Below are 124,735 nucleotides of genomic sequence, written 5' to 3' on the forward strand. Positions count from 1 at the left end.
TCAACAGTATGTAATAGCAATTTAAACTTTCAGCTGAAAACTAAGTTCAGGACCCTATAATAATAATTGTGAATGTACAGCCAACAATCTGTTTATTAGTAACTCCTGGGGGGTGCAAAGTCCAGCCTTTCTTGGAGGTACCGGGAGGACTCCACGACAAACGGATTTTCTCTTAAAGTTTCTTCATTACACCATGTTGTTTATCTAAAGGTATAAAGGTTATGTATTAAGTCGGCTCCTGGGGAGCAGCATCTTAGAGGAAAGATTTCCCATCTTGTATCTTCTAACTGGAGTTCGATATGAATGGTGAAGTATTTGAAGAGCCATCTCTTGATATCTACTTGCTGGGAGTAGTTCCATTATGTTTATATGTTGTTTTAGGATGTCTGTGTTACAGTATATTGGGGATGCCTGTCATCCATTTAAAGCCTGGTTTTCCTTCTTCCTCGAATTCTAGTTTGTTTTGTTGCAGTATTCTTCCATAATTTAGAATTCATAATATAATCCATAATTTATTTTTGTAATTATTATTTTGTGATTATCTTTATCTGTTAAGGGTCAGGGCACACGCTCAGATTCGGGGAGATTAGTCGCTGGCAACAAATATCCTCTTCTTCGGTCAACTAATCTCCCTGAACTGCCTCCCACTGTCTAGAATGAAAATCGCCGGAGGGATGGCACTCGGAGCGATTCTTTTTCTGAAGTCGTCTCATGAGGAAACTTCGGAAAACAAATCGCTCCGAGTGCCATCCTGCCGGCGATTTACATTCTAGCCGGCGGAAGGCAGTTTGGGGAGATTAATCTCCCAGAAGAAATTTGTTGCCAGGCGACAAATCTCCTCTTCTTCGCGGCAACTAATCTCTCCAAACTGCCTTCCCCTGCCAAAATGTAAATCGCCTGGGGGCAGTGCACGGATCGATTTGTTTTCCGAAGTTTCCTCGTGAGGCAATTTCGGAAAACGAAATGCTCCGAGTGCCTGCCCCTAGGTGATTTTCATTTAAGCCGTCGTAAGGCAGATCGGAAACATTAGTCGCCGCGAAGAAGAGGAGATTTTTTGCCTGGCGACTAATCGCCCCGTGCAGCCAGACCCTGTGTGTGTTGCAAAATGGATGATTTGTATTCTTAGAAATATGTGTAGTATTGTAAAAAGATATTTTCCTATGAGTTTTGTTTGGGTGAAGACTGATTGATTATCATCTAATATGTCTTTAAGGTTTTGTAGTCCTTTGTTTCTCCATTGAAGGAGTATTGGATTTCTTATGCCTACTGGGAATTGTTTGTTTCCTTTCCATGTTAGATATGGGTTGCCTCACATTCTTAATGAAAAAACAGAAAACATTCTGAAAACAGAATCCATTATCCCTTTAAGCCGGCCCCTTAGATGAGCCAGAGCAAGGCAACAATACGGATAAAAAAAACAAAAACCTAAAAAGCCACAATACACACACAATGATTTACGACCCATTGAGAAAACTATTGTTTATTTAGAAAAGAAAGCTTACACTGGTAGAATTCAGCAGATAAAAATTTCTTTTAAAAAAAGTCTTTGAAACTTTCCAGACTAAAGTTCCGTGATACAAAGATCCTGTGGTTGTGTAACTGTACTCGTAATCTGTCAGGGCAGAGGTGGGTTCTCCCGGAGTTTATTTAAAAACAGGAAGGAAAAAAATGAGAAGGCGTGGAAGAGACATTAGATAGTTACATGTCTTTAGTTCCTCATTTATTGTCTACACATAATATACAAACATTTCCTAATCATTAGCAAGAAACAGTGCTCCCATGTCTTACTTACAAGCCAAATAATAAATAAAATCTGACTTTAAATGAGGTAAATTTGAAAAAAAAAAAAGTTGAATAATCGTTTATTGTTGCACTATTAAAAATGATGCATTCAAACTGCAGTTTTTTTTTTCTTACGAATTTTTCAGGCAGTATTCAGACGACCTAATGTGAAAAGCTGTACAAGCATCAGTCAACGCATTTCCACTGCAGCAACTGTCTGTCTGGAGCACATTGTGCTTAATATGGAACAGGCATATACTTTCAGTCCTCAACTGAAAATTAATGTGCAGGGGGGGGAGGGGGTTTGGGGAAAAAACACAACAAAGAATTTAAAATACAGAAAACATTGACTGTAGGTTGGGAAAAGCAAAACGTCATTAAATGAATGGTTTAGGCTGATGGAAAAGAGGGGGCCCTTCTTTCTTAACAATGTATTTGTGCAAATCATTGTGGTAATGGCTGGCCTTCTTCTCACTTCCAATCCATCTGTCCATCGTCATGGAGTCTTGAGTCGCAGCAAACCCTGGTGGGGAAAAAATAAAATATATGATTATTTATATATGTGCCATTTTCTGTTAATAGAAGCACTGGCCTGGGGTATTATGTGAGGCTGTGGTCACCAAGCAGTTGAGCATCATGTTACTCCAAGTGGCCTTGAAGCAGCTGCTTATTTTTGAATTCCTGGCAGGTTTTGGTTGTGTAAAAACCAGGTTAATGGCCAAACAGGTTAATGGCCAAACACAGGTTAATGGCCAAACAACAGCGCCTCCTGTAGGCAGCCAATCCACATAGGGCTACCAAATAGCCAATCACAGCCCTTATTTGTAGGGATGCACTATTTTGGATTTGGCCGAATCCCCAAATCCTTGGTGAAAGATTAGGCCGAATACCGGGGCAGGAAAGGAACAGTGGAAAATATTTTTTTTTTTGTATGACGAAAAGTCATGTGATTTCCATCCCCACCGTTATTTACATATGCAAATTAGGATTTGGTTCGGCCAGGCACAAGGATTCGGCCGAATCCGACTAAAAAAGGCAGAATACTGAACCGAATCCTGGATTCGGTGCATCCCTACTTATTTGGCATCTCCAGGAACTATTTTCATGCTTTTTACATTTGAATGTGGCCCACGGATAAAAAACAACAACAACAAAAAAACCTGTTGGGGACCCCTGATGTAAGATATTATTATTACTGGGGGGGGGGGGGTATTTAATATTTCTCCTTTAATAGAATAACGAAAAAAAACCAACCAATCAAAAAAGATACCACAGGCCACTCCTGTTTGCTGAAAAACTGCCCCGGGGTAACTTTTCCTGCAGTGCTGTACTGCCATCTTAGTGGATTTCCCAGGGATCCCGTGTAAAGTTTAGCTGGAATTTGGCAAATGCACAGTAGCAATTTATTGGACATGGGAATAGTCCTGGACGAGGGATCATTGGAAAAGCCTTTAAAAATAACAGTGGAAAAATACCCCAGGCCAGTGTGTTTTTTTTAGTGATTATATTCACTGCGGCTGCCTACAACTGCCCACCCTTCTCAGTGAATCCCTGTGGACCTGTAAAAGCAATTTTACTAATTAAGCAACATAAACCCATCATAAACATTGATACAGTGGTGTTACATGAGGAGGCACATTCCTGTGTCTTTTAAATACCCAGGAGAAAGTAGGTCTTGAAGGGGTTAAGGGTAAGGTCACACCTGGAGATTCAGCGGTCTTCCGTCTGCTATAATGAAAAAACGCCTGCGGCATGGCATTCGCATCGATTCATTTTCCGAAGTCGCCTCACGAGGAAACATCGGAAAACAAAGCACCGGAGTGCCATGCCGCAGGCATTTTTTCATTATAGCAGGCAGAAGACAGGGGGAAGCAGTTCTGGGAGATTAGTCGCCCCAAAGAAGAGGCGATTAAATCTCCCCGAATCTCCAGGTGTGACCTTACCCTAAAAGAAGAATTCCCAAAACGTCAACATTTAGAATGTTTGCATTGTTAAATTTAAAGGGCGGGTTCGCCTTTAAGTTAAATTTTAGTATGTTAGAGAATGGCCAATTCTAAGCGACTTTTCAATTGCTCTTCATTATTCAAGCTTTCAAATGGGGGTCACTGACCCATCTGAAACAAATGCGCTGTAAAGCTACAAGTGTCTCGTTATTTCTACTTGTTACTTGTTACTTGTTATTTACTTTCTGTTAAGGTCCTCTCCTATTTCAGTTAATGCACGATTGCTAGAGTAATTTGGACCCTAGCAACCAGAATGCTGAAATCCCAAACTGGATAGCCGCTGAACAAAAAGCTAAATAATTCAAAAACCACATAGAATAAAAAAATAAAACCAATAGCAAATTGTCTCAGAATATCCCTCTCTACATCATACTAATAGTTAATTTAAAGGTGAACAAACCCTGTACAAAAACCTGGCCTGGATAAAGCATCAGTAGACACACAGCTGAACGCTAAAAGTTTATTTCCAAAAATATTTAAGGTACAGGTGCAGTGTAAGTATAAAGGATCCATGGTCACTTGCAGAAATGCTACATTAAGATTAAATGTGTGTGTGTGTGTGTGTGTGTGTGTGTGTGTGTGTGTGTGTAAGTGCAGTTCCAGTCCAAAAGTCAACACAAAATCCTCATATAAAAAAAAAAAGTCAATTATTATTTTTTTTTTTTTTAATGTACTGCTCCTTTAAGATATGCACTATAAATCTAATACAGAATGTTCTCCCTTGCATCAGATGTATAAAAACTAACAAGTGGCAGCCATTAAAGTGGTTAGCATATTAAGCCTTATAATTGCTTCTGCAAACTGGCAGGTTGCTTTGAGACCCTGAGCATCATTATAAACCTGACAGTTACTGGCAAAACTCGCACAGAAGAGAGATCTGTACAGAGGAATTCGCCAATAAAAAAGAGAAATCCATCTGCTTTTGCTGCAGTCACTGATCAAAACTTCAGCGATATAAACAGACTGTTCGCTTGCTGAGAATCTGCAAACTCAAGAGGCAAAACCCAGAGTAAAATTATTATTATAAAATGATGCAGCATTGACTATATACGTATATTCAGCTCACGTTTTTGCAGTGGTTTTCATGCTGAAAAAAAGGTTAAAGGAGAAGGAAAGCTACCGAAGCTGTTTACTGCCAATAGATTAGCCACAATAGTGCAAGCTATAACACTATATTTATTCTGCAGAATGCTTTACCATACCCAAGTAAACAGCTCTAGAAGCTCTCTTTGTTTAGAATAGCAGCTTCCATATTAACTTGGTGTGACATCACTTCCTGCCTCTGAGCTCAGATTATAGCAGGATGGGGAGGGAGAGGAGCAAACTGAGCATGCACATGCCCTAGCCCTGGGGGTTTATGCTGACAGCAGGAAGTCAGATACAGAAGCCCAAGGAACGAAATGTGATGTTTCTTTTGACTCAGAGCAGCATTACTTTGAGGGTTTACTGGTGTATTTGTATAGACCTTTCTGATAAAGCTTACTTACTTTTAGCCTTCCCTTCTCCTTTAAGGGTAAGGGCACACTGGGCGATTTGGGGAGATTTAGTCGCCTGGTGACTAATCGCCTCGACTTTGCGGCGACCAATCTCCCTGAACGCCTTCCCTCACTCTGTGCTGGCTAAAATGAAAAATCACCGGCGCTAATCACACACAGCGATTCGTTTTCCTTTTAGCCGGCGCAGAGAGAGGGAAGATGTTCGGAGAGATTGGTCACAAAGTCGAGGCAATTAGTCGTCAGCCGACTAAATCTCCCCGAATCGCCCATTGTGCCCTTACCCTAAAGGGCCCTACACCCTTATCTTCTTTAACATGAATAATGGAAGATGTGAATGTATCATTAGGTTCCTTGTGTTTTTCCATGTAGTGCAATGGCACCGGAGTTCTTTTGTTCACCACTGTTTTGCACTGGATGGGTTGGAGTGGAACATACTTTTCAATATGAATTCATGAAATATTTTCAAAGTTTTTGAAGTTATTTGTAAATGTTTTGGCTACTGTTATGGTCTGTAGCAAATGCTCCCTGTGCTGACAGCACTCTAACATGCACACTAAACACAGGACACTCAGTCCCTCTGTTTTCTATAGTAAGAAAACAGAGGAACATCAAGTCCCAGAATTCATCCCTTCACAAGGTACGTCTGTGAGGGGGGTTGGAAAATGATTAAAGATAAACTATTGCGGTTCCTTTCAATTTGCAGCATTAAAATAGAGTTTATAGACTTTTATTTATACATAAACGAATGAGCTTGTGTTAAAACAAATATTTCCCCTTTAATAACACATTGTGCATTTTTGGGCCTCGGGGCATACAACTTTTGGTGACTGAAGTACAGAACAGCACTGTGCGTAACTAGCAGAACTGCATACAATAAAGAACAAGTACGGGATAGGCTATACGGAAACCCGTTATCCAGAAAGCTCTGAATTACAGAAAGGCCGTCTCCCATAGACTCCATTTTATCCAAATTTTTTAAAAATTATTTCCTTTTTCTCCGTATTAATAAAACAGTACCTTGTAAATGATCCAAACTAAGAAACCATATCCAGCCTATTGGGTTTATTTAATGTTTACATGATTTCCTAGTAGACTTAAGGTATGAAATGACAGAAATATCTGTTATCTGGAAAAGCCCAGGTCCCGAGCATTTTGATGAACGGGTCTGATACCTGTAATATGAACGCTTACCCTTAAGTTCGTCTTCTTTATTATCTGTGCTTGTCTGAAGATTTATGGGTAGCGCATTCATTAAGGAAATAACTGAATTCTATAAAATATGCAATGCTTCAAAACACGTTTTCATGGTCCCATATCTTTTCGTTCACAACATAACTTCAAATTACTTCTGATTTTTGCTCCCCCTCAATTACTAGTACCTTCTCCCCACGGGCCCTTCTATAACTCTTCCACACAAACTACTATTTATTAGCTGCACAAAAATGGCACAGCACTTATTAGCTGGGACATATAAGTTACAGGTATGGGATCCAATATCCAGAAACTGTTTATCCATAAATCTCTGAATTACAGGAAGGCCGTCTCCCATAGAGTGATTTTTAAGCAAATAATTCTAATGTTTAAAAAGAATTTCCCAACTAAGATATAATTAATCCTTATTGAAGGCAAAACAATCATATTGGGTTTATATTTTGTTTAAATGTTTTTTTTAGCAAAAAAAACCCCAGCATTCCGGACAATAGATCTTATACCTTTTTGGGACTGGGATGAAAAATAATAAACACGCATTACTGACTTGATATTAATGAACAAGTCAGACGACTGTAAGATGTGCAAATAGAATAAAAATGGAGGAATAAAGTAAATTATCATTAGCAGAAAAATGGTTTTATATTCAGCATTTGCCCCAACTGCATCTGAGGAGGCAGGAAAAAGAAAGACAGAGAAAATGAGTATATATGTAAAGGATATTGCTTTTTCTCCTCCTTTCCTCCTGTGCTCTCACGTTTTTCTTTTTTCTCAGACTTTTCCTTGTCATGTCTGGATTCCTGTTTTGGAAGACAAACAGTAAATTCTCAGCCTTGCTTTCCCCCAGCCCTCGCCTCTAAAATATGAAATGATACAGTTTCATGATCAGGAGAAATTGCTTTGTAAGCCTCTAAGGTCAGTTTTACCTTGAAGCAGTAAAATACAAAAAAAGAACCATTCTGCTAATTTTCTTAGAAATGAGGATTTTCTGTTATACTACAAGAGAGATTTATGGCCTCTCATTGTACAGATGGTAATCTAACTGTGGAGGGGCAGTGTTAAAGGAAAACTATACCCCCAAAAGAAACACAAGCAACAGATAGTTTATATCAAATTAAGTGACATATTAAAGAATCTTATCAAACTGGAATATATATTTAAGTAAATATTGCCTTGAACCCCCATTTTGTGATGGTCTCTGTGCTGCCTCAGAGATCACCTGACCAGAAATACTACAACTTTAACTGTAACAGGAAGAAGTGAGGAAGCAAAAGACACAACTCTGTCTGTTAATTGGCTCATGTGATCTAACATGTATGGTTTGTTGGTATGTTTGTGTGCACCGAGAATCTACGATCCCAGGGATGGCCCTTATTTTTTAAAATGGCAATTTTCTCTTTAGGATTACCCAATCGCACATACTACTAAAAAAGTATATTATTGTGAAAATGGCTTATTTATATGAAGCAGGGTTTTATATTTCTAGAGAGACCTACGTTGTTCAGGGGGGTATAGTTTTCCTTTAAAGACATGTCTTTGACAAAAACATTGCTGCTTCTGGGGTCTTCAAGGAAGACTTGCAGGATACGTTTATGTTCCTATATAAGGCCTTCCAAGTTGTTCCAAGGTACACCTTTGTTTTGGATTTAGTTTTGGGCAGCGGTTGAGTAGCTAAGTTTAGGAGGTGTTGCAAGTTATCGAGCACAAAATGAGGGCTGCCTGTCACATAAGCTAATGCTACAGGGCTGACTTAAATTCTGAAACTCTACCCTGGTGTAAGTGCTGCTATGTAATAAGAATCTGAATTAATAGAACGACTCTTGAATTTTAATCTAAGACTTCTTTGTGATATTTGCCTAACATACGGCACATTCATTCGTTATTATATAATTATTAAGTTATTATGGCTTACCTTCTTGCTGCCAGAACTGCTTTTTTCCATTTTTTCTGATTTCATGAAATCCCCTTTCTCTTTACTTGATGATTTTGATTTATTGCGCTCTTTCTCATTGGATCGAGGGGAGTCAGAAGGACTTTCGCTCTTACTGTGTTTCGAGGAACTGCCTGATGCATCAATAGCACAAAACAGTGTAAATAGTTGTAAAAACACCTGTTTAAATAAATTCTCTACCAGTAGATATGTGAGCAGTTGCCCTTCCATCCAAACACACATAACCAACTCCATTTTGCAGTATAAGCAACATTAAACAGTAAAACCAAAACACTCAAGTAATTAAAGTAATGAAAAACTGTTGCCATGCACTGGTAAAACTGATGTGTTTGCTTCAGAAACACTACTATAGTTCATATAAACAAGCTGCTGTGTAGCAATGGCGGAAATTGAAAAAAGGCTACAGTATATGGCACAGGTTAAATAGTGGATACCAGATAACACCATTATGTTCTACAGAACTTATCTGCTGTGTAACCTGAGCCTTTTCTCCTTTGAATTGCTACACAGCAGCTTGTTTATATAAACAATAGTAGTGTTTCTGAAGCAAACACACCAGTTTTACCAGTGCAGGGCAACACTGATGTTACTGTTCCTTTAATATTTAACCTTTGCAGTTTCTGTATAGCATCAAAACTAATAGACATGTAGACTTTCACTTGGTACATAAGTCTTGTCACCACTTGGAGATCAATCTCTTGCACGGGTAGCTTGACCTTGTCGCCTTTTCTGGTGGCAGATTGGGGATGAGTAGCACAGAAACCTCATTGCGGACAATACAGGAACGCCCAAAGTGATTGGCTGCACAGCAAACTACTGTTGAGCTGCCAAGACTTGAATAAAAGCTGAACAGAGCAGCCATATGCTGGAGCCATATATCAAGACACACCACAGAGAAACTGGCAAGTGTTTGACTGAAGATGCTGCCTGCAGCCTGACCATGCAAGGACCTCTAGTGGCACGTACACATTTGTCTGCAGTCTCTTGCTCATTGGAAGGATAGAACAATGCACAGAAACAAAGGGTTCTGGATATACTCACTTTCTCAATGCTATGTGCAGTTACCAACTTGCTAACTATGTAAATGGTACCAGAGAAATGACATGGCTAGGATAGAACAGTACAAAAATATATATTAACACAAATCTTTTGATCTAACCTCAAAACCCCCCCCCCCCCCCAAACAAGTAAAATCATTCACTTACCGGTTCCGTTTTCTTCTTTGCGGCGCTTTGATTCCTGCATCAATTCACGGTCGCCATTTGAGTGATCCTAAATTTGAATTGCAGCGAAACATTACGAATTTAACCTGATCAGAGCCTTTTAATTACATTTTCCTGAGTCTTTTAATTACATTTCCCTGCCACCTTCTGATTAAAACAAATAACTAAACACAGTAAACTTGCTTCGACAGCCGCCATCGCATATCGAGCATGTCAATGAACACAAGGCTATGGCACACCTGGTGTTTTGATCCCCAATTCTCTGTGGTGGCCTCTACTTGTCCTAGATATCTTCCCTTTCTGGGGCAAGTGGGGGCTGGCCCCAGAAAGGGAATGGTATTAGTATGGATTAAAAAAAAAACCCAGAATAAGCCATGACCCTTTCAGTATGACACTTTTGCCTTTAAAAAGTTTTTACTCATAGCTCTGGGCTCAGATTATAGCAGGGAGGGGAGGGGTGGAAAGGGAGGGGGAGAGGAGCAAACTGAGCATGCTCAAGCCCTAGCCCTGGAGGTTTAAGCTGAAAACAGGAAGTCTGATACAGAAGCCCATGTGTACACAATAGAAGGAAAGAAATGCAGTGTTTCTTTTGACAGAGGACTCAGAGCAGCATTACTTTGAGGGTTTACTGGTGTATTTATATAGACCTTTCTGATAAAGCTTACTTACTTTTAGCCTTTTCTTATTCTATCCTCATCTTTGGTGAATTACTGCAGTTGCAGCTGTGTGCCTCATATCCACATGTTACACTACACTACAGTGTCCATCAATAGGATTTGGCTCGTGATGCCATGGCCAAGCTTATAAATGTAAAAAATAATAAAGTACTGAAGAATACAAACCCTCTTCTTTTCCTTCCGTTCTTTTTCCTCTTTCTTCTCTCTTTCGCGCGACCTCTCTCGTGATTTCTCCAGCTCTTTCTTCTCCACTTCTTTCTCCTTATTTTTGGATATTGTTGGGGTAGTGTGGTTTGTGTAGTGCTGTTAAATGAATATGACACGGCAAATTTAAAGCTTTACAGAAACACAAAAGGAAATTTTAGCTGAAATTTGTTCAAGCGCCGCTGGGATAGTATTTCTCCGTAACCGCTCTCAACTGAAAAACCCTGAATCCCATTCTACGATCAATATCAGTTTCATTGTTCAGACTCGGGATAGTGTTTGATTACGGCTTTCGAACATCAAAATATAAACATGATATTCTTGTTGATCTCAGAATTAAACACGGTAGAAAGATAATCTCATTTAACAAAAAGAAATTAAACCAGCAGTGTGAACATGACAGCCTTCTACAACACGTCTTTCAAGGGATACAAATGTACCAAACAGATCTGTCAAGAGACACAGTCAGGCTTTGCTTTATTTGCTCCTTTCAGCCTTGGGGGCATTTTTGGCATCACAATTGGAAGCAGCCCCAAAACTAGGAAACTGTGAGCATTGGCAAAATGTTTTTTTTATAGCATAGGTTCAATATTAAATGGGTTGTTCACCTTTAAATTGTTAGTATGATGTAGCGAATGATATTCTAAGACATTTTGGTAATTGGTTTTCATTTTTAGGAAAGTTATTTAGTTTTTTATTCAGCAGTTCTATAGGTTGCAATTTCAGCAATGTGGTTGCTAGGGTCCAAATTGAATAAGAGACTGGAATATGAATACGGGAGGCTCTGCATAGAAAGAGGAGTAATAAAAAGTAGCAATAACAATACATTTGTAGCCTTAGAGCGCAGTTGTTTTTAGATGGGGTCAGTGACCCTTATTTGAAAAAGAAGGAAAAGAAAAAAAGAAAAAGAAGGCAAATAATTAAAAAATTATAAAAAAGAAAAAATGATGGCCAATTAAGTTGCTTAGAATTAGCCATTCTATAACATACTGAAAGTTAACTTAAAGGTGAACCTCCCCTTTAACACTACATTTTAGCCTCTACTCCTCCTCCAGATGCATAATATTTCATGTATCTACAGCACTACTGTTATGGCTTTTAAAAGGGCCAGGGTGTGATGCATAATTCCTGTTGGTATGTTTTGGTGCTATAGAAAGCATAATACAGTTATACGATCTCTTCCCAAAAAACCTGTTATCCAGAAAGCTATGGAATACAGGAAGGCCATCTCCCATAGAGTCCATCTTAAAGGAGAACTAAACCCTAAAAATTAATACTGTTAAAAATGCCATATTTTATATAATGAACTTATTGCACCAGCCTTAAGTTTCAGCTTGTCAATAGCAGAAATGATCCAGGACTTCAAACTTATCACAGGGGGGTCACCATCTTGGAAAGTGTCTGTGACACTCACATGCTCAGTGGGCTCTGAGCAGCTGTTGAGAAGATAAGCTTAGGGGTTGTCACAAATTATCAAGCAGAAAATGAGGTTTTTCTGTAATATAAGCTGAAACTACAGGGCTGATTATTAAATTCTGATGCTAATTGCACTGGTTTCTGTGCTGCCATGTAGTAATTATCTGTATTAATTACTAATCAGCCTTATATTGTGATATTTCTATTCTATGTGTACTGTATATTGTGAGTGGGTCCCTAAGCTCAGTAAGTGACAGCAGCACAGAGCATGTGCAGTGAATCAGCAGAAAAGAAGATGAGGAGCTACTGGGACATATTCAGAGGCACTGAATATGCTAAAGGGCAAATCATTCTAATTTTATTTTTAAGTTCATCTTTTTCTCTGTAAAGATAAAAATAAAACAGTACATGTTTCATTACTCCATGTAAAAAAAAACTTGTACTTTAAATACATATTGGTGGCAAAACATTTTTTCTAAATGGGCAGTGCATAAGTCAAAAATACAAAAAGTGGCCTTTTTTTATGAACACTTCTTCACTCCATATTACAGGTATGGGACCTGTTATCCAGAATGCTCATGACCTGGGGTTTTCCGGATAACGGATCTTTCCGTAATTTCGATCTTCATGCCTTAAGTCTACTAGAAATTCATGTAAACATTAAATAAACCCAATAGGCTAGTTTTGCTTCCAATAAGGATTAATTATATCTTAGTTGGAATCAAGTACAAGGTACTGTTTTATTATTACAGAGAAAAAAGAAATAATTTTTAAAAATTTGGATTATTTAGATAAAATGGAGTCTATGGGAGACGGCACACACACACTGAAACTGCCTGCAAGTTGTGGTTCCTATTAGTTTGCCAGCGCCTGCAGTCATGCACAAATTCATGAGAATGATGCTGCTTTCTGAGTATGAAAACCTTGCTTCATAAATGAAGCCACATGTATAGCCAGTACTCCTATCAACAGAAAACTGCACCGGCCCGGCTTCTTCTCGTGGCTGTGCATGCGCATTAGAGTGACAAGCCAAACTAACTAAAAAGTCGGCCTTTTTAATTCTACTGCGCATGCGTCTGCCCCTGGAAATTTGAAGAAAGAAGAAGCTGGAAGAGGATCTCTCCATGGTGCCCGCTGAAGTAACCCCGGTCCAGTTTTCTGCTGATAGGAGCACCGGCCTGTGGTTTCAGGTAAGTAAATACATTCACTTGGGGGGTGCCCAACATTTGGCGATCCTAAGTGGTAAACGACTTTCCTTCTCCTTTAAGCAATGCAGTAGAACACACCTGGACCAGAATGGACTTCTGCTACATTGTTTCAAGAGTCAGAACCAGTAAATAGAAAGCAGCAGGTACAGCTTTCAGTCCCAGTTACATTTTCAAATAACTTTAAAAACGTTGAACCTTATTTGAAACGTTGAACCTTATTCATTCTATTTTAAGCTACAAGATGTTGGACATCCCCTTCTGTTTGCTTGCAGTCACGTTTCCACTGTAACTGGGAGCTGCATGTAGCAGAGCAAATATGTAATCAGTGCATTAAGAGTCTTTGCATTTAACTGCATTTAAAATGGGTTTACTTTTCTGCAGCAATTATGTACATAGAGATGAAACAGATGGTTCCAGCGTGTACATAATGGCATGTAAAGCGTTTATGATAAAATGTACATTTGGTCTCGCTGACTAAGTAACGCTATAAAAGAAGCAAACTGTGTCTTCCATCATGTTTAGAGAGAAAGGAAGCTGTATTTGGCTCTAACGAAATGGTTGAAAGCAGGTATATAGCGAGATTTCCCAATAATTTCAGAGGAAAGTGAATTAAAAATACACATTATTTATTTAGGAAAAAAGTGGCCTAAAGCATTTTGTGCTCCTAATCATAAGGAAATGGTATCCCACTTCACTGATAATAAAAAGGAAAATTTAAGAAAGAAATATAAGAAAAGCAAAGGAAAATTGTTCCTTTAATATCAAGGGCTGCTATGTAGGAACAGTAACCCTAGAAACAAGTAACTAACATCCAGAAATATACCAACTATACAAGGGCATGTCAACAATACACATTTCATATAGGGCTTTAAACACAGAAGAGGCTGCGTTACCTATGGACACTACTAAGCCTACCTAGATGGGAACTACTACGAAAATGAAAATTAGCTTTAGCATACTGAAATTAGAAAACTTTGTAAATACAATCAATTAAATATTCTGTACAGTTTCTGAAATAATCAAGTTTATATTCACAATCTCATCATCTGTTTCTCTTCATTCTGTCTTCGTGCAGCAGTTGGGTGTCAGATAATCAGTGACAGTTAAATCTAATATATCTTATAGGGGGGCTCCTTTTGCCTAGAAGATGTATTAGACCTCACTCTATTAAAATCACCAGACATCATGTCTCTCTACATGCAGGATTTGTGCAAAAGGCAGTTATTTTGTTAGATTTTGTTTGATATTGAATCAGTTATTTGAGTGAGCTCTAATACATCTGCTAGGAAAGGAAGCCCCCCTTTAAGATATATATTGGATCATTAATCTGCTGCAAGAAGACAGAATGGAGAGAAACAGATGCTGAGAGAGGAATGGAGAAGATAAACTTGATTATTTCAGAAACGATGCAGAATTTTTAATTGATTGTATTTACAAATTTTCTTACTTCAGTATGAGGAAGCGTATTTTACAATTTCATTTTCACAATAGTTCCCCTTTAAAAAAAACAGCAGCTTTACACACAACTAATACATGAACATTATGGCTAACTGCTGATCGGTGGCCTCCGTGGCCCTTCTGGACAGATGAAGGGCGATCATTCAGGGTGCTGGCCATGCCCTAGTCAGTGCAATGTATACACATAACACTAATTAAAATGTCACATATCTATTTAGAACGTATTTCATTTGTGAACCTATTGGTACAAGTAGGGAATCCTATATCCAAAAACCTAAAAATTAAAGGAAGGCCATAATTTTTTTTAAAAAAAACTTTCCTTTTTCTCTGTAGTATTAAAAGCAGACCATCGTTTTTTAAGATGGTTTCCTTTTTCTGTGTAATATTAAAACTTGATGGTAAAGTTGCATAAACCCAGATTGATGGCAAAACAATACTATTGGCTTTATTTAAAGAGGTGATTCGCCTTTAAAGGGGACCCGTCACCCAAAAAAAACATTCCAAATCCTATTTTATCACATTAGTCAAGCAAAATTAACTTTAATTACACTATATAAATTATTGGAATCTTTTTTCCTTCAGTCTGGGAACTCATAATTATAGCAAGCAGGCAGGAGCCATTTTGTGGACACTGTTATTAAGACAAGCCTTGCATCATCTCAGAATTTTGTTTGTGCGCCAGAATGGAGGACCCGATTTCCATCCTCATGCACTGGCTACACAATTAAACGGCAAAGAGAACGGGGGAATGTGTAGAGAGCAGTGACATCTAGGAAGTGCTGAATGGAAAGTGAAAGTAATTGTCTGCCCCGCCTCTATGCCACTGGCATAGAGGAGGGGCAGACAATATTTGATTGACAGCTGAGAATTTTAAATGAGTTTACAACAGCTATGAATGCTTTAATAAAAAATAGAAATTGGATTTCATGTTTAATTTGAAAAGGACTTTTATTATACAGATTTTTGTGTCTGGGTGACAGGTCCACTTTAAGTTAAATTTTAGGACAGGTATGGAACCTGTTATCCAGAATGCTCGGGACCTGGGGTTTTCCGGATAATGGATCTTTCTGTAATTTGGGTCTTCATGCCTTAAATCTACTAGAAATTCATTAAACATTAAATAAACCCAATAGGCTGGTTTTGCTTCCAATAAGGATTAATTATATCTTAGTTTGGATCAAGTACAAAGTACTGTTTTATTATTACAGAGAAAAAGGAAATCATTTTTAAAAATTTGGATTATTTGGATAAAATGGAGTCTATGGGAGCTTTCAAATAGGGATCACTGACCCATCTAAAAACAAATTCTTTGTAAGGTTACAAATTTATAGTTATTGCTACTTTGAATTACTCGTCTTTCTATTCCGGTCCTCTAATATTTATAATTTATTCTCTTAGTTAAATCAATGCATGGTTGCTAGGGTAACATGGACCCTAGCAACCATATAACTAACATTACTAGAGAGCTGTTGAATAGTAATGGGCGAATTTGGGGCGTTTTGCTGAAAAATGTGTGAATTTCCCACGAAATGGGGAAAAATTCGCGAAACGGTGCCGGTGTCCAAAAAAACTGACGCCAGCACTTTTGTGGCGGTTTTGCAAATTTATTCAACGCGAATTCGCACCTGCCGAATACATTCACCCATCACTACTGCTGAATAAAAAGCGGAATAACTAAAAAAACACAAATAAAAAATGAAATCCAATTGCAAATTGTCTCAGAATATCACTCTGTTTCATATTAAAAATTAATTTAGCGGTGAACAACCCGTTTAATATTTAAATGCGTTTTAAGAGACGTAAGGAATGGAGACCTAAATTACAGAAAGATCCCTTATCTGGCAACCCTCAGGTCCCAAGCATTCTGAATAATAGATTCTATACCTGTATTAAGAAATACAGTCATTTTGTCTAACAAAATCATGAGGTGTGCTGTAAAAGTTTAGCCTGAGACCTATTGGACTCCCTATGTCTCAAGAGTTACACTGGAGTTGAAACTGCCAAATCTTACCATGCATATCCAGAATACAGCTGTGAATAGATGGTACAGAAGATAGTCCCAAGAGGCGGGATAAGATCACGATAAAAACTTTTTTCTACTTATAACAGAACCAACTTTGGGGGAGGAGAATCTTATTGTTTCTCAACTGTCAGATGAAGGCAGCCGTATGACTGCTGCATATTTTTAGCTACGCTACGTGGGTAGGCAGAGATTTATGTAGTAATTCCAACTTTTGTGGAATGAATCAGAGCCCCATTTAATAAGAAAGAACTATAACATAAGTCACGTTAATGGAAAGCTATTAATTCAGAGCTCTCAATAATGGCTAAGCCATAGACAATAAGTGGAAAAAGGAAAAGTTAGGCATCTTAAACCACTCTTGCAAAGAATGCAATAAACATCTGTGCTTATAAAGGAACATATGAGCAAGAGATAAGCCAGATAGGATTAGCCAAAATACAGCACTTTATGAACCCGCCAGGCTGCACATTTATGGAGAGGAATAAGTGGTTTGTCAATGCAAACTAATACAAGTACATCGGACTGTCCTGGCTTCCCACTGATAGCCTAATAGGAACCACACACAATATTGTTCTGTTTTTTAGGCCATTGTTTTAATCTATAGTTTTTGTTATTTCTGGAACTTAAGAAACCAGTTTTACTTTAGCACTTCTTTTCCTGGCTCTGAGGAGCAGAGAAGCTAAAAAATTACCTGTCTATAAAGAAGCCCTCTGATAATGAGTTGCTTTAAGGCTGAGGCTTAGGGAAGGGAGGGATTTGCTTGTTCAAAGGCAGCTATGGAACAATGAATAAATTGCCCGGTTTTCAATAGCTTTAATTAAGAAATATGTATGGTTTTCGTTATTTCTGGTAATAAACAAATATGAAACCAGTTTCACTTTAGCACTTCCTGTCCTGCAAAGCAATGGAAGATCTGGCAAAACTAATGAAGTGTCCCCGAGAAGCCTATGATAATGAGCTGCTCAAAGACTTCTGCTTATAGGAGGAGTAAGGTCTGTTTGTTTATAGGTCCATAAAGAACTCTGAACAAACTGCCTAAGCTTATAAAGGGAAGAGAAAGGAGGAAGTTCAGTGACAACAACTTTAAAATGAGTGCTTTTGGTCTCTTACACCAACTGCAGTTTATCTTTCATGGGTTCCACCACAGGCAAAAACAGGAAGAAATACAGCCTGTACTTTATAAGTGAAGTTGCACACTGGCAGAAAGAATCATGGCCACACAAGAACCAAGTTGTGTTCCACCTGCATCCAAAAGTAAAGGCCTGTGTTTCTTTCTCCATTCTCCTGCATGGAAGAGTCAGTGAAGGGGAACAAAGTAAAAAACAATAATTTTTTGTAAGAGGCCCATTTAAAAAAAAAAAGAAAGAAAAAAGCTTAAAGTAAAGGCTGGCCAGAATGTGGCATGTTTGAGAGAAAGCAGGAAGTGGTTCCCTGCAAAATGGGCATGCAGAAAATAATACAGGTATGGGACCAATGCCATTCACAAAATGAAACACCTATAGTTAGGTCCATAAATATTTGGACAGAGACAACTTTTTTCTAATTTTGGTTCTGTACATTACCACAATGAATTTGTGGTAGACTTTGTGTGCAGACTTTCAGCTTTAATTCAGTGGGTTGAGAAAAAGAATTTCCATGGTGAAGAGAAACCCCTTCACAACAGCCAAACAAGTGAACAACACTCTCCAGGAGGTAGGTGTATCAATATCCAAGTCTACCATAAAGAGAAGACTGAATGAAAGTAAATACAGAGGGTGCACTGCAAGGTGCAAGTAACCCATAAGCATCAAGAATAGAAAGGTTAGATTGGACTTTACTAAAAAAAAAAAAAACATCTAAAAAAAGCCAGCACAGTTCTGGAAAAACATTCTTTGGATCGATGAAACCAAGATCAACCACTACCAGAATGATGGCAAGAAAAAAGTATGGAGGCGTTGAACAGCTCATGATCAGAAGAATACCACATCATCTATAAAACATGACAGAGGCAGTGTGATGGCTTGGGCGTGCATGGCTGCCAGTGGCACTGGGACACTAGTGTTTATCTATAATGTGACACAGGACAGAAGCAGCTGAATGAATTCTGAGGTGTTCATAGACACTGTCTGCTCAAATCCAGCTAAATGCAGTCAAATTGATTGGGAGGCGTTTCATAATGACCCAAAACATACAACCAAAGCAACCCAGGAGTTTATTAAAGCAAAGAAGTGGAATATTCTTGAATGGCCAAGTCAGTCACCTGATATGAACCCAATTGAGCATGCAATTCACTTGTTGGAGACTAAACTTCAGACAAAAAGGCAACTGAAAGTCGCTGCAGTAAAGGCCTGGCAGAGCATTAAAAAGGAGGAAACCCAGAATCTGGTGATGTCCATGAGTTCAAGACGTCAGGCTGTCATTGCCACAAAGGGTTTTCAAGCAAGTATTAGAAATGAACATTTTATTTTCAGTTTTTTTAATTTGTCCAATTACTTTTGAGCCCCTGAAATGAAGTGATTGTTTTAAAAAAAGGCTTTAGTTCCTCTTTTTGTTTAACCCACTGAATTAAAGCTGAAAGTCTGCAGTTCAACTGCATCTGAGTTGTTTCATTTCAAATTCATTGTGTTAATGTACAGAACCAAAATTAGAAAAAAGTTGTCTCTGTCCAAAGATTTATGGACCTAACTGTAAATGCATAACACTTTAGCTCTTGTCTTGGACCTTTTTTTTACACCTTGGGCCTATTTATTATGTTGTGTAAAAGGAAACATGCCAACAATTTTTTTCGTAAAGGGAAACTATCGCGAAAATGAAAATTTATTATAAGCTTCAGCATACTGAAATAAGAAACTTAAATAAATACAATCAATTTAAGATTCTGTATGGTTTCTGAAATAATCAAGTTCATCTTCACTATCCATCACTCAGCATCTATTTCTCTTCATTCTGGAGTTGGGTGTTAGATAATCATTGACAGTTGGATCCAATTTATCTTATAGGGGGCTCCTTTTGCCTAGAAAATGTATTAAACTATTAAATCAGCTGACATCATGTCTCTCTACATGCAGGATTTGTGCAAAAGTCAGCTATTTTGTTAGATTTTGTTTGTACTGGAATCAATTATCTGAGTGAGCTCTAATATTAGAATCTAACCGTCAATGACAGCCAACTGCTGGCGTTTAAGAAACTATGCAGAATATTTGACTGTATCTAGAAAGTTTCTTATTTCAGTATGCTGAAGCGTATATTACATTTTAATTTTCGCAATAGTTCCCCTTAAAAAATTAAAAACACCCCGTAAAAAGCTGTGTAAAATAAACAATGAATTTATCAAGGTTTTTACACCGGATTCGATGCAGTTAATCTTCTCCGCTTCAGACCTTGCATAATCCATTTAAGGCAATGGGGAAAATTCAAACGGCAAGTGAGTTCTGCAGGAAGTTGTTCTAGGAAAAACGTACAAAGCCGGAACATTTCCCTATAGCATCTTCAAGCGGCTGCTTACCGTTATGCCAGATTTGTTTCTGGAGACACGCAGTCGCTGAAAATCAGTACAAATCTTGATAAACACGCCGGTTCTTATGCGGCGGTGTGTGGGCTAATTTTGTCACCGTTTTTTAACACAGCATAATAATAATGTAAACTATTGTATAACTTGAATTGGGTGAAGTCCAAACTGAATTACATGGGCACAAAGAAAAGATAAGCTTATAAAATTTCTACTTAAATAATCAGTAATAATTTGCAGGTTCTAAGTTTGGCATTCCTACATTTTTTTGTATCAATGCAATTAATACTTAATAAATAAAACAGGTGTTCCCTTTCAGCATGCAATGCAAAAAAGTGGCTAAAGGAATGTGGGAAAAGATATTAAGGGCCTCAAACCTTGGTTGAAGAGTCCTTAAATTCACTGAGGTTGTCCTGTAGAAAATGAATGGAGACGACACATGAGCTGGGATAGTTGTCAGAAACCAGAGCCATGGAAGTAACCGGGAGACATTAAGAGCTACTTCTGAGGAAGGGATAAATCTTTGATGCTGTTAATACTGAACAAAGAAAATCAGCAAGGAAAAAGAAAAAAAAATGCCATTTATTGGAAACCATGATGAACTGCCCAGGGCATTGGAAAGAAAATACTTAAACAAGGTTTTGAAGAAAAAACAAGTTGGAAAATGGGTGAATAGCAATTAAAACAAAAGGAATTGGCAAAAATTACTGTAAAGCTGAAATGAAAGCAGCTATTCTATGACAAAAATGGAAACTGCTGGTGTAACATACAATTATAAAAAGGAGAGATCACTGTAAAGTATGTACAAAGCTTCATTAACATCTAAAATGGTCTTTGCACAAACCCAAGCAAACAAAATAAGTTCAGCTTTACAAGTGATGGGGTTAATGTAAAAATATGACTAGAGAGAGCAGGTTTTCTCCTGATGGGACCCTGGAATAAGGCTGGAGAAGTAACAGAATATATTTGGGCATACACTATAAGATCATCTCACTTAGTGAGGTACCTGATTTGGCTACCAACATAGAGTAGTAGTGCTAAGAGGTGGAGTCTCACGCAAGCCAATCATAAGCCTTCTTTACTTTAACCCATTTAATCTTCCCCACCCCAACGATTAGAACTGTACAGTAAAAATAAAACACTATTTGCACCAGAAAAACTGGTACAAATGAGAAAAGAAAAATCACGGGCCAATGGTGACTCAGCAGTTTGCTGGAAGCATGCACTTATTGGCCATTCCACACAAACTGCTGAACATGCACCAATAATAATTTAAAGTCTAAATAGCAGATGTGGCCAAGTTTTGTTCTTCATAAAAGAATCCCAAATGTTACAAGACAGAAGGCCAAAAAACAGAAAAAATACAGAGAAAGTAACCACTCCTATGGAGCACAAACATTATGTCTAACGTAAATGCAATTGTTCTACCGGCCATATTACCTTACCCCAGGGGTGGGAAATGAAAAAGAAGGGATGGGGGGGAAAAGTATTGGAATCCAGATTTTGGAATTTAGACATCACATCTCGGTCATCAGAATGGTTTCTCCCGGAGAGGTGTTTGGGACTTACAGTTTGAATGGCTCAAAATAAAAAGGTATCTCACAGATCCCATGGAAACAGCCGGTTTAGAATCACAAAAACAGGGGAAAAATGAAAAAAGGTGCATGGATTTCGCTACCATTAGTCTTCAAAGCCGCCCATGGATATTTGTTGCTTGGATGCCAGAGGGTTTTGTCTCGGAATTGGAGAGGAGTATTAGGTAACTGCCACATCTGGTGTTAGCGCAGTGTATGGACCGACACAACAGGACAGAATTACACTTCCAGGGAAGGAACTAAAGCTGAATGCACTTCCAAATTACACAACTATAGAACACAGCACCAGACTTTTTTTTTTTAAATGGAACTTCTTTCAGGATTCCTTCTTAGAAGGCACAGATCGGCAATGAAGCTCAAGATGCCCGACGAATTCATGTGGTATCTTGTGCATTCCTGTAACATCCCCGGATATCTTCAGTGCAAAGGATTCTTCAATAATTAGCGTTGAAAAAAATCTAGGCAACAATAGGCTTGATTCCGCTCAAAGGAGGTTTGCTTGTTGTTAGCGCACTTCCTCAAGCCATTAAAAACATCAACAAATAAATATTCAGGCACTTCACCACCAAATCGGCCTTGAACGGATTTCTCATTCTCGGCTATATACAAAAATAATGCTGCTAGGTCCTTGAAGATTTTTTTTTTTTTTTTTAATTTTATAGAAAAACTTTGTATTAGAAAAATAGTCCATACTGGGCAATTTTTTTTTTTACTTTGATTTCAAGATATAAAATACCAACATAAAAAAATTTAAATAACTGAAAAAAAAAATGTAAAAAATAAAAACACCTCCAGAGAACTCCAACGGACATTTGGCACCAAACTTGAAGGAAGATGGATGCTGGCACTCCACACAGGTCAGCCTATTATGGATACAGCCTTCCTCATGCTATACTAACCTTTACTGCTGAGGAATGCGATGGAGAAGAATGTGTATCAATTTTGCGTCGTTTTTGTTCTGGGGGTGCGGAAATAGAAAAAAAAGCTGTTAAAATAAATTCTAAAAACAAATTCTATAAATCTAATAACAGGCAAACATGACATTTTGAAAGAGAAAAAAAAAGCTGAATTATTTTGTAAAGATAAAGTCTACTGGCGAGTCAACCTAGAACCCTCTAGATGTTGTTGATCTACAACTACCAACATCCCTTTGTCAATAGGTGGGTTGTATGGATTGTAGTTCAACAGCAGCTGGAGAGGTACAGAGATTAAGTATTCTGTGCTCTTAAAAGAAATGACCTTAGATTCTTTCCTTAGATCACATACCCCTCTCAGTTTCAGGCATGTCTGTACGGGGAACAGGAGACTTCAAGGACCCAGAAACAGCCGATTTCTCTGCGGATTTGGAACTCTCCTTGGTTTTTGCTTCTTTCAATGCCTCTTTCTCTCTGGAGAGCTCCCTCTCTCTCTCTTTATCTGAAGAGATTTTGGACTCGTTGCTCATCATAATTGCCTTAGATTTTTCTTCCTTCTGAGATTTTTCTTCCTTCTTGGCCTTCTCCTTTTCTTTGTCAGCTTTAGGAGTCTTCTCCTTGACATCACGCAGCTTTTCATCTTTATTCGGACGGTCTTCCTTTACTTTTTCTTTCGCCTCCTTTCCTGGTGCCTTGGTCTCAAGAGGTGCAACTGGTGTTTTCTCTCGTTTGTCTTTCTCTTTTTCTTTCCCAGTTTTATCTTTGTCTTCTTTTTCTTTAAGCACTTTGCTGCAGGGAAAAAATGGTAATAATGGTAATATGCCCTACACCTGTGCACAACAAAAGAAGGTTGGGGCCCCTGCTCCTTAAAGAAGAACTAAACCCTAAAAATGAATATGGATAAAAATGTCATTTTGTATGCTTAATTTATTGCATGAGCCTAAAGTTTCAGCTTGTCAAAAGCAGCAATAATGCAAAACGTCAAACTTGTCACAGGGGGTCACCATCTTGGAAAGTGTCTGCGACACTCACATGCTCAGTGGGCTCTGAGCAGCTGTTGAGAAGCTAATCTTAGTGGTTGTTGCAAATTTACAAGTAGAAAATGATGTTGGCTGATGCTACAGGGCTGATTATTAAATTCTGATGCTAGTTGCACTGGTTTCTGTGCTGCCATGTAGTAATTATCTGTATTTATTACTAATCAGCCTTATATTGTGACATTTTTATTCTATGTGTACTGTATATTGTGAGTGGGTCCCTAAGCTCAGTAAGTGACAACAGCACAGAACATGTGCAGTGAATCAGTAGAAAAGAAAATGGGGAGCTACTGGGGCATCTTTGGAGACACATAATAGAAAGTTACTTTGCATGGCATATAAATAAACAGCTATATAATACTTACCTAGCAGAAGTGCTGTTCCCATTGCTTGCAGTCACCTTTGGTGCTGTGCTGGCAGCTTTAGTAACAACTTTCAGAGCACTCTGAGCTTTTTCCTTGAGTTTGTCTGACAAAAGAAAATGTATGAGCAAATTGCATTACCATGACACATACCATGTCAATATACTTAGAATAGAATCTCTCATGAAATGGGCAGGTCAGCTTGAATTAATCTTTTAGCATGGTGCCTACATGTAATACACATAAAAGTTTTTTTAACCTGGATTTTTAATAAACGTTTGTGCTCTGCAGCGGTCTAGTTCAATATGTAAATAAGCTGTTTGCTAGGGTGTCCTCAGTCCCTAAAACAAGGAAGTGGCCAATGTAACAAAATGGCAGCATTTTTCCACATCTTGCATCAACTATAACAGGCCAATCAGTAATGGCTGTACTGCTACTGCCACAAGTTCAATATTTCAATATTTTTTAAATGTAATTTATTATTAATCTTTAGTTCAGTGAATGCATTTAGTAGATGCATGTTTATAACATGTGAACTAAAATGAAAGCTGAAGGTACCTAAATATACAAAAAACAAGGTAGGGCTTTTTAAGTTCTCTCTTCAGCAAGCCAATTGACCTAATCACCTAAGTGATAAAACCCCCACCATTAAGGGCAGGGGCACACGGGCAGATTTAGTGGCCTGACGACTAATCGTCTCTTCTTCGGGGCGACAATCTCCGCGAACTGCCTTCCCCCTGCTATAATGAGAAAACGACATTGCAATGGTACTCGCGGCACTTCGATTTACGAGGTCGCCCGAAGTTGCCTCACGAGTAAACTTCGTGGGACTTCGGCAATCGAAGAGCCGCAAGTGCATTGCCGCAGGCGATTTTTTATTTTAGCACACGGGTGGCAGTTCGGGGAGATTGTCGCCCCGAAGAAGAGGAGATTTGTCGCCAGGCGACTAAATCTCCCCGAATCTGGCCGTGTGCCCCTGCCCTAAAGGAGAAGGAAAGGTTAAAGTTAAGTAAGCTTTATCAGAAAGGTCTATATACAAACAACAGTAAATCCTCAAAGTAATGCTGCTCTGAGTCCTGTCAAAAGAAACACCACATGTCTCTCGTTCTATTGTGTACACATGGACTTCTGTATCAGACTTCTTGTTTTCAGCATAAACCTCCAGGGTGTGAGCATGCTCAGTTTGCTCCTCTGTCATCGTCGTCCCCCCTACCTGCTGTTATCTGAGCTCAGAGCTATGAGTGAGCAGGGAGAGACTCAGGCAGGAAGTGATGTCACACCAAGCTAATATGACAGCTGCTATCCTAAGCAAACAGCTTCTAGAGCTGTTTACTTAGGTATGGTACAACATTCTATAGAATAAATAGTGTTATAGCTTGCACTTTTGTGGCTAATATGTTAGCAATAAACTGCTTCAGTAGCTTTCCTTCTCCTTTTAACTCTATTATCATGACGGTATAAGGCTTTAGGGCAAAGGTGCACAGGGTAAAGGCCAACATTGTTGCTGCGCAACTTACCGGTTTCCTCAGTAGTGCCTTCTTCTGGTTTAGCTGCATTCACCAACATGGAAGCAGACTGGCTAACAGTGCCTGGTCCATTTTGTACTGGGGGTGGCACGGAGCTCCTTACAGGGGGATCTTTGTGATGGAAATCATTTTCAGGCACCATGAAATTTTTCCTGCTTTTCAACTGCCCAGAGTAGCTGTAATTCGCACAGAGTGTCAAAACAGAAATATACTACCCAACAGCTTATTTTAAACTTACAAGGTCAGTTTGTTATTACATTACAAGAGAAAGATAATTTTACAAATAAAAAAAAAAAGTGAAAACCACCGTTTATGGCAATTGTAGTTCAGCGGTAGCTGATGTAAAGCAGTTAGAACTTCCGTGGACTAAGAGGATTTTATTTCTTTTTAAATGTACTCAGCTGAAGTTTAGCTCTCAGCATGCCAACTCTCATAGCAATCACAGACCTGTTATTATAAAATCAACATTAGTCACCACAATACTAGAAAGTAAACCCATCTGCTACAATCAAAAGCCCAACTGTCACTTAAAGCGATGCCGTTTATTTTACCCCATAGCCAACGCATAGAGATCAGGCCTTTTTTCCTTCTCATCTTGGCATATTTTGTGGACTCTGCGCTCCAGAGCTTGGCCCAAGTTCAGAACCTTAGGATACCATGGCAGGATCTTAGTCAGCACAATAAGGATATTCCTGATGTGGGTGTATTCCCCTGTCTCAAGGCAATGGACAGACGCCTACAAGACAAGAATTGGCCGTTAGATACAACACGTATGTACAAAACAATGAAACAAGGAAATCTCTCTGGAACTTTACCTTCGTCAATTTATAATGCCATTTGTGCACCACATGACGGAAATTCTCATAATCCAGCTGGTCAGCTTTGTTGCCGCTATCAAAGCTGGCTGCCCTTAGTATTGTTACAAAGCCTGGATAACTGCCGCAATCCTAGAAGAAAGCATTGTGGAATTTAGATTGTATACACGGGATCTCCTGAGACTAAAACTGCACAGAAAGAGACTTAGGAGCAGAAGTTGATCTATCAGCACCGTTGGATAAATTTATATTCCTCAACTACATAGAGATGCCCTTGTACTGCTGAAATTGTAGCTAGAATAAGCACATTGTGTTAGGATCACAAGAATATCATAGGAGATATGATACAGGGCACAACAATACAGACCAACAAAAAAGGGGGTATTGCTTTCAGTACTGCTTTGTAATCATGGCCTAACACAGTGGGGCTCATTTATCAACACTGGGCAAATTTGCCCATGGGCAGTTACCTATAGCAACCAATCAGTGATTAGCTTTTTTAAGCCAGCTGCAAGTAGAACAATGAATGCAGCAATTGGATTGGTTGCCATGGGTTACTGCACATGGGCCAATATGCCCAGTGTTGAAAAATGACCCCCAGTGTGCTTTAAATGTCTAATCCCCAAACCCTTACATAAGCAAGTCCCAGGCCCAACCCATCTGCTTCATTTCATCTAATTTACAATGTTTAGTATCCTCACACAATACTGTCAAACTGTAAAATTGCATTCCCAGTAATAAGAACAAGAATATATAGACCAGACACAGATTCAGAAACACAGCTTTAACACCTGGATTTCTTTCAGTTTTATCTATATAAACAAGCTCTAAAGAACAAGCATACTGTTATACTGTCATAGTGTAACATTTTGCTGACCGTATCTAAATAAATGAACAGCAACCATGCCCCATGTCACATTTATGCAATATTTAGTAAGATCTCATTAAAGGAAAACTATACCCCCAAAATGAACACTTAAAGGAGAAGGAAACCCTTTCAGTGCAAAACCCCTCCCCCCTGTAGGCCCCCCTCCCTCCAGGCCTACCTCCCCCCCTCCATCTAGGTCCTCTCTTGCCGAGTTCACGGCGCCATATTCGTCTGATCGCTCTTCTTCCTGTATTTGGTTTGTGGGTGAGGGCAGACAGTGTGGGAGGAGAGCTAGTGGGAAGTGAGCAGGGAATGTAGATACTTGCAGTGAAGGACTGGGCGTGACTGGTAAGCGCAAAAATGGCATCACCAAGAGCGCGTCCCATGTCTGCGGCCCACTCCTTCACTGAGAAGCAGTACAGCCTGTGTTAGAAAGTGCCGGCGGAGTCTCAGACTAAAAATGTGGGAAAGGGGAGGATCAGCGCACTATTCAGGCTGTTTTCTCACATATATTTCACCCGAAACTTAATAAATTAAAAAAAGATCCATCAATTCAAGACGAGTGGATATGTTTTAGCAATTAGTCAAAATATATGCTATGTGTCCACTTTAAATAAATTCCAAAGGCTGGTTTTGCTTCCAAAAAGGATTAATTATATCTTAGTTTGGCTCAAGTATAAGCTACTGTTTTATTATTACAGAGAAAAAAGAAATCGATTTTAAACATTTGAATTATTTAGATAAAATGGAGTCTAAAATGGAGAGCTTTCTGGATAACAGGTGCCCGGATAACCTGCAATAGCCTATTACTATAGAGAAAGTGGAACTTGCCAATTGCTGGGAGGCCCAGGGGACAGTCTGATAGGTTTATTGACAAAGTTCAAGGGTACATAAAAAGATTTTGCTGTGGGGCCCAGTAATTTCTATTTATGGCCCCACCCTGCGTTAAAGGAGAACTAAACCCTAAAAATGAATATGGATAAAATTGCCATGTTTTATACACTGAAAATTTTGTACCAGCATAAAGTTTCAGCTTGTCAATAGCAGCAATGATCCAGGTCTTCAAACTTATCACAGGGGGTCACCATCTTGGAAAGTGTCTACGACACTTACATGCTCAGTGGGCTCTGAGCAGCTGTTGAGAAGCTAAGCTTAGTGGTTGGCGCAAATTATCAAGCAGAAAATGAGGTTGGACTGTAATATAAGCTGATGCTACAAGGTTGATTATTATATTCTGATGCTAATTGCGCTGGTTTCTGTGACGCCATGTAGTATTATCTGTATTAATTACTAAATTAGCCTATAATGTGACATTTATATTCTGTGTTTCCTGTATATTGTGAGTGGGTCCCTGAGCTCAGTAAGTGACAAAGCATGTGCAGTGAATCAGCAGAAAAGAAGATGGGGAGCTACTGGGGCATCTTTGGAGACACATATCTTTACTGCCAAAGGGTTGTGGTTTCCTTGGGCAGGTGCAGAAGCCCAAAACATAATGTACAACATTTCTAACCTACTTCTTTAGTTAAGCTTTAGTTCTCCTTTAAAACCTTTAAGCTTTGATCTTGATTCAAACAACTATGCACACATGCAGGGAAGTATACCCCTCTGCTCCTGTTCTCTGGTGACCTCAGAGCATCCATTATATGATGGAAGAGGGGTAGGGCTTTGCTTAAGCACCACGCAGAGCTTGAAAGGTTGCTTTATCCAAATAAGTTTTAGGTACATGTATGGAAGATTTTGTGAAGCCATGCCCTTATAATGTTTAACTATGGTTTGCTATTAGGTATCTCTGATATTAAGGATCTGCTTGACTGGCTCAAGTAGAAATGGTGATTATATGCTACATCACATGATAAAGAGGAAGAATTAATAAACAAAATCTCTTTATTTTTGCCATTAAGATCACTACATTTAAAAGCACACTTATAAAGGTGGTAACAAATACTGGGGCAGCTTTGTGATCACTTTTAAGTGGCCATGTAGCTAATTACATTATCCCATGCCTTACTGGCTTGATAGAGGGACAAATATAAGATTAAGGAAGAGTATAGCAGTTGAGAAAAACAATGAAAAAAGCATACGTCAGTGAAATCCTTGCCGGATGAGATTTTCAAACCTACCCAATATTGGTTGGACAGACGGAGAGGACCCATGCATTAGGTGTAGGCTCTGTTTAGAGGGGCCAACTTGGTAGTTTATATTGGCCCTTGTAGGGTCAGCATTAGTGGCCCTTTAACACAAAAGCGGTTGTTCACCTTTGCATTAATTGTTAGTATGATGCAGAGTGATATTCTTTTGCAATTGGTCGTCATTTTTTATTTGTGGTTTTTTTAGCTTTTTATTCAGCAGCTCCCCACTTTGTAGTTTTTAGCTATTTGGTTGTTAGGGCCCAAATTATCCTAGCAACCATGCATTGATTTGAAAAAGAGACTGGAAAAAGAATAGGAAAGGGCCTGAATAGAAAGATGAGTAATCCAAAGTAAAAATAACAATATAAGAGTTATTTAGGTCGAATTTCGAATTTAAGTAATTTTTTTTTACTCTTATAAGAATGTTTTCCTCCGGAAAAAAAAAAAAACAAACTTGAATGTCAGGAAGGCAAGTAACATATTCAAATAGTTCAACGGACCTTTGTTATTGATGTGTAAAGGAATGTGGCAGGTTTAAGGTGGCGAATATTTGAATTAGAACTGTTTCTATGATCGAGGTGTGATAAATCTCATATTCGAATTTACATTTGAGTTTGTGAGTTTTGTAAAATTTGAATTTACCATTCGAATCTTAATAAATCTGCCCCTATGTGTAGCCTGTTTCATTAGATGGGTTAAGTGACCCCCATTTAAAAGCGGAAAGAAGATGGTGGCAAATAATTCAAAAATGATAAAAAAAAAAAAAAAGAGAAGGAATTAAGACTAGTGATGTGCGAATAAATTTGGCAGGTGCGAATTTCCACAAAATGGCCATGAAAATTTGCCGGCGTCAAAAAATTTCAGATGCGCATCAGAAAAGTCACTCGTGTCAAAACTGTCACGCGTCAACATTATTCAGACGCCCATTGACTTTAACGTCATTGTCAAAATTGATTTTCCGTCGTTTCGAGAATTCTTTGCCGTTTCCTGTGAATTTTTCGGCGGAGCAAAACGGGACAAATTCGTCCATCCCTAATTAACACCAAAAAAGTTGGTCTAACCCTCATTTATAATACAAGGCACACAGTTTGCCCAGGAGCAGTAACCCATAGCAACCAATAAAATACTTGCTTTTAAAAAGGTGACCAGTAAACCAGATACCTGATGATTACATAACATAAGATTACATAACCCCCTAAAACTTTACTTGCAGGTGAACCATCCTTTTACATATAAACTTGGTTAATATCTACACATTTTAACTACAATAAGAATGTAGGACTATATAAGAAAATATGAGTAATAAGTTGATGAAACAACCATTTACTTGTGATAAGATGGCACATAAAAGAATAATACTGAGTGACATTGCAGCACAATAAAGAACATGCATTGCAATCAGATTTAACAGATGCTTACGTTTTCTTCATGCCTGAGGCTGTCGCATAGCTATCAGCTCTGGGGAACACTCGGAGGCCATGTTTACAATTACAAAACAAAAGGATAACGAACGTGCCGAGTTTATCTACAAAGATTACTGAACTCTGGTAGACTTGATGTCTAATTTCACGGTCACCTTTTACCCGCTGTATCGAGCCATCTCTACGCTGCTGCATTAGGAGGTCGCAAAATGATAAATATTTGATGCGTTAGTGTTTCTAATATGAAACCAGCAAATTCTTTTTACGGCCTACAGCTCTCAACTTGGCTTTAACAGCAATGCAATATTATCTGTGAAATCCGTGCTCAGAAAATGATAAATCAAGGTAACAAATGGAAAAAAAAAAAATCATCAGCCGAGCATTGCAAGGATTATAGCTCTGAAAATTCCAATAAATATATGTGTCTGGTTTCTCCTGAAGCATTGCAAGAGCCATTCCCCACACCTCACACTCCTGTACACACAGATATGGGAAATAAAGCACATTGCTTTGCTGAACACTGACATGAGCTGCTGACATGGAAAGGGAAGTGACAGAGAAATTTGGCTGAGAAATGTGTTTGCAGAGGAGTCTGCAAACTGTCAGGAGTGAGCATGAATATTTAAATTTGGTGCCCGGCATTTTAATCAGTTGTCTCCTGCTCATGATAGAGCCTAGTGCTTCAAACTGCCGACATGAAGCATTTTCGCAAGATACCTTGCGCAGACCGCCGTATCTTCTGCTGTCAAATCTGCCCTGACAGAACATTTTTCCCCCCCACCTTCGAGAATGGAATTTTTTTTCAGCTTCAAAAACGATAGGGAAAAAATAAAATAAATAAATTCAGTGTGTCACTGTAATCTAATTCTGCCAGCGCTCTTGTGCAAAGCAGAATTTACAAGTACAAGTTTTAAATAGATGCTGTAATCTTTCCGGCGTACTTCCAAATAACAGAGGGTCTGGGCTGAACGAACGCTAGTTTATGCTATTGAAATGCAGCTCCCTAAATAATATTAGAATAGCTTTAATTTAGATATTTCTGCACTCCAAGATTTATTCAATACTTCTGTTTTGGAGAAAATTTGGATATAAGCATATACAGATATGACTAAGGCAGAACTTTCACACTGGCTGGAATACATTAGATCTACACGTCTATATCTACAGTATATGTAGGATCTGTTATCCAGAAAGCTCCGGATTACAGAAAGGTCATCTCCCATAGACTCCATTTTATCCATATAATCCAAATTTTAAAAAATGATTTCCCTTTTCTCTGTAATAATAAAACAGTACCTTGAACTTATTCCAACTAAGATATACATTTTCCTTATTGGAAGCAAAACAGTCTTACGGGATAATTTAATGTTTATGTAATTTTCTAGTAGATTGAAGTTATGAAGATCCAAATTACTGAAAGATCCATTATCTGGAAAACGTCAGGTAACGAGCATTATATATATATATATATATATATATATATATATATATATATATATATATATATATATATATATATATATATATATATATATATATATATATATATATATATATATATATATATATATATATAAAGTCCTTGTGTTTTCTCCGCACTCCAAACAGCAGTAAGTGACCCAGGTGCTACCCGTAATGGAATAGATAAATACGTTGTAGATGGGTGCACACCAGGAACGTTTAAAGTCAAATTACTTGAAGATTAAAACATACTTTATTGAAAAAATTTTTAAAAACAGGCCTGTTTTTAAAAAGTTTTTCAATAAAGTATGTTTTAATCTTCAAGTAATTTGACTTTAAACGTTCCTGGTGTGCACCCATCTACAACGTATTTATATATATATATATATATATATATATATATATATATATATATATATATATATATTTTTTTTTTTTTTTTTTTTTTTTAAATCATGCAACCGTACCTTGTCATACACATTTCTATCACTATGCCATTTTGTTACGGTCTCCAGCATACAGCACAGAAATCTCCCATATCGGCTAGCCTCGTTCTCTGTACAACTTGCCACCGTGTAAATGATGTCTGAGAAAACCTAGAAGCAAAATGTGGACAAAACAATTAGAATGCAATGTGTATATGTTGTCACGGCACATTTACATATAAAATACAGCGAGATGTATTTCTGTATTAACTTCAATGTGGCTTATAAGGTTTATTTATGTTATCATACAATAGTGTTGCATCCTTATTTGATTTTTTTTTTTACTTAAAAGGACACTTAAAAATACAGTATACAGCAAAAGTATTTAAAGAAGCCATTTTCTTTGCTTAATAAGGCCTAATACAGAACATATACTGTGTGTGTGTGTGTGTGTGTGTGTGCGTGCGTGCGTGCGTGCGTGCCTTCACGTGCTTTATTTCTATCATTGTTACGCCTGTTCTCTGCCATTACCAGTCCATTTTGTTTATACCCATTACACATAATCATAACTCTGAACCTTATAAATAATCCCCAACTGTAAGCACTCATAAATTTAGCATTTCCACCAACTGACTTGCATAGTAAACAGTACCACTTTCCCCGGTGGAACATGCAGCTACAAAGCAGGGTATGATACACAATGCATTACACAGCTATTAGTCGTGGAATAGGAAAAGCAAGAAATAAATACGTACTCTATCATAACAGAGCAGGGTAGAAAAGTTTGGTGTTTTCTGAAGGTGAACAAGTTCTACAAACCGAGCGCAGTACACAGCGTCAATGGCTGAGAAAATACAGCGAGGAAATATACAAAGCTGCAAAAATTTGGTGATTGTCTCATTTTTTGTGGATCCTGTGGGAGAGAAAAAGAGTAGTGTGTTGGAAATAAAATGATTACATTAAAATACAAACAGGCCTTATCCCGAATGCCCTTCCATTGTACAAACACAATCTCCAGCAAGCATTTATTTATTTTGGGGCAGGTAAATCCTTTATTGTTTTAGCACCAGAAAGTAGCAGGTTTGGAGACAGAATTTGTAGGTGCTTAAGCACTGTACATTTACTTATAAAAATTCAGAAAGCAGTCTCTCCAAAATCAAAGCAATTTTTCACTCCAGGCACATTTAAATGGACAAAGAAAGTGCCAACTGGCAAGCGGCCAAGGCATTGTATACACTCACGGGCTAAAAGCCAGTTATCTTTTTCTAGCTTCATCCTCTGTAGAACTCGAGCCACGTGTTCAGACTGTTTCTTCTCCTCCTCCACAAGCTTCTCTTGCAGGGCAGTGCATCTCTCCTTTTCTTTTTTCTTTTTGTTTGGGGGCTAAAAACAAAAATGAAGTAACACAAAAACTTGATATCCCATGATTAAAGAGGAGAACTGGCATAGTAATTGTTTTAGAGCTATGACACAAGGGGAGCTTTATAATAAAGATGATCACTACAGGCTACTTTCCACAGGCAGACCTAGGAATAGTCAGGGATAGTCAAAAATAGTAAAATAAATGACAGAGTAATTACAGAGCAGCAGTAAGTGTTGCACTTATATGCCATATATGTCTCATGCCGAGAGTGCTAGCCTAGTTTTTGACAGACCATTCTGTAAATCAAAAAAGGGAAAAGTGACTCTCCAGCATGTAGCAATTCTCTGACATAGCAGACTAGGTTTTCGTCTCAACTTTCTTGATGTATCTGGGACACTTACTATCTCTATTAATTTGGAAATTAAACATCAGCCCTTAAGTAAGCGTTTCACACTGTTTAATTGAGGGAGACCTTTGGTAATAAACTGTGTGTCCCTGCTGGCAGATGTATCCAATTCATATATAATAGGAAGCATAAGCGTTGAGGAGAGTTTCAGAGCTATAACCACTTACTGGCAGTCACATATCTGCAGGCAACTGATCCATATTCATTTGGATGGAATTTCTAAGGATCAAGTGTTTTCACACGACCAACCTTATAACGTAAGCCTGATCTAGACACATGAGCTTCACCACAAGACTGCAATAAATACTTAAGGTTTTGGCACTGAGGGGGTCAAAATGCTCAGTTCAGCGATATTCACATGAAAATGAGGTGGTCCTAACAAGCAAGACAATGCACAAAATTGCCAATTTTTCCAAAACGTTGATGGGTATTTGCACAAACACAGCAAAACGGAGTACTTCGAAGAAGCATCAACTTACCATATCCATGTTTTCATCTATGGCTCTCATCTGGCTTTTCAGTTTGTTGATTTCTCTGCTGTAGCTGTTGCTTGGGACAGAGAGGTCGTACATGGTCAGGGACCAGAAGGTGGAGTAAAACTGAGGGCTGATGTCTTCCCACACTTTAGGTGGGTGCAAAGATATCACGGCTTCATGCACAGGAGACATGACCAGTTCGCACGATGTGATATACTTGTGCACTTTGTGCTGCTGCTTGTTTCCTTTCTCTGCCTTTTTAAGCTCATCATATTTAGACTGTGAAAAAGAAAAATTAATTACAAATATTATTGTGGTAAAATCCTAACGAATATAACTTACTGAAAAAAAACAGTTTTTCACACAATGAACATGCCTTTTTATTGGTACTCCCTTTTTAAACATTAGTGGGGGTTTTTTGTTTATTTTAATAATGATTATTGGCCTTTAGTGTTTAACAGCCAAATGGATGTGAACAGCATCAACTTACTGAAATGTGATGAGCATACATAGGCCTGGATAAGAAGAAAGCAGCATCATGAGGTGTGTGGAATTCATTGCAAAGAACATCAATGGATGGAACTCTTTTGATATAATCTTCTGTGCTCAAATTGGAAGCCAAAAATCCTCCAAACTGCACCAGAGTATCATGACACTGCAATGCACAAAAATGACACATGTTAAACAAGTGTTACTGTTAGTTACGTTTATGTAGAGAAACTCTCTGTGTGAATTATAGTTACATTCTCATAAAAGACAGGAGTCTGTTTTTAAATGATAAAAAAACTTCATGGCATTTAAATTATTTTGGCACAAGAAAACCCTTAATGCTGAATAAATTGCAGTGTAACAAAACAAGTTAACACGAATGCTATAGATTCATTTTAATTGGAAAGGCTGATTGGTGGGCAGACATCTCTCTACAAAATTCCTGTCAAAAACAGCAGTCTGTTCACGCTTTAAGATGAAGATCTATAACGGGACATGGACCATTAGAGTACCGCAAGGAGATTAATGATTTTCTTGCAGGGGAAAAAAAATCATAGAATATTATCTGATTCACTGACGGTTTCCCCATTGTCTTGCCAATTCAGCACATCACACAGTATTTGTTACAGGCTGCTGCATTCAATGCTAGCATTCTATTTTTGTACTTCTAGAACAATTTATTTTGGCCCTGTAATAACTCCTTTGCCACTGATTATTATTTCTGGATTTACAAAAGTTGATGGGTTAAAATATAAATGCTGTATATGCCTCAAATGTGTGTGTGAGTATGTGTGATGCCTTATTCTGTTATATGGATTTGGAGGTTAAATCTTAATGATTAGAAGCAGCCTTCTGGTTTATATGAATAGGACGTGAATATATAAGGACAGTAAGTGCTGTCTCTGGTAAATGATTAAGGTTTACTGAATAAAGGCTAACACAGGCTTTCTGTAAGAAGCTACCCATCTTACTCAGCGCCCGTCATACATATTTACAGAAGTGACTGCCAAAAATATTACACAAGGGGAAGCTTAATAGGAGCTCTCCTAATATGAACAAACAGTGGAACTTAAAAAAAAAGTGCTGAATTGAACACAAAACAGATATGAATACTGAAAAGCAGATTGGAAGAACAAGGCTACAAATACATCATGTTTACTTGCCTGATCATACAGTTTTCCCACCAGCTTTAAGTGTTTCTCTCCCCCCTCTTGGAATACTACGCCGTTCCTCTGCTGGGCCATAAGCAGACACAAAGGAAGAGCCAATTCATACTCCAGCAAGGAATCTTTTAATCTCTGAGATGATTTCTTTGTGTTTCTTATTTGTCCAAAATAACCACCCTGGGGAATAAAGGAAAACAGAAAGATGAGTGGAACAAAACGAACGCCAAATAGTTTGTTATGCTGGCACTAAAACACGTGGAATTTAATTTATGAACAAGATTTTGCTGCTGTTGATTTGTCGATCACTAGTCGAGTTACCCATTACTTTAAAGGGCAAGGCAAACCTTTTTTCCAAGTCTACACCATGTGGTAGAGACCCATTTCCTCTTCCTAATTGCTAACTTTTTTATGCTATGTATGGAGTAATTTCTGCATTCGGTTCAGCAGTGGATATCTCCCCTATTGCAGTTGTGTTCTTCCTTCTTTTCAAAAATGCTATATTTGCGCATGCCCGAGCTTAGTCTCAGAGAGAAATTGCTCTCACTGCTTTGTTATGTGCAATTTCCCCGGCACTGGCAGTGTGAATGATTGCAGTCTCGGTCTTAGAGAGAGAAGAGGCACTATGGGAAATTTGTCTTCTAGTACAGCTTTGCAATATTTTCAAACGGATAGCAGTGCTGCAAGAAAACCCGACTATGTTCAGGAGACCCTTTGGCGCATCTGGATTAAGTATAGGTAGGCTCATCTTATAACAATCGCGAACAGGCTTGCTTTGTCCTTTAAAAATACATAATATTTATAAGAGGGTAATTTTATAAAAGGTTCAAGAAATCTTAATATACTTAATAAGACGGTCACCTGTTTGAAAGCAAACATTATCATACCCCTTATTAGAACAGTAAGGTAGGAGAAACAAAATCCCCACATGGGATTCCTTAGTCAGAATATTGAATTAAAAATATCTTTATATAAACAAACAAAAACAGTTTAGGCCATCAACATGGCTTCATACTGGGTTATCAATTTGAAAATATTTTAAACATGAGCTCATTCAGTTAGGATTAAAGGAGAATGAAAGGCAACAATCACTGGGGGTTGCCAAAAGTTTGGCACCCCCTACCTGATGCCTGGGCTCCTATCAGCAGAAAACTGCCCTAGCCTGGGGTTCTTCCAGTGAGCACCATGGAGCATTCCTCTTCCTGCTTCTTCTTTCTTCACATGTGAGCGCAAGCAGTAGTATGAAAAGCTAAACTTTATCAAAAAAGTTCACTCTACTGCATATGCATCAGCCCCAGGATTTTGAAGAAGGAAAAACCCTGGCCCGGTGCAGTTTTCTGCTAACAAGAGCACTGGTCTGATGTATCAGGTAATTTATTACAATCACTTGAGGATGCCTAACTTTTGGCACCCTCAAGTTATTGTGACTATTTTTTTAAATAGATTTATTTTTTGTTTTTACACAGACATAACGGGCAACCTCCCTTTTGCTGATGTTCTAATGCAGTCCACAAAATTCAGTTGTTTAGATAGTTCACCAGAAATAAAGACTTTTTTCATCCACTTTCTATTGGTGACCGTTTTCGAACATTGAACTCTAAAGTTTCATTTTTCACCTTATGTCTTTCTGAAGCAGCTCTGGAAGGGGGGTCACCGACTTTGTAACTGTTCTAAATTGATACATTTATAGATACATTTAGTTGATCCATTTCTTATCTTTGGCCCCTTTGAGCAGAATCCCTGGGTTTCATTAAAGGGGACCCGTCACCCAAAAAAATTATTCAAAATCCTATTTTATCACATTAGTCAAGCAAAATGAACTTTAATTACACTATATAAATGATTTGAATCTTGTTTCCTTCAGTCTGGGAATTCATAATTATAGCAAGCAGGCAGCAGCCATTTTGTGCACACTGTTATTAAGACAAGTCTTGTCATCTCAGAATCTTTTTTGTGCACCAGAATGGGGGACCTGATGTCCATCCCCATGCCCCGGCTACACAATTAAATAGTAAAGAGAATGGGGGAATATGTGGAGAGCAGTGACATCTAGGAAGTGCTGAATGGAAAGTGAAAGTAATTGCTTGCCCCGCCTCTATGCCCATGGCATAGAGGAGGGGCAGACAATATTTGATTGACAGCTGAGATTTTTAAATGAGCTTACAACAGCTATGAATGCTTTAAACATGAAATCCAATTTCTATTTTTTTTTTAATTTGAAAAGGACTTTTATTATACAGATTTTTGTGTCTGGGTGACAGGTCCACTTTAAAGGCAGCTGTTAGAATTGATACAATAGTTGCTAATATTCCACAGATGCAGCTGAGAAATGTATCAACTAATTGAGCAGACTAAAAGTTCAGAATCTGCATTTGAATTACTGAGCAGAAAGACAAACACCAGAGGCAGGAACATAAAACTTTAAATCACAATTTTGGAAAAACTGTAAAAAAATAAAAGATGAAAAGCAATTGAAAAAAAGTATTTTACTTATGGTGAAGATAATCTTATAGTGTATGGACACCATAACACTCTGCAGGGCAGAGATGTAAGATCTCAAGTAGATCTGTGGGTATATTACAATTCTAAGGGTGTACTGAAAACTCGCTATGGTGGGGAGGCCTGAAAACAACTTTTTCAATAGTTAGACTTAATCAAAGTAAATGGCAACATTTATACTTAAGAAAGCAAAGCACAGCAGCAATTGGAGAAAAGATTGGGTGCATTTTGCCAGAGATCATTAAACCTAAATAATCCATTCCACTGAAAGCATGTGTCCCAACAGGCTGTTCTGTTAGAAAGACAAAAACAAACTGTGCATCATTGTAAATGCTATACTTAAAAGTTAAAATCTAATTTGATTGTTTTTCAATCAACATAGTATAAAATAGTCAAGAATCTCGTCATTTACAATGCTTCTACGCACATTATTAAAAGAAAAGAATCCCGTTTCCAAGTTGGCTATATATTACTCGCTTTAAAATTCTCAGGAGAAAAAGAAAAGAAAAATGTATTTATCAGCGTATTGTGTAACTTTGCTTGGGTAATATTACCCAAAACAAACAGAAACTGCCTTCTAGTAACTTACTACATCATCTTGATAAAGGGGAAAATGCTTGCTTGGCATTGTCAAGCAATAACTATTGAATACAGCTTTTCCCAGACATAGATAAATCTTATTTTAAGCAGCAAAGAAATCTTTTAATGCCCCTTTGATTATTATAGGCCCACAGCCCACCTATAAGTCGTCTAACATGAATTCTGGCATTATGAGAAGGGTCTGAGCAGTCCACTGACATGTAATCTTTCATGTTTAATCATTCCTAAGTACAATGTTGCTGCATGGTAAAAAGTAATAGTTTATTAATGCTATTCTAGACATAATGTTTAGAGAATGCCATGCAAAAATATATTCTCTCACCTCAGCTTTTAGCTGCTCTCCACCAGTCACTGCCTCTAGTTGTTCCATTGTCATTTCCTCAGTGATTTCGATTCCAGCCATCTTTTGCACTACCTCTTTCAAAATCAGTAAATCAAAGCTGAAAGGGAAATGTGAGAGTAAGAAGAATGGAGTGATCTGCTGCATTAAGCTGGCATTTCAATATACGCTGCTCCAGGCAATTTATATGTCCCCCAAACATACACACACAAAAAAAATAGAACATAATGCTACAAGAGAAGGGAATTCTATTTAATTCTTAAAAATCCTTTTAATGGGAGGGGGGGAGAGCTTTGTCAAAAGAATAAATTGTGATTTTATAGACACACCTTTTGCCAGCTTTCAACTGATTAGCCACATACTGCAGAAGACCACCTAGTTCTATAGGATATTTTCGGAAAATTGCTCCGCAAAAGCTAGCTAAACCTGCAGAGAAAACATACAGATATTGGTATGCAGTCTTAAATGAACAAATATGGATAAAACCAGTCTGTTAAATGGCAGCCAACCATTGATACAATGAGGAGAACACTCACTCTGCAACCAGCTAGAAATAGTGGTGTCATCATGCTTCATCTTCTCTTTTTCTGGATTAGCAAGAGCTTCTATTATGCAGTCTGGATTTATAGTTAAAGTCAATGCACATATGATACTAAGCAACAAAGCAAGACACCCTTCACCTACTGTGGGATGCTAGAAGCTTTGTTATTTCAACAGTAGCTGAGGAATGGCATTTTAGCAGGGTTGTAGAGTCGGTACATACATTAAATCTTCGCCTCTGACTCCTCAGTTTATGGTAACTTCCTTTTTAAAGGAGCACCAAAAACGGAAAGTGTATCAAAATAATTATAATATAATGTTAAACTGCTGCTCTCCACTGGTAAACACTATGTGTTTGCTGCAGAAAGACTTACAATCGTTTATATAAATAAGATGCTGTATAGCCATGGGGGCAGCCATTCAAGCTGGAAAAAAGGCACAGGTTGCATAGCAGATAACAGATAAGCCCTGTGCAATAAAATGGTTATTCTGTTATCTGCTATGAAACCTGTGCCTTTTTTCCAGCTTGAATGGCTGCCCCCATGGCTATACAGCATCTTATTTATATAAACGATTGTAAGTCTTTCTGAAGCAAACACACAGTTTTTACAAGTGCATGCTTAAAGTATTGTATGTTAATTACTTTAAAATGCTTTCATTTTTACTGTTCCTTATGTATTTTCCATGTTGACTGAAAGAAGTTACGTATACAACATACAAGGCATTTTATCACTGCCAAACCTCAAAAATATAAACCACATTATACACACATAATTATAAACCAAAATCAAAGTTAAACTACATATTGGAAAACCTAAAACAACTTATATATTGATTGAACCTGGCATTTAGCTATTAAATACAACACAAAACTAACTAAAGTATTGTCCTTAGAAACAGAATTGCTTCTGCCAGCTCAGCTCCTCCTTCATAGAAGATCTTAAAGGAAAACTAAAGCCTAACTAAAGAAGTAGGCTAGAAATGTTGTACATTATGTTATGGGCTTCTGTACCAGCCCAAGGCAACCACAGCCCTTTAGCAGGGAAGATCTGTGTCTCCAAATATGCCCCAGTAGCTCCCCATCTTCTTTTCTGCTGATTCACTGCACATGCTCTGTGCTGCTGTCACTTACTGAGCTTAGGGACCCACTCACAATATACAGTACATATAGAATAGAAATGTCACAATATAAGGCCGATTAGTAATTAATACATGACACAGCACAGAAACCAGTGCAACTAGCATCGGAATATAATAATCAGTCCTGTAGCATCAGTTTATATTACAGGCCGACCTCATTTTTTGCTTGATAATTTGTGACGACCCCTAAGCTTAGCTTCTCAACAGCTGCTCAGAGCCCAATGAGCATGCGAGTGTCGCAGACACTTTCCAAGATGGTGCTCCTCCCCTCTCCTGTGACAAGTTTGAAGTCCTGGATCATTGCTGCTATTGAGAAGCTGAAACTTTAGGCTGGTGCAGTAAGTTCAGTATATAAAATAGGGCATTTTTAGGGTTTAGTTCTCCTTTAAATCTGATTTGATTATTTCCCGTGCTTGTTTTTAAAGTTAATTGGAGTTGGAATTGGTACATTTTTGGCGACTCCAACTCCAGATACCCAAAATTGCTCCAGACTCCACAGCTCTGTATTTTAGGCAAACCGAAGTGAAATGCCTTCTGCCTATCACAGTCAGGACCTATACCAGCCTCCAGTTAGCGAGCAATCGATTAAACGAAGTAAAAAAGAAAGTGGTGGCAAAGGATGAAAAAAATGTTTTTTCCCTCTGTAGAGTCATTGTGGGAAGAAAGGAATGGGATCTTAAATATAGGCAGACGTGTGTGTGTTGCAAATCCCTATTTTTATAATCATGTATCAAAAGGTTTCAACTGACTTTAATTCAACCGAAAAGGATACAAGCCAGGACATCATAATTTAGTGAAGTTAGGTATTTCAGCGAATCAACAACTGGTGTGATGAGGTTGTCATACTTTTGGATCTGCGAAAGAATCTGGAAAAAAAAAAAAAAGAAAAAGTATGTTTATTTCAATCATATTTAAGGCAAAAGACTAATATTGTGCTCTCTGAAAGCATTAAGAGTGAAATCCATATACACAGGATCTGTTATCCAGACTCCTTTGGACCTGGAGTTTTACAGATAAAGGTCTTCTCATTCATTTAAAGCACAATGATTCAAACCTACTAGAGAACATTTCAATATTCCCAAAAACAAATATTTTCTCGATTAAAAGACATATGCAAAGTATGTTAGTATTAATTAGCAAGCTTTAAACTTTAAAATGCTTATCTATTATATATAGTATCTATAGCAAAACAGTTGGGTTGAACCTTTCATATGGTTCCCAGCATTTACATGTGACATTTTTGAATGAAATAGCCGGTGTACTTTACATTTCTGTGTTTCTTTTAAATTAATCCAGCTTTCCGGTTTGGAATCACAGTCAACAGCTTAATAAAAAGTTAATGGTAAGGTAAAATTCCCCTTTAAACTGATACTTCAAACTTTAAAGTAGCAGAAGTGCTGAAGAGATAGAATAAGCTACCCCTGGGTTAAGCAAAAAAAAAAACATCTGATTTATCTTTAGTGATGTAGACTCTCTACACCCAAGAACTGCTGAAGTTGGAGATATGTAGACAGATATGTACAGCAATAAGGAATCAATAGAAAGTGAATGTTTCTGTGCTGAGCTCTGATCTAACAATTTGGTAAATCTGCCCAATAATGAACACAATAAAAGCTGACAAAGACCTTATTGTCACATAAAGAACTGAAACATCGCCAAAAAACAATATTATTTTTGCCTGACAGTATGATCTACCACCAGCCAACAGCGGTGGGGGTGCCATTAAAGGGGTGGTTTACCTTTAAGTTAACTTTTAGTATGTTATAGAATTCTAAGCAAATTATAAATTGGCCTTCATTGTTTATTTTCTTTAGTTTTTTTTAATTATTTGCCATTTTCTTCTGACTCTTTCCGGGTTTCAAATGGGGGTCACTGGCCCGATCTAAAAAACAATGCTCTCTATGGCTACAAATCTATTGTTATCACTACTTTGTATTCATCTTTCTATTCAGGCCTCTCCTATTCAAAGCAGTGCATGGTTGCTAGGGTGATTTGGACCTCAGCAACCAGACTGCTGAAATGGCAAACTGGAGAGCTGCTGGGTAGCGATTTGCAAATTTATTCACCAGGTGCGAATTTCCGCGTTTCCCTGCCGCCAAATAAGTATAAAGTATGGGGCATTTCCCCGGGGGGCATTTAGCCTGGGGGGGGAGGGTCTACGTAGGGTGGGGGTACGGGGTTTTTTGCAAATGGGTTTCCTTCTCCTTTAAGGTAATGCAATGGGTGCCAAGGGTCTAATGCTGGGTTCTAGGTTCGAGGACTCATTACTCTGAATATGAAACAAAAACAAGAAAAAACGGAGTACTTTAAATAAGCAAGCATTCTTTAAACACGGAGAGGCGGCAAAGAATGTTATTTGTGTAACGTTTTGTTTACACAGAATACTCAGAGACAACGTACATAATCAAACAGAATGGTTGGATTGCTATGGCTTAGTTTTCCTATTTGTCTTCCTGATGGCTTGACGTTTTCTTTTGTCAGACGTCTGAAATGGAAGAGGGAAAAAAACAAATTAATGAAGAGTCCTACCAGTAAGAAGGGCTGTTAAAAGTTTTAATTGGCTATAAATAAGGAGAATTCCCTATGCAACACAAAATGACGCGACTACCACCCAAATGCTAGCGCTCAATAAAAGCCAAGTGCTTATCTGTAGTAAGAGAAATATCCAAATGAATCTTAAGGGGAACAGAAAATGCTGCAAAATATATCACAAACGCAATATTAAATGCATACATCATAGCTAAGAGACTTCAACGGTATTAAAAAAAAAAAAAAAAAAAAAATGATGTTACCATCATCACAAAGCTGTCACTTAACATCTTCAGGTAATTAAGTGATTTCTGCTATTGTTCGTAAAATGTAGAAAAGCTGCAAAACGAGCGCTCTTCTGGAACTACCAACGCTTGTTCCTAATGAGACTGCAGCTTAATGATGGAACTAAAGATCTCATGAATACAGAAAATAATTGCTATACACCAGTCTGAGGGAGAAGCCATTAAATTTTTTTAGTGCAGCCCTTTAAAGGCTTAAGCTTGCGCAGCCTGAAGTCTATAACTCTAATATAAGGGGATCATCCCTGCCTCAGTGATCATAACAGCACTGCAGCACTGCGGCGTTCACTCATATATCAGCAACAGCAATGTCTAACACAGGCACATTTAAAACAATACTCACAAATGGAAAGAGCTACTCACCCTGCAGCAGTTCTTTTTTTTTTTTTAACCAAACCTACGATAAATTATTCCCCAGATCCTTTTTTTATTCCAGGCCCAGCAATTATGTTATATAAAGTCTGGGTGCTTTTGGCTAGGATTTTACAATCACATGGTCCTTGTGACTTCCATTGGTGCAAGATAAGAATGCATCCCCGTACAGGTATGGGACCTGTTATCCAAAATGCTCGGTACTTGGGGTATTCCGGATAACGGATCTTTCTGTAATTTGGATCTTCATACCTTAAATCTACTAGAAAATCATGTAGACATTAAATAAACCCAATAGGCTGGTTTTGCTTCCAATAAGGATTAATTATATCTTAGTTTGGATCAAGTACAAGGTTCTGTTTTATTATTACAGAGAAAAAGGAAATCATTTTTAAAAATGTGGATTATTTTTATAAAATGGAGTCTATGGGAGACGGCCTTTCCGTAATTAGGAGCTGGATAACGGGTTTCCAGATAACAGATCCCATACCTGTATTATTATGTATATAAGTATGGGACTAGTCATCCAGAAAGAACTGGGGTTTTCCGGATGAGGGTCGGAACTGGGCCCCGGAAAAAATCCTGTGGGCCCCAGCCGAGAGCAATTCCCCCTGGCTTCCATTTGCGCTCCTTGACCGGTAGAGTTTTGCTGGTATTTGCTTGGGAAGGGGGTACCATAGACTCCATTTTATTCAAATAATCCAAATTTTTTAAAATGATTTCGTTTTTCTCTGTAATAATAAAACAGAACCTTGTACTTGATCTCAACTAAGATATAATTAATCCTTATTGGAAGCAAAATCAGCCCATTTTATTTAATGTTTAGATAATTTTCTAGTAGACTTAAGGCATGAAGACCCAAATTACAGAGAGTTATGCAGAATACCCCAGGTCCCGAGCACTCTGTATAACAGGTCCCATACCTGTACTACTTTTGTTCAGAATCTTATAAATACATGTAGCAATATCATACAAAAGCATGTTAAAAACCGACTAAAAAACTGTATTATTATTTTGCATTCATACTACCATCACAATCATCACCTGGGTCTAAATTTACCCAGTCAAAGTAAAACAGGGTAAAGCTGACATTGTAGTACAGGTATAGGATCCGTTATCTGGTAATCCATTATGCAAAAGGCTCCGAATTACAGAGAGGCCATCTCACATAGTCTCCACTATAATGAAATAATCAGATTTTTAAAAATGATTTCCTTTATCTCTGTAATAATAAAACTGTACCTTGTACTTTATCGTAAGTAAGAATAGAAGTAATCCTTATCGGATGCAATATAATCCTTCTGGGTTTATTTTATGTTTAAATGATTATTAAGCAGACTCAAGTAGAGATTAAGCAGAGATCCAAATTGTGGAAAGACCTCTTATCCAGAAGACCTCAGGTCCCAAGCATTCTGGATAACAGGTCCCATACCTGTATTTATTTTCAACCAAACTCCATTCACTACAAGCTGCATCTAATACATAAGACCAGAACTCCAAAGGAGCTAATGCCTTAGAGCTTTGCCCTTGACTTTACTATAAAGGAGAAAAATAAAGCAGACTGTTTAAAGGATCTGGAATTTGGATTCATAGGATTTGGAATTATTTCTTAAGGTGATAGGTCCCCTTTAAAACTTTTCTTGCCACTTGCCAGTTAATAGGTGGTTCGCTTTTAAGTTCAATTTTATTCTTTTATAGAATGACCAGTTCTAAGCAACTTTTCAATTGGTCTTAATTTTTTTTTTATAGTTAATTTTGCTGTCTTTTTCTGACTCTTTCCAGCTTTTAAATGGGGGTCATTGACCCATCTAAAAACAAATGGTCTGCAAGACTACACATTTATTGTTATTGGTAATTTTTATTATTCATCTTTCTATTCAGGACCTCTCCTATTCAAATTCCAGACCCTTATTCAAGAGTAATTTGGACCCTAGCAACCAGATTTTTGAAATTGCAAACTGAAGAGCTGCCGAATAAAATGCACCCCCAGCACATACCCTTAAATCCATATGCACCCCCAGCACATGATTAAACACCTTAGGGGCCCCAAACAATTTTGAAATGCTAACAAATATCCCAGAACAAATACCAGGCCAGGCCACAGACAGAGTAGGGCACACAAAGGGAGCATAGGGAAGGAAGAGTATGGCACACACACGGACAGAGTATGGCACACCCAGGGAGCATGGGGCAGGCAGAGCATGGCAAACCCAGGGAGCATAGGGCAGGCAGAGTATGGCACACAAAGGGAGCATAGGGCAGGCAGAGTATGGCACACAAAGGGAGCATAGGACAGGCGGAATATGGCACACCCAGGGAGCATAGGACAGGCAGAGCATGACACACTCAGGGAGCATAGGGCAGGCAGAGTATGGCACACACAGGGAGCATGGGGCAGACAGATTATGGCATACACAGGGAGCATAAGGCAGACAGAGTATGGCACACACAGGGAGCATAGGGCAGGCAGAGAATGGCACACACAGGGAGCATAGGGCAGACAGATTATGGCACACACAGGGAGCATAGGGCAGGCAGAGTATGGCACACACATACTCTAATATGTACTACATACAGTGACAGTGCTGGTGCCCCATTAGCATTTTTAATAAGGTGTGAACAGGTGAACAATACAGGGTTTTAGGATGTGAACAAAAGAGGTGTCACAGGTGTGAATAACGCAGGGGGATTACAAGTGTGAACAATACAGGGGATTACAGTCTGAATTTGAGGTTTAAACAATGCAGGGGCCAGTTAATCTCTCTAGTGATACCTATTAAATTTTACACATGGTAAGTAGACACAGTAGGCAGACATTCATGTGGAGGGCCACACAATGGGGGGGTGCAGATACCCTTCATTTCGTTTGTCACCAAGTACATAGTATTGGTTAATTATTAGACAGAAAAACAATCATTTATTTGGTTAAAATTGAGTCTATAGGAGATGGCCTTCACGTAATTCGGAGCTTTCAGGATAATGGATGATATACTTGTACCGAACTTTCACCTAGGTGGCTTTAAGCACAAACATCCATGTTTTGAATCGAGGGGATGCCATAATGTCAGATATAATCAGAATAAAATAAGCACACAGGGCAAGGCTACCCTGTGTACTTTATGGCCGCTGTTTAAATTAAGAATGAAAACGTGGGCCGTATGGGTATTGGCACAAAAGGCAATTCCACGCATCACTTTCATTAATTTTGACATAAGGCCATTAGTTAATTTTCCAGCAATTTAAACCAACTTAAAATCAGGATCACAAGCTCAACATTAATAGATTTTGTCCTCAAAAGTCGAGAAGGGCTTCAGAACTGTTAAAGGGATTCTGCCATGATTTCTATGATGTATTTTTTATTTATAAATTACACTTTTTACATTACAAATAATTCATTCTACAATATAAAAATGTAATTCCTGAACCAGCAAGTTTTTAGTTGTAATATTGGTGTGCCATCTCAGGTCATTTTGCCTGGTCATGTGCCTTTAAAAAGTGCCAGTACTTTAGGATGGACCTGCTTTCTGACAGGCTGTTGTTTTTTCTACTCAATGTAACTGAATGTGTCTTTGGATTTTACTATTGAGTGCTGTTCTTATATCTACCAGGCAGCTGTTATCGTGTGTTAGGGAGCTGCTATCTGGTTACCTTCCTATTGTTCTTTTGTTTGGCTGCTGGGGGGGAAAGGGAGGGGGGTAATATCACTCCAACTTGCAGTACAGCAGAAAAGAGCTCAAGTCACATGACTGGGGGCAGCTGGGAAACTGACAATATGTCTAGCTCCATGACAGTTTTCAAAATTAAATATAAAAAAAAAAATCTGTTTGCTCTTTTGAAAAACAGCTGTTAACTGATGCGTTTTGAAAAAATAATTTTTTCCCATGACAATATCCCTTTAAGTTAAAATTCATCAACTACGTTCAAAACATTAAAATGCAAAGGAAGAACACAACGGTTTTTACTCACTTCATGATGTACTTGGCTCTGTCAATTGTTTGTGCCTTAACTTTGACCAGCAACGGGTGGCTGTTGTATGTTTCATTCTTCCACTGACCATACAGACGATATCTTTAAGTAAACAGGAGCATAACAGATTACAAAAATTGCAGAAAGCTCATTTTAAATTGTTAGTAGCCAAAGCGTTATTTGTAAATGTAATGGCTATCGAAAGTGGTTTCACTGTTTAAATTCTCGGCTCTGTTGGTCATCACTCCTAAAACAAAGTACCAGAATGAATCAGTTCATTAACAGGCATGGGGGGGGGTACAGCTTTCTGCTGCATTGATTTGTTACTGCTGAATAAACACGCTTCCTCCTTTCTTCTAGCCACCTTCTGTTCCAGGCTTTCCAATAAGTAGCAGATCATTATCCAGAGAGCTTATCTTTGAACTGGTAATTTGATTAACTACCCATCCCCACTTTCCACAATTGCTCTTGCTCTTAGTTCTCAGATTAAAGGGGTGGTTCACCTTTACGTTAACTTTTAGTATGTTATAGCATGGCTAATTCTAAAAGACTAACTTTTTCTACAGTGGTTTAATGATTTGCCCTCTTCTTCTGACTCTTTCCAGCCTTTTAAATGGGGGTCACTGACCCTATCTAAAAACAAATGCTCTGCAAGTCTACAAATGTATTGTTATTGCTACTTTTGATTTCTAGTCTTTCTATTCAGGCCTCTCCTATTCATATTCCAGTCTCTTCTTCAAATCAGTGCATGGTTGCTAGGGTAATTTGTAACACCCACCATTTAGATTGGAAACTACGAATATTAAGGAACCATAAAACAAACAAAAAAACACTGGATCTGACCATAGTATGTTGCTGAAGTTGTGCAAAGCTGCATGCCTGTTTAGTCCTGCAAGCAGAACCATTTAAGCATGCATTATCAGATTCATACCTGTATTGGTAAGGAAAGCATTTGAACATTCCCCAAAGTTCTTCCGACATACAGGCGTTGCCATCCAATAAAGTAATAGCAGGTAGTAACACTTGGTCTGTAACGCTGAGCAAGCAACTGAATAAAACCTCCTACAAAAATCAAGAAGAATCCCAGGTTAAAAGACCAAATAATTCAACCACATTGCAGTAAATACATGACTGAAAATTAAACAGCAGCTTCAACTGTAACACTGGCAGCAAACCTGATAGGGAAACACTAAATCCACTATTTTGGATTCGGCTGAATCCTTCGGGAAAGATGCAGCCGAATACCGAACTGAAATCTCGAATGGAAGCAGGCACTCAAGGGCAAAAACTTCCACCAGGCAGATGTTCAAGAAGTGAAAAAGTTTGTGTCAAAACAGCCTGACGCGTTTCGTGTCCCAAACACTTGTGTTTGGAACACGAAACGCGTCAGGCTGTTTTGACACAATAAACTTTTTCACTATTTGAACATCCGCCTGGTGGAAGTGCACCTGGGCCACTTCTTTGATGTGGTGAGTAACCATTGTACTACTAAGAGACCCTACAATATAGAAGATTTTGGAATGCCGAACTGAATCTAAATTTGCATATGCAAATTAAGGGTGAGAAGGGGAAACATTTTTTACTTCCTTGTTTTGTGACAAAAAGTCATGCCATTTCCCTCCCTGCCCCTAATTTGCATATGCAAATTATGATTCAGATTTGGTTCGGCCTGGCAGAAGGATTTGGCCGAATCCTGCTGAAAAAGGCCGAATCCCGAACCGAATCCTGGATTCGGTGCATCCCTAAAACCTAATATTTGTTACTTTTCAATGTACACAGACGTGGCATATAATATACAGCCAGGACTTTTTTTTAAACCAACTAATGGAGTAGAAATTGTAAGCCCCATCTGTATATATCATATGGGAGTGCTGACTAACAAACAACAACTTTGATGCTGCACTAAATATTCCTAAATGTCCCTTCATAGAGGCTTTATTGTTCTTTTGCTTAAATATAAACTACTCACCATCCTTTCTTTTTCTTCTGCGTTCGTCTCAGACTGTGACTAAAACAAACAGATAAAAACAATAGAAAGACGTTACACAAGCAGTCTGTGATTTTCTGTAAAATACAGTGGGAAGTCAATAAGGTAATACATAGCAATTAATAAAACTGACAATACCGTGTGTGTTGGGGAGCACGCTCATCATGCTGATCTCTAGGTCAACAGCAGTTTTTGGAGTTAAGGGTTATGCCAAGTACCATCAGGTACACTTTTAAGGGACGATAAACATGGAAGCATTTCATGACTTTCTATCACAGCACTGCTAATAAGTTTCATTGCAGCCAAAGACACTGCAATTGGTGTTTTTTGCATTTGGGATTGTGTGTTAAGGAATCAAAATAGTATGAAATATGCTAAAAATGTCAGTTTCCATGCAAGCTCAATGTAAAAAGAAAAGTCAAGTTTTATGTATTTTTTTATTTTTAAGGAACTACAACCTGTTGGAAATCTTTAATTAAAAATGGGTTTCCCCTGCCTGCAAGTGTTCTGAAACACATATTAAAATGAACAAAAAAATGTCTACATATACTCCTAAGCAGAAAAATAGCTTATAAATAAGTCAGGGTTTTAATGGCAAAGCTATCAAAATTCCCCCCAAAAAGCCTACACTCCACTAATAAAGTGTTTAAATAAGCAGTTGAGTGGTGTTTTGTTTATACAGGGGTTAAATGGGCATAGCTATTCCTACTGTTTTCATGAAAATTCTATATTTTTATTGTTTCAGCTAACAAAAATTAAAGTAAGGTAGATTGTTAGATTAGCAGTACACAACCCCCTCCCTTCCCAATTTGTTGCAACTGTTATTTTGTTAATCACAGAATACATATTGAACAAGGGTGCCCCTTTAAGTAATGAACTATTGCAACCGGTTGGTTAATCTTATTCTAAGTTGGGAACCTTAGCAGAGGTAGGAGCACTTCCAGTGAGATCTCTCCAACCACAAATAACAATTTTCCACTTCTGTTACCAGAAGTGATGAGAATTGAAGCTTCTTAAATGTAAACTAAATAATATAAAGTGATGACTTGATTATGCACCTGTTCTCAGTGAAGACAAACTCAATTGAGGGTCATTTATCAACACTGGGCAAATTTGTCCATGGGCAGTAACCAATGGCAATCAATCAAATCGCTGCATTCATTGTTCTTCTTACAGCTGGCTTTAAAAAGCTAATCACTGATTGGTTGATATAGGAAACTGCCCATCGGCAAATTTGCCCAGTGTTGATAAATGAGCCCCGGTCCGTGTTTAGAACGAGGACAGTTTTTCACATTCAGATAAAGGCATAACGCATACCTCTTTCATTAATGCTTTTCCAAGCCTAACTACTTTCGCAAGCAATATAGGGTCATGAGAAAGATGTGGGCCCAGGTAGCAAAGCATAGTGAAGGCATCTCTCCGTAAGTCTTCAAATGATTCTGCTTGCTTTGGGGCTCTCTTGCTTTGTAAGGGAACAATACGAGATCCTTTGGCACCTTTGGGTACCCCCATTCTATGAAGCCAAATAAAATAAAAAAGGTTAGAGACATTTTTAGAGACATGAAAAATGTCTACCAGAAATCAACAGAAGTTAAACGCTAAGGGAGAAATTGAATAAAAGTTGTAAGATTTTTGTTTTTGAAATGAACATAAATAGGAATAAAAATTAGCATTTCACAATGTAAAACAGATAGTTATTGCATTGTGCGTTGAACACTTTTAAATTTACAAAGACTGGAGTTATCGGATGTCTAACATTAAAGCCAGAACATAACTTCCTCCTTTGCACCAACTAAAGCTTAACTAAAGAAGACATAGGCTAGAAGATTTGTACACTACATTTTGGGCTTCTGTACCAGCCCAAAGCAACCACAGCCCTTTAGCAGAGAAGATCTGTGTCTCCAAAGATGCCCCAGTAGCTCCCCATCTTCTTTTCTGCCGATTCACTGCACATGCTCTGTGCTGCTGTCACTTACTGAGCTTAGGGACCCCCTCACAATATACAGTACATAAAATATAAATGTCACAATATAAGGTTGATTAGTAATTAATAAAGATAATTACTACATGGCCACTCAGAAACCAGTGCAACAAGAACCAGAATTTAATAATCAGCTTATATTATAGGCCAACCTCATTTTCTGCTTGATAATTTGTGACGACCCCTAAGCTTAGCTTCTCAAAGGCAGCTCAGAGCCCACTGAGCAGCTGTGTCACAGACACTTTCCAAGATGGTGACCCCATGTGACAAGTTTGAAATCCTGGATCATTGCTGCTGCTGAGAAGCTGAAACTTTAGGCTGGTGCAATAAATCCAGTATATAAATGACATTTTAAGCCACATTCATTTTTAGGGTTTAGTTCTCCTTTAACCCCAACACTTCAGGTATGGTGGAAAGCCACGGACAACATGGCAGCACTGGAATGAACTAGATTGACAAAAAGGACAGAATATGCAAATCTGGCATCACTGGACTGACAGTCTCAATATTGCTAATACTCGATATTCCTCCACGGGTGGCTCAGAAAATGAAAAAGGGAAGGGGGAATATATATTAAAAAAAATTAAGTTAAAAAAAAAGTGTCTGTTAAAAAAAACCTGTCCAGTAATTGTTGTGGCCCTGTGAATAAGTGACCTGCATTGCAGGGGTTATTTCATATTGTGCATTTTTTCAGAATGCTATTGAATGATATGTCTGTAGATTTTGTCAGAAGCTAACCTTTGCCAGTCAATTTTTTCTGTGTACAGTTTGTGTAACCTACCAATAAAAGCTTTTCATTGAGTAGAAATTTTTTTTAATAAATTGCTTTTTCGTAGTTAATTTTTTTAAAAATATTCTACCCCCTCACACGCACACAAAATCAAAACGAATCAACACTGAATATAACACCCTTGCAGGTTGCAGGAAAACAAAGTCAATTGAAAATCATTCAACTACCATACATTACAATGGAATTTGTCAAGGATTTTTCTATTGTATTCTCCAGTGTGCTAAATCCTTGAACTATGCAATTCTTTGTGCACCCTGCAGTCTCCTTATCATGATGGCTCAGCACCACCACCACCCAATTCCCTCAGCTATTTAGATTGTCTCACCTACCTGTGCCTCCATGAGGATAAAATAAATCAGAAGTCATATATTAAAACACGATAGTATGCTTATCACTCCTGTTTACCCCTTAATTCTTTCAAAGAGCCATTACACACTTATTTTATATTTCCCTTATGGATTTTCCTATTGGATATATTAAGTATTTCACATTTACCATTACTCAGCTTCTCGGGGGTTGTATACTTGTAAAAACCAATGGCTCATTCATAGTCTGGCCTCAAACTCCATATGACTTGCTTACTGTATTTATAATCTCAAAAGGACATGATCTTCACCCCAGGGGACAAATATTACTATCACAGGTTTGGTCTGGCATGCAGAGCCATGAAAAAAACATTTCATAGAAGGCACAACGCCCTAGGCTTTCTCTGATGAGCGGTACCATAAATCTAGGTCAGTATAAGTATTCCCTAAGCACAATTCAGCATGTACATTAAGCCCTCTAAATAAGATTAAATAAATTGTAAGACTGCTAATCTACCATAAGAGCAATATTGACTTACCTTCGATAAAGCGGTTCAATAGTTTTATGAATTAGATCACACAGAGCCACGGCAATTGGTTTGTGTGAAGCAGCATAATATGGAGGCATCTGATCCATAATACTTTGCGCATGTTGCCAGTCGCCAATCCTCAGTAGGGATTCCAACAAGCCTAGCTTTTGGTTGTCAGGAGGCTGAGAACAAAGAAGCTTCAGTAACCACAATGCATCTTGCCAAAATTTCTTCAAAAACACAAAGGACTACCACCATCTAACACAAACCTTTTTATTGGATTACATTTAGCTGGGCACATAGATATGTTTTGGGTTCAACTGAGGGTGTCTTTAAAATACAGGAAATATATCATCTTTTTAAAGAAATAGGTGTGCTAAAATGCTAGATGCCCTAAGAACATAGTGGTTTCCAGCGGCCGAACTTTCAAAAGAATAAGTTTAAAAGAGTGTCTCATATTACTGACAAAAGTAATGGCTGCTTACTTTTTCAGGAAGAAAACCAATAAGGCTATATAAAGTCACTGTGGTTTTATTATTCTATTTGCAGCAGTCACAGCAGGCCAAAGAAACCATTTTAACTTTTGCAATTAGTCAGTTTTAACGGTTAAAGAAAATACCTTTTCTGTCTTCTCTTCATCCTTTTCTTTTTCCTTTTCTTCGCCTTTATCAGAGGACAAGACCACCATGGTAAGTTTTCTGACAATCTGCTTGGCCTCTATCACTTCCTTCTTGTACTCCTCAATAATGCTACTCTCTGCTGGAAGAAGCTGGAATAGCACAGTGCAATTATTTTACAAATTACAGTGGAAACTCAATTTTACATCCCCTGATTTTAAGTTTTCCCTCATTTTACATTGCTGTTTTTTGGTCCCACCTATATATTATGTAGAATACAATTCCCTGATTTTACATTTTCCTGGATTAAACACTGTTTTTTTCTGGTCCCGTGAAAAACACCAATGTCTAATACATAACAGGTCAGTCCACCTGTAGACTTATTCCATTATAGTCTCCTATAAAATAGGCATTACTCTATTTTTCTTGCTATACTTGTACTAAATGAAAGGTATAGTAACCTGTTCCAAGTTTTAGCAGGAACGTGTCACTATACCTATATAAACCCTATACTGAAAATACTAATAATGTCCCCCCAATGCCTCCTCCAGCTCACTGGTTACAAACATAACTGACCTTGACTGTGTCACTATCACTTTAAAAGAGCAAGGAGGCTTGAAAATGCAAGGGACACCTTGGTTCTCTAGAAAACTAACATGCATGACTTCTGCACTGTTTTTTATTGTAATATATATACCAGTAAACAGTGATGCAATGGTTTTGAGATAAATTAACCTTATTTTAAAAACTAATATGTCCTATTACACAAGGTGTAGGGATACAAGTTTTCAAAAAAAGGCATCACATTACACTTACATGCACATAAAGATCCTCTAGTTCAATGAGATTGTTTTGCAAAAGCACAGCCGCTACTCTGTACAAAGAAGAAGGGGTTTCTCCACTGGGCTCCTGCAATAAACAAATATAGAGTAGTCAGTGCTACATAGGTGGGGATGCACGGAATTTAATTTTTAAAAACAGGAAACAAATTCTGTTTTATACCTGATAAAACTTGAATTTAAACCCAAGGATATGACACAGTGTTTGAGGTTCACACATGCACATGTATGATTCAATCAATGGCGCAAAAAAATCATCATGGTCTGGTCGACATTCGTACACTTCTAAAATGATATCCAGCACTCTGTTGGGGTCCAGGTTAAAGCAACCTAAAGAAAAGCACACCAGTTTGGGTAAGTGGGAAAAAAAATCTGCAACGTTACACAAAAACTCAACCTAAGTCTCGTCATCCTAGAAAACAAGATGCACATGCAACTCGTGACAATATATGTTGGTAAGAAAATATTAAGGAAAATAAACTACAAGAGGCTTCACTTTAATAGGCATGAGCAACCAAAATTGAAGGATACTTCAAGTATAGTGCAAGTAAGAAAAGCCACAATACCTGGCCAGTACTAACAGCAACTGCCAATTATATTTTTCATGGAAGAGCATATTACCATAAGGGTCTGGCCACACGGGCAGATCAGGGAGATTAGTCACCAGGCGACAAATCTCCTCTTCTTCACGGCGACAAATCTCCCCGATCTGCCTTCCGCCGGCTAAAATGTAAATTGCCTGGGGGCAGGCACATGGAGCGATTCATTTCCCAAGATGCCCGATGTTTCCTTGTGGGGCAATAATGGGAGACTTCGAAGAACCGTTCCATGTGCCTGCCCCTAGGTGATTTACATTTGAGCTGGTGGAAGGCAGATCGGGGAGATTAGTCTGCCGCAAAGAAGAGAAGATTTGTCGCCTGGCGACAAATCTCCCCGAATCTGCCCGTGTGGCCAGACCCTAAGAAGATAAGAATGACATTCAGAAAAAATCTTCAACTAGTTAAATACAATACTCAGTGTCTTGTTCCATCCCTTACCGATTAAAGACTTAATATTTTCAAGAATTAAATCACTGGTTATGCTTCCCGAAAGATCTTGTCCAAGTTCTGTGATCAGCTTTGCATAGCCTTCATTTTCTTCACGTAATAAATTAAATTTCTGTTGCTTATAACTACAAACAAAGAAAAAAAAAAGGAATGAACAGTTAATGCTCAAGTTTAGCCTAACAGGCTGCAGCTGGGGGAAGGGAGGGTGCTGCTTTACACAGAAGGAATCTCAGCGATATTTTTTTTTTTTTTTGCCCTGTTTGTTGCAAAAATAAATAAATAAATACATAAATTATTATTATGGATTTCAGCAACTTTGAGCACCTAAATTATTCCATTGATAAAATACAAGTGTAAGGATGCAAGAAAAAAAAACTTGATATATGGGAGAAACATCAAACTATCTTTTTTTTGACCTTTACCAAGTCCTCCCTTAGGGGGAAATTTACTAACGTGAAAATTCGTCAACGACGGCTTCACACCCATCGCTACACTTTGCCAGGCAAAAATTTGCACAGACAATGCTAATTTACTAAAATGTGAAGTTGCGTCTAGGTGTGCCGAACGCTGGCGAATTTTCGCAATCAAAGCGAAGATGCGCTAGCGTTCAATTATGCCTAGCGAAACTTCGTTAAGAGGTCTTCGCTCAGGCTAATTTGCATATGGCTAGAAATTGTAAAGTTGAATGGACGTATATGTTGCTGCAAATATATTACATTACACAAGTCTAGGAAAAAAATAGAATTGTCATAATGCCCTACACATGAGCCCACTGTATAGTTTATGTTCCATATGTTAGGAAATGTATGGGGGAACCCAGTTACCTAAACAAAAAATTCTAAGGACTTTTGCAGGCTATCACTCTGAAAAACGTTTTTTGGGACTTAGAAAATCTTTCCCCTAAAAACTGAGGAAGATCTATGTATGTACTCCAATGCACTTCGTCTGGTCTGAGCTGGTGAAGGCAAGTCTGGCGAAAGAGGTAACGTTCAGTTAAATCAGCATGTTAGTGAATTTGTGGAGTAACGTCCATTCGCCAAAGCGAAAATTCACCTGGCGATAAGTGCGAATGATCGCTAGCGTCTGTCTCTTTCGCTAGCGAACTTACGCCTGCACCCGTTAGTAAATCAGCAAAGTGTCTTAAAACTGTAACGCTGGTGAATCACTTAGCCCTTTAGTAAATCTGCCCCTTCATTTTTCAGCAGAATAGTGTACCCAAGTACAGGAAGAGAGCATTGCTGTTAAAATACTGAATTTAATATGTAACTGTAAAAACGTTATATGGGCATTCCATATTTCACATATACTGTAAAACACCAATGCAGTGTTTGTAGCAACCTAAAAGATACAATGTCCTTGCAAAAAAGACAAGCCTAGCCAATTTAGAAATAAAAGAATGAAATGAATGCTATGATGGGTCCTAGCAAACAATGTGAAAAACAAGAGCTTTTGTAGCATGTAGGTTATTAAATTGCTTCTAAAGAAATGTTTAGACTTCCGAATCTGCCAGCACAGCTGTAAGAGGATCTGCTTACATCCCACATTTGCTGAATTGAGCTCTCGGGTCAGCTAAATCTTGGGAAGATTGCATGTAAAGTCATCTGCAGCAGAAATGCAGAAAGTAGTTACAATTGTTGCCCACATATCAGAACAGTTGGTGGGTAATTTTAGAATTTAAAACTGAAGACAAAGTGGCTGATTGACTAACACAGATGCTGAATTGTATCAGTGAATTTATCCATAGCAACCAAATCAGCAATACATTTTCCTTAGTCTAATAAAGTTCAAAACTAAAAGCAAAACTTTGGTCGATTCTCACTGCTAAATGCACTGGTGCAACTTATCATCCGTGTTAGTAATGCACCACAACAGACTTTTAATATAGAAATGATAAAAGAACGTGTAATGTAACATTGCTTGAACAGTAAACTAGGCCGGGGGTTTATTTTTTATGACTGCAGAGAGAAAAATAATTAGATTAGTTAAATTTGTTTCAAAAGGCTACTTACAAAAGTTTGGTCTTTATTTTCACAGATTTCTGGTTGAACTGTTGTGACTGTTTGATAAGCCCCAGGGATTCCAGCGTGTCTGGATCTAGGCGCTCTTTCAGAATCGTGTCTGAGACTAAATACTGCAAAACACAAATGTGAATGTTTGTCATGAAGGAAGATTTCCTCGGAAACAGATGTCAGCTGTCAATTTTTTTTTTTTAAGTTTGCCATAATTAAAGTACACTTTTTATACACACCCATCAATGTTCAAAATATACATATCCACATGTAGCAAAGAATAAACTCTGAATAGAGGGATTTTAGTCCGTTCCCTGATACTGTCAGCACCAGTTTTAAGGGGTGGTTCACCTTTAAGTTAACTTTTAATACTGCATATACTCGAATATAAGCCGAGTTTTTCAGCACCCAAAATGTGCTGAAAAAGTCTACCTTGGCTTATACTCGAGTCAGTACTGGGTGCTCCGGTGCTTGAGAGCTTGCTCGCGAGTGCACAGGGGTTTCGCGTCTAAGGGACCAGACGCTAGGACCATGCGGCAACAGGAGGGGGTGCGTGCAAAGCGATAGGTGAAAGACGGAGGATTTCCTATGGTGAGTGGCTTGCTTTTGAGGGCAGGGATTGCTGCGTGTGTGCGCTGTGGAGCTGGATGCTCTGGGCGGCTGCATGGCTGGCTCCTCCATAGTGCGGAAGAATGAGGGAGATTTAAAACGCGTGCTGCAGAGTTTTCCCTCTTCCTCCTCTGCACTAAATGTTGTAAGTGCATGGAACAGGCAGCCCTGGGGAGAGTGAACCCAGCCTGGGAAGCCAGCGCTTATCTGCTCTCACCTGCACAGGGACTAGGTTTGCCTGATGCTGCTTGCGCTTTAGTGCTAGGTGACATATTGTGATTTGGCGTCGCCAATAGTGAAACAGAGGCCCTAAAGCAAAACACTTGTCCAAAGCTCTCACCTAGGCTTATACTCGAGTCAATAAGTTTTCCCAGTTTTCGTGGGTAAAATTAGGTACCTCGGCTTATACTTGGGTATATATGGTATGTTATAGAATGGCTAATTCTAAGCAACTTTTCAATTGCCCATCATTTTTTATTTTGTAGCGTTTTCGAATTATTTGCCTTCTTCTTCGGACTCTATCAAGCTTTCAAATGGGAGTCACTGGCCCCATCTAAAAACAAATGCTTTGCAATGCTACACGTGTATTGTTATTGCTCATTTATATTACTCCTCTTTCTACTCAGGCCCTCACCTATTTATTTTCCAGTCTCTTATTCATATCAATGCATGCTTGCTTTGGTGCAAATGACCCTAGCAACCAGATTGCTGAAATTGCAAACTGGAGAATAAAAAGCTAAATAACTCAAAAACCACAAATAATAAAACATTAAAACCAATTACAAATTGTCTCAGAGTACCGCTCTCTACATCACACTACAAGTTAGTTTAAAGGTGAACAACCCCTTTAACTGGAAAGCCAAATAGGATTATCCCATGAGAATAAAGTCTTTGCTGCTTGGTTGCCTTCCCTTATGGACAATGCTAAAGGTTTCTAGGACTGGGCACAAACAATTCTGCTATATGTTTACATTTGCCTCCTGGCAAGAGGCGATTTAAAAAAAAAAAAAAAGGCATATTATCCTCTAAAGAATAACTGCTGCTATGCTTCATAGTGAAGCAGCGATTGGCACGGGGGATACAATTGCTAGCCCACTAGGTGCCCCAGGCAGCAGCTAATAGAGATCTAATGTTCCCCTTCCCTTGCAGCTGTCAGAAGGCCTGGCTGAGTGAATTTAATGTTTAAGAACAGTATGGTCTTGTGATTTTATCTTAAGCACCCTCCACCTCACCAATAAGAAACGGAGGCTTAGTGGAGGGATACAACTTGCTTCTACTCGCACAAAAACAGAGCAAGGTCTGGTGCTGACTGAACAAGACTGTAATATGAATATTTGGCAGACTCCCTCAGAAATAAAGCACTGTGCATATGGCAGACCTTACTTGGGTAGAAAGCAGCAATTTTCCTTTAGGTTACTAAAATATCCCTTTGTATTAAAATAAAATGCAAGCTTACCAAACAGGATGATACTAGTTGGGTAAAATGGTCTCTTCTCCATTTTTCTTCCAAACAGCTTGTTTCTACATCTGCATAAATACACAAAATAAACATTAATGAATATTCCTTCCTTTTTGCTCAACTGCTTGTCCATAATGCAGGGTGTTAAATCAAACAAGGAGACATCCACCATCAAGTGCACCCACTTAGGCATTTTTTCATATTAGGATGTTCAGCTCAAATAATGCACATGTAATTAACAATGGCAAATAGGGAGTTTGCAGTTTTGGCAATGCAGAGAAAATGCAGCGTTTCTGTAAACAGGGATAAATAGATCAGCTGCCATCTGCACTTTTGTTCCATCGTCAACAAAGAACAGGGAAAATTGTCATCAAAAGCAGAATCAACATTTTGCACAACCATCAATTCACATCATTCATTTTAAGCCGATACAAATGTCAAGAAAAACAAGATTTATTTGAGAAAAGGGAAAATATATTTAAACACAGCTACCAAGTGCTTAGGATTTCCTACCTCATGTTTTTTTGCTTTATGCAGCTTTCTTTAAATTGTTGACGTGGTAAGTAACAGAATGTGTCCAGAGATAAGACATTTGTTTAAAAGGGCAAGCCAGTACAGAAATAGACATGCAAAGAAAATGAAGTACCATGTATGTAAACCATTGAAAGCAATGGGGAAAGAGGAATCAGGAAAATTCAGAGTGCCAGTATAATTACAAGGAGAAGTAAACCCCCCTACAGCTAAAAGCCCCTATTTGCCACCCTCCACTGCCCCCCCCCTGCTTCCTCCCCACATAGTGTTCTACTAATTTAAATGTCCTGTGCAGCAACACTGACCTATAAATGCAGAGTAGCACAGCGGAGCCATGTTCCGTAGCTTTGGTATCTTCCTGAAGTGAGCAACGACACTTTAGCTTTTGGCGCATGCTCAGTTGGAGCTGGAAAGCTCAGTAAATTAGAAGAAGAGAATCCAGAAGATACCAAACATGGCACCCCTGAGCTCAGCTGCACTTCTCTGCATATATAGATTAGATTAGGCCGAACCCTTAGTGTAAAATTCAGCCGAATACTGTACGGAATCCTAATTTGAATATGCAAATCAGGATGGGGGAGGGGGAAAAAGAGCTGCACGCGCAGCAAAACATTTTTTTTTTTCATTAAAAAACAAAACAAAACATGTTTTTAAGGATTTAGTTCTCTCAACCTCTCAACATTTTGGAAGTAAAAAGAGAGACAAAAATTTTTATCATGTAGAACGGCGAATTTTTGGACCACGACCCCTTTCTGTGGCCACACCCCCTAATTACCACGTTAATTTTACAAAATTTATCTTAAAATTGTTACAAAGTATCTTATTTGCACCTGTTAGCTGTTCTGTGTTCTGCTAAAAGCCAATTAAGTGAGAAACTTTGTTTCTTTTTCTGGCTGTTCAGTGCAGAGAAAATAGGGACTTTCCAGTACAAATGAGGGACTGCAGGTTGAGCTGTCAAAAAAGGACTGTCCCTCCGAAAAAGGGACAGTTGGGAGGTATGCAGTAGGATTAGGCCGAATCCTGCTGAAAAAGGACAAATCCTGGCTGAATATCGAACCGAATCCTGGATTCAATGCATCCCTACTATGCAGGTAGGGGGGCCGGTGGAGGGTAGCGAATGGGGTCGTTTATCGGTGGAGGGGTGTCGTTCTCATTTAGGGTAGTGGCAAATGGGGAGATTAATCACCCAGCGACAAATCTGCTCTACTTCTCCATTTGTCACTGGGCGACTAATCTCCCTTAAGGGTGGTGGGAAATGGAGAGATTAGTCACCCAGCGACAAATCTTTTCTACTTCGGGCGACTCATCTCCCCGAAATGCCTTCCCACTGGCAAGAATATGAATTGCCTGCGGGATAGCATACGTATGCCTTGGGATTTCCAAAGTCATCCGAAGTTTCCTCTTGAGACAACGCCAGTTGATTTATCACCTATCGGAGTAAAAGATGGGCCAATAAACCTGCTATATTATGGTAATATCAGATGAAGAAAGGTGTAAATCCCTTCTGCTGTCAAATAGCTGCATTTTCTTCCTTAATTAGTTTGTATGTTAATTCTGTGTCTGCATGCCAAAAACGTTATCCATAAAAAAAAAAACGTTAACCATAAAAACATGTAGGCGAAGTGGCTCTTGAAGAAATTAAAAGCGTGGGGAAGCATATTTATGATATAGCATAAGACGGTTTAATTCAGATACAACGCAAATCTGTCACCAAACTGTCTGAAATGGGAGTGCACATTATGATTATTTCTGCTAATACTGTGATAGAGAATAACATTTTGTGTATGCAGATTCCCCCAGGAGCCCCCCTGACTTGGATGGATTAAGTTCACAAGCTAGTCTTGGTCACTAGTACCCTTGGGGACAGAGCCCCATGCTTGGCAAGAAGAACATGTTTTTTTTCTTTGTTTTTCTGTGATGTGGAGTGTAGTGATGGGCGAACTTGCGTCGTTTCGCCGAAAAATTCGCGAATTTCGCGCCTGGCGAATAAATTCGCCCATCACTAGTGGAGTGTTCTCTCTCTTTGCATGTACAGGATCCACAGAGTCGGCATCAAATAAACTGTCTTTCACCTTAAATGGTATCCAGCAATGTTTTCTCTGAGGTGTGCGCTTCTGTGCACCCACACCAATTTTGAGGGCAGTGCATACAAAAAATTACAGTATGCATAAAGAATTTTGTGCAAAAACACATTTTTTTGCATTCATTCTGACCTGAGCACACATTTTTAAAAATGAGCACACGTTTAAAATTTGCAAACAAAAAAATATTTTTGCACACATAGCCAATAAGGACATTGGTCTTCAGTAAATGAATTTCCCAGTTAACTGTGATATTGTATAGTCCCTTCTGATACCGGTTACTATTTAAACTCAGTGATTAAATATAGAATGTAAATCATGAGCCTAAGGACTGTACTTTTCGGTTATCCAAATTAAAGCTATAATTTTCTCATTTAGAAATGGGTCTGCGACAGTTGTGCAATTGCACTCTAATTGCACTGAAATTCTGCCACAATATGGAACCTAACTGAAGAGAATGATGTAACAGGGCTCCTTACATGGCATACCCGATGTTAATACCATAGAAAATGCCTTATTTATTGTATTAACAGAGCCCAATTTTTACTGTGTATACGTCACTGTGAATTATTTCCAGAGATTTTAAATGAAAGTCAACCAGCACAGGAAACAAAGCATGGGGGAGGAAATTGTGTTTTAATAATTCTATACAATTGTTTTTTGAGGACTAAATTTCTTGCTTCTCCAGAAGGAATCTTGGCAGAAGATAATATGCCGTCACCACCCACCTCTACCTACTCACTATTAGTCATTTAGATGTTTTTCAAGGCAGGCAGCAGAAACTAGTATATCATAAAAAGCAGGCCGATTCAGGAGACTGGAACTTACCCAAAATACAAAATACATCTGCTAAGATTGAGGGCATGTCATCTCTGAGGGCCTGGAAAATAAATATGCAATTAGAACACAGTAGCAAATATCTATATATATGTGTGTGTACAATGGAAATTACCTACCCCATATGTCCATTGAAAGAAATGAATGGGAGAATAAACACAATCACACCTGCTTATAAGCCTGTAGTGATCTGTTTGCAGCCTTCAGCTGCTGAGCCCTGAATTACAGAATTCCCACCCCAAGAGAGCACTGCTTAACAGCAAATAGTCAACATTTACTTTTTTTTTTTTTTTGCAGTGTAAGCACTCGCAGCAACACAAGATTATATGCAGTACTACAAAAATTCAACAATAACGGAATTTAGTACCACACATAGGACTAAATATAGGTGAAAAGTTTTATTAAAGAACTGATGTTTTTGACAGACGTGCAGCCTTTCTCAAGCCAAAACATCAGTTCTTTCCCTCTAACATTTAGCACCTAAATGAAGTGTGATATTCCAGTATTTTTATAGATTGACTTTTTTGTCTTTTTTTGGCATGTCTAACTTCCATTTTCAATGTTGTTCAATCCAACGGAATTGCCCATAGCCCTGACTGTGATATAAATATGCCTGCCACTGAAGTGCTTTGACATATACTCCCCATTACACGAAATACTGATTTTTGAAAGTACCAAGTTTAAAAGCTCCAATACAGCACAAGTGCTGTGTCAGAAAGTACAGCTAGATAACATACAGCAATCAAGGGAATTCTGATCTGCAACTATAGCACTAATGTATTATGTTTACAGGGATTTTATCATTATTGGAAACATGTGTCAAGATATGACAAACCTTTAGAAATAAATCACTGTAGCATCAAAAACCTGAGCTATAAAAGCAATTAATCATTGCCATTATAAAGCCTCACATGGGAGCAATTACAAATCCATATTACAGGCCTACAGTCATCTCCATTATGCTCAACTGCAGCCCCCTCAATTGTAGGGGACCCATTAGTATTGGCTGCTTGAACTGATTTGAAGGAGTGTTTGTACAAAAAGTAGAATAATTCATAATGTTGCATCATTTAGTAACTAAACTTGCATGCTGTACCCACATTAAATATAGTTTCCTCTAAGTAGCACAAAAGAAAATGAGTATTATTCTATAATACAACATTATAATGTTATAACCACCATATATGTATGTAACATATGTATGTAACATGTGCAGCAGCTTTGCTTCATCACAGGCCACGACTGAGGCTCCTGCCATCCTGTATGTTGGCTAACGCTGTCATTTGCAGACAGCTTTCAAAGATGGCAACATATAACCCCTGTCTTCTGATTCAAGACATGTTTTTTTCTTACACTTTTTCATAATTGTAAATGAATTTACGGAAATGAAAATGTATTAACTTACTATTATTTCAGCAAAAACGCCAGCAACTTGATCGTACTTCAAATTTCCTTTAACAACTTGACATGCAAATTCATACAGGACCTGCTGAATTTCTACAAGAGAAAATACATATATATTTATAATTGGAGAAGGAAAAGTATATTTGACATATTTTGTATTCATAAGTAGACACCCAATTGTATAGGAAACATTATGTTATTAAAAAAAACAAAAACAAAGATAGAGCCATAATACAGCCACAATCTCTGTACATATGAATATGTAAGAGAAAGCATTACTATACAAGAACAGCGTGTGGTTTTAGGATAAATCGAGATAGAATAATGATTTGACCTCTAATGGAGGATCCCTCTTGATAACATTCTTTGCAGTAAGTTTCCTAGCTATAGATGCTGTGATAGTGAATGTATAAAAATATTCATGTATGAAGAGTAATTGTGTTTGATGTCATCGTATGTGAGTGAAGTTGGGGTTTAATTACTTGCTACTTGGACATCACTTGTGCTTCTTGGTATTTTGGAAGGGCAAATCATACTGTGTCTTAGCCCTGTGTTCTATGTCAAAAGTAGAGCTTATGCATCGTTCGTGGATTGTTCATATTTTCTGTTTTTACAACAAGGATACAGTATTTCTAACTGAAATGGACAAATAGTTTGGAAAATGGCTTTGCGATGTTATGTATGGATACACCTAATCCAATGACGTGCAAAGTCAGGGCAACTCCAAGGGAGTACATATTGGGTGGAAACTATATTTTCCATGAATAGAGGCATAATTGACCATCCTTTTGTGAAGTTCAGAAGCCACCAAGGATTTCTATGACCGTATAAAGATCCACAGTGTTAGGGTCCCCAAATATATATGCTAAGATTTTAACTTGCGCAGGCAAAACACTGTAGCTACAAGTTCTGAAAGTGGAAGGTCTACAGAAATATAGGACCACACTGGTAGTGGCACATGATCCTGCGGAAATCTTACCCTGATGTGGCCCCATTTGAGCCTCTATTTGATTCTGTAGAGACCTTTGTACAGGATAATAGTCCAAGAACAAATAGCTTTTTTTAATAACAGCAGGTAAGCCATTTGCATGCATTCCCAGGTTCCCACACCTGGTAAACTGCATCTTTACAGCTACAGATCTGTATGGATGCATTAGAATCACTAAAGTAAACAGCCACACACTTAGGTCATTGGAAACAGTGTTATAGTGCTGCTACAAACACATGACTATATATATATATATATATATATATATATATATATATATATATATATATATATATATATATAGCATAGCCTTTATTACTTAGGTGTGCTAGGAAAAGGATTGTGAGGAAACATATAGATTAGGTAAAACATGAAAGCCAAATAATGTACATGGAGCGAAGGTGGAGAGGTAAAGACTGTGAGGAATCAGATATTGAAGGAATATAGGAGGTTAAGGTGACCATATAGCAAGATCCACTTGTTTGGCAAATTTGCCAACTGAGTGGATCTGGACCTGATTTGGCTACCCACATTCTGGGCAAATACAGTCATTGGCCCGAAGTCCAACAATTAGAGAGGCCTATGGAGACCTACTGGACCAGGACCACATCAACATGGCCATGTGCTTCTCCTCCAAAGGGATTTTTCAAACCAGCCTGACTGATATTTATCCAATATTAATCCAGATTTTAGTTGGGGAGGCCCGTCAGTGACCCCCATATACAGGCAGATAAGCTGCCATCTCAGTCTGAAGGGTTTGAATTGGGAACTTAAATCGACCCATGTATTGTCACTTTAAAAGGGCTAGGAAGAAGAGTAAAGAATGAACAAAGAACCAGACAACAAAGATGTACATACACCTAAGCAAAACCAAAGGATGTGCATGAAGCAAAACATGGAAGGGGCAAAATGAAGAAAAAAAAGGTGTACAAGTAGAAGAGGATTTTTTTTTTTTTTTTTTACACATGGTTAAAATGATGTACCAATGTTTTAGAATAATTAGTAAAAAAAAAAAAAAGTTGTTTTTCTTTAGTATTAAAGAGCACATACTTAGGGCAGATTTATCAACGGTTGAAGTGAAAATTCAAATTAAAAAAAATGTGAATTTCAAGCTAATTTTTTTGTACTTTGACTAGGGAATAGTCCAAATTAGATTCGAATTTGAAAAAAATCGAAAATTCAAATATATCGAAATTTGTTGTGTACTGTCTCTTTGAAACATTTTAAACTGTATTTTCTTAAATGGTCAGTAACACCAAGAAATGGCCGTAAATTCCAGATATTGTTCCATTACTCTTTGAAAAATACTAATATTTTTCTGGTACTGCTGGGGGGGGGAGATAATGTAAGTCAGCATTTTATAGCCATACATCTAAGGCATAGGGAACGTTTCCACTCATTTCTTGGATAACTGAATTAGTTCTCTGCTTTTTTTTTTTTTTTTTTTTTTAAATGCCACCACATATTTAGGGGTCGGTCATGGCGGCTTTAAAATAACAGTAACACCAAAAAATTAAAGTGTACTAAATGAATGACAATATAATATGCTGTTGCCCTGGAACAGTAAGACTGGAGTGTTTGCTCCAGAAACACAACTATAGTTTATACAATCAAGCTGCTGTGCAGCCATGGTGTCAGCCATTCAAGCACAGGATACACAGTAGATAATAGATACATTCTGAAGAATCCCATTGTATACCACAGAGTTTATCTGTTATCCGCTGTGTATCCTGCGCCTTTTCTAATTTTTAGCTCTGAATGGCTGCTCCCATGGATACACAACTGCTTGTTTATACGAACTATAGTTGAGTTTCTTGAAGCAAACACACCGGTTGTACAAGTGCAGAGCAATCAGTACATTATATTTTCAGGACTTTAACACACTTTCATTTTTTTTTGGTTGCACTGTTTAAGACAAATGCAAATAATTTAAGCGCACCTTTAAAGGCATGGTAAATATTTTCCTTTTGGGTAAACAGAATGTAATGTAACAGAGACAATTTGCAATACTGAGAATAGTCAATACATTTCCCTCCTCAGAGACTGATGCATGAATCCCAGTCATTTATCAGTGGAATGCATAGCTATCTGACCCACCCATTGTTTGTCCTGAAAAGCTCCTTGGAGTATTTAACTCTGGTTGGTTTCTTTCATAGCTGAACCGCCCTAGACTATAAACAGACAATATTAATTATGTCACTGTGCTTTGTGTTCCTAAATTCTTTTAAGGAAATCCATGATGCCTTGTGTATTTCAGCAATACATAATTGAACCCAAAAACATTACTAGAATAGGGACAAACTTTGGCTACAATGGACATAAATAAACATATATCCCTACTGCCACTCTTTATTATCAGTTGATATAGATTTAACAGATTTTAATTAGGCTAAGGCCTCCACAGGATACCCCATACAATGTCTCTTTCTGCATAAAGACACGTGTGTGTGTGTGTGTGTGTGTGTGTGTGTGTGTGTGTGTGTGTGTGTGTGTGTGTGTGTGTGTGTGTGTGTGTGTGTGTGTGTGTGTGTGTGTGTGTGTGTGTGTGTGTGTGTGTGTGTGTGTGTGTGTGTGTGTGTGTGTGTGTGTGTGTGTGTGTGTGTGTGTGTGTGTGTGTGTGTGTGTCAAAAGTATGTAAACCTCTAGGATTCTCAGTTCATTTAATGGGGGAAATTAGAGTCAGGTTTCAGTCAAACTATTTCAGCTCAATCAAGAAGCTGCTAGGAATGACTCTTTCGGACATGGTAATAACAAATAATACTGAACTCATCTCTAGAATTTGTGTGGGTGAGCATTTAGGGAATAGTGATCATAACATGGTCTCCTTTGAGATTATGTTGCAGAAACAACTCTCTAAGGGAGAAACTAAAACATTAAACTTTACACATGCAAACGTTGCCAGTATAAGGGCAATATATTAACTGGGAAAAGCTATTCACAGAACAAAAATGGGATGTCTTTAAACTGTTGCTTAATAAATATACATTTCAGTATATTCCCCTTGTTAGCAAGGAATGTTGTCGCAAACCCTTTGTGGTTTGACAGAATTGTTGAGGTTGGTAAGAAAAGATGTGCTTTTAAAGCTTTCAAGTTATACAGGACAGCTGAAACATTGGTCAGGTATAAGGAGACCAATAAATCATGCAAAAAAAGCCATCAGAAAAGCTAAAATCTATGTGGAAAAGGGCAATGCAGCAAGGAGTAAAATTAACCCAAAATTATTTTTTAAATATGTAAATAGTAAAAAAATTAAGCAGGATTGGGTGGGACCACTGTTGTCAGAGGGGGATCAGTTGATGAAAAGCAGAGATTCTAGACTGTTATTTTTCATCTCTCTACACCAATGAGGAACCAAGTAATGATGAATGATAAAGTTCTATTAATACTATTAATTAATTGATTCAACAAAAGATTAATGGTTCATGCAAGGGGAAATTCAAAAGAGACTAGAATATATAAAGATAAAGGTCCCGGACCAGATGGTATTCATCCCAGGGTGCTAAACGAGCTTAGCTCTGTGATTACTAACTATTTACTTAATTTTTCAGGATGCATTGAGGCCTGGCATTGTGCTGAGAGACTGGCGAATTGCTAATGTGGTGCCGCTATTCAAAAAGGGATCCCGTTCTCAGCCTCAAAACTATAGGCTGGTTAGTCTGACGTCAGTGGTAGGAAAGCTTTTTGAAGGGGTATTAAGGGATAAAATACTGGATTTCATAGCAAATCATAATACTAAGAACTTTCATTTGACCCTGCGTAGGTGGTTCTTCACAGTGAGGACGGTAAGAATGTGGAATGCACTGTCGGATGATGTTATGAGGGCTTATTCTTATTCTGTTAACACCTTTAAGAGGGGCTTGGATGATTTCTTGGACAAGCATAATATCCAAGGCTATAGTGATAATAAAATCTACAATTAATATAGATATTGGTACATATAGTTTCAGTGGGTGTGTGCAGGTATGTGTGCTGGGATTGATTTGGAGGTGTTGATGTACTTTGGACTTTTTTCAACCAACTATGAATCAGCTTTAAGTGAGAGGCACTGTCTTGAAGAAAAGAAATCTGGGTCTTCATCATTGACATCTGATCTTAAAACAGGTTTGTGGAAGTGTTTTGTGGCTCAAACAAAGGACATTTTGAGGATCTTTGAAAAAGCAATTATTACTGCTCAACAGGCTGGAAAAGATTACAAAACTATTTCTAAAGAGTTTAGACAGCAACAGTCCACTGTCAGGCAGACTGTGTATGAATGGAGGCAATGATCACACTGAAAGCAAGGCATGTAATACTCTGGGAGATATCAAAGAACCCCAAGGCCAGAGTCTAAGGAACTAAAGGCCTATATTAAACGAATAAATGTCAGTGTTATTAAGCCTACCATAATGAAAGCACTGAACAACAATTATGTGCATGGCAGGTTTGCACGGAGAAAGCCACTACGGTCCAAAATGAAAATTGATACCAGTCAACAGTTTGCTAAAGAATAAGCCAGAAGGCTATTAAAAGAATGTTATGTGGACAGATAAGACCAAAACAGAACTTTCTGGCTTGAAGAAAAAGCATTATGTTAAGAAGGAAATCACTGTGTCATGCTCTGCTGGGATTTGAACCAGGGACCTTTGAGTTTCTGGCTCGGTGCCTTAACCACTGGGCCAGGTGATTCACTATATATTACCTGGCCTTTGCAGCCCCAGCCCAGCAGCAGCCTGATTGGTTTGCAGTCAGCCAATCGGGGCTGACTCTGCCCTATTTAAGGCCAGCCCTCCGAACACTCCTTGCCTGAGAATTGGTTCCCATCCTAGCAGTGTGGCATTGTCCCTAGCTATGGGTTCCTGTTCTAGTCTCCTTCCTATTCTGCCTTGCCTTGTCTTATCTGAACCCTTCCCTGTCTTGTCCTGCCTGGCTCTGAACCTTGTCTTGTTCTGCTTTACCTTCCCCTATCAGTTCTGCTCCGATCCTGCTTTAAAACTTGATCTTTCTTTGCTTTAACCTTGCCCAGCTTTCCTTTCTATTTTGAATCTTGCTCTGCCCCTCACTCCAAACCTGACCTTAACTAGTGCCTAAACCTTGTGGCTTGACCCTGACCTGACCTTTCTGGTTCCTGCTTCCTGTTTGACTTGTACCCTGTCTATATCTTCCCTGGTCTCGCTCTGTCTTTTCCTCCCTCTCCCGCTTTCCACTCCTCCCGCTTTCCACTCCTCCCGCTTTCCTGCCCTTCTGCTCCAGTCTCCTTCTGCACTCTATCCCCAGTTTGATCCGATCTACGCCCGCATTGTGCTGTAACATTCAGTCTGTTCCTGCCCTGACTTTCAATGGTGATCAATGGTTACCTAAAACATTTAGTTGTAGTTATTGTGCCCAAGGGATGGCAACACCAATTAACAAAAGCATGAGTTAGGGCTTGCATGAAAAACAGGTCACTTTTTTAACTCATATATATGCCAAAATAAAGAGAACGCTTAAAAACTTTTAAGCACCATTGTATGTTATACTGCATATATTAAAAGACACAATCTATTCATGAACACAAATGTTTACACATATGAAGGGTGATAGTTGCTACTGATAGATTTATTTATGAAATTATACCCAGTTCATAAGAAGCATCCTTATTTCAGATGAATCCTAAACTACAAGGCCATGGCTTTAAAAATGTAGTGAGATGCAATATTGTTTCTTTGGCTAAATTAAAAAAACAAACAACAGCGGCCATAATATTGTCCCTTTTCAATTATCTTCTATGAAGGAAACATCTGTAAAAACAAACCTATACAGCTGTATATTAATGATGAACTATATATCTATACATTGCCGTTTTCCCAACATTTCTCATTCTCTGAAAATGTTGGCTTCCTTTTTCAATTGTACCTATTTCCATTACGGAAGATCTACAAACAACTTGATAGTAAGATGTGAAAGCCTGTGAGAATGTGAGATTATTTTCATAGCAGCAAATACATTTCTATCAGATTAAGTTGTGATGACAAACTAGCAGCCCTACACTTCTGAACTACTCTGATCATGTTGTCTATTAAAATGTTAGAAGGGTCCCATATATTGCAACAGTGCAATATGGTAAGATAAAACATACAGCAACAAACTCATTTAAAAGCATCCAAGAACAATTGCTAGCTTTTTATTATTATTAAGCGATTTCTATAGGTGGCCATACACTATAAGAATTGCTTGTTTGAAGATTTTTGGCCAGATATCAGTCGGGGAGGCCTGTAAGGGGCCCCATACATATGCAAATAAGCTGCTGATTTGGAGGATCATCTTATGACTGACAGCATTTCTTGAGTACAGATAGACAGACCCATATAATGACTGAAAAGCATCCAGAACTATAGGTATTAAAGAAAACTGGTCTTAGCAGAACTACAGTGGCCCTCTCTATTGGGGAATAAGGGAAATGTCAGGCTATTGGGTATACAGTCTCGGATTGGAAAACAGACAAACAAGAACACTGCATTCTGCAAAATAATATGAAATTGAGAAAAATACAGCTGATTATGTAATGCTTTATACAAATAAAACATTTTAATTCTATTTACAGATACAGAGCTACCAGAAAGATGACTGCACTATGTGCTTGTTAATCTTTGCAGATATTTATACGTAAAACATCTGCTACTTTATGCCCTAGGGACAGAATTAAACCCTATTGGGACTAAATGGTTATTAAGAAAATGTGTGGCTCTCCAGCTGTTGCTAAACTACGACTCCGAGCACAACAGGCTGTCATGGGCTTCTGGGAGTTGTAGTTAACCAACAGCTGGAGAGCAACAGGTTGGAGATCACTAATATTCTGTGCATGGATTTACATTTCGATCATTTGCGCATAATGGTTAGCATTTAAATAGACTTGAATCGGTTAGCAGGTTTTTTTATGTTCATTTGTGAAAGCAAATATTTTATGCAGTGATTTTTGTTACCTGTGAATGTAACGAATTCCTGGCCTTTTTCACTGAGGCTGCGGCATAGTTGCAAGCTGCAAAGAGATGAATTCGGGCGTTTAAAATTCAATTATTTGCATTTCACATATTTAGTGCTGCAGAATACATTGTAAAGACAAAGGGAATTAACTTATATAATTATGAGTAGCATTTATGTTTAATCATCATTATTATTATTAATAGGAATTAATCCCTTATATTAGCGTTTTTTAACCTTTCCTGGATTGGTACCTTGTCTTGGTGTCTATTCTAAATGAAACTATTGATGTATTGAAAAGAATCACGACGACTCACTCAAAGCACTATTGCACAACAGGCAATTTGGCTGCAGCACCAAACACCCTTTCCAACCAGCCACTGGTTTTATTCACCCTGGTGCTGTTAGGTGGGGCTTGGTCAAGGCACTCACGTCAGCATTCCCTAGTAATGGCTGCTTCACCATGCCAGCCCTTTGAATGAAGAGCAGATGCATGTAGAAAGGGGCATTTTGACATTCTGCCTGAAAGAACCTCAGTTTAAAGGGGTTGTTCACTTTTAAATGAACTTTAAGTATGATGCAGAGTGATATTCTGAGACAATTTGCAATTGGTTTTAATTTTTTCTTATTTGTGGTTTCAGAGTTATTTAGCTTTTTATTCAGCAGCTCCTCCAGTTTGCAATTTCAGCCATCTGGTTGCCAGGGTCCAAATTACCCCAGCAACCATGCACTGCTTTGAATAAGAGACTGTGCTATGAATAGGGGAGGGCCTGAATAGAAATATGAGCAATAAAAATAATTTGTAGCCTTACAGAGCATTTGTTTTATTTTAGATGGGTCAAAAACTATAAAAAAATAAATAAATAATGAAGACCAATTGAGTTGCTTAAAATTAGCCATTATTTAACACACTAACCCCTATATGTAATATAAGGCACTAAGTTTGCCTGGGAGCAGTAACCAATAGCAACCAATAAGATATTTGCTTTTAAACAGGGGACCAGTAAATACAAACTGTTGATTGGTTGCTACAGGTTACTGCACCTGGGCAAACTTAGTGCCTTTTATTGCATTACCCTTAGCAACTGAACCACCCCTTAAAGAACCTCTGACATAAAATAGAGTAAAGTATTGGGCACATGGGAAATGTTCAATTGTTTCGCAGTGCCCATTTTTGCACTTTTTATATTTAAAAGGGAAACCTAGTAAGTCATTTTTTATTTTACCACAACTAAAACTTTATTACAAATACATGATTATGGAATAACATTTTTCAATTACAAACTGATCCCTATTGGTTCGTAAATATATACAAATTGTGCTGCTACTTTCTGAAGACCAAGGATATTTAATCACAGAAAAAATAAGACAAATACTCCTCCAGTTAATCCAATCGCTACGTTTTTTTCCCCCGCCCAGGAATACATGTAAAGCAGTGCCCCTCTAATATCTTACGTTATTGCACATATTATAGTGATCACCGGGAAATTGGAAAAACAAACATGGCAGTTTGGTACTAAAATAGAAAATAGCTTGGATGGAGCTTATTTTACAGCAGAAAAGCTGATGGGTGTGAATTAAAAATTTGACCTTGTGATGCACCATGTTGGTGAGTGCACTGGCAGATGAAGAAGTCAAGAGGAGCTGTATTTGCTGCAGTTCTGGTCACTTAAAGTTGTTCACTTTTTTCAGTTCAGTTGGTTTCAAATAGTTCACCAGAAATAATGACTTCTTCCAATTACTTTATAATTTAGACAGCTTTTCTAATATTGAAGTGTAAAGTGTCGCAGACTCTGTAAACTGTTCTAAATGGATACATTTAGTTGATACATTTCTTACCTTTGCCCCTGCTGAGCAGATTCCCTGAGTTTCATTAAAGGCAGCTGTTAGAATTGATACAATAGTTGCCAATATTCCAGAAATGCTGCTGAGAAATGTATCAAGTAAATGTTGCAAAATTGTAACAGTTCAGATTCTGCACCTGAATTACTGGGCTGCCAGACTCAAACGCCATAAACATTTTTGAAAAAATTTTTGGAAAAAATAAAAAAAAATAAAAGAATTGACCATCTGTATATATGCAGGCTTTGTCATACTGTTTGGTTAGACAAAAAGCAACAAATTATTTTCCATATGAAGGAAAACCAATTTAAATACAAGAAAATTATATATTTAAGAGTTCTGAGTTCCTCAACCTAAACTTTTTCCTGCTACAACCTACACTGCTGGGAGTCAAGGACAGATTTTACCTACGCCTTATTCCAGCATGAGTAAGCATTTTGCAACACATTAAAGACACAAACAACACATGGTTGAGTTGCTTGCAAGAAGAAAAAAGGGGGGGGGATGTAGGAAGCACAAGAATAATCCATTTATATCTAAAAAACTAAAAAGTCACAATACTAAAATATGTAAAAGAGAATTATGTATTCACTACAATTTAGGTTTTTACAAACTAAAATTCCCCTTTAAAAAAAGCAATGGCCTCCAGAGTTCTAATGTTGCAAAGAAAAATGTAGGTTTTTACAAACTAAAATTCCCCTTTAAAAAGGCAATGGCCTCCAGAGTTCTAATGTTGCAAAGAAAGCATTAAAGAAAAAACACTGGTGTGAGAATCAACCAATTAGACACTGTGGGCTTTCTTTGTCCTTTACTACTGCCATATTTGTTTTATAGAGGCACTAGCATACAGTTTGCATTGACAAAAATCTTGACCATAACGTTAAAGAGGCAGTAGCAACAGGTGCCCCAATGGTTATGCAAAGAGATGGATTGTCTGCTTGGATTTATTAAGTAATAATGTTTAAATATGGCTTCTCATTTTAAATCTCTAAATGGCTATGTCCCTTGAAAGAAATCCCTGCATTGTCTTCATCATCAGAAGTTCATTATCAGGAAAATGTGTTTGGAAACTTTAGAGACTGCCTAACCTTGTTATTCCTACATTTGCAAAATCTGGAACAGTAACACCAAAAAAAGAAAGTTCTTTAAAGTAATAAAAATATAATGTACTATTGCCCTGAACTGGTAAAACTGGTGTGTTTGCTTCAGAAACACTACTATAGTTCATATAAACAAGCTACTGTGGAGCAATGGTGGACATTGAACAAAGGCTATATGGCACAGGATAAATAGTGGATAACAGATAATACCATTATGTTCTACAGAACTTATCTGCTGTGTAACCTGAGCCTTTCCTCCTTTGAATGGCTGCCGCCATTACTACACAGCATCTTATTTACGTAAACAAAAGTATTTGTGTAAAGGTGGCCATAGACGCACAGATAATATCGTACAAAACGAATTTTCGTCCGATATTCGTTGCGTGTATGGTGGAAAAAGAGCCGACCGATATCGACAGAAGACTTGGATATCGGTCGGCTCGTCGATCGGGCTGGATGGAAAATTTGGATCGGGTGCCTTTGAAGGGACACAAACATCGGCCATTGTTAGTGCTGAATCGCCAGATACAGGTAGAATTCTATTGTTTCTTCCCGTATATCTACCTGTATATCTGAAGATTCAACTCTACACGTGTGTATTGAAACAAACGATCTTTCTTGGAAAGATCTTTTCCAAGAAAGATCGTAATTGTTACGTCTATGGCCACCTTTAGTGTGTTAGTGCATTATATTTGTATTATTTTAAAACGCTTTCATTGTTTGATGTTACTGTTCCTTTAAGCAATCCCAGCCTTCCTGTATGTACACAGCCATACTGATTAGTGAAACAAATTTTCATGCAGCGCTGCCCAACATCTGAAGCTTCAGCAACTCAGGGATAGCGGCTCAGGGTTACGGGCCTAAAGCCATGGACGTGCAGATTCTAGCCTTATATTGTACGAACGATCGTACGGAGCAATCTTCTGACTTACAAACAACCATTCAGATTAAATACAGTGGTAAAAGGAGAAATCAGACAATGTTCTGGCCATTACAGCAGTCATATGAAAATGACCCATTGATATTATCAGATAGGCAATACATGCAAAGGTATTATGATTCGCTGACTGATCGACTAAACCAGGGGTCCCCAACCCCGGCCCACTGCCAGGCGGACACACCAAATTTGACACAGATGCACCGAATTTGACGCGCCACGCACAATCATTGTCGCTGGTGTTTCCAAATTTGACACAAGACGCAACGAAATTGACACTAGTGCGCCCAAATTTGACGCGCCACACTCAAATTTTGTCGCTGGTGTTTCCAAATTTGACAGAGGCCCCAGCACCAAATTTTGTGCGTGGCGCGTCAAATTCCGGGCCCCTAGCATAAAATTCTGTGTGTCTGTGTAAAATCCGGTACGTCTGTGTCAAAGTTGGTGCGTCTGCAGAAAATTTGGTGTGCTTGCATCAAATTCTGTGCATCCGCGTCAAATTTGGTGCCACTTGCAGTTGACGCCCCCCTGGCTTTACACCGGCCTGTGGGGCAAAAAAGGTTGGGGACCGATCGACTAAACGATCACACGTTCCAAAAAGTGTCGGGATAATATACACGCGGTCCGAAGATCATACGAAACTAATTTTAGGGCGACTTCATCTTTGTGTCTATGGACAGCTTAACAGGACGCATTTGTAGGATTTTTGGATGGAGAGTAGGGTTGCCATCTTTTCTGGGAAAAAATACCGGCCTTCCTATATTTATTTATCTTTTTCTTTATCAATAACATTGGGATCAGCCATCATTTTTACCGGCCAGGTGGCAATCCTAATGGAGAGACAGATGAGGGGACATAGTGCAGGTAACCAATCACACAAAAGTGTAGGGAGGAGTTTTACAATCCTTTACAAAGATTAGAGAATAAAAAAATTAAATCTCAAGAGCTTACACTCTAAAAGGGGTAGGACATTATGGAGACGGACAGAGAGGTAATCTAATCAAAAAGTGGCGAGCCTCTGCCCCAGGCAGCGAATGAAAGAGCCCAGGGTTTATTGTAGCACATACAATGAACAGAGAGATAAATACGAATATTCCCATTGAGGGAGCCGATGAAAAGAAGGGCAGGCAGATGCCTATAGGCAGGGATATCCAGGCTGATCTATGTAACTATGTGTACAGGCACAAGCCGGGAATTGTAGTTATAGAACGAACAGGAGGGCCTTGTACTAAAGCCTTTGCCATCAACACGTGCCCTTCCCTAAGCCGATTGTCTCTCGTGGAACCCGGTTCACAGATGAACCATCCCCACAGCCCTAAATGCATCCAGAGATCGAGAATCTCTGGCTCTCATTGAACTACAGCTTTCACCATTCTGAACCAGCGAATAGCGAGAGCCGCCGCCTCCGCCTAATGTTCGCCTGCCCTTAAAGTCTGGCGGCCTCCCCGCGCCAAGGAAAAGGCGGATATCGCACGGCTCAGTCACCCCATCCTCGACCCCCCTGCCGCTCCCGCTCTGTTATCGCACTAAAACACGTTTCCATCACTTACAAGTCGTTTTTTCCTGATTTTTCCCAGTTCTTTATCCAATCAGCGGGTAGTAACGTGGCCGCCATCTTTCCCTGTACAGTCCCGATAGCCCGGATGTTTAGCACAGCAGCACAGGTCAAAGTGGGAGGCTGGCGCTGCAAAGCATTTTGGGTAATGGGAGGTGAGCCCTGGCGCTTCACTGTTACAATAACGTATAGGCTGGTGCTTTCGCTTCGCCCCTTAGCGTGACGCAGGCAGGAGCCCGGGAGCACAGAAGTGATGTGCTCTAGTCTATAGCAACATATTACATGTTTTCCTAACGTCTAGATGACTGGTTATTTCCCAAAATCCCAGGGAAGGGCATATAGGAGCTGTGTGGCCGTCTAGCTACTGTTATACTTTTTTTTAAAGGGAAACTCTAGCCAAAAATGGTTTTATTTTTTAATAATTAAGTAAAATGTAATTTTAAAAGCACATTTACAACATACATTCATTAAACATTTTCAATGGTTTTAAAGTTATGTGTAAACGCACTTGCTATTTAACCCAGTGTTTTTTTTCTGTGCTCTGGGCCTTGACTCTTGAAACAGTTAAACATCTGGAGGGCCACTATTTTCAATTGCCATTTGCTACGCATACCTCCCAACTGTCCCGTTTTTAGAGGGACACTCCCTCTTTTGACAGCTCAACCTGCAGTCCCTCGTTTGTACTGGAAACTCCTGTTTTTCTCTGCACTGAACAGCCAGAAAAAGAAACAAAGGTTCTAACTTAATTGGCTTTTGGCTTCTGAACAGAAGATCAGATACATTTGTAACAATTCAAATGTATCTAGATGAGCAAATAAGTAATTTTAACAATATAAGATAACAGGAAAGTTAGGCTCACAGCTTAAAGGGCAATTCACCTTCATTAGCGAAGCTGTAATAACAGGAAAAAAAAATACAGAAATATGTTCAAACTTTTATAACCTGCCAAATTTTGTAAAATGAACATGGTAATTAGGGGGTGTGACCACAGCAATGGGGGCGTGGTCAACAAATGTTGCCTCGCTACACACACCCAATAGTTTGTCCCTCTTTTATTTCCAAAATGTTGGGAGGTATGCCAGTGGCTTAGGAAACTTTTGACTACCCTGCTGCTGCTGCTGCCAGTGGCATAAATAGGGTGCACCAGCCCCACCAATCAAAAAGTTCTTTAGAGGGGCCTGGCACACAGTAATCCTTGCCAGCCCCCTGTCTGCCTACTCTCTGCAAATATAATATTCAGAGCAAGCTCACCAAATTTCGTTGTTGGCTTCTTCCACAGGTATTCTGTGTATAATACCCAATAGTTCAATGCATTCAGTAGTTTGTGGAACAAATCCAGGGCAGCAACTTGTCTGCAAAGTTCTTTATTGGGAAGCTGAGTTACACAACATGTTTCGGGCCTACGCCCTTTATGCCTACTCTCTGCCCCTTCCTCTCCCCCAGCTGGCCCATTCTCCCTGCAACCTCCCTCAATTAGGGTTGCTATCTTTTCTGGAAAAAAATACCGGCCTTCCTATATATATATTTATCTTTTTTCCCTATTTATAACATCGGGATCAACCAGCGTTGGACTGGAACACCAGGGGCCCACTCAAAAAACCTTAGACCAGGGGCCCACTCTCAGTACTGTTATTTTTCCTTTCCTCACTCTACCTCTATTCTCCTAGTCTCTTTTCTTTACATAATATAATACTATTATAATCTATTATTCCATCTATTTAGTCTTTTCGTTCTCATAGAAATAAAGAATGACCATGAAATAGGCCAAATGTTTAGCAGCAGGAGAGCCCACTGACTCCTGGCCCACCGGGACTTTTCCTGGTATCCCTGTGGGCCAGTCCGACACTGGGATCAACTATCATTTTTACGAGCCAGGTGGCAACACTACCCTCAATGGAGTCTTTAGAACTATAGTAGAAGTAGATTCCATAGTCTGGGGCCCTTGCATCCATGGGGTCTGCTTTCTCTATAGTTACACCACTTACTGCTGCCAAAAAGCAATATGCCAAAAGGATTTTAATGACACCCACCCTATCCAAGGTCTCCACTTATTTTTATGATATAATTGGCTTCTAAATGTAGTGATAATTGGCTCAACTGAAAATTTCAGATACTATTGTTCAATAATGGCATGTAGGGGGTTCACCTCTGTTTTATTATTATTATTATTATTATTATTATTATTAAAAAAGACAAGAACATAATACCAGGAACTGTCTCAAATCATGTGATATTTTATATCAGCCATTTTCAAGAAGGTAATGATGTCCTACACATCAGTCTATAGAGCCCATGCGCAGAGATGAATCATAGTTGCACAGCCCTGTTTTGTATTATGCAAAAAAAGGGAGTTCCACATATTCCAGCAGCAGTCTTGTGTGTTCTATTAGCAGAAAGTTTGTTACATTCTGTTCTCAGGAAGATAAGATTACCCTGAGGTTTTCTTTGGGCAATGGGTGTCTCCTAATAATACGACTAACCATAATACTCACGGTCATACCTCCCAACATTTGGAAGACAGAAAGAGGGACCACCACCCCCTAGATACCCCCTAGATACCAATATCCATTTTACAAAATTTGGCAGCTTATGGAAAGTTTGAACACATTTGTGGGGGTTTTAGGGTCAGGTTTTATGTGTTATTACAGTTTTGATAATGAAGGTGAATTGCCCTTTATACTGCAAGTCACAGTTTTCCCAAGAGATCTGCTTATCTTAATTGTATCTTTGCTTATCTTAAATTGTTACAAATGTATCTTAAGTGCAGCTGCTATTTATTCTGAGATCTCCGGCAAAGCCCCTTATTTAATTAAGTTTTAGAAACTTTGTATCTTTTTCTGTCTGTTCAGTGCAGGAGAAAGTCAGGACATTATAGTAACAATCCAGGACTGCGGGTTGAGCTGTCAAAATCGGGACTGTTCCACAAAAACAGGACAGTTAGGAGGTATGCTCACTCAGGAGCAAGCATAAGCCAGTTTGCCAAGGTATATTTGCCCTGGACAGTACATGTTCTAATAGCAGAATGTGTCTAGTATGGAACACTGCACTGGACTACTGACCAGCAAGACACATTGCTGCACAAGTAAACAAACAAACATCCAGTGTCAACAAACTAACAAGGGTAGAACTCCATTAGACACAAAGGAAAAGTTTCCCGCAGAGAAATAGATGTGATGGTGCCATGTTTGTTGGCAGGAATAAGTCCAGAGAGGTGATATAATGTTCCTGTATAATTACTTGCAAAGCACTTTAGATAATAACAGAATTGCAATGGAATGTTAATATAAATGTTAATCACCATTTGCATTAGAACTATACTTATGTTATGTAAAAGAAATAGACACAGTATAACTTTAGGAATTAGGGCTAATGTCACATTTGTTTTGTTTAAAACTGCCCAATACCTCAAGTGTACATTTCCAGGCTGAAATCCATCCATCCACAATAATTATGCACTATGCATACTGTGTTCTGCTCTCCTAGGGTGCAGAGACCTGCCACTTGCCCCACAAATATAGTGCTGACTGCATTAGCCAAATCTGTATTGGTGAAGGATGGTAGTGGGAAGAAACGTAGTCATACCCAAACCTGCCCCATAACTTGTGCCTTATTCAGACATGCGAGTTAAATGTGGTTAATGGCTAATTCTAAGCATCTTTTTTATTGGTATTCATTAATTATTTTTTTTATAGTTTTTGAAATATTTGCCTTCTTCATCTGATTCTTTTCAACTTTTAAATGTGGGTCACTGACCCCATCTAAAGGCTACAAGTTTTTTGTTATTGCTACTTTTTATTACTCATCTTTCTATTTAGGCCCTATACTATTCTTATGCAAATCGGTGTATGCTTGCTAGGATAATTTGGACCTTAGCAACCAGACTGCTGTAATTGCAAACTGGAGAGCTGCTGAATAAAAAGCTAAATAACACAACAAAACATGAATAAAACACGAAAACCAATTGCAAATTGTATCAGAATATCACTCTCTATGTCATACTAAAAGTTAACTCAAAGATGAACAACCACTTGAGTAGCAGAGGGTACAGCCTGCAATTTTAAATTGGCTCTTGGTGCAAATTGCAGCTTTCCCTGGGGCACCCCTTAATGCTATATCACTTATACTGCAGCGATATGTAAATTACCCCTATAATGTCACTGCTAAGAAACAAAGGGCAGCATTTGGTGGTATCTCTATTTTCTGCAGTGACATTTTAGAAAATGCTTGGTCCTATCATGTAATGAAGTCTTACCACAGAAAATGCCAAGCATCACTGACTATAGTTTTATCATTGTGCTCTTTTTTATAATATACATTTTTGTTTGCTATGCATATTCTATTCTGACTTTCTAACAGCTGCGTGGTAGCTAGGGTAATTATTCCTTAGCAACAAACGTGTGGCTAGCATCCCAAGTTTGACAACTGCACAACAAAAATACAGAAAAAAGTAAAAAGCAGAACAAATGAAGGCCAGCTGCAAATTGTCTTAGAATGCCCCTGTCTAAATTATAAAAAAAAAGTTTCCTTTCAAGTTGAACTAACCCTTTAAAGCGATAATGACCTGCTACAGGTTTATCTCACATACACAAAAGCCATACATATCCTGTAAATTATATCCTTATAAACAGCTCTTAGTGATGTCATCAGTTATAAAAAGAGCTTAGTGATGTGATTTTTTGTCACATGACTCACTAAAACGTGTGTATTATAATAAATAAAGTACCCTTTGTTGCAAAATATGAGGATATTAGAAGTAACCTCAGAGTTCCATGACCTGTATAAAAGCTTTTCTATTAAAACTGGAATGTGTCACTAATCCTTTAATAACCTCATATGTATAGATAATGGTTAATGAACTCATCCAGTATAACCAGTTTTACTGATGTCACACATGTTAAATGACTCACTGAAAACTGTATATGTTAAATATATTGGTGTCAATTCATTGTTCCATGCCCTGAATGAAAGCACTCAGCCTCTGTTCTTATGCCTTTCTATAATCAGGCCAGTGCTATTACCTAAATCTTGAATTGCCTGCTAGTGAGAGCTAGGGTCTAGGGAGCATAAAAGAGTAGATTTTAGGGAGGGTATACTGTATGTCCCAATTAAAGGAGCAAATTTTCAACCTAAAAAAGCATTCTGCTAGAAAGTTTCGGGATTGGGTGGGTAGGTGGGGGCTCAAGAATTTTTTTCCATGGCTGGATTGAAATAAATTGTAAATATCACGGGGGGGGGGGGTAAACAACAAGGAAAATGCAATTCTCTGGGAAGTGCTGATATGTTAGGCACCCCTTATAAATCCAATTGCAGTGTTTTTTTCTGGGCCAGTGACATTCCCTAGGGAGTGCAAATATGTTAGGCACCCCTTGTAAATCCAATTGCAGTGTTTTTTTTGGGCCAGTGCTCCTTCTAGCACTGGCAAAAAAGCGTGACGAGTGCAGGGAGGACAGGGGTCCTACAAGGGTGAATGTGCATGACTCAATTTGGTGTGTAAGCTGCACACGAAATCACACATGACCTGTGTTTTTACTAATGCCACAGTTTGCAATTCTGTACGGGGGACCAAGAAACCTGGAGCCCTGAAAATACACCTCTGCCTTTTAGGAGAAAAGTACACCAACAAATTCACCATCACAGGGCGAAAAGTTGCACTGATACACCATCTTACTTAGTATGCCCATTTGTCGCTAGCACAGACTTAGACTCAAACCCGGTAGAGTAAGATCTGCACAAGTCTGTGCCAGCGAAGTGTACTTCAGCCACTGAATGAATGGAAAACTCCAGGAAGCACATGAGGAAGAATTTTTTCCACAGCATTTCCTATTCAAGTAGCGTGTCAGTGACACTGCACATGCTCAGTATGGCTAGGGTTGCCACCTTTTCTTGAAAAAAAATAACGGCCTTCCTATATTTTTATCTTTTTTCCCTATTAATAACATTGGGATCAGCCATAATTTTAACCGGCCAGGCCGGTAAAATACCGGCAAGGTGGCAACCCTAAGTATGGCCTAGGCAGCTGTTCAGGGGGTATTGCAAGTAGTCATCAAGCAGAAAATGAGCCTGTCATAGAAGCTAATGCTACAGGGCTGGTTATCAAATTCTGATGCTATATGCACTGGTTTCTGAGCTCCCATGTAATGAGTGAATTACTAATAATCCTTGACTCATGACTATTATATTATAGATAGATAGATACAGTATATTGTAAATCAGTCCCTACACTCACAGATATTTTTTTTAGCGATATCACAGTAATTGATGTCATTGCTTATTCACACCAGTTCTTCCAAACCTGCTGCATGTGCGCTCCCATGGAAAAGAATGCTTACTGTCAGAGTGCATACTAATAGAATGTGCCAGGATTCCCTGCAAAGCAATCATTCTAGGGGCCCAGCGCTATCCCTAACCACCTTCCCACCCACTGCCCACCCAGGGGCGATCCTGGCCCCTCCACCGCCTAAAGCAGCTCCGGTCCACAGGGGTCCAGGACCCCCAGGGTCGGATTTACATAGTGGGCACCTCTAGGCCAGCTGTCGTTTTTTGCCCCCGTCCCCTCCCTTTTATTCACTCAAATTTTCATCTAGACCAGAGTAATGAGGATTGGAGTACAGGAGTTAGCATCCTCTGTGTTTCTGAACAATTTGGTGTGGTTAGGCAGCATGCCGCCCCCTAAAATCCTGCCGCCCTAGGCCCGGGCCTTGGTGGCCTCTTCACAAATCTTGGCCTGAGGACACCAGCACAGAGAGTTGCGCTCTCTGTGCTAGAAGAGCCAAATGTCTGGTTTGAAAACTGGAAATTCAGCTCTTAAAATTCCCAGGAGCGGCATTTTTGACACCCCTGGTAAATAGTAGTAGAAAAGCCGATTGGGAGCTACTGGGGGCATCTTCAGAGGCACAGATCTTCCTTGTTGTGGATGTGGTTTCCTCCGGCTGTTAAAGAAGCCCAAAACATATTTTAGTTCTCCTATAAATAGAACTTTTCGTTAAGAGAACCATTGCAGATAAATCCCTATCCCCCCCAATGACAGTGACTTAGTTGGGACAATTCTGTGTTAGAAATGGGGGCATATCTGGTGTAACTGGCCAGACTAGATAAGTGGAGGTGGTGATGGAGGGGAGGGGGGGTCTAAACTGTCCCAATTTTGATTTTCAAATATTGGAAGGTATTTTTAGGTATCCCCAAAATGCAAAGAAAAAAAATAGGAAGTGGGAAGTGTGTGATACTGTGCAAGAAGCCCTGCTATATTATACAGGTATGGGATCCGTTATCTTGAAACCCGTTATCTAGAAAGCTTCGAATTACGGAAAGGCCATCTCCCATATACTCCATTTTATTAAAAAAATTTAAAAAATGATTTCCTTTTTCTCTGTAATAATAAAACAGTACCTTGTACTTAGGGTTGCGACCTTTTTTGGATAAAAATACCGGCCTTCCTATATATTAATCTTTTTTCCCTATTAATGACATTGGGATCAGCCATCATTTTTACAGGTCAGGCCGGTAAAATACCAGCCAGATGGCAACCCTACTTGTACTTGATCCAAACTAAGATCTAATTAATCCTTACTGGAAGCAAAATAATCCTATACTGGGTTTATTTAATATTTACATGATTTTCTAGTAGACAGTACATACCTACCAACTGTCCCGTTTTCAGCGGGACAGTCCCACTTTTGACAGCTCAACCCGCAGTCCCTTGTTTGTACTGGAAAGTTCCGATTTTCTCTTCACTGAACAGCTAAAAAAAGGTACAATGTTTCTAACTTGATTGGCTTTTGGCAGAGAGCCCAGAACAGCCATGAGGTGCTGATAAGATACTTTTGTAACAATTTTGAGATTGTAACAATATAAGATAACAGGTCTTTTAGGAGAAGACCAAAGCTAGTGACAGTCTCACTCTGAAAATCGTACGATCGGCAATACATGCAGAGATATTACCCGCAGCAGACAGAAATTTTTTAACCTGTCCGATTGACCAAATGACGATCTCCGCCGGACGAAATATGTCGGGACTCTCCACACATAGGGTTGCCACCTTTACTGAAAAAAATAACCGGCCGGTGGGGTTGCGGGTACAAAAAGGAGGCGGTCCATGACACAAAAGGGGGCGGGGCTACACTGTGTGCCGCAAAATGGGGCGGAGCAACATCGCGGTGATGTCAAGAACACTGCAAAAAAAAGGTAAATTCTGCACGAATTGGGGGCAGGCCGAGGGCTTTTTTTAAAGGGTATTACAAATTACCGGCAACTGCATTGCCGGTAAATTTGCAATACCGGTCCCGGCCTTGGCAGGTGTTTTACCGGCCAGGTGGCAACCCTATCCACACATGGTCTGAAAATCGTATGAATCCTCGATTCGTACGATCAGATCTTTGCGTCTATGGCCAGCTTTAGACTCACAGCTTAAAGGGCAATTCACCTTCATTAGCAATACTGTAATAACTGAAAAAAAAAACACAGAAATATGTTCAAATTTTCACATTTTGTAAAATGAACATGATAATTAGGGGGTGTGGCTACAAAAAGTATTTTACCGGCCTGGCCATAGGGTTGCCACCTTTTCTGGAAAAAAATACCGGTCTTCCTATATATTTATCTTTTTTCCCTATTAATAACATTGGGATCAGCCAGTCTTGTAAAATACCGGCCAGATGGCAACACTACGTGGCCGGTAAAAATGATGGTTGATCCCAATGTTATTAATAAAGGAAAAAAGATAAAACATATAGGAAGACCGGTATTTTTTTCCAGAAAAGGTGGCAACCCTACCACCTGTACTTTATATTTTCTCTGAACAGAACAGGATATTTTCGTCCCTAACCCACTTCCAATAGTGGCAGCAATTTCCGCAACTTATTCTCTTATCGGTGTGCTGGTCGTTTTGCTGTACAGCTTTATTTTTGTCAATAAAAAACAAACAAATGGGTGGTGCCGATTAAAAAAAACAAATTCTAAGCGTAAACCATTGCGAACATCGTTTTTATTTTTAAAATGCCACCGGGTGGCGCAAGATTCCACATCCCGTCCCACGCCTCTAGCATAGTAATTGCGACAGCAGTGAAGTCTGTGTCTCCCTGTAGTGACATGGTTTGTACTTCCGGTAGGAAGGTTGTGGTTCCTGCTTCCTCTTGAACAAGGAAGACGTCCTTAGCTGGGTCCCACCTGCAGTTGCTGCTAACATGTAAGTCATGTGAGTGAGGAGTGAGTGAGTGAGCGAGCGAGAGCTCTTACTTTACTGTATGTCGCAAGGGGATCAGCTACGTGCCCTGCTTTTTTACTGGGACACCCTGTAGCTGTGTGTGTTATGGGGTTTCCAATGTCAGTCTATATTTCTGGCTCCCTGTCCCTCAAAAAGCAATATATGTATCGGTACTAGTCATGGTGATGCTTAAAACTTAGAAATTGGACTGTAGGATGATTATTATACACAGAGGCATCCTATAATAATATTAAATTGCTTCTGCAATGTTTGTGCATCTGTTTATTGCATGTCTCAAAGAAGCACTGCAGAACCTTCTTGTACATTTAGGGGCACATTTACTAAGGGTCGAAGTGAAAATTCGAAATTCCAAAACTTCGAATTTCGAACTAATTTTTGGGTACTTTGACCATCGAATAGGCCTAATTTCGACTTCGATTCAAACTAGAAAAGTTTTTCTTCGAAAATCGAAGTACCGTCTCTTTAAAAAAGTAAGACTTCACCACCTTAAACCTGCCGAATTGCTATGTTAGCCTATGGGGACCTCCTAGAACCTATAGCCAACAGCTGGATAAGTTTTAAAAGTTGAAGTAAAATCGATTGATCGATTAAATCGTTTGATTCGAACGATTTCATCGTACGATCGAAGATTGGACTTCTACCGAATATGGCCAAATTCGATTAAAAAAAAAACTTTGACTTCGAATATCGAAGTAATGCAATTCGATGGTCGAATTTCGACGTTTTTTGCACTTTGAAATTCGACCCTTGATAAATCTGCCCCTTAGAGCTTGTAGAAAGAATTTTTTTTAGCCTACAGAGAAATAGCTCAGATTGTCACAGAGATTAAATAACCTCTATGTTAAGTGTGTTGAAGGTGTAACCATGTCATTCATACCTCTCCCAGTATTCTTCTGCATGATTTCAGGTGCTTTCTGGGCACTCCTGGGGCTTCCTGTAGGGGGGGAAGTCCCGCTATAATATCATACTTACATTTTTATTTTCTTTCTGCCGCTGGCACGGAGAAAGAAAGGGCTTGACCAGGTTTCCAGCGGCACAAGAAATGATCAGAAAATATCTTCATTGTCTATTTGCGTCTGTAGCTTTATACTGGTGGCAAGTCTTAAAGGAGACATATATAGGATAAATGAAAAAAAAACATAATTTTGTAGGCAATTAGAATTAATATATGGTGCTGCTTTTACATGGTGCTAAAAATTTATATTATCTTTAAAAATAGCCCCTTTATTGGAGCTCCCTATAGATGTTCTCTGGTCCCTGTCTGTGTTTTAAATGAGGGGTGGGCGTGTCCTAACAGTCCCTGCCAGAAGCACAGTAGGAGGGGGACAGCCAATCACAGCCCTAAAATCATACAATCACAAACAAGCTTCGGTTCCCTATCAGGTCCTGTTAGCTGCTGATTGGTTCCTGTCCTACAGTGCAGTGAGCTGAGAGCCGCCGGCTCCCCTGCACAGCCTGGGAATTCAGGGAGCAGGAAGAGAAGGGAGGGAATATTAGGGTTTTTGCAGAAATATTCAATAAATCAGCCTGAAACACTACTTTTTAAGCACAATTCTTCTATATCTAAATGAGTATAATGCACTGGTACATTCTTATTTTTTACACAAAATGTCTCCATTAACCACATCCCGTCATTCGAGCACTTGGCTGTGATTTTGCCTTAAAGGCTTTATTTCTGTATCTGTTAGGCACCCCCACCCTCCCAGTGCTGTACTTGCCTTACCCAGTCATCCTTGGGGCAGGCTTTAAGGGGTGATTCACCTTTAAAGGGCAAGTTGACCCCAAAATAAAAATTTGCCTAATAAAACAAAACATTGTTCTAAGCAACTTTGCAATAGACATTCATTACAAATTTTCTAGGGTTTTTAAGTTATTTGTATATGTATTACTATTGTAAGCAGTGTTTCTCTGTCCCTTTCTATTCTCGGACCTGATGTCTAAGGGCTCTTACAGACAAGCGTTTTTAGCTGCACTCCCCTGCGTTCCAGTTTCATGCATTCAGCTGCAGCTGAACGCATGAAACTGGAACGCAGGGGAGCGCAGCTAAAAACACTTGTCTGCAAGATCCCTAAGATACAATGTAAGACAAGGCAGCTGATTAACAGACTTGCCTTTGCTGGGGAACCAAGACTGTTGCAACATTGTTTAAAAAGTAACAACTGGGAGTTCAGCTGCTTTCAATATCAATTGTTTTTACAAATAAATTTAAAAGCACTGAAAATTTGTCATGAATGTATATTGGAAAGTTGCTTAGAATTATGTTTTCTTTTATTGCACATTTTTATTTTGGGGTTGACTTGCCCTTTAAGTTAACTTGTAGTATGTTATAGAATTCTAAGAAACTTTTCAATTGGTCTTCATAATTTATTTTTTATAGTTTTTTTTTATTATTTGCCTTTTTCTTCTGACTCTTTCCACCTTCCAATACGGGTCAGTGACCCCATTTAAAAAACAAATGCTCTGCAAGGCTAGAAATGTATTGTTATGGCTACTTTTTATTATTTGTCTTTCTATTCCGGCCTCTCCTATTCATATTCCAGTCTCTTTTTCAAATCAGTTCAAGTTTGCTAGGATAATTTTGACCCTAGCAACCAGATTGCTGAAATTCCAAACTGGAGAGCTGCTGAATAAAAAGCTAAATAACTCAAAAACCACAAAAAATAAAAATTCAACCCAATTGCAAATTGTCAGAATATCACTCCCTACATCATACTTAAAGTTAATTTCAAGGTGAACAACCCCTTTAAGGGGTCATTTATGATCACAAATGCAGTGAGAAAAAAGAAAAAAGTGCAGTTTTGAGCACAATCAACATGTTTATTTCCTGTAATGCAGCATTTTTTTCCTCCAGAATTTCAGCATTGTTGGAGTTACAAGGGGGAGTTATGACTGATGCTATTGCTGCCAGTTGATCAATTGGTGGCAGTAGCTCCAGGGTTCCTCTGCATCATAGGTGCAGCTGCATTTGTTTCAGAATGGTAGGAAGAACTGATCGGCACCAAGCACAACTATACAGAAGTGGAATTATAAATGATTGTGCAGCAATGGATTTGGGGTTTTTTCCCCCAGGCCAGTTGATCGTGTTTCTTAAAGGAGCACAAACTAATGAGAAACCTTAATGATTGGATTTAATTGGGCTTTCATAGTCCTTTAAGAAAATAATAATGTGTTTTAAATGTGACGGCATTGTCAGGTTGCTGTAGATATTTGGTTTCACGTGGCTCCCAACTGCGCCCTTGCCAGGCTCCCATAATTTCAAGGAACTGTGCTGCACTGTTTTGATTCTGTACCTATAAATCCTGTCTCTAGAGTGGTCCCTACACAGAGAAGTGTTCATTGTTAATGCCCGCTATCACCCTGTCCAATTTTAGCCCATCCACAGTGTAACTGAAAATTATATCCAGAATATTATCTAATGGGAATCTTTTCTAACCCCTTTCCTTATTTTTTAAACAGAAAGATACCATATCATGCCCTGCTATATTCCAGGGTCTGTATGAGCAAATAATTACGTTTCTCTGTTTAAGAGGCAATATCACTTTTTTGTTTATTTTCTAGATAATTTTTCTAGAGTTACTTTTTAATTTGCACTTTCTTTTTTTAAAAGGAGAAAGAAAATAAAAAAAAATAGTAAGCAACAATTAGTTAAAGGGATACTGTCATGGGAAAAAAACTATTTTTCAAAATGAATCAGTCAATAGTGCTGCTCCAGCAGAATTCTGCACTGAACTACATTTCTCAAAAGAGCAAACAGATTTTTTTATATTCAATTTTGAAATCTGACATGGGGCTAGATATATTGTCAATTTCCCAGCTGCCCCAAGTCATGTTACTTGTGCTCTGATAAACTTCAATCACTCTTTACTGCTGTGCTGCAAGTTGTAGTGATATCACCCCCTCCCTTTTTCCCCCCAGCAGCCAAACAAAAGAACAATAGGAAGGTAACCAGATATCAGCTCCCTAACACAAGATAACAGCTGCCTGGTAGATCTAAGAACAACACTCAATAGTAAAAACCCATGTCACACTGAGACACATTCAGTTACATTGAGAAGGAAAAACAGCAGCCTGCCAGAAAGCATTTCTCTCCTAAAGTGCACGCACAAGTCACATGACTGGGGGAAGCTGGGAAATTGACAAAATGTCTAGCCCCATGTCAGATTTCAAAATTGAATATAAAAATATATATATATGCTCCCTTCCTCTCTCCCCACCCACGACCTCACACTGCCAGCTTCCATTCCCTAATTTATAGACTCACGCCTGTCCCGTCTCTTTTGTGGGGGCGGGCCCAGATCTATAAATAGAAGGGACAGAACGGGTCAGAGGGGTCTGGTGCGGGCCAAGGGAAACAGCACATGACTACTGAGTTTGTCTGGTTGATTTACATTGGAGCACAGGCAGCAAGCATGCACAGTAAACACCTCTTTGTACCGTCTTCACAGAGAAAGAAAGAGAGCGTAAAATATAAAAGGGGTAGAGCTACACACTAGACCTGGAACTAGCTAAAATGAGATTTAGAAAAGACATGGGAGTAAAGGGAGGGAGAAAGGTATATTATTCTAGGCACTATTTGAGATTTTTTAAAAAGTTTACTTATTCTTTAAATACCCTCCGACTAGAGTACCCAATAATAAAATAGAGATAATAGATCCATGCAATATGACTTATGCGGTTGCTGCATTGATGCATAGAAAAAAATGCAGCATGCACTTTTCATGCACTGGCTACTTAGTCATTTGATAATTTTATCATTATTACTCCTGACTGGTGGTACTTCCCAATCCAGTGTGTGAAATTTCAGCTGAGCCCCAGTGTGTTTCAGTGTAACCTTCTGATTCATATCTCACCGAACATTCTGCATGGTTTCGGGTGCTTTCTGAGCACCCATACTGCAGGGGAAGTCCCACTATAAAATTCCACTTACATTGTCATTTCCTTTGTGCAATTTGCATGGAGAGAGAGAGAAAGGGCTCAGCAAGGGTTTTTGCAACACTAGATATGGCCCAAAGCAACTTACTTTTTTCAGTTGCTGATTTTTTATATTTGGTTCTGTAGCTCTGTTCTCTCCTTCTGTTTGCATATGGCTGCGATTTTACCTGTAATTCTGTCTGTAATTCTTATTTTTCCATCTGCCTGACTCAGACAGGGGGAAAATATAGCAGTTAGATTCATAGGCAGATGCCTAACATATTGACACTGACACATATTGCAGTGAATTGGGCTTTCTTGTTTTTTTTAAAAAAAATGTGTTTGACTGCTGTATATGACTGGATTCATGAAGACTCTATTTTACTATGATATCGGTTTTCTGTTGCCTATATTATATGGCAAGAGTGCAATGATAATGATATGATAAACACAGTGATGCCTTAGTACAGTGATCCCCCAACCAGTAGCTCGTGAGCAACATATTGCTCCCCAACCCATTGGATGTTGCTCTCAGTGGCCGCAAAGCAGGTGCTTATTTGTTAATTCCAGGCTTGAGGCAAATTTTGGTTGCATAAAAAACAGATTCACTGCCAAATGGAGCCTCCCGTAGACTACCAGTCCATTTAGGGGCTACCAATAGCCAATCAGAGCCCTTATTTGGCACCTCCCAGGAACATTTTACATGCTTGTGTTGCTCCCCAACTCTTTTTACATCTGAGTGTTGCTCAAGGTTGAAAAAGGCTGGGGACCCCTGCCTTAGTACATACAAGGAAAGCTTTTAATATGTCATGAGCTTTACCTAAAGAAGCAGGCCAAATTATGCGAGGTTTAGAGCAGTAGTTCCCAAACCATGGGCTAGCTTGGGGAACTTAGAACAGTGGTGGGGAATATTTGGTGATAATGCTTATTAGTTGTCATGTGTACACCTCATGTACCCATCTTAAAGGCTGTTTGGGTAAAACCATATTTCATGTCCTATATTTTGTTATAACTATCGTTGAATAACTGGTATACCAATATCTATAACCATTTATTCACTAATGTGAGCCCTTACAAAAGGCTGAAACTGGTGCTTGAACTGGAAGTGTCTGACAGCCATTGCTTTAGAGGTTTTCCTGCTTCTCTATGGAAAGAAAAAAGATTGAATAGAGCTGTTCACTTTGCTCAGATAAAGGAATGTAAATAAACAGAGTACACTTTTCTGTTTTGCTGTATTGGCTATATTAATATAATTTCAGGTAAATATAGGATTATTAGAATTTGTAAAAAGATGCTGAGTGCCATTGGCGAGAGACTGTTCAATCTGTGGCATGCCAATACCAAAAAAATAGATAAGGAAATATTTAGCTTGTCTGTTTTGATATGGTTGTTGCCAACACAACGTGTTTGTCATTCCTCTAATAGCAGAACTCAATGTCTGTTACTTTTATTTTTCTTGGCACCAGAAGCCTCTGTTAATCTCTACATAGCTAGCAGCTAGTGCCCACACCTCAATGTGTATAGGCTAATTATATTTCAATGTGCCTATTCAATATGTCCTTTTAAATAATACCAAAAATAAAAACTGGATTTCCCAGCCTGAAAGGGGACCTTGGTAGCAGCGGGTGTGTTTCTTCTCCTTTCATAACTAGGTTATGCTGCCAAACAACTTCTACATTGCTCAGCCACACCAGTGCTAGTTTCTGGGGCACAGGGTATAACTTCTGCATGTCTCAGGGGAAGCCAAAGTTCACTGACATAAATTATTTGGTATATAAACCATAGAGCATAGTGCCTTATACTGCTTACCTTAGTGTTCTTTTAAGCCGAACACACTTGCCATTTCTTGGTGTATCCATTGTAACAGCCAGAAGGTGATTATGGAGCCTCAAATTGGTATGTATTTTGCATGGCTTGTCTTGGTGAATATGTAACCTGTGTGTTTCTTCATTAAGTCCTAATGTTTCTGAAAGACATTTATTTAACAAGCTGTTGCTTGGTAAAGCATTCTGTCTTTTATTTGTTTTCAGATTCAAATATGCATAGTTAATCCTAACTTATTTAGAGCATTGTCACCCTTCAACAAAGATTCACGATAATTTTATAAAGCAATCAAATGATCTAGGTGAATTGCATTATTTGTGGTTTCACACCTACAAAGATACACGGTACCACAGCTCTGGCATTATTATGTTTGAAGGTGAGCTTTACAAAGTTGTCCACAGTTTGAGATTCTGCTTTTCTGGGATTCTCCAGGAGATCAGCAGAACTCAAAATAATTCTGTTCTTTCTGAGAAAAGTACATGTGCACCCCAACTCGGATATATATATATATATATATATATATATATATATATATATATATATATATATATATATATATATATATATATATATATATATATATATATATATATATATATATATATATATATATATATATATATATATAATACAGAGACCCCCAAGTAATAGTGACACTGGCTTCAAAAGTCTGCAACAGTCTCCTGATAAGCATCATGTCAAATGTTCTACTGAAGCAAACCAGAGACACTTATTTGTCTTGAGCGATTGTAGCATTATTCTATTCGTATGGGCAAAAATAATGAAGACAAAATATTGTGTAATATTTCAAATATATTCCATAAAATATCTTTTTTATATAAATTGTAAGTGCTGTATTTTCTTATTTCTTTCCACAGTCAAATTCGTATTTAAAGAGGAGATGACATGCCAGTGTCCAAAGATGTCAGACAGTGCTTGTGATGTGGACACGGACCAGAATTATTTTGAAGAGGAAGTCAGACTGGCCTCCTTTGCTAATTTTTCAAGTAGCTACCCTGTTTCTGCCCCAGCACTAGCACGGGCCGGCTTTTATTACACTGGAGATGGAGACCGAGTAAAGTGTTTTAGCTGTATGGCTATGGTCGAAGATTGGCAGCATGGAGACACGGCAATCGGCAAGCATCGGAAAATATCTCCAAACTGTAAATTCATTAACGGCTTTAATAACTTCCGAAGCGATTGTATCCAAACTCAAGCTCCTGTCATGCAGAATTCTCATGCCAATGGTTTCCCAAATTCTGCTGAAGACCCGGGTGAGAAATCTAGTTCTGAGATTATGGCAGACTACATGCTAAGGACTGGAAGAGTTGTCGATATGTCGAAACCAAAATACCCCAGACACATGGCAATGTGTAGTGAGGAAGCCAGACTGCAAACATTTCAAAACTGGCCAGGCTATTCCCCGTTAATGCCAAAAGAGCTTGCCAATGCAGGTCTCTTTTATACAGGCATCAACGACCAAGTCAAATGCTTTTGTTGTGGTGGAAAACTAATGAACTGGGAACCTAGTGACAGAGCTTGGACAGAACACAAAAAACATTTCCCCGAATGCTACTTTGTTTTGGGACGTGATGTTGGCAATGTGACGAGAGATGCCAGTGTGCAAGGCAGTACATACATGAACAGCTACAATGCTCGTCTTGAGACCTTTTCATCATGGCCATTTCCAATTGACAAGGAAACACTCGCTAAAGCTGGATTTTATAGGATAGGTGAGAATGAAATATATTTATTTGCATAAAAAGGCTGGTTAGTTAAATCTAGGGCAAGCCCATCTCAAATGTGCTCATGAGCAGGGCATAATGGCAAAGGGCCAATATATTACCAGATCCAAGTATAGGAGAAGGAAGAGGAACTCCGGCAGTATTACTGCAAACAACTTTTTATTTCAGGCAGTGGTAAACACAACCTGTTTCGGGTCCAATACCCTTTATCAAGTGATAAACTTGATAAAGGGAATTGAACCCGAAACAGGTTGTTCCTCTTCCTTCTCCTATACTTGATCTCCTATACTTTTGCTTTTTACTTTTTACTTTTTGCAGCAGTTGCAGCACAGAGCAACTATTAAGGAATTGGACGCATATCATTTGGAAAAGCTGTGCTTACCACCATCCCCCTCTTCTATTTGGCCAATACATCACCAGTAATCAAAGTTAATAAAATGTTTTTATCGAGAATTCACAAAAATAGATTATTTTTGTAACCTAGGGAAACTGTTTGTTTTGTTCTTGCGAGACAGAACAGATTCAGCTATGCACTTGTAATGTAATTATCTGCCTCGCAAGAACCAAATATGGAGTAACTTCAAATTCCCTGTTTGTCCTGTTTAGATCAATACATAAAAAATATCCTTATTCATTGAAGTCTTGTTCTTAAAAGGGTTTACCTTCCAAACACTTTTTTCAGTTCACTCGTTTTCAGATTGTTCACCAGAAACAAAGACTTTTTTCAATGACTTTCCATCTTTTATTTTTTACCGGTTTTCCAAAATCGAAGTTCAAAGTTGAATGTTCCTGTCTCTGGTGTTTGAGTCTGGCAGCTCAGTAATTTGGGTGCAGAATCTAAACTGTTACAATTCTGCAACATTTAGTTAATACAATTAGTTGATACATTTCTCAGCAGCATCTCTGGAGTATTATCAACTATTGTATCAATTCTAACAGCTGCCTGTAATGAAACCCAGAGATTCTGCTCAGCAGATAAGAAATGTATCAACTAAACGTATCAATTTAGAACAGTTTACAGAGCTGCTTTTTAAAAAAAGCTCAGTCGGGAGTAAATACGCCACTGAAACCACAAGCGAGCGTCAACATGCGGTTTTCAGCACATAGGTTTCTTTTCCCAACATGCACTTCTCATTGTTCTTGTTCCCAATAATTCCGCTGGCTGGAAATAGAAAATAGAAAAGCTATTTAGAAATAGAAAAACAAATTACATGTAAAATGGAGCAGGAATGATCGTCAATAAACAACGTAATTATGTCACCGGCCGTAAAAGCGTATATGTGTCATTTCTCTTGCCAGAATTTGGACGCCATTTTTAAAATACGCTGCGTATTTACGTAAAATGTGGTTTCAAACTTGCAGATCTCATAGAGTCTAACGATTTAGTGTTTCTTGACGTATTGGCGTTTCTGCTAAAAAACGCCAATACTGGCGTCCCATGGCGGATTTCAGCTTGCAAGCGTCCTGTGAGAATTGCCATAGTGCACTTCCATTCGTTTTACGCCCGACTGAGCTTTTTTAAAAACGCAACGTAAAAACGCGACATCTGGCCTTGCCCTTAGAAGGTGAAAACTTTTACAGCATTGGAAGAACAGTCACACATAGAAAATAGAAAGTAATTGGAAAAAGTCTTTATTTCTGGTGAACTATCTGAAACCAATTGAACTGAAAAAAGTGTTGGAAGGAGAACAACCCCTTTAACTTGCTCTAGCTTTATAGGGAATAGGCCCCATTGTCTAGCATGGTTGACGGATCTGGTACAGTTCAGCATGTTTTATAATCACTATTTATATAAGCAGGTTATGGATCAATTAACAATAACAGTATAACAAATGGGTTCTCCTATACAAAGCAACAATTGTTCAGTTTGTTGTATTGCAAGAAGTTAGTCATTCCTAGTGAGAGGATGAGCAAGTGGCTTATTTTTCTGTACATAATACACATACCAGGATAGGGTGTTTCCTCACTATCAGCTTGAAGGTGTGTTTCTCAATGAACAGAAACATATGGGAGGTTATTTATTAAACTCTGGCTGGGCTTTTTGGGTCACAACTTGATTTTTTTTTTAAAAAAAACTTGAATTTTTCGAGATTTATTAAAGCCAGTTGCAGCAAAAATCCCGAATCCGAAAATCTGCCATCTCAGGCCTGCAGAGGTTGTGTATAAGTCAATGGCAGAGGTTCCGACCCTGTTTAGAAGTTTCTGCGCTGGAATTAGCCCCAAAATTTTGGGCTTCTCGGGCAAAAATATGAAAAATTTGAGCTTTTTGGGAAGAAGCCTTAAAAAAAATTGAGCGATTCGGGGGAAAAACTTGTATGATTTGGGTTTTCGCTTGATTTTATAGAGTTTTTTTACCAAACTGATTAAATCAAGCTTTTTTAATAATAAATAAGGTAAAATGGGTTATGGGAGTTTGGTCGTGGTTTTTCTATTTTAAAAATTAGATAAATTTGGATTTTAGTAAGTAACCCTCCCCAAGTTAGCAACATTTTGGCTCAGAGTTATGGATACATACTGCAAATAATGTACACTTTTCCTTGCTACACGCTTGTACATTTATATATTCTAATATTTGTACAGCTATGGTATCCATTATCCAGAAAGCTCCCAAATATGGAAAGGCCACCCCCCATAGACTCCATTTAGATCAAATAATTCAAATTATTAAAAATGATTTCCTTTTTATCTGTAAAACTACTCGTTCTTGATCCCAACTAAGATCTAATGAATCCATATCTGACACAGAACAACAATATTGAGTTTATTTGATTAAACATTTTTTTTGTAGGCATTGGGTATGGAGATCTAAATTATGGAAAGACCCCTTACCCGGAAAACACCAGGTCCCAAAATTTCTGGATAATAGATCCCACACCTGTATAATGTTTTTGCAGCACTGCTTTACGTATACAAATTTAAATGACTTTAATTCATGACTTCAAAAGAACAGGGAGCAGTACCATTGTAGGCAATGATACCACATACTTGAGAATACAGTTGCTACATTTTCCAGTTCTGAGCTTATCAGTTTCCCACACATATTTGCTGTAGAGAGGAAATGTATAAAAAAAAAAAACACCTGAGTTCTGGCACACACGCTTAAAGTCACACCTTTTAACCTTTACCCCCTTGTTAGGTTTTTACCTGCTGCATTCTCTGCTAAGGTTTGCTTTGTGAGAATCCCATTAGCCCCTGTGCTGCATGGTTTCCTTAGAATGGAAGAGACACATCCTTTTTCCTTTAACTGCAGATTTACAGATAAAAGCAGGATATTCTATGACAAAAGTGGTTTATGAAATTATAAAAAAGTTGTTGACATTGATGAGGTTAAAGGAGAACTAAAGCTTAACTAAAGAAGTAGCTAGAAATGTTGTACATTATGTTTTGGGTTTGTGTACCAGCCCAAGACAGCCACAGCCCTTTAGCAGTGAAGATCTGTGTCCCAAAGATGCCCCAGTAGCTCCCCATCTTCTTTCCTGCTGATTCACTTCACATGCTCTGTGCTGCTGTCACTTACTGAGCCGACACACAATATATTGTACATATAGAATAGAAATATCACAATATAAGGCTAATTAGTAATTAATACAGATAATTACTACATGACAGCACAGAAACCAGTGCAATTAGCACAGAATTTAATAATCAGCCCTGTAGCGTCAGCTTATATTACAGACAAACCTCATTTCTGCTTGATAATTAGTGACGACCCCTAAGCTTAGCTTCTCAACAGCTGCTCAGAGCCCACCGAACATGTGAGTTTCGCAGACACTTTCCAAAATGGTGACCCCCTGTGACAAGTTTGAAGCCCTGGATCATTGCTGCTATTGACAAGCTGAAACTTTAAACTGGTGCAATAAGTTCAGTATATAAAATATATCATTTTTAGCCATATTCATTTTTAGGGTTTAGTTCTCCTTTAAGGAGGCAATGCAGTTATATAAGCTGACATTGGTGACTAAAACCATTCGATTTTTTATAATACATTATTTGGATAACATACAGTAATATCTATAATATATTATTTTTATAATATAATGTTTTGCAATAGAAAAAAAATCCCTTTCTTGGGGATGACTTTCTCTACCAATGGAAAATGGGAAACTTTTAGGAAGTAAAACCTGGTCTGTGACTGGGAGGAAGAGATCAAAGTTTCGAGTTCCATTTGTTGTTTTGCCTGTGGCTGAGGAAGTGTGTTTGTACAGTGGTATCACTTTTGGGTTGTAGTCATTCTAAACCAGGGGTCCCCAACCTTCTTTTTTACCAGTGAGCCACATTCAAATGTAAAAAGAGTTGGGGAGCAACAAAGGCATGAAAAAGTCCCTTGGGGTGCCAAATAAGGGCTGTGATTGGCTATTTGGTAGCCCCTGTGTGGACTGGCAGCCTACAGGAGCCTCTACTTGGCACTATACTTAGATTTTATGCAATTAAAACTTGCTTCCAAGCCTGGGATTCAAAAATAAGCGCCTGCTTTGAGGACATGGAGGGCAACATCCAAGGGGTTGGAGAGCAACATGTTGGGGATCACTGTTCTAAACCATTTCCTAAAGTCTCAAATAAACCTTTAGCACCGCTCCAAAATATCCATATCACGTTAAAAAAAATATGGCTCTTTCACCATTAAGTAGCATGATATTCTATCAGGAATAAGATATTATGAAGCAGTCCTCCATGCAATATTGAAACATATATCACCAGATTAAATTAGACTTGTAGAATTTGCTTATTTGACAAATGAAACCTAACTTTCTGATAACGTTGTGACGACTTCCAACAACCCTAAGCTTAGCTACTCAGCCTAGACCATACTGAGCATGTGCAGTGTCACTGACACTCAAAAGATGTTCTAACAAGATCACAAGATAGGGAGCTGCTGTGGACAATTTTGAAGGTATGTATCATAAATTTTATAGGTTTGCTGAGCCTCTCAGCTGTATATCTCAGTATATAAAGTCCAGTATATAAAATACATTATGTCTTGCCTAAAATGTGTCTTTATCGCAGTTGTTCACTGCAGTATAAATATGTCGATTTACAAGAGAACTCTGTTCATGGTCATTATTTCATAGAAGCAGTGCAGTAAAGTGTTGTCCTCTCTGTAGGTGATGAAGATGCCACAAAATGCTTTTCTTGTGGGGGAATGTTAAATTGTTGGGCAGCAAACGACGATCCTTGGGAAGAGCATGCAAAGGCATATCCTGGGTGAGTAGAAATGTAAAATAGAACACAAGCTTAGAGATAATAAAGTGGGAACTCTCATCAAGTCAATATTTTTTTAACTATGAATCATATGATCATAAAAGCCAATTATAAAATATACACTTGGACCAAGCTTTATAACTGGCCCCGTTCCAACTAAAGCTCTATAAAATCTTCTGGCTATTTGTGTAGTTACGTTACAGTATACGTCCCCGATTTTCCTCTGGGGTACTTTAATGTTTGTAGAGATTGTGGCTCTGTGTCATGTCTATATGCCTGCATAGTGAAACAGTATGTCTATGCCAATGAACTATGATTAGATTGTCTGTATAATCTTTTGCAGATGCCAGTTCCTGATAGAAGAAAAGGGACAGCAATTTATAAATAATGCCCAGTTACAGAGACCTATTCTACACAAGGTGATGTATCTTTCAAGTATAGAAAATTTAATATTAGGCCATGGTGTACTATAAAACCTATTTCTGTATATAGCAAGGGATGGGCCTGGACTGTGGAGGTAGATTTGGAGGGGATATATACTTACGGTGATATATATATGGGTCTGCTTTAACTCTGAACTCATACAGCATTCATGTGACATACGCCTAAAACAGCGCCCACTTGATATGGACCAAAGGCACACCCATGTCCACTCAAACTCATTTTTGGAGGACAGGCTTTTCTTCACCTCTCTAAAAATGGCAAAGGTAAAGCATACATTAATTTGACAACAAACCAGCACAAGTACAGTAGTAGTTATTGGCTAGGCCCATTATAATTGGATGAATAGCATTATCATTTTCTCCCTGCACTTATCTTATCTTTACATTTATGCCTATTACCTTATGATCTCTCTGATAACACTCCCAGTGTTTCATCAAAATGCATTGGGTAATTGTAATTGGGGCCCTGCTAATTCAGATGTCTGGTTGTGCTCATTTAATTTTTTTTTTTTTTTTTTTTTTATTTGAAGGCAAACTCTGGAGAAGCATCACCTGCATTACCCAAGGGTAACTATCACTTTCATAGCTTAGTATTGTATTTCTGTTTCCAAGTGCAAGTGAGCCCAAGATTAAATATAGTGTTGATTCATAATTCTAAAGATTATATACACTACTGTGCCAGTTCTCACTGGTTCTTATAAGCCTCGTAAGGAGAAATGGGTCGAGGGACCTGCAAGGTAAGTGGAGGGGATATAAAGGGGGTCTTTAACTCAAGTGGCATGCAAGAAGCAGCTTTAGCCTAATAATAGCTCAACAAATGCTGCAATTAAACAGCTTTATTAAACTACTTTTTTAAAAGTTACTCTGAACATAGTAAATATGTTAGGTAGAAAAAAGAAACACATCCATCAAGTTCAACCTTTTAACTTTAGTTTAACCTGCCTAACTACTAGTTGATACAGAAGAAGGCAAAAAAAAATGATTTGAATCCTCTCCAATTTGCTGACTGTAGTACAGTGTTAACAATAATAAAAAAAATAAGGTTCCTATAGCTGACTGCTTGCAGTACAGTATTACTATTCAATGCTGACTTGGCCTCTCCAGGCTGAGTCTCCGCTTAGAATAATGATTTGCCCAATTGATATCCAGTGTCAGACTGGCCACAGGGATACCAGTAAAACCAGTAAAACTCTGGTCAGTGGGCCCTCCTGCTTCAAAATATTTGGCATATTTCATGGCCATTACTTATTTCTATGAGAACAAAGAGACTAAATAGATTGAATAATAGATTATAGCATGTAAAGAAAAGAGATAGAGGTTGCTGAGGGGACGAATTATAATAGTACTGAGAGTGGGCCCCTGATCTAAGGTCTTTTGGTGGGCCCCTGGTCTAAGGTTTTTGGGTGGGCCCCTGGTGTTCCAGTCCAACACTGTTGATATCCTTTATAGCTAAAATAATGAAAAGTAAAGAAGTTTGCAGAGAGAAAAGAAAATACAGAAGAAGATTGCAGGGAATGAGCTGCTACAGAAATACCCCAGGCTAGTGGAATTTCCTGCTTACAGGAGCATCTGAGTATTCATTAAAACTTGTACAGGAATCAGTCAGCATTTTACAAATTGCATTGAATCAATAATGAATAAGGGGGCTCTTAGCATCTCATTCTCAAGTATTGTGTGGGACTGATTGCACCAATATGAGGTTTGCTTTCATTTTGAAACATATAGTACAGCGGTCAGAGCAAAACATAATTACCGTCTGATAGCTTTGAGCTACTGAACTAGTGCTGATTTTACACAGTGCTAGTAAATAAGCACCCTGTCTCTGTTCAATTACATTTAATTAATAGATTAGGCCATAACAGGTATTCATTTCTTCAGATACGAGTTTCTTGAAGAACCCTTTGGTGATCTATGCCCAGCAAATGGGATTTCCCCTTGAAGAAATTAAGAAAGTTATGGGGCAGAAACTGAAGACCACAGGGAATAATTATACATGTGTGGAAGAATTTGTCTCAGACTTGTTATGTGCTCAGAGTGAAACAATCGCAGATAAGCCTATGAAAATGGGTAAATACATGTTCCATGGGTATAGCCGAGCTATTGTACAATCATTCATACAAACCTGCACTAGCAGCTTGACTTCTGTGGAACAACTGCGCTTCACTTGCTTTGCTAAGCTGGACTTCTTGCATTTACCTGCCACTTTATATGTGCAGTCTTTCTTTTTTCCTTTCTGAAGGACCACTGAACACTATTGCTGAATGCACAGCATACTATTATATGGAAGTGATTAGTGAAAGTGCTATTTAAATTGGATCTATCAGTAGTGGGAAGTTGCCGTGGATGTTAGCAATGCCGTCCCTATTGATGCAGCTCCATCCTTGAAGTGAAATTACTCCGCATCTCAATGATTGGTGTTTTCAGTAGGAAAGACAATATGATGAATAGAAAAATGAAAGAAAAACCGTGCTCAGCCAAAGTGGGGGTTGCATTGTAATTCAGTAAACACACAGAGCGATCTCCCGTAGCATTTGTTCCGCTGAGCGTGTTTTTTTTTTCTTTCATTTTGGCTTCTATATTGTTCTATTTTGCCGATCCCAACCTGCATCTCCTTGAGAGGCCAGTGCATAGTGGTGACCTTTTAGAGGAAAACTTGATGTCACTGATTTTGGTAATATTCCTTACACACTTTCTGTCCTGCTTTTGGATGCAATAGGATACACCAGCACCCCCTAAACAAACAAAATATATGTTATAAACATATACTGAAACTGCCCGTCAGTCATTGCCCCCACTGGTCCCTTAACAGCCATAAGGTCTTTTTTCTCTATAGTTACACATTCAGGTCTCTCTTCTGTAATCTGTGTGTCTAAAGATGGGCAAACACTATAAAATCCATTTCTTTGAGGTGTTAAGTACATCTTAAATTGATTTGAGCACCAACAAATTGAAGCGACCTATGAAATCATTTATATCTCTTCCAGCAGACATAGGGTCTGCTTCTACTAGTTAGACCTCTAAATGATACCCTTTGTAAGTTAAAAAAAAAGGCATGCTCACTGCCAGTCTGAAGATCTTAGGGGGCCTAGAGAGCTGTTTGGAGAGGATCTTATTAATGAGCCAATGCAGTCCTCATCCGACTGCAGTTTAAAGCCAGATATCAGTCGAGCAGGCCATGCAAGGACCCCATACACAGACCAATAAGCTGCAGACTTATTCTGCAAGTGCAGGTCAATAGTTTTTATGGGTCCTTTTGGGGCAATTTTTATAATTAGGGTTGGTACTAAGGATAGTCAAGTGATTTTGTCACCTTCTCTTTTTGTACAGAAGGTTTTTGTTACATGTTCTGTTACTGTGGCCGACAAAGACAGAAACTGACAGTCTGTTAACTAGACTTCCATTGGGAGTATGAGATGGGGGTGATTAGAAATAAAGCATTCTTCATACCTTCCGTTTGGGTCGGAGCTCATGCTGAAAAGGGGGTTTACCTTTCCAAAACTGCTCTGTAGAACATTTTTTTCTGTGTTTCCTACTAAGCTTTGCCTGCCTATCCCGAAATCAAAATTCTAAACTTCTAAAACAAACAGCCGAAGGGCTTATTTTATTGGATATAATGTGAATGTGGGTTTTGGTGATATTGTGAGTGAGAAATGTGGTTTTTTTTCACAGAGATCAGCATTGAAGAGAAACTGAGACAACTAGAGGAGGAGAAGGTCTGCAAAGTTTGTATGGACAGACGGATCACCATTGTTTTCATACCCTGCGGCCATCTTGTGGCATGTGCTGTATGTGCGGATGTGCTTGATAAATGTCCAATCTGTTGCACTATTATAGAAAGAAGACAAAAAATTTTTATGTCATAACCTGAAATGCCAAAGCTCAGTTGGCACGTTAATTGAACAAATCAGAATACTAATCTTAGCGCATGGACTGCAGAGGGGCATGGCCAGATAGATATTAAAAATGTTGACACTTTGTAATGAGTCTCTGAATCTTGAGGCAAAATCTTTTATTAATGTTGTAGAAATGTTTTCAACACAGTAGAACATAGATTTTCCACCGTGGATTGAATAGATCAGGTGGTTATAAGATAATGGATAAAAATGGCACCTTCCATTTACATTCTTTTAAACAGCCAATACTAAAGGAGGACATGGAATGTTATTTTCTGCTTATTTGTATCTTTAATATGAGTGAGAGTTTCCATGTTGCTTGCCACAAACCAACTCTGTTTATTGTGAATAAAGGGTGCAGTATATAGTTCTATATGGAGAATACTTCTGCCTAGACAAACAATATGGCTGCCTCAAGTCCTATGTAGAGATGCATATACACAGAGCAGGAATACATTGCGCCCTTTTGTCTTTGAGAATAAATGGAAGAAAATCTTCCATTCCCTTAAAAGTAAAGTTGTCATGGTTAGATCCATGTGGTTCTTAAGCCCAAAGTAGTTGAGAGCGAGCCACATCTGCTCCCAAAACATAATTTGGAAGAATTATTCTTGGAGAAGGAAAGTTATCTTATGCCCCTGTAGAATATAAAGCTGCTGCAATCATATTCCATAAACCGGACAATGGACACTCATACCTTGAATAATATGTAATGATCAAAAAAATAAAGTTCCCGGAGAAAAAATAATTCACTTACATTTTGAGAAAGTTAAGTGTGTTCTGTACATGGGAGGTAGAGTCTTCTTTCTTTCTCCTACAAAGCAACAGTTTTTTCACGATTAATGTCTGTGGCACCCTTGACATTTTGACTGCTGCAGTTTTTTAAGGAAGAACCATAGAAGTCAAAATGGTTAAATTTGCAACCGCTCATTATTGCGTTTTGTGGCCCAAACCTACTCCCTTTGATTGCTGACAGATGGGTAACAGTTTTGTCACTGTCAGTGTGTAAACACCAACAGAGAGAATGCAATGTGTGTCATAGGCCTTAGGGTGTCAGACACATTTATTTTCATACTGCAGGGCATGAGCTGGATATTTGACCACTGCCACAATTTGTATTGATGAAGTATTCCACAGCCCTTATGGCTGACATTCTAGCTACCGTTATAACACTGCGTTTAGATAGATATCAAGCTTCCAAGAACATTTCTAGAATCCATAGTAATGGTTCCCAGTGGTATATAGATTCTTTCCTTCAAGAGACTCTCAGCCTTTCTTGGATTCCAAGGCAACAAGCATTATGCTTGGAATCAAGAGATCAAGTAACCTGTCCAGTCACAAGGGTCGCAAATTAGATTCAAACCAGGGTATCTAGGTTAGAGGTATCATACATAACCTCTAGAGCAGGGATCTCCAACCTTTTGAACCAGTGAGCAACATTCAGAAGTAAAAGTAGTTGGGAGCAATGCAAGCATGAAAAATGTTCTTGGGGTGCCAAATAAGGGCTGTGATTGGCCATTTGGTAGCCCCTATGTGGATTGTCAACCTAGATTGAGGCTCTGTTTGGCAGTGCATTTGGTTTTTATACAACCAAAAGTTGTCTCCAAGCCTGGAATTCAAAAATAAGCACCTGCTTTGAGACCACTGTGAGCAACATCCAAGGGGTTGGAGAGCAACATGTTACCCACAAGCTACTGGTTGGGGATCACTGATCTAGAGCAACTCCGCCATCAGTAACATTTGCTTTTGTTTTGATTATGTTTATTCGAGGACTTTTTCTTCTAAAGCCGATTGTTCTAAAAATCATATTTCTTTTAAGAAATGTTTATTTTTCTAAACTCTTCAATCACATAACCTATATTGTTAATGGATATTAAGACTAAAAAAGAGCATGTACAGTGTGTAAATAATCTAATGTTAAGTGTATGTTGTAGTGTATACAGAGTACTTCACCATTACCCCAATAAATGTATACAGGTATCGGACCTGTTATCCAGAACCTGGGGGTTTGCAGAAAATGGATATTTCTTTTTTTGGATATTTTTGATCTGCATACCTTAAAGGAGAAACAAACCCTTAGTAAATAAAAACCTACATAGACCCCCCCACCAGCCTGGCTGACCCCCACCCCGACAAATGCCCCTTACTCTTTACTTACTCCTCCGTGCAGATTCTGTTCAGTGGAGTTTACGAGCGCCATCTTCAGCCGCTTCGGTAATCTTCGGAATGACTGGCACTTTGACAGAGTTTCGTCGCATTTGCAGTTGTCGGGAAACATAAAATTGTTCCATCTGCGCATGCGCTTCACCGGTCTCATTCCGAAGATTTCCAAAGAGAAGGAGATGGCGCATTTGCCCAGGGGAGCAGCTAGGCTGGGAGAGAGGGGGGTCTATGTATGGTAGAGGGGTAAGGTTTTTTTATATTATTAAAAAATAAATAATCTACTAGAAAATCAAGTAAACATTAAATAAGCCCAATAGGCTGGTTTTGCCTCCAATAAGGATTAATTATATCTTAGTTTGGATCAAGTACAAGGTACTGTTTTATTATTACAGAGAAGAAGGAAATCATTTTTAAAAATTTTGATTATTCGAATAAAATGGAGTTTATGGGAGATGGCCTTTTTGGACAACAGGTTGTTGGATAACAGATCCCCATGCATGTACAGTCTTCATGGTGATTTATATAAGCATACGTTTTAATAGAATTCTACATTGGACTAAATGAATATATAGAGGAGACCACAGCCTGCCTTTTCATTCTGTCCCTATGAGTGCATAGACTGGTATGGTAAGATGACAGATATACCAATACAATACTTTGGCACATCTTGGTTTCCCACGAAGCAACAATGCCCATAGACACTACACAGCATTTGGGTCCTGTTGCAATAAGAGTGAGAAGCTGCTGAATATGGCAGTGTGTTTACAATTACATGTTTTTCGCGCAGAGTGAGCAAAATTATTAATCCGGGTAGAAAATTAACTATAAGCTTATATGGTGCTCTTTCTAATTAGACTTTTAACTCAAATTACGATTTCTGGACATTCATTTTCATTTTGGTTATCATTAAAAGTTAATTTTTAGTTATTTACGGTGGGAATCCATGACTAATGGTTGGGTAGGTGCAATCTAATGGGTCATTCTTTTCCCAATGGTTATGGATAGAATCCTACAACACTGCATTGTAACAACCAGGCCTACTTCTTAAATTGTTGGCTTGATGAGCATTTTGCCAATACATTTTTTTCCCAATGTGGACACCCCATTGTGGGATAACAAATCAAAAATGTAGGTCTCGGTGTGAGAGGAAACAAACTACCTCTCTAGCTGAGCCTTCGGTCCCACGCGTGCTTTATGAAGTCTCCTCATATAGATGGAGCACTAAAAAATATCTGAATTATGGAACAGAACCAGCAAATGTTTCCATTCCCATAAGATAGCTTAACCTTGCTTTACAAAACTACGGAGCTTTTCAATGTATAATTATGTCTGTAAATACATATGGATAAATATATAATAACTTGTGTCATAACTGATATGGCTTTATTCAGAGATCCCAAACTGTCAGCAATTTGCAAGGTGTCATTTTCTGTTTAATGTGCCTATGTATATGTTATATTTTAAAGAAAATATTTAATGGTAGCTTGAAGTTAATGTGTTTGTAAATATAGGAATTTCCATACTGCTGTTTCCACATACAAAGAAGAATCTCTTACTAGAGGCTTTGCTTAGTCAGGGCTGCCCGACTCCAGACCTCAGGTGCCAAAATAAGTCTGTGTTGCCAGTTAGATTCATTGGAAAGTGGGACTTGACCTTTGGTTCTTCTTAGTGTGCCATGTACCACAGATTGTCAGGAAAGCACGTGAGGAAAGGAAGAGGGATAGGCAATGGCTGCTAAAGAAAAAAAAGTTAGGAACACTTTTATAGAAGCAAAGGAAAAAACCCTGAAACCGGAACAGATTTATGCATTATTTTGCATTCTTCGACTATGAGAAATAAAAATCTTCTTTAGGCCTGGGAACAGCTCCATTGTATGTTTAGAGTGCATTGATACCAATACTCTAACAATATTATATATATATATATGCAGTATATAGAAATATATATATTGAGGTTCATGCAAATGTATTTTTATACTGGGAATTATTTTTAAATGAATCACAAGATCTCCAATATTATGAGGTTTTAAAGGACAGGAAAGGACAAACTTGGGATGGGCTGCCCCCTGGCAACCCAGGTCATTCAACTCCCCACCAGTGCTCTTTTTTGGGTGCTGGGCCAGGTAGTCTTCACTATCTGGAAGGAACTCCATCTTGGCAGGTTTGCTAAATCCTGACTTTGGCATTGACATTACACAGTTGGCAGGGGTCTAAAACACATGCTACCCTACCAGATCTGTGAAAATGGCAGTATCACTGGGTAAGAGAAGGTTTCTTGGTGCACTTTTCAGAGCTTACAAAGTATCAACCCCATCCCATCAATTTTACCTCTCTTGTCCTTTAGGGTCAGGGCACACAGGCAGATTCGGGGAGATTAATCGCCCGGCGACAAATCTCCTCTTCTTTGGGCGACTAATCTCCCAGAACTGCCTTTCGCCAGCTATAATGAAAATAGCTGGCGGGAAAGAACTCGGAGCAATTCATTTTCTGAAGTTGCCTCATGAGGAAACTTTTGGCGACTTTGGAAAACAAATCGCTCCCAGTGCCTTCCCACTGGTGATTTTCATTATAGCTAGAGGAAGGCAGTTTGGGGAGATTTGCCGCCCCGAAGAAGAGGAGATTTGCCGCTGGGCGAATAATCTCCCCGGATCTGCCTGTGTGCCCTGACCCAAAAGTTGCGCTGTATATAGAAAATGAAACTGACTCTATAGCAGAACTTGTTTCCACAATTTCACAGGAGCCACATTTAGTACATCCTTGGTCAGTATTGTTTTCAATCTTGAATTCAAGCAGATCTTAAAATAAAATTAAGGACAAGTAAGCTGATCCTTTTACAGTTTCTCAGCTTTTGCTTAATCAATAAAGAAAAAAGTTTACTGTATGTAAAAAAGGACAAGTTGACTAACAGACCATGGATTTGCTTTAGTGATTTTGGGTTTTTTTTGCTGCTTTGTTTATATTTTCTTTTTGATTGTGGGACTGATCTGACTATAATGATTAAAGCAGACTTGATCTTTGTTATATTCTCAATCAGAATTAGGCTAGGGCTAGAGCTAGACCATGGATGATGCTCCCCTTGTTCTGAAGGAGCAGGGCAGATTTCAGCACAAAATGCAAAGTGTCGCGTTTCGGCGACCAAAATAATCGTTTGCCTGCACTCGCATGGAACAATGCTTCTGGGTGCAGGTAGAGCATGAGCAGAGAAGGAGCGGATTCTCGGTCTGTAGTCTGGCCCTAGCTTTAAAAGTGTTGCCATATTCTTTATCCAGGGCTTCAAATGTGGGTTGTGTCCATGAAACAAGTTCTTGTTTCCTAAAAGAACAATAGGTGATGTTATCAGTAAGACACAGTTGTAGACAAGTACGTCTATTGAGAGCCTACATGTATTAATTTTTTTTATTGTGTTGCTTTTTTTGACTGTGTGGCCACCTGATATGATCTGCATAAACGAATAAACTGAAAATTTAAATTCAGCTGACAATGATCTTTTCATTTGTTTTACTGTGGATTTCTGTTATTGAACATTTGCTGTACTTTTCAAATGAATTAAACAGACTCCAGGGCTGCTTCTATAATGAACAAAGTGAGAATCAGGTAACTTCTGCTTTAGCCCAACTGCATTTTCTGCACTACAAATCCTGCCCCTTCTCACCCCAGTTCAAACACATCAGAAGTACAAAGGGAGGTGTCCTACATCAAGCCTGGTGTTTAGTTTGTGTGCCCAGCAATGGTCATCATCTACACATCTTTATTTATTTGAGAATATTATTATTTTAATCCTATCTATCCACTGGGAAAATTTGATTTTCACTATAGTTCCCCTTTGAATGGGATGCTAATACAGTAGAGGCCTAATTTTGTGTACCCGGATTATTTATTTTTTGGGACTGATGCTGGTTTTTCGCAGTCCCATACTGGCAAGCAGTGTTTTTACAGGTTCCCAGGAATTTACACCGCTTTGTACAATGTACATGTATGGGATCAGTTATCTGGAAACCCATTATCCAGAAACCGCCGAATTAGGTAAAGGCAGACTCCGTTTTAATCAGACTTTGGTTTTTAAAATTGATTTTTTTTTTTTCTCTGTAAAACTAAAACAGTACCTTGTACTTAAAGGGATACTGTCATGGGAAAAAATTTTTTTTTTCAAAATGAATCAGTTAATAGTGCTGCTCCAATTCTGCACTGAAATCCATTTCTCAAAAGAGCAAATAGATTTTTTTATATTCAATTTTGAAATCTGACATGGGGCTAGACATTTTGTCAATTTCCCAGCTGCCCCAAGTCATGTGACTTGTGCTCTGATAAACTTCAATCACTCTTTACTGCTGTACTGCAAGTTGGAGTGATATCACCCCCTCCTTTTTTCCCCCCAGCAGCCAAACAAAAGAGCAATGGCAAATAACCAGATAGCAGCTCCCTAACAAAAGATAACAGCTGCCTGGTAGATATAAGAACAACACTCAATAGTAAAAACCCATGTCCCACTGAGACACATTCAATTACATTGAGAATGAAAAACAGCAGCCTGCCAAAAAGCATTTCTCTCCTAAAGTGCAGGCAAATGTCACATGACTGGGGGCAGCTGGGAAATTGACAAAATGTCTAGCCCCATGTCAGATTTTAAAATTGAATATAAAAAAAAATCTATTTGCTCTTTTGAGAAATGGATTTCAGTGCAGAATTCTGCTGGAGCAGCACTATTAACTGATTCATTTTGAGAAAAAAATTTTTTCCCATGACTGTATCCCTTTAATCGAAACTGAGATATAATTAATCCTTATTGGAAGCAAAGCAATCATATTGCATTAATTCGTGTTTAAATTAATTTGAAGTTGACATGTAGAGTTATAAATTATAGAAGGATCCCTTGTCTAGTAAATCCAAGAGCATTCTGGATAACAGGTGCCATACCTGTATATACATCCAGCTATCCTCCACATAATGCTCTGTGTAGCCCATCAGAAAATCTAGCCCTCTGAAATACGTCATGATGCCAACAAACCGGACCTGAAATCTCAAGGAGTACATGCCCCTTGGTGGTTAATACCTTGTGGGAATTTTCTTTCTGCTACTCCTTACATTGGATGTGAGAGTCCGGCTTTTTTATCTACATCAAAATATTCTCTATATGGTTTTCCTCTTACACATCACCATTCATAATTGTCATTTTATATATTTTAACAAATAGCATCACTGTAAATGGCAATGTTAAAGGGGTTGTTCACCTTCCGAACACTTTTATCAGTTCAGTTGTTTCCAGATTGTTCACCAGAAATAAAGACTTTTTTTCAGTTGCTTTCCATCTTTTATTTTTTACCGTGTTTCCAAAATTTTAGTTTATAGGTTGATGTCCCTGTTTCAGTCTGGCACCTCAGTAATTCGGGCGCAGATTCTGAACTTTTACAATTTGCTCTATTAGTTGATACAGTTTTCAGCAGCATCTCTGGAGTATTAGCAACTATTGTATCAATTCTAACTGCTGCCTGTAATGAAACTCAAGGATTCAGCTCAGCAGGGGCAAAGATAAGAAAAGTATCAATTTAGAAAAGTTTACAGGGTTGGCAACCACCCTTCCCAGAGCTGCTTTAGAAAGTCATAAGGGCAAGGTCACACATAGCGTTTTTACGTTGCGTTTTTAAAAACGCACGGTCGAGTGTAAATACGCCAAAACTTCAACATGCGTTTTTCATGCATTCTTTTCCCAACATGCACTTCTCATTGTTCTCGTTCCTCAAAATTCCGCTGGCTAGAAATAGAAAATCTATTTACATACAAATAGGAGCAGCAACGTAATTACTGCACCGGCCTAATACGCCGTAAAAACTTATATGCATCATTTATCTTGTGAGAATTTGGACGCCATATTTACGCAAGTATGGTTTCAAATGAGCAGATCCCATTGTCTATTGATTTGGTAGTTTCTTAACGTATTGGCGTTTCTGCTGAGAAACGCCAATACTGGTGCCCCGTATTGGCGTTTCGGCTAGAAAGCGTCCTGTGAAAATTGTCATAGTGCGTTTTCCATTAATTTCAGTGCAGTTTATGCATATTTACGCCCGATGGAGCCTTTTTAAAAAACGCAACTTGAAAACACCACGTCTGGCCTTGCCATGAGAGGGTGAAAAATTTAATTTTAGACTTCAATATTAGAAAAATGGTCATGTTAAACTAATTTACAGGGCATTTCAAAAACAATTTATTTGAATGATCAGCCTCTGGAGTGGCATCATCATTGTTGATTGGCCAAAGTGGAAAAAGCCTTCAGATAAATTAATCTGACATGTTTCAGATCATTGGTGAACCCATAAATGCTAGAGGGTATTCTGTGTAATTCAATGATCGACCCAAAGGCCAGTCTGTTGGATATGTGCAGTTTGGTCATTCACCTGTGTCTCCACCTTGCACCAAAATATGTCTGCAGGGTGAATGGTTGGATATGACATACTGGGAAGTATATGTCCAACATTTGAGATCCAAAAGTAGACAATATATATATGACTTTAATAGCCTAATCAAGTAGTGAACCAGAAAAGGAGGCTTGACCACAAGAAGCCTAAAAACCAACGTTCTTGTGCACTATTAAGGGTCTCTAATGCTCTAATTAAGTGCACATTTTAGGTGCCCACATAAAATCAGTGATGATATAGTTTATTTGATTTTCACAGTAAACAATAAAAATCTATATGATAGCAAATAAAATGCAGACTAAGAAGATGAGCTGCAATTAGTACAATGACATGTTATTCAAAAATATATAACTTTCAATTAAGAAAAACATAAGAAACTAACTAAAACTAACTAAGCCCCCATATACAGTGTCGGACTGGCATGGTATGGGCTCACCAGAAAACCTTAGGCTGAGGGCCCACTTTCCAAATTATCATACCTCCTCTCCTCACTCAACCTCTTTATTCTTCCAGTATCTTTACTCTACATACTATACTCTATTCTTCCATTATAAAGCCTCTATGTTACCATAAAGAAATAGGGAATGACCATGAAATAGGCCAAATGGATTGAAGCAAGAGGCCCACTGACACCTGGGCCCACCGGGAGTTTTCCTGGTATCCCTGTGGGCCAGTCCGACACTGCCCATATATATCCCTAAAAAATATTTCAAACACCTAAACCAGATTCTGATTCCTTTCCTTTGGAATAATAAAACACCCAGAATTGTGTGGTCCAAGCTGTGTGCCCCATACGAAGGGTTGGCTGTTTTTCCCCAACTTCCATCTCTACTACCTGGCTTCACAAATATACTACCTTCATTGGTACTTTAACCCTGAATCATATTACCCAAACTCGCAATTACAAGTTCTTCTACTATCCTTATGGATACCAACTTACCAAGTACAGTAACTACCCCTCACAAGTCCTGGCTAACAGCCAGGGCCAGAACTAGGGGTAGGCAGAGTAGGCACATGCCTAGGGTGCAAAGCTGGAGGGGCACCAGGCACACACCTTTTCTGCCTCTGCTATCCCCTAGTCCGGTCCCTGCTGTGGCCAACGTGTGCGTTTGCGTGAGTGCGCATGCGCAAAAAACAAAAGTGCTACAAAAGCGCACTCGTATTTTTTTCGCACATGCGCACTCACGTATTGGGTGCTTTGCCGGGCCAGGCTGCCTAGGGCGCCTGCCCGCGTTGGCCCAGCACTGCTAACAGCTCTTAAGACCTAGGGGTATACACCACCATTGCTGTCCCCCTACCTCCCTCTGTGGAGAAACTCATACTTACCTCACTTCAGGACCTTACAAGACCCTACCCTCTGGCTGACCCAGGGTATTAAATGTTGAAAGACCTTCTTAAATAATAGCTTTCCTACATATCCTTCACTTCAACGCATGTGCCAGCCAACGCAAATTCTACTTTTTAAGTTCCTCCAATTACGACATACCTTCTACTCCCAATTCACCACCCTTACCCCCCAACTGTCCTGCCTCACTATAGAAGATATTCTTCACAACCCCAGCCCTTGAAACTAGTGTCCCGGCCCTACCAGCAACTTCTTTGGACTGGCCCCAAATCCTTTTAGATAGCTCAAGAATGGTGGACCAGCAAAATGACAGGCCTTGCACAAGATGAGTGGGAAGAAGCAATAGACAATGTAAAAACTTGCCTTATCTCGCTGAAAGATAAGCTAATATAGTACAAAATTATGCACCATGTGTATGTAACCCCCCCATACGCCTCAAACAAATGGGCTGAATCCCTCTCGACTCCTGCTCCAGATGTCGGCAACTAGCCGCAGACTTTTTCCACTTGATGTGGGAGTGCCACTATATTTTGAACTTCTGGACCCAAGTGGTAAACTACTTGGCAGACAACCTTGACTTCCCGAGGATAATATCTCAACTATTTGCCTTTTAGGAGTCGTAGAAGAGATAATTCCAGCCAAATATGCTCGCATTTGTTACCGCATCTTACTCTTTTATGCAAAAAAAAAACTGTAGCACTCCACTGGATGAGTAACCTCCCACCCTCTCTTAAAGCTTGGGTGCAACTAGTTAACAGTGTAGTACCCCTCTACAAACTTACGAGGCTAGGAGAGCACTGACAAAATTTTATAAAATCTGGGGCCCATGTCGTGACATTGACCCAAACCCCCAATAGAGAGACTCTGATAGGTAAAACCTCCTACGCTTAGACAGTGGGGGATCACTCTATTAAATTTAGAGGACTAAACTTAGCCTTTAAGCTGAACTATACAACAATGTTTTGGGGTGTCCATCTATACCCACTAACAACCTTTGCTGTAATATGCCTTGTGTCAACTAGTGATGTTATACCTACTTTTTGGACCTTGTGTGAATTAGTCTGCTCAACTGTCTGTCATGTATGTAATTGATGTGTGTTAAATTAAAGGTAAAATTTACCTTTAAAAAAAAAACTAACTAAGCCAGTGGGCTTGCATAAAATCAAATGCGGGGCACAGATCTTTGATCTTTTACTGTCAAAAGAAATCAATGAGCCCATTTATAGATGTGGTTGCCATCTACTGGTCAACAGTCAGACACCACAGCTAAAAGAAAGTTGGCTACACATACGTATGCAGACAGATAAGTCTATAGCACTAAGGTGATTCTTTGATATTCACAGTTTTTCACCATCCTAAAACACACATTGGGGCAAATTCACTAAAGGGCTCCGTCACATTTCGCACCACTTTGCCAGGCGCAAATTCGCTACCAATACGCTAATTCACAAAAATGCGAAGTTGCTTCTCTGTAGCCTGACGCTGGCAACGTTTCACTAACGTTAATTTGTTAGCGCGAGCATTTCATAGCGAACTTTTGCTAGCGTTCAATTCTGCCTAATCTTTATTAGAGATGTTGGTTGCCATTATTACAAATGTCCAAGAAAGCAAAATAAAGACAAAAGAGATCCTCTAATGCCCTAGACATGAACCCACCCTAAAACAAGTGTGGCATGCACCTCAAATTGGTTAAAAGAAATTGTAAACAAAAAAATCTTTAATAGTAAGAACGTCTGAAGGCAATACGGCTTTAAAATATGAAAAAACGCCAGCGGTTTTTAGAACTTTTATGACTCCGGCATACAGGATATGATGTCACGGATGAAGCTTCATCTTATCAGTTCACCTGGTCTAAGCTGGCAAAGGAAACTCTGATGAAATGGGTAACGTTCTGTAACATTCGCACTTTAATGAATTTGCGGAGTAACAATTGTTCGCCTGAGCAAAAATGCAACTGGTGATAGGGTGTGAATTGTCCTCTACACCTGTTAGTAAATTGGTGATGTGCTTGCGGATGGGATTTCTGACGAATTTTCGCTAGCGACGGCCACTTCGCTTGAAAATGTTCAAGAAGGGCTTTTTTCTGTCAAGACATGCCTGAAAAGTTCACCCATTCAGCAGGGAGTGATTTGGGAGCATTTCAAAGCCAGAAGATGTGGCCAGAGAATATTAAATTATATAATAGTTATATATTTTAGTCTTTTATGGGTGTTGAGTCTGTGACCCTCCGCCTGTCTTAAAGCTAAAGCAATTTCAGCAACATTAAAGCATTATCAGGGAACATACACGTTTTATAAGGTCTGGTTGAGGTCCATCGCATTCCAAGGTCTGGAGAAGAAGATAAATAGCTAGTTTATTAACATGTAGCATAACACCAAAACAAAGCACAAGGTTTCAGGGAGCTGTTCTCCCTCACTCTTCATTGGATGCTAAAAGCACAGTGAGACACTACTTTATTTTATATTCTGCACATGCGAGAGTAACTGAAAGTACCAACATCTCATGGATTTCGTATTTTAAAAAAAAACCCTTGTTAGATTATATCCAGCTATGAAGAGTTTTGCATATAGTTCCAATAATATCCTTCAGAAAGTCCATACAATACTGTACATAGATTGATACATTGTGCTTCAGTATTACTGCAGGGAGAATGTGAGTTACTTCATGTGTAATGTATCTGTAAGGTCAATTCGTTGGTTATGGCAAAGTTGGGTTTGCATATGTATTATGTTAGGTATGGTTGCTTTGTTATGTTCATGGGTGCAAATCCATTTGGTGCCAGATTAACTGACTCCTGAATAAACCAACCCAGTAATTTGTAGGTTGAACTGTGTCTGGGTTACGCATAATAATAATAAAAAAATCAGTATAAAAGTGTTTACTTATTCCTGAAAATGTTTTTATAATATTGGGTGAAAATGAAAATTTTAAATATATTACAATGGAAGATCCCACTAACTTTGCTCAAGTCCCTGTGCTCCCAATATGAATACAGTGCTGTCTACATTCGCCAACTCTGTATTCATGAGAAGCAGGCTGTGGAAACCATGCAGGTGCCCTATTCTGCCCCCTATCTTGGCAACAGTTTTTTGTAGGAGGTACCCAGTGGTTATAACTATAACCATACAAAAAGAAAAAAGCCCCTAGTGGCTGTCTTTATAATGCAGGCTGAGCTCCAGTGACCGAACAATGGCAAAACTACAAATCTGTTGGTCCAAAATGTTTTCCCAGATCATACTAATTACTACATAAACTAAGCATTGTTTTCAGTCAGGACTGTACCAGCTCTTACTCCAGAACGATGGGCTCACTTCAAGTTGTGAATAATCATGCAGTGTATCTGTTTCTTTTCCCCTGCTGCTAATAGTCTTTTCCATTGCTAAAGTCGTTTTTGTTTTTAAACACATTTGCTGCATTAATACTCAATGTTATGTTTGTAACCATATGGCCAATGCTGCCTATGGTGTATTTTAGGATCTAGTTTATGCTACTGCCTGCCAGAATTTAGCTCAGTTTCTAAAGCATCACAGTGATATCCAGGCAAGTAATAAAGAAACCAAAGTTCTAACCCAGCCCCACTGAGGTGAATCTTGGCTAATGGGGAGGCTACTGCAGGGTCCTTCTGTGCTACTAGAGAAACAAGCAATAAAATGCAGACTAATTCAAAAGCACATTGTATCGGTACTAGTATTATCTTTGCTGTGCATTACCACTAGGGTTGCCAACTTTTCCCAAATATTTTACCAGCCGGTGGGGGCGGGAACAAAAAGGGGTGGGACCGGGAACAAAAAGGGGTGGGACCGTGACACAAAAGGTGGTGTGGCTACGGCACCGAGATTTTCAGACGGGGGACAAAGTCAGAAAAGATAAGTTTACAGGGGATTGGGAGCAGGCCAGGGCCGGAACTAGGGGTAGGCAGAGTAGGCACGTGCCTAGGGCGCAAAGCTGGGGGGGCGCCAGGCACGTACCTGCTCTGTCGCCTACCCCGTGTCCGGTCCCGTCTCTCCCAGACTGCTGAGTGTAACGTTTCCGAAAATGCGCTCCTGCGCGTGCGCGCACGCCATTTTGCGCATGCGCGCTGGAGCGCAGTTTCTCGCATGCGCGCTGGAGCAGGCCAAGGGGTCTTTTTGAAGGGTATTACAAATTTACCGGCCCCGGCCTTGGCATGTGTTTTACCGGCTAGGCCGGTAAAATACCGGCCGGGTGGCAACCCTACTTACCACCAACTTGCTAAAAGTGAAACCTGTAAAATACATTGAACACCCCCCCAATTGAATGTATTTACTTACCTGAAACCCCCGAGCCGGTGCTCCTATCAGCAGAAAACTGCACCGACCAGGGTTCTTCCAGCGAGCACCACAAATCGATCCTCTTCCATCTTCCTCTTTCTTCTCTGAAACCCCTGAGCCGGTGCTCCTATCAGCAGAAAACTGCACCGGCCGGGGTTCTTCCAGCGAGCAAAACAAATCGATCCTCTTCCATCTTCCTCTTTCTTCTCGCTTGATCCATTTGTGGTGCTCACTGGAAGAACCCCGGCCGGTGCAGTTTTCTGCTGATAGGAGCACCGGCTCGGGGGTTTCAGGTAAGTATATACATTCAAATTGGCATCCCCAAGTGGAAGATTAGTTTCCTTTTCCTTTAAGAGAATGTGTTCTGTACTAAGAATCACTGAATTCTTGGATTCATTACTCCAAATATTCCTTAAAAGGGATATTTTGGTTGAATGAACTCACATCACATTTTTATCTTTTCCATCTTTTTCTCTGGGTCAGATTGATACTGAAATGCAAGTTTAACCAGACCCTGCTAATCAAGGACAATTGTTTGAATAAAATAGCTGTTTCAATTATGGATCCGCACACACCAATTTTCTGCAGTTTTTCCTTTTATTTAATTTCACCACCAATATCAACGTTTCGGGGGGTACAACCTCCCTTCGTCAGGATATACATTCAAGTGTGACAAAAAGCATCTTTATAGGCTTAGCTCCGCCTACATTGTTACATGTGATCTAATTAACATTTAACTTTATTTTCCCATTTTGTTTAAAATTCTCATAGTGCATATATATTAGGTAGTTTTACCTTATAAAAAATTCTTTATCTTTTATATAAGACATTAAAAATATATTTTATATAAGACAATAAAAATATTAAATCCTTCATATGTGATTGTGATTTTCCTTTTATTTATTATATCTCTACCCATTACACCTTAAAGTCAGTGAATTATTTTCTACCTTTGTTGATAATATTATTTTCTCTCTATCCCCTGACTGTTCATATCTGTGGAGAAGCAGAGAGACAGTGAGTTGTGACAGTAAGTGAAAAGTGACCATAAAATCTTAAGAATAAACATATTTTGAAAGTATATAATTGGGAAAATGTATATTTTAATTATAAAAAACAAGCCAAACTGAAATTTTCATTGAGACCCTTTGGTGTTAGCGTTTTAAGTTGCCATATCCAAAAGGCTTCTCGTCTTAAAAGGTTCCTTTTAAAATCATTGCCTTTATCCTTTTGCACCACTTCTAAAATTTGCCACCTTAGCTGCGATACATTATGTTTCATTATAAAAAAATGTTTTGCTAATAGTGTCTCTTTCTTGTATCTCTCTTTTTCTTTCTCTTTTATCCCATCTGTTTCTGGTTTAAATTTCTTATGACACTTTTATGTTCGTACATTCTTAATTTGAAAGATCTAGACGTTTGGCCCACATATCCTAATCCACAGGGACATTTTAATAAATAGATTACACCTTCCGTGTCACATGTGGAAAAGGATTTGAGTTTTATATCATGTCCTAAACTGGGGTGTTTGCATATATCCCCTTTGATCACCCCACTGCAATGTCCACAATTGTGACAGGGAAAGGTTCCATTTTTTCCAAGTATTGGGTATAGACAGACAAGAATGCCTAAAAGAAAAAGAAAAAATAAATAGAAAGAAAAAACAAAATTCAGTATGTGTGACAACATTTGGTCCCCATTCAACCTTCGTAAAGAAGGTGATATTACAATATTGGCCTATTCTACAAAAAGATAAAATATATGGTAAATTGTTTATGGAGAAACCCCTTTTTAGTTATAAAAGAGGTAAGACAATTTCTGATGGGATCATCAGAACAGATTTAAAGGAAAAACCCACCCACAAAAGAATTTCAAACAAAAATGGAACCTTTCCCTGTCACAATTGTGGACATTGCAGTGGGGTGATCAAAGGGGATATATGCAAACACCCCAGTTTAGGACATGATATAAAACTCAAATCCTTTTCCACATGTGACACGGAAGGTGTAATCTATTTATTAAAATGTCCCTGTGGATTAGGATATGTGGGCCAAACGTCTAGATCTTTCAAATTAAGAATGTACGAACATAAAAGTGTCATAAGAAATTTTAAACCAGAAACAGATGGGATAAAAGAGAAAGAAAAAGAGAGATACAAGAAAGAGACACTATTAGCAAAACATTTTTTTATAATGAAACATAATGTATCGCAGCTAAGGTGGCAAATTTTAGAAGTGGTGCAAAAGGATAAAGGCAATGATTTTAAAAGGAACCTTTTAAGACGAGAAGCCTTTTGGATATGGCAACTTAAAACGCTAACACCAAAGGGTCTCAATGAAAATTTCAGTTTGGCTTGTTTTTTATAATTAAAATATACATTTTCCCAATTATATACTTTCAAAATATGTTTATTCTTAAGATTTTATGGTCACTTTTCACTTACTGTCACAACTCACTGTCTCTCTGCTTCTCCACAGATATGAACAGTCAGGGGATAGAGAGAAAATAATATTATCAACAAAGGTAGAAAATAATTCACTGACTTTAAGGTGTAATGGGTAGAGATATAATAAATAAAAGGAAAATCACAATCACATATGAAGGATTTAATATTTTTATTGTCTTATATAAAATATATTTTTAATGTCTTATATAAAAGATAAAGAATTTTTATAAGGTAAAACTACCTAATATATATGCACTATGAGAATTTTAAACAAAATGGGAAAATAAAGTTAAATGTTAATTAGATCACATGTAACAATGTAGGCGGAGCTAAGCCTATAAAGATGCTTTTTGTCACACTTGAATGTATATCCTGACGAAGGGAGGTTGTACCCCCCGAAACGTTGATATTGGTGGTGAAATTAAATAAAAGGAAAAACTGCAGAAAATTGGTGTGTGCGGATCCATAATTGAAACTGCTATCATTGGAAGGCCACGTCAAGCCGAAGGATAACCAGCACCACTAAAAGCAGATAAAGTGAGTAAAATTCCAGGTGTGCGGTGTAACCATTTCAATACAAATGAATAAAATAGCTGCCTAACATGAAAGTAGCATCACTTTAATAAATTATATTGGCTTCTTGAAATGACATGAGACACCTTAATAACAAAAAGACTATGTAGTTCAGGAGGTTACCTAAGAGTTTGATTAAGTTTTACAATAGCTTTCCAGATGATGGACCAAAAACAAAAAAAACCCAGATTGGTCAGTGCACTCCACTGGCATTTGCGTGATCATTAGCCTTCCTGGACCAGATTATGGATTGAACAAATCAGTGATTATGTTTGTGTAGTAAATTGAATAAGAACAGCCTTATTAAACATTTGTAGTTAAAAGGATACTGTCATGGGCAAACATGTTTTTTTCCAAAACACATTAGTTAATATTGCCGCTCCAGCAGACTCCTGCACAAAAATCTGTTTTTTTTATATTTAATTTTGAAATCTGACTTGGGGCTAGACATATTGTCAGTTTCCCAGGTGCCCCCAGTCATGTGACTCTGACAAACTTCAGTCACTCTTTAGGCTTAGTCCACACCAGGCGATTCGGGGAGATTTAGCGCCTGGAGACTAATCGCCTCTTCTTTAAAGGCGACTAATCTCTTCCTCTTCTCCTGCGCCGGCTGTAATGAGAGTTGCCTACATTGTGACACACGCGGCACTTCGTTTTCCGAAGTTTCTCAAAGTTGCCTCACGAGGAAACGAGGAAAATTATAAGAAGTATGCAAAGTAAATTTTATGATAGATGTAAAATAAGATTTCGTTTCTGGTGCAGAATGTATAACTGTGTAACTAGTGAGCAGATCAGACCACTCTTTCATAAAATTAGTCTGTATACAAATACATTTATAAGCACAATTTACAAGAATCACATTGTAGATATGTTTCACTGGTATTCTAATTCACAATATTTAAAGATGAAGTACACTTTAAAGCTTTATAAACATGTATCTGTCATAGTACAAAATATGGGGTTACAAAAGGTTTAAGAAAAAGTAAAAAAACTATAAAGAATGGGGTTGGCTGATTTCATT

The 124,735-nt window shown here is 38.6% G+C and overlaps 2 protein-coding genes across 2 annotated transcripts; one reads left to right on the plus strand and one right to left on the minus strand.

Moving 5' to 3' along the window:
* Positions 1 to 1,464: 1,464 nt before the first annotated feature.
* thoc2.L (THO complex 2 L homeolog) lies at positions 1,465 to 79,554 on the minus strand. The gene is made up of 39 exons (XM_018229819.1): positions 79,254 to 79,554; positions 73,827 to 73,882; positions 65,902 to 65,993; positions 64,488 to 64,539; positions 61,045 to 61,115; positions 58,980 to 59,101; positions 56,962 to 57,095; positions 56,088 to 56,254; positions 55,902 to 55,994; positions 55,088 to 55,237; positions 54,478 to 54,650; positions 52,180 to 52,375; positions 50,845 to 50,883; positions 49,807 to 49,937; positions 48,876 to 48,977; positions 44,107 to 44,191; positions 42,479 to 42,572; positions 40,563 to 40,643; positions 40,356 to 40,452; positions 40,009 to 40,126; positions 36,588 to 36,767; positions 35,426 to 35,590; positions 34,939 to 35,214; positions 33,932 to 34,073; positions 33,446 to 33,603; positions 32,733 to 32,861; positions 26,387 to 26,518; positions 26,123 to 26,307; positions 25,563 to 25,747; positions 24,049 to 24,151; positions 22,999 to 23,435; positions 22,632 to 22,690; positions 20,515 to 20,550; positions 10,507 to 10,644; positions 9,647 to 9,713; positions 8,403 to 8,554; positions 7,214 to 7,290; positions 6,473 to 6,520; positions 1,465 to 2,305 (listed from the first exon to the last, which is right to left on the minus strand). Exons 1-38 carry the CDS (start codon positions 79,316 to 79,318, stop codon positions 6,493 to 6,495), a joined length of 4,767 nt encoding a protein of 1,588 aa, XP_018085308.1. The 5' UTR covers positions 79,319 to 79,554; the 3' UTR covers positions 1,465 to 2,305; positions 6,473 to 6,492.
* An 8,801-nt stretch (positions 79,555 to 88,355) lies between these two features.
* Positions 88,356 to 106,863, plus strand: xiap.L (X-linked inhibitor of apoptosis L homeolog; the record flags this gene model as incomplete). Its single annotated transcript, NM_001095614.1, is given in 6 exon segments — positions 88,356 to 88,439; positions 96,092 to 96,946; positions 102,061 to 102,160; positions 102,501 to 102,576; positions 103,131 to 103,167; positions 106,270 to 106,863. Coding segments are annotated over 5 exon segments (1,239 nt in total). The 3' UTR covers positions 106,464 to 106,863.
* Positions 106,864 to 124,735: the final 17,872 nt, after the last annotated feature.

This window comes from Xenopus laevis, chromosome 8L, assembly GCF_017654675.1.
Source record: "Xenopus laevis strain J_2021 chromosome 8L, Xenopus_laevis_v10.1, whole genome shotgun sequence".
Taxonomy (NCBI): Eukaryota; Metazoa; Chordata; class Amphibia; order Anura; family Pipidae; genus Xenopus; species Xenopus laevis.

What these genes read in the sequence shown, in the direction of transcription:
- thoc2.L (XM_018229819.1), bottom strand. Translation starts at nt 79,318, where the DNA reads ATGGCGGCCACGTTACTACCCGCTGATTGGATAAAGAACTGGGAAAAA. An exon ending in TGGGAAAACTGTATGATCAG is followed by an intron (nt 35,591 to 36,587) that starts GCAAGTAAACAT and finishes TGTGCATTGCAG; the next exon opens with TGTCATGATACTCTGGTGCA. An exon ending in AGGCACTACTGAGGAAACCG is followed by an intron (nt 24,152 to 25,562) that starts GTAAGTTGCGCA and finishes TTCTTTTGTCAG; the next exon opens with ACAAACTCAAGGAAAAAGCT.